Source organism: Juglans microcarpa x Juglans regia, chromosome 2S, assembly GCF_004785595.1.
Source record: "Juglans microcarpa x Juglans regia isolate MS1-56 chromosome 2S, Jm3101_v1.0, whole genome shotgun sequence".
NCBI classification, from domain to species: domain Eukaryota; kingdom Viridiplantae; phylum Streptophyta; class Magnoliopsida; order Fagales; family Juglandaceae; genus Juglans; species Juglans microcarpa x Juglans regia.
In genome coordinates, this window is record NC_054597.1 from 3,797,450 (window position 1) to 3,899,545 (window position 102,096).

The 102,096-nt window shown below is 34.3% G+C and overlaps 10 protein-coding genes, 2 long non-coding RNA genes and 1 pseudogene across 18 annotated transcripts in view; 6 read left to right on the forward strand and 7 right to left on the reverse strand.

Annotated features, from left to right (window-relative positions):
• Window positions 1-5,535: 5,535 nt before the first annotated feature.
• On the reverse strand, window positions 5,536-7,793 carry LOC121252275 (transcription factor MYB20). The gene is made up of 3 exons (XM_041151840.1): window positions 7,569-7,793; window positions 6,870-6,999; window positions 5,536-6,241 (listed from the first exon to the last, which is right to left on the reverse strand). The coding sequence occupies exons 1-3, from the start codon at window positions 7,699-7,701 to the stop codon at window positions 5,593-5,595; spliced, it is 912 nt and encodes a 303-aa protein (XP_041007774.1). The 5' UTR covers window positions 7,702-7,793; the 3' UTR covers window positions 5,536-5,592.
• Window positions 7,794-15,050: 7,257 nt separating this feature from the next.
• LOC121252325 (ADP-ribosylation factor-like protein 8c) lies at window positions 15,051-21,655 on the forward strand. Of its 4 annotated transcripts, none has more exons than XM_041151927.1 (6): window positions 15,051-15,301; window positions 19,445-19,526; window positions 19,606-19,638; window positions 19,729-19,850; window positions 20,877-21,038; window positions 21,140-21,655. In XM_041151927.1, the coding sequence occupies exons 1-6, from the start codon at window positions 15,264-15,266 to the stop codon at window positions 21,255-21,257; spliced, it is 555 nt and encodes a 184-aa protein (XP_041007861.1). In that variant the 5' UTR covers window positions 15,051-15,263; the 3' UTR covers window positions 21,258-21,655. The 4 variants fall into 4 exon arrangements, with proteins under 4 accessions (XP_041007861.1, XP_041007862.1, XP_041007863.1 ...); XM_041151928.1 differs by lacking the exon at window positions 15,051-15,301 and adding an exon at window positions 15,338-15,555; XM_041151929.1 differs by lacking the exon at window positions 15,051-15,301 and adding an exon at window positions 15,623-15,646.
• Window positions 21,656-22,284: 629 nt separating this feature from the next.
• Window positions 22,285-23,465, reverse strand: LOC121252344 (15.7 kDa heat shock protein, peroxisomal-like). The gene is made up of 2 exons (XM_041151954.1): window positions 23,068-23,465; window positions 22,285-22,776 (listed from the first exon to the last, which is right to left on the reverse strand). The coding sequence occupies exons 1-2, from the start codon at window positions 23,204-23,206 to the stop codon at window positions 22,490-22,492; spliced, it is 426 nt and encodes a 141-aa protein (XP_041007888.1). The 5' UTR covers window positions 23,207-23,465; the 3' UTR covers window positions 22,285-22,489.
• A 3,313-nt stretch (window positions 23,466-26,778) lies between these two features.
• Window positions 26,779-29,505, reverse strand: LOC121252329 (nudix hydrolase 18, mitochondrial-like). Its single transcript, XM_041151936.1, has 5 exons — window positions 29,182-29,505; window positions 28,006-28,117; window positions 27,789-27,872; window positions 27,333-27,461; window positions 26,779-27,207 (listed from the first exon to the last, which is right to left on the reverse strand). Exons 1-5 carry the CDS (start codon window positions 29,277-29,279, stop codon window positions 27,076-27,078), a joined length of 555 nt encoding a protein of 184 aa, XP_041007870.1. The 5' UTR covers window positions 29,280-29,505; the 3' UTR covers window positions 26,779-27,075.
• Window positions 29,506-46,039: 16,534 nt separating this feature from the next.
• LOC121252258 (glutamine synthetase cytosolic isozyme 1) lies at window positions 46,040-50,268 on the forward strand. The gene is made up of 12 exons (XM_041151816.1): window positions 46,040-46,262; window positions 47,528-47,567; window positions 47,662-47,765; window positions 47,870-47,918; window positions 48,038-48,144; window positions 48,237-48,324; window positions 48,521-48,649; window positions 48,739-48,813; window positions 48,911-48,964; window positions 49,097-49,134; window positions 49,254-49,413; window positions 49,840-50,268. Exons 1-12 carry the CDS (start codon window positions 46,189-46,191, stop codon window positions 49,990-49,992), a joined length of 1,071 nt encoding a protein of 356 aa, XP_041007750.1. The 5' UTR covers window positions 46,040-46,188; the 3' UTR covers window positions 49,993-50,268.
• Window positions 49,835-51,243, reverse strand: LOC121252362. Its single transcript, XR_005938203.1, has 2 exons — window positions 51,123-51,243; window positions 49,835-50,689 (listed from the first exon to the last, which is right to left on the reverse strand). It is a non-coding gene; the product is annotated as an uncharacterized LOC121252362 (long non-coding RNA).
• On the forward strand, window positions 51,125-52,120 carry LOC121252366. Its single transcript, XR_005938207.1, has 2 exons — window positions 51,125-51,261; window positions 51,996-52,120. It is a non-coding gene; the product is annotated as an uncharacterized LOC121252366 (long non-coding RNA).
• Window positions 52,121-53,874: 1,754 nt separating this feature from the next.
• Window positions 53,875-56,642, forward strand: LOC121252352 (annotated as a pseudogene).
• A 382-nt stretch (window positions 56,643-57,024) lies between these two features.
• On the reverse strand, window positions 57,025-58,401 carry LOC121252282 (probable methyltransferase At1g29790). Its single transcript, XM_041151851.1, has one exon. The coding sequence runs from the start codon at window positions 58,158-58,160 to the stop codon at window positions 57,324-57,326; it is 837 nt and encodes a 278-aa protein (XP_041007785.1). The 5' UTR covers window positions 58,161-58,401; the 3' UTR covers window positions 57,025-57,323.
• Window positions 58,402-61,319: 2,918 nt separating this feature from the next.
• On the reverse strand, window positions 61,320-62,973 carry LOC121252231 (U-box domain-containing protein 21-like). The gene has a single exon (XM_041151769.1). The coding sequence runs from the start codon at window positions 62,843-62,845 to the stop codon at window positions 61,511-61,513; it is 1,335 nt and encodes a 444-aa protein (XP_041007703.1). The 5' UTR covers window positions 62,846-62,973; the 3' UTR covers window positions 61,320-61,510.
• Window positions 62,974-71,664: 8,691 nt separating this feature from the next.
• Window positions 71,665-75,332, forward strand: LOC121252293 (zinc finger protein 4-like). Its single transcript, XM_041151879.1, has 2 exons — window positions 71,665-71,984; window positions 74,239-75,332. Exon 2 carries the CDS (start codon window positions 74,333-74,335, stop codon window positions 75,101-75,103), a length of 771 nt encoding a protein of 256 aa, XP_041007813.1. The 5' UTR covers window positions 71,665-71,984; window positions 74,239-74,332; the 3' UTR covers window positions 75,104-75,332.
• A 17,383-nt stretch (window positions 75,333-92,715) lies between these two features.
• Window positions 92,716-99,935, forward strand: LOC121252230 (transcription repressor KAN1-like). Of its 4 annotated transcripts, none has more exons than XM_041151765.1 (6): window positions 92,716-94,343; window positions 94,485-94,567; window positions 95,085-95,130; window positions 95,450-95,612; window positions 98,487-98,586; window positions 99,162-99,935. In XM_041151765.1, the coding sequence occupies exons 1-6, from the start codon at window positions 93,491-93,493 to the stop codon at window positions 99,258-99,260; spliced, it is 1,344 nt and encodes a 447-aa protein (XP_041007699.1). In that variant the 5' UTR covers window positions 92,716-93,490; the 3' UTR covers window positions 99,261-99,935. The 4 variants fall into 4 exon arrangements, with proteins under 4 accessions (XP_041007699.1, XP_041007700.1, XP_041007701.1 ...); XM_041151766.1 differs by having other exon boundaries at window positions 98,490-98,586; XM_041151767.1 differs by having other exon boundaries at window positions 92,718-94,343; window positions 94,491-94,567.
• A 1,114-nt stretch (window positions 99,936-101,049) lies between these two features.
• LOC121252309 overlaps window positions 101,050-102,096 on the reverse strand; it is a 3,506-nt gene continuing 2,459 nt past the window's right edge. The window contains exons 2-3 of the mRNA XM_041151906.1: window positions 102,071-102,096; window positions 101,050-101,502 (exon numbers count right to left, since the gene is read on the reverse strand). The exon at window positions 102,071-102,096 is cut by the window's right edge and continues 212 nt beyond it. Of these exons, the coding sequence (XP_041007840.1) occupies window positions 101,348-101,502; window positions 102,071-102,096 (181 nt within the window). The 3' untranslated portion in view covers window positions 101,050-101,347. The remainder of the gene's footprint in view (window positions 101,503-102,070) is intronic.

Consider the following 102,096-nt stretch of genomic DNA (forward strand, 5'->3'; position numbering starts at 1 on the left):
TTTTACGGAGTCAAGATTGACGTACAGTATTAATTATTATTATCAAGTCAGCATGTAGTTTATGTTTTTTTTATCTGCATGCACGGTGTTTCTTGATTGCTTAATTAGGTCGTTAACCAAGATTTTATCTCAGTGTGAACTGTCATTGCCTAATTAATTTTTAGTATTAATTTTAGTTATCAGCATTAATGGCTTCTAGCTAATGGCTCTCCGGTTAAACGGGCATATATCTCACTCGACTGATCTTGTCATGAATTTAGTATGTTGGTTGGTCAAACCAACACATGAGCATTAACATTGAATTCATCAAATTTAATTTTAAAATTTGATAAAAAGTACATATTTTTCTTAAATCTAAAACCTTCTATCCATAACTCTACATTAGATTAGTCATTGGATTCATCAAAATAATAATATAATATTATTATTTTTGTATATTTTATAATTACACTAACCATATGTACATTAATAATTTATTGTGATACTTATATTATTTTTTTTCAATTAATTTTTCATCAGTTTGTTTCCAACCGTAATGTAGTCAACCATAGTGTAGCCAAAAAAATACAAGGGCTCATGAACTTAATCCCCTTGCATTTCAATATAAAAAGTAAAACTAGCTTTTATGATTCATGTCAAATTCAAAATAATTACGCAATTAAAATGATATCATGATCCAACTTTGACCCAACCTAACTGAGATCCTTGCTACCAATTGCAACTGAAAGCTCCAAAAGGAGAGTTGGGCTAAGCCATTAAAATGTCAAATATTTAATCAAATATTTAAAATGTCAAAGTGATCTAAACATCCATATGAGGTACAATACATAGAAAATGTCAAATATTTAACCATTAAAATGTCAGTCAAATATGAACAGTAAATTCATAAGAGTTATATCTCACATTAATTAAAAGTCATCATTATGGTTAAGAATTTATACTTAAAACGTATAGATCTAAATGGTCCTACTAATATCAATTATACACTGATATAACAAGAATGTACCTAAAAGATATGAAATCATAATAGCATATTGTAGAAACATGCCATAATCATAAACAAGCAAGTACTTAAGGAGGAGAGAAGAAAATAAAGAAATGGCGCAAAGAAAACTAGTAGAATCACTTTAAGCCTATCAAAACTACAAAGGATATACATTTTTTTTTTTTTTTATAAGTTAGGCATACATTAGATCCATATAAGACATGCGACAGGCACATTCAATCCATTACATCTTTGGCTCAATTACACAGATAAAACATTGATCGATGAGATACAAATTGAAAAACAAAGATCATTGAAGTGCAAATGGAAAAGTTGGAATAAATTGATATTAATTGTAATATCCACAGTGAGGTAAAATAACAGTTGATGATGCTGTAAAACATTCCAATCATCACCTATAACTTATCTTGATGGCTCTCAAGATACGTGGCTGAGTCATTTACAAGCCTGTCTTCATCTTGAAAGGTATGCAAGTGATAAGAAATTCAATGAGAAAGGTCTAGAGCAAGGCAGTGTCGACAGTTTGCCATGGTGAGTTTCATGTTTCTGAATTAACAGCTTGGAAGCCATGCCTTCAACCCAGAAATTCTCATTATTTGAAATCATAACTCTCATCTCAATCAACAGTAGATTAATGCATGTTCAATTCTACCAAAATGGGCCTAAAAACTAAAAAAATTATACTCTACACACGCATAGATGAAATATCTGAATTAGACCAAGATGGAGTATATGCAAAAATCGAAGATGCTACAAGTCCTGTCTCTGAAATTTGTAATAAGAAAATTATGGAATACGTGAGCATAAAAAAATGAAAAAGCTAGAATCAAAAACCCAATTCGAAGTTTAAAAAAATAGCAAATACTGCTCAAAGATCAGCGTAGAAACCTTGTAATTCATAATAAAAAGAAATGGAATTACGGGCAAAAAGGGAGACAACATTTGGAAGAAGTGATTTTGTAATAAAATAATCTGATAGACTGTAAACAGTTAGTTTTTAAATATAAAAATAAAAGTAAAGTTTTTGTAACTCAAAATTTGAATTTTTATCTTTACCGAATCCAATACCTACGTTTTAAATATCAGATTCATCAAATTTTAGAGAATCATTCGTTTTAGCGAGTCTGCTGCCCGTGCTCTGACGCCATATCAAAATTCAATATTTTTTTCAAATCTCATTGAATTTTTCAGTCAACATTATTTTAACGAAGCCACGCATTGTACGACCTTAAACTACAAGCTAGGGTACTTCAGTTTGACTTGGTGTACTGAGGAAGTTGCTTTGTATTTTCCGATCCGGTTCCAATTAACATGAAAGTCGGCCCTTGAAATTCATGTATTTATCTTTTCGAAGCATGAAATTAGAGTACTACGTACGTATTAGGTCGGTTGGCGAATCATCAATTGTAACTTTGAAACTTTCACGGAAACATGATGAGTTGAGCTTCGTATAATTATAATTAATATTCTTCCAAAAAATAATAATATTGATGGATGATCTCGAGTTGTACTGGACATGATCTTCGTGCGTGCATGGACCGGAAACAGGTATAATTTATTAATTACAGCTTCCCAGGGTTATAAATATAAGATCAAATTTCAGCATTGACTATATAATATACACACACAAATTAATACACTGATCGAATATATCTTAATTTGAGTATACTCAAATACATATTTTTTTTAGCGATTTAATTATATATAATAATGAACGTACAACTTCTCATGTTTTTTGGAATTTATACTTAATTTCGAGATTCAGGAAAATTGCATGCATGCGCGCTAGCTAATTGGCTACTTGCATTCATGATCTCATCACGTCTTTATAAATTAATTATGACTATATATCCCAACGAAATAATTCAAACTAGATCATGAATTGAATGGTTCGTACATAGAAAATTCAATCAAGATCAGTAGCCGCCAAATGATATATAGGCTAATTCCAAGAAGGTGGACCAGTAATTTAGTTCCTAATTAATTTGTATATATATGTGCGAGAACAACCCATTAAGCTCAAATCACCGAATTACAAGCACATTCATCATATATGTATAAACAGGGACGGAATTAGAATTTGGTGCGTGAGAGGGTGATTAGCAAAGTGTGTCGTATGTAGGATTGAACGGTAACCAACATTTAAGGTAGCAAAGTGTGTCGCCAACATTTAACATTATAAATCATATAAGGTAGTTATCTAGTGACAACTAAATTATTCAAGTTGTCAATCTGAACCTCTCACTTGAGTTCTATCGGATTTAAGTGAACGATAAAAATTAAGATAGAAATAACTATGTGATTCTTGTTAAAACAAACGATAAAAATTAAGTAAACAAATGATAAAAACTAACTATGTGGTTTTATCTCTGTCTTCACTCCTAATTGTTAATTTGATGGTAGTACATATGTACTTACTAACAAAACTAATAGAAATGAATAAATTAACTAGTGGAAGACTTGAAAATAAAAATGTAAATGAATAGGAAAATTGAGGTTGTAGATTTACCAAATAGCTTATAAAAAGAGACCAAGATATTTTCTTGCCTCTTATGAGATGTGAAAAAAATGAGAATGTGAGATTTTATTAATTACAAAAAATAGGTGTGAGTATGAAAAATTGTTGAAAAACTAAAAGAAACCTAGACAACTAAGTACTGCATAAGATTTTTGAAAATGTTTTAGAGGGATAAATTATCTTTATATCAGGACATCTTTAAAAAGCCATATACTAAAACAAGTTATTAAAATTTTTTGGGGGCTATTAATATCAATGTAGGTCCGCCCTGGCCTGTATATAAATACACACACATGCATACACACGTGTGCGTGCGTGCGTGCGTATTTGCTTGGTATATATATAGCAAGCTAGCTTAATGTGTGAACCCTGAATGCCAAGCTTGTTTAACAAGAATCCGAACCAATTTGTCTATATCATTATCACCTAATTAAAAAATAATAATGAATAAAAAAAGTATCTTGATCAAGTTATTGACAAAAAAACTTGATTAATTCAGCTTGCATGCAGCATTAATATTTAAACTCTCAAATCTTGGTCTAAAAATATAGATTATTGATAAGATAGATTATATATGTGACTGCTAGCTAGCTAGCTAGATTATATATATATATATATATATATATATATATAACATGTGAAGTACTTAATTTTATGTTCAAACATGCAGCATTCGTATATATAAGCTACAAGTTACCTGAATTCACAATAAATAAATAAATAAATAAATAAAAGAAGCTACAAGTTACGACCTATTTATAAGTTGAAAGAGTCGCAATTCAAGAAAAGCGGCAAAAGATTAAATAAACATATCTTTGTGTATTTTATTTGAAGATTACAGTGTGTACACAAAAAGTCATCACCGAAAACATGAATAAACAAACTGATCAGTAGTACTCTCACTGTAACGTCTTGAGGGAGTCACATTTAGCCTATATTTCAAAACGACTATTTAATAATATATAAAAATTAAAATCACATTAAAATAATTATAAATTAAAAGTAAATTTCTCATTTCCAAACATACAATGTGTATGAAATCTTGTACACCACTTATTTTTATTACTACTAGTTATAATTATTATAAGAAAAATAAGTATTTGTGATGGATTATTTACGATAAAATAGATTTATTTTGATAAGAAATAATTATTTTTATTAAAAATAACTGATTAAAAATAAATAATTTTTTTTTTTTTTTTATAGAGAATGAAATATCGCATTCACTCTCGCAAATTTCTATGAAGAACTTGAGAATTTTTTATGCACATGTACGCACCTAGCTAGCTAGCCAGCAATATTGGACGTGGGAAAAATGGAATGCTAGACAATGATTTTGGAAATTTGCTAACTAGAATTATATGTTTTGGTATACGTATTGCAAAAATAATAATAATAATAATAATAATAATAATAAAAGAAAAAAAAAAAGATGTCAACCATAAATAATGTTTCGACTTTTCCTAAAAATAAGTCTTTGGACTGTAGATCGTTCATCTCACAAAATATACAAGAGATCGAAATGCTTGCTAGCTAGCTTCATCCAAAAAAACTATTTATTGACTTTATTGTCAGTCATGACCTTTAGGTGTAATTAATGCATGGCAATTACATTCAACTCGTGAGGGTTGTCTGGGGATATAAATTTTTATATCCCAATTAACCCGGTTTATTAAGAAGAATAATTCTAGAAAATAAGAAAAAAAAAAAATCCAACTGATCACGTCAATTTAATTTCTTGATCCCAGACTGGGTCTGGCAAATTATCTGTGGGCGAGAATATTGAACTTTACGTAAATATTGTTTGGATAGACGTCGAAACACATGCATCGGAATCAAAGGGAAATTAGAGCAAATTTTAAACAATGGCCTGGAATTGGCAAATTAATAGTTTTAACTTGTCATGACTACTATTCGACCCAAAGGAAAATAAATGTTTATTTTACGTAATTCCCTTCGAAATTATGAAAGTAATTAAATTGCTAATTCAGAGGTGGGGTTTACCCGGATCTTGATATATATATAATTCATTGCTAATAATCAAGTTACAAATAAAGCGCACAATAGGCTATATGTATGCCCAAGATTCTTCATCCAAAACCATTATCGGGCAGTAAAGAGAAGGATCAACAATCTGCTTTTTGTCACCATTATCAGTAATCAACAAATCCCAACGACTGAGGTCATAATCCCACAATCCCATGCTGTTGCTAATCATGTAGTCACAAGGCCACTCAAAATCCGGGAACTGCAAGTCTTGCAAGAAGTTGGAGGAATTTGAAGTAGAAGAAGAGGATGATGAGGAGGAAGAACTTGATGAAGAATCTGCACATGGGACTAGTATCTCATGGGGTTCCATTAATGGAACTTCATCAGTGCAGAAGCTATTATTCATGAGCTCCATTGGGTCACATGTGCTTGTCATGCTTTTGCCGCTTTCCTCCCTGGCTTCAGTAATGGAGGATGACTCCAATGATGTCTCGGGTTCCTTGTTTTGATCAAAGTCAGGTGTAGTATCACTATCAGATAGAGAAGTAATTTGTTTCTGTTTTTGCTCTTGTTCTTGCCGGGGTTGATCATTTGCTGTACTAGAGATTGGTCTGTGGGTGATTGGATCAATACCCATCTTTTTTAGTTTTTTCTTGATGTGGGTGTTCCAGTGATTCTTGATCTCATTATCAGTTCTTCCAGGGAGATGAGAAGCAATCTTAGACCATCTGCAAAATGTGAAAGATTCTTAAACTTCATTATGACAGTAACTACTAAAAAACTGATGTCTTTAGGAATTACTCAAAAGGAGGACCGACATTATGTATGGGCCATGGCCACTAGAAAGGTGCATGTAAGATGACAAGATTGCCCCTTCGTTTATCTATTTACTACTAATAGCTAGTCAAATCAATATACTTCATTGAATACTTGGGAAAAAACAAAAAAAAAATCAATTACTTACATTTAGAAACAAAGAAAGTTAAATCATATATGTGGGACTCGGTCTGAAAAACCCTTCTCAAGTCTTCTCCCCGAGGCATCATGCAACGGGATTTGGTCTTCCATTATTGATAAATAAAAAAATACCATTAACATTTGATAGGTACAAAAATTAATAGAGGTTGCACAAATTTAACTCTCTCACTCCCACAAGATAGTGATTGAAAGCCATTATAAACTTTAGTGTTTCTTTCAAGCTAGCATTTGCAGAGATGAAGCAATTATTAATGCAGAAGGCTACTTCACAAGTTAAGCACTAAAAACAACTTGACTTCAGAAGAATCCATGAGCCAAGACACAGGAAATGAAGAAGAGGTGGTTTTGGAGCTACTGGAAAAGGATTAAAGAACGAACCTGTTGCCAAGTTGAGCATGGAGCTCAATGACCATTTGCTCTTCATATTCCGATAAAAGACCTCTCTTCAAATCTGGCCTAAGATAGTTTGTCCATCTCAGTCTGCAACTTTTGCCACACCTTAACAATCCTGCAGTCAGACCCACCATAATCATAATCAATAAAGTGAATTTTTTCTGTATTCTTTTCTGCATTCAAATGTTTACTTATGAAAAATCAGAAACATTTTGTAGTCGGCTTTTCTGGTCCATTCCTCTCTAAGTTGTAAAGACAACCCACAACAGAACATAGAGAGCAAAACAAACTTAAAACCAGCTTGCTTTCCTTACATTCTGTAGGAAAAGACACCATCAGAAAGTGCGGAAAAACATTTGAACATGAAGTTTAGAATGATCAATAACTAAAAAGAAAGGAATGAAAAATAAATTCAAATTCATCAAAGCGTGTTTTCCTTTCATTTCTGTAAGGCAAAATCAGAGTCCATTTTTAAGATGATGAGCATCCTCACACATGACACATATATTGATCAGAAAGACACAAGACTAAAATCTTCAAAGCCTTTAAAATTCGCAAAACGAGAGGAGACGACCACCCTTCCCTCCAAATTCAAAATAAAACACCAATAGTAAAAATTCTGCTAAAGATCTCTGTTCCTCTCTGTATGAAAACGTAGATTAGGTAAGGCAAATGGAGGGAGACCTGCAAGCTTAGGAACAGCTCTCCAACAACATTGGCCATTGGTGAGAATAAAGTTAATAAGCTTCTTGTCCTCCTCAGCTGTCCAAGGACCCTTCTTTAACCCAATTTTGTCACAGCACGGTTGCCTCCCCATCCTCAACCAACCAAACTTCAGAAACCCACAAATCCAGATATACTTTTTCTCTAAGATAGGCTGAGATCAGAGAGAGAGAGAGAGAGAGAGAGGGAGGGAGGGAAAGAATAAGGAGACGGAGTTAAAAGAAATACAGATAACAGGGGGTAGTGTATTGCACATCTACCTACATATATATATATATATAGGAAGCACCTCCATGGACTTGGCCACAGTTTTATTATAATTATTATTAATTTGTTATCGGTATCAGTAAATGTAATATCTATCTAATGTTTTAGTACTACTCTTCTCCGACTGTGTCCACGTGTTGAGGAGGGACGCAACGCGTGCCACACGTGCGACGTCTTCATCTGAAAGCGCCACCTCATCCACCCACCTTTGCTTGAGTTTGAAGCCTGAGATAATCCCATCTTCTCAGGTCACATACAGCAGCTAGCTAACTAGCTAGGGGAAACTACGAGTAAAACCACATCAAAAAGACTACGAACAAAGTAATGTCTTTTTTTTTTTTTTTGGCCGAATAACAAAAAGTATGTTTCAGTCTATATCATGTATTCGGAATACTTTAAGAAAGGAGAAAAATGGTTGACAGGTCATACTAATTGCAACTTAAATTTGATGAATACACTTCAAGAATACCCTAATACTTCAAGATTACAGTTGTCTTGTTCTTCATTATCATGTATGTATGTATGAATGTATGTATCCATTACAATTAATGGAAAATTAACAAAGAAAAGCAAGCAATTACAACTGATCTGGCCTTGATCAATTGTTTTGCTGCTACAGATAGATATACACGAGATAAGAAAAGGGAAAAACGCGGTGAAATTGTAATCAAGTTTGGGGGATTAATATTCAAACGTAGTAATGGATGGAATAAACAAAGGTCAGTCAACAATATTATTGTAGTACTGCAACATATGATCCCGCTGGACATCATGATAATGAAGAACAAGAAAACTGTAATCTTCCAATTCAATATCCAAATCGATGCTTTTGATTTGCTAGCACTCAATCTATGGGAACATCCATCTTATGACATACCAAAAAAAAACAGGGGGTACCTGTAAAAGCATCAATAGACGACGTCTGTGCTTGTTATTTTAGTATTTTACGCCTAATGACTGTCCGGCACTCTTTATTTCCAAGCAAGATTGTCCAGTTTTTACTCCTCTTTGCGTTTAAACGAAAACATACATACTTTCTTACCTTCTCATGAAGGAAGAAGGGGGAGAAAAGTATAATATTTTTTTCCAGGGTGGCAATTTTTCTACAGCAGACTATTGTTGTTGAGATTAGTAGAAATGCAGTCTTACAGATGTAATATCATTCTGTTGTTTCTTCTCGATAACTCATAAGAAGATCAGCTTACGGCATCATTAATAAAAAGCGTAATAAATATATGGTATGATTTCCAAGTTGTATTAAATGGTTTGGTTTCTACGTGAAAAGTCAAGTGGACGTGGAAGAACTGGGACTGCATAATCCTCCAGCATTAATGGGTACCATTTCGTCTGCAGGATTATTCTTAGTTTGTCCAGAACATCGCGATCATCACTTTTTTTCCAGCATTATTTAGAACTAGATTGCTAATTTCAAATCACTGATCTTAGACAAAACGAACTACAAAATGAGTCATAAAAATGTAAACAAGAAAAGCTACTTAATTCTAGTAATGAGTCATCATGAACATGGCAAAGCTCGATCGACATGCTTGTTCAAGTTCACCAAGATTATTGATCATGAACTTAAAAGGCTAGCTAGCTCATGTAATGAGTTGACTTGACTAGTTTGTAGCCTTAGATCTTCTCGAAGATGCATATATACATATATAACCCATATATGAATAGTATTTAATTTAAACAAATAATCTCTGGCATTAATATATCTAATTTCTAAACATCCATATATAGAATTCTAACGTACGTAACCTTTGTAATGGCTGAAGCTTCGAGACAATTACTGAAAGTCAGCTTTACAAAAATGTCATACAAAAACAAACAAAGCAGCCAAAAGAATTGTGATCATCTCGTCTTTAAGAATTTGGGGTTTGAGATAGAAACTCGATTCAGCCTTAAATCGAGGCGGCTTGACCGGATAAGGTTTGATCCTCTTATAAACTATTAAAAAAATACACTATTCTTGTGTCACCTTTTTTCTTTCCAAATAATCTTACAGACCCTCGATCGGTAATTAATTAGAACTCACGGAAAATGTTTAGGAACAGGTCTAGAGCCAAGGAGTAATTAGTAGAGAACATAAAAAAACAAAATTAGGCAAAGAAGCTTCTTAGTACTTCACATCCGCTTACCCCAAAAAAAAAAAAAAATAATAATAATAATATTATTATTATTATTCATCGCGAAGACATGCAGCTAGCTAGGGCCTAGGATGTAAAAGTGTGGCTCAGATCGACGTGGTTTTTGGTGTCACTGCAACTTGTTGCATGCAACGCGGAGAAAGAACTTTCCCTAGCTAGCTAGCTTTCATTCGAGGCAAAATCAAGATTTGACCACCTTCTATATATATATATGTATGTATATGCATTATCACGGGTCAGAAAGAAGGAAGAAAATAAATAAATAAAACTCAGAGATCGACCATCTATTTTTGAATTTTCTTTGAATTTAATTCATTTCAAAGCTTATAACGCGTAATTAACTGAATATGCATGGTCTTTGGTTTTTGTCAATGAAAAGATCTGTCTTCTTCTTCTGGTTTTTCTTTGAATTTGATTTTCTTTCGACATATATATGTTCAGTACTACTACTACTGGACAAGTACTAACGCGTGTACTCATGATCTATATATATATATATATATATATATATATATATATGCTCCTTATAGTAAACGAAGACCCACCTTGATTCCTGATAATGTTTCCTTTATTTTTGTTTTTTCTTTGAACAACTGCTTTGGAAGAATTTAGTTTTTTTTTTCTGAATTAATTATGCATTTATGAGGTCATTCCAACGTGTGCATGTCGACAGGCGGATTCTGGGTTCTAACTTTCTAGTACTGGTGGATATAGTGGCCTATGATTGAGTTTGGGAAAATTTGATTAGCTCGAAATCAGTGACTTACAATGAGTAAAGAAAGCATATGATTGCTTGGTTTCTAGGTTCAAACATAGGTTGTCTCCAAGGAAATTTAGTGCAAATCCAAATCGCGGGTCGGCCACGTACAATATTCACGGCTGTAAATTTTGCGCAGTTTTAGTGTTGTTTCACACATTAATCCCTGTGAATAAAATAGAAAAAATTTAAAATCTGTATAAAAGATAAAATCAACTTTTTCTTAATAGACCTCATACACAAGATTTCCATGCCTTAAGACTATTATATATAGCATGACTCATATATATATATATATATATATATATATATATATATAGTTTCTCGCAATTTTACCCAATAAGTTTTGGTTGTGAGCATATTATTCATATTCTCTTTCAAAATCAGGGTTGCCTAATTAATTTAGACACTAAAGTTGTACTTGGAATAGTTAGGACGTTCTAGTTCTTTTACAGGACCTTAGTTTTGATATCATTTTCGTTATGAGAAATGATATTTGCAATCCATGCACAAGTGTCGGCAAATTTTTTGAAAAAAATTAATAAATATTCAACTCACATGAAAAAAAAAAAATAATAGATCTCACTATTTTTAAAAACAATTATGCCCTACTTGCACACTCCATGTCGACTATATATAGCATTACTCGTTTGTTATTCCAAATTCTTATTTGTAAGAGGGATTTCCTCTGGAAAAAAATAGAAAGATCAAGATGGGTTTTGCTCTGTTCAAACTTGGCTCATTTAATTTATTGAACCCAAAATATAAATTTATTGTTGAATAATCGTTTATCAGATAGAGATATATAGTAACAAATTAAACGCGTTCTTCTAGAACTATACTCGAGTTACTCGTCAGTTAGTGAACCAACAGGGCTTATTAAAGCCATCTATACTCTGTCCGGTACAGCCTAAACCGAGTGAGCTTCAACACGTTTGACTACTCAATCCTCTTACAATTAATTATATCATTAATTACGTGCAGGAAAGATAATCCTACAAATTGCATGCAAATTCACACGACTTTAGTCTGTGGTTTGAAACCATAATAGAACAGTTGGCTGCGAAATCATTTTGGGAGAAAAATCTTTCATAAAATCAATTAATACAGGTCATGTACGTGTGTGTAATATAGATGGTACATTGCTCTTAATTGTCAACAGTCACAAACTCACATTAATGATTGATAAAAAAAACTTCTTCCCTTTCATGCATGGTTTGATCACCTTTAAGCTTAAAAGGCTTTAATTTCGTTCTTTTCACTTTGAATGATCAGTGTATATGACTTTCATTTTATTATAAATTAACAATATTTATGTCCAATATATGAATCTAGAGCTATCTACATGTTATCAAGTAATCCAATGTTTCATGAAAGAACAAAGCATGTCAAAGTTGATTATCATTTCACCATGGACATGTTGCTAACTATATATTGTAATAAAGGGACACCCATAGTGGGCACTCATTCCCTTTAAGGGACACCCATAGTGGGCACTCATTCCCTTCTGTTGGGATTTATAAAGTGACTTAATAACCACTTCATGAGTCTTGATAATTGGCCCTTAATGGTCAGTCGAGAGTTATACTTAGACGGACTATTTACATAGTCTCTCCTCCCTTTGGATGATGAACTAGTGGCATATATAGAAAATCTCTCTCAAATGGTTTTCTCTAGTCTCTACTTTTAAGTTGTGAAACGTGTGAGTGTTGCTCTGGCTTTCTACCATGTAGCACACTCCACCATCGATGAGGAGGATTTCAGATGAACAACAACAATAACAAAAATCCGTGGAACAACTACACTAGATCCAAAATATTGCAGAAGAGGTAATATCACTTCTGCTGTATATTCTGATATAGTATTTCTAACATATAAAATATATATATTATTAAGCTAGCTAATTACTAGTGTGAAATGTAAGGGCCGCAACTTGGACCCCTCCAACAAGTTATGAAGTGTGTATTAATGCATGCGGTGTGTCACAAAGTCATTAGTCAAATTGGCCATGTTCGAGTGATATTGGTGTCAGTCTTCATCAACCAATAATTATAAAGTTTGAATACTGTACTATGGAATATATAGTTCGACAAATAGCTTATTGTCGATCGATTGATTCCCTTAATTATAGGTTGTAGAGTTACGAAATACATTCTAATATTAAATATATAAATATATATATAAATATATATATATATATATATATGGGGCCACGGGCATATATATTTTATATGAGATTGATCTTCCTCAAAGTTTCGGCTTTTGATCTTTGGATGAGCATTTCTGCAGTACTTGATCTCCTACTAGTTTAACCATTTTTTACGATCCTTGGGTTAACTGCTAATTAAACACAAACATTAATTTCATATATTGTACTTAAGCTGCTCATAAGTATCATGCACAATGCTTGTACGTACGCACAGTTTCAACGGTCTTGATCATCATCATCATGCATGCAAGTCATTCATATTGCGAATGTTTTGTTTTCTTGTTTTTGGAATCTCTTTTATGGAATAATTTCTCGGACAAAGTAATTTGTTTTCATACGGATAAGTCAAGCAAGACAAAAAGTCGGTTTGAACAAAAATTAAAGTAGGGGCGAGCAAGCTAAGAGATGAACTTGTCAGTACTGAAGTTGTGGAGTGTATATATATATATATATATATATATATATATATATATTGTCGTCTCCAATTTGCATCTTACACCCTTCTAGATGTTTTGAAATTTAGCTGCCTACCTGTCATTCTCTTGTGAAATATTGTACAAGAACTGACACTAATTTGCCCTTCAGTTGGCCGGGGTTGCTTTGCATGTCATTTTTCTCGTGTCAAGGTCTTAATTAATTACATGATTCTAAATATTATCGAACTTCGTTTACGTATCATGTGTCCGTTAAGTAGCATTTGTGTCATGTTTCTTGTCATGTGTTAATTAAAGAAGACATGGCAATGGCTTGAATATCCCTGCATCTTTTACTAATCCAAATTGGGGAATTTGACATTTACTAATTGGGATCTTCGACTATGGTTTTTGAGTTCTTGCCTGAGCGGAGAGGTTAGAATTTTATGGGCTTGTTCCTTTTAATGAGAAGTTGATTGGCCCAATCTTTACATAATGTAATATTCTTGGGCCCAAAATGTCCGTTATGATTCAAGGTCCAAATTTAATAGGTGATCGATCAGTGCCCAATCATGTATCATCTCCCACCATAAAGCCCAGGAAGGGGATTGTGTTGGTATCGTCGCCACAAAAATAAATAATAAAAAATAAACAAGATTTATTGGATTCATAATTCACATCAGTCCGGAGGCTTTTTGAATTTGATAATTGAGAAAAAAAAATTATTAGGTACTCTTGATTTGTTTATAATTAACCTACAAGGAGGATTAACAGAAGTTAATAAATTTATTTATTTTATACAAGAAAAGTGACTTTAATTAATACAATAACAAATTATACTTGGGTGTGACACTATTGCTATCGTGCAGGACGGACAAATCCATAGAATGTTTCTTATTATATAATTAAATTAAATTAACTGCTTATATAAATCTATGTCACAGCCTGCCCGATTGCCATCTATTTAGCAAATAATAATGTCATATACAATCTTAAAATGTACAAATTACGTGTATTTTAACAAAAATATTTGTTATTTTTTAACGTTAATTTTAAAAAGTTTTCCCATGAGATATGTGTTGGGCGGGAAAAAAAACTGGTTGGTAAATGTTAAAAAAAAAAAGAAAAAACTATTTACATCAGCCTAATATTGGCAGTAGCCGCAGCATATCTAATGTATTGAGTAAAAAAAAAAAAACTACCATATAAGATAAGCGGAGAAGTACAACTGATATATAGCCGGACTAAAAAAAAAGTGTAACTGAACGGTAAGCATTCTCCAAATTGCAGAGATGTATAGAGCTATAATGCGTTCTATTCAAAAATCCAAAGCAACGTGACTGACTTTAAACGGAAGGAGAGTTTTAAATGCCACTTCAAAATTCAGGGCTTTAAATAGAAGGAACAGCTCAAACGATAAGGAAGAAAGCATTAGCCATAGTTTACCATCTGTATCCTGTAGCCTGTACTGTTTGGCTTTAACGTAGAATATAATAAATAATTTAATTTTTTTAAATTATAAAATAATAATAATATTAAAAAATAATATTTTAATAATATTTATTTTAACTTTTATCTCAATTCATCTAAATCCAATCCAACGTTAAACTTAATATTTTACCCCTCCAACCCCCCACCACTCTTGGATCATTTTGGTGAAAGTAGTCATTATACATATCCCAACAAATTACCTGAAAACCGACAGTATTTTCCTTAAAAGGTGATTCCTTCGTCGGCACAAGAAGCTTCCTTCTTGAGTTCTTTCCCTTCGCTTCTTTCTTTCCTTCCTTCGTTTTCTTGTCCTAGCAAAACCCCGGATTCTACTGCTCCATTGCGCCAAAGCTCAGTTCTTTCAAGATGGGTCTCTGGGATTCCTTTCTCAATTGGCTCCAGAGGTGACCTCTTTGAGCTTTTCTTTTCCTTTTTTTCCTTTCTCTGTGTTCCTTCTTCTTGTTTTGTGCTTTTGATTTGTGGGTTTTGTTTTGATTGTATGCGTTTTTTTTGGAAATTCTGCTCCTGTTCGGTTTGCCGAGAAAATACAGAAAAAATAGTGAAGTTTCGTGACGTTTGTTTGGTGCTTCCTCAGAAAACGTAGAACGCAATATAATAAGTACAAGAGGCTTCTTTAAGTGGATTTGTGCTTCAATTTGTGCGTCTTGGTTATCTCACAGCTCTCTGTTTCCAACTTGGGATTCTGGTTGTAGGAGGAGCATATATGGGGGAAACTCTTAATTCAAATAGTATAATTTCTTGACAACGTGAACCTTGTTCTTTTTTGTTAATCTCTTTCAATGTAGTTTCAGATGTTGTCATAGTTTTATGTTCAAGCTGTATTGGTAATTGATGAAAAATGTTGCCTTCTTCATCTTAGATTTGTTACTTAATCACACCCGTTAATCTGTCTCTTTTAAGTAGCTTTTTAATTAATTGATCGATATATAAAACTACTTAAAATGTGCAGCATCAACTGTGTCGCTGAGGATGACAAATTTAAAACGAAAACTAGCATTGCATTTTGTAATTTGTCACCCTAAACAAGCAACTCGTTACAATAATGGCATAATGGATTATATAGATGCTTGGTTACTTAGAAAGTGTGGGACAAGAGAATATTGTTGTTGACAAGTATTAGTTGGCAACCATTAATCTTTTTTCTATCCCACTCACTTCAGGTAGTTGAATGGCATCGGAAGGTGTAATCAAGCTTACATGGACACCCAAATCCATGTCAATGGTTTTAATTTCTTTTCTTCATCTCCGTTGCTTGCAAAGCAATAAATAATAAAAGCTCAACATTTTTCATTTTTCCCCAATATACTTGGAACCAAAACGAAAGAGTACTTTGAAAATAGCCATTCAGGATGAACTTGTGCTTAATTCAAGCTGAACTTGCCCTTTCTTTGGTTTCCCTGCTTTCATCTTCAAATATTTGAAATCCAGTATGTTTTCATGTCCTACTAGAAATGTATCCTTTATGAACGGCTTTATCAATTTGTGGTATTAATTGATTGTTGAATGTCCCCCATGATCTGTTGTGACTTTGCAGTATAAGATTTTAACCACACAGATTCAATGGGAAAAACACACCACAAATCTTATTGACTTCTGAAACAAATTTATACAAGTGCAGTAGCTTACTTTAGGTAATTACATACAAAAGGAAACTAGAGTTATGCGAGAATAAATGTACAATAAATGAAAAAGATTTACATTGAATTGAAACGGCTATATTGCTATACAGGAGCTTGAAACTGATTCTGCTGACTTTGGTGATTTGATCTTGATTCACTTTTATTGGAGAGATTGTTGCAATCTTCCTTAATACGCCCCCGCAAGATGGGGCTTCCATCGGCAAGGCCAATCTTGGATCGAAGAAGTTCAGTGCGCTGCCTAGACAATGGTTTGGTCAGCAAGTCCGCAAGCTGATCCTGAGTGTGAACATGTTTGACAAGGAGAGTCCTTTTTTGAACCAAGTCACGGACAAAATGGAGGTCTATTTGAATGTGCTTCATGCGAGAATGATTGACTGGATTAAAGCTGAGATGAGTTGCACCAATGTTGTCACATAACAAGGAAGGAGGATCTTTGAGAGGAAAACCGAGTTCATTGAGAAGTCCAAGTAACCACATTGTTTCCGAGGCTGCATTTGCTAAGGATCGGTATTCAGCTTCCGTAGATGATCGTGCAACAGCCCTTTGTTTCTTTGAACTCCAAGAGATAGGATTGGTGCCAAGAAAACTTATGTAAGCTGAAGTAGAAGATCGATCATCGACATTTCCAGCCCAATCGGCATCGGAATATGTGATGAGATTCCAATGTGTGTTCTTTTTGAGTTGAATAACATGGAAGATGGTTTGCTTCAGATATCTAAGTAAACGTTTTGCTGCTGTCCAGTGTGTAATGGTGGGCTTGTGCATAAATTGAGACAACTTATTAACAGCAAAAGATATATCGGGACGAGTAAGTGAAAGGTATTGAAGACTTCCAATAACTCGTCTAAATTCAGTACTATCAAAAGGAGCTGTACCATCAATCAATTTTAAAGAAGTACTTGTAGATAAAGGAGTGGACACATCCTTAGCACCAACCATGTTGGTTTTGGACAGCAAGTCACGTATATACTTATGTTGGGACAAAAACAGACCTGCATGTGTTGGGATAACTTCCACACCCAGAAAATAGTGAAGAGATCCCATATCTTTCAAAGAAAATCTAGCACCAAGCTGGTTAATGATAGATTTCACAAAGCTGGAATCATTGCCTGTAAGAACAAGGTCATCTACATATACCAGAAAATAGCATATAATGGAGCCACTGTGATAAATAAAAAGGGACGAATCAGCCTTGGAGTTATGGAAACCAAGCTGAAGAAGAGCATCCCTGAGAGTAGCATACCAAGCCCGAGGGGCCTGCTTAAGGCCATAAATTGCTTTACGCAATTTGCACACATGATTTGGTTTGGAAGGATCCTTGAACCCTGGAGGTTGACTCATATACACATCTTCAGTAATGTCGCCATGCAAAAATGCATTATTAACATCCATTTGCCTTAAAACCCAGCCCAGCCTTGCATAACAGCAACAGTAAGGACAGATCTAATAGTGGCTGGTTTTACAACGGGACTAAAAGTCTCCGTATAATCAATCCCGGGTCTTTGATTGTACCCTTTTGCAACAAGACGGGCTTTGAAACGATCTATGGAACCATCAACCTTTCGCTTAACCCGAAAGACCCACTTACAGCCCACGGTATTTGATCCAACTGGTGGGGGAACTAAGTCCCAAGTGTCGTGACGCATAAGAGCAGTGAGCTCTTCAGACATGGCAGCACGCCACTGAGGTGTGGATAGAGCTTGGGTCACACACATTGGTTCAAGACACGGGGGAAGGGGGTGTTTGGTTACAACATTTAGTTGTTTGGGTTTGAAGATGTTATTCATAGATCTTGTGGTCATGGAGTGTGTGCGACGTGGAGATGATGGAAGAGGTGCAGCGGATTCGGTGTTGAAAACAGGGGAAGGGGAAGATGTCGTAGGAGCAGATTCACAATGAGAGTCAAGCACGGGTGCAGGTAAAATAGGTGTAGAATCCAAAAAACTTTGAGAATCCATAAATCCATGAGAAGAAGGGATACGGGTATTACCTGGAGGAGATGAGATCGCAGCGGAGACAGGTTCCGAAATCACTGGAGTGGAGGGTGTTAGTTTCTCATTGATTTGTGTAGAAATATTGAGAGCTATGAGGGCATTTTCGGTGGGTGAGATGGGATGATTTTGTGGTGGGTGGGTGGACGTTTGTTCTGAAGAGGAGGCCATTTCAGAGAGAGAAAGGATCTGGTTGCTCGTGAGAGTAGGGCTCTATTGATACCATATAAGATTTTAACCACACAGATTCAATGGGAAAAACACACCACAAATCTTATTGACTTCTGAAACAAATTTATACAAGTGCAGTAGCTTACTTTAGGTAATTACATACAAAAGGAAACTAGAGTTATGCGAGAATAAATGTACAATAAATGAAAAAGATTTACATTGAATTGAAACGGCTATATTGCTATACAGGAGCTTGAAACTGATTCTGCTGACTTTGGTGATTTGATCTTGATTCACTTTTATTGGAGAGATTGTTGCAATCTTCCTTAATATGCAGGATGTCATATATACAGAATTTTGAAACAATTTGTGAAATATGAGAGCATAGATAGTGTTATGTATTTCTTTAGATACAGAAATTTTAAACTGCTATGATCATGGGGATTGGGGACTGACTGTTGAGCTCCTTATTCCTTAATCTGCTCCAGATATTTTTCAATAAAATTGCTGTGCTATATGTAAGTTTTATAAAATAGTATATGTCATTAATATTCTATGATGATTACAAGGAACCCGTCTAGGCTTTACATAGGTTAGAAAGTTTACTCATACTGGAGACACTGTTATATTATTATGTTGTTGCGAATTCAATATTGGTGTCTTTACCATGATTGGATACTGGAAACTAAAGTTGTTTCCTTCTTACTGGCTGTCTGTATATCAGCCTATTCTTTAAACAGGAAATGGAACTTTCCCTCGTTGGCCTTCAGAATGCTGGAAAGACATCTCTTGTTAATGCCATTGCTGTGAGTGAACGCAATCTCTTCTATTCATTCTGGTTGTGAGTGGCTTTCTCTTGACATTTAGTCGTTTTATGTTTTCCAGACAGGGGGATACAGTGAAGACATGATTCCAACTGTGGGTATCTTTTTCCTCGAAAAAATTACCTAAGTCTTTTCTGATACCTGGAATATATCTTACTATGGATTATTAATACTGTAAAACCAGGTTGGGTTCAATATGCGAAAAGTTACGAAGGGAAATGTGACAATCAAGATTTGGGACCTAGGAGGGCAAAGGAGGTTTCGTACAATGTGGGAGCGCTATTGCCGTGGTGTCTCAGCAATTGTGTAATGCCTCTAATCTTTGATCTTCTCCTCCTTGTTATGTAAAAAATCTCTCTATTATTTTTAAATACTCTATACATGCCACTGGGCACGTCATAATCTGTATAAATCGAATTTTTACTCCCTCTAGAGACACACTGAAGCATCTACAGGAAAAATTTGACTCTTTGAGATAAACCTTTGATCATGTGCTACGATAAAAGTCATTTATTAATATCTATTTTCCCTGCTGGCCCATTACAGCTGTGTTTTATTAAGGTTGACGGCAGAAACTATTTTTACTCCTGGTCCATCAGACCTGAGTTAAAATTGAAATTAGGCATCCAAGTTTGCAGTTCTGCAGAAAATCATAGAGTTTATACAGGCATAGAACCGCATCTTGGAACTCAAGAAAATTGATGATTTGCTTGAAAATTGAATTTATCATAAGAAAATAAATAAATCTGCAAAATGAGGTGCCTTTATTTTATGTTCGTCTTCATTGATATATATAATATTTTTACTTATAAAAAAAAAAATGTTTGTCTTCAAGGCGTTTCACTTCCTGATTTCTTTTCCCTTTAGTGCACTTTTTTTTTTCTTTGAGCGCCAGGGTGTGATTGCTATGCATTCATGCGGGTTTTATCGTTTATAAATTGCATGAAATTATGGTATCATATGGCCATTTTCAACAAGACGGCAATATAAGGATTACCAAAATGACTATGCTGTATATTTCCTCTACACCTTTTGCCAAACTCCTCAAAACAAAGGAAACTTGAAAGATCAATTCGATATTTAAGAAGTGGAAGGGGTAGACAAAGCTGGAATCTTAATGATCTATTCCATCCGAGTAGATGCAAGTCATCCATTTTTCCTATTGCAAGTTGTCCATTTCACTAACCATATTAGCACATGATGGATGGTAGTTTCTTTGCTCAGATGGGCGTGAATCGTGATAGCCTCTATATGTTTCATTTAAGTCAATGGCAAAGTTATATTCAATTATATTCACTTCTTTGTTCTTGTTCATGATGGATGCAAAAACAGGTATGTAGTTGATGCTGCTGATAGAGACAGTGTTCCCATATCTCGAAGTGAGCTACATGACCTTTTGATGAAACCATCTTTAAGTGGAATTCCTTTACTTGTGCTTGGCAACAAAATTGACAGGTCAGAAGCACTTTCCAAGCAAGCATTGATGGATCAGCTGTAAGTTCAAAGAACCTTACAAAAAGTGGAATTATATTGCAAACAAATATTTGTTTCCAGTTCTCATTCTCTATATGATTTCTAAATATTTGTGGTTTCAGGGGCCTTGAATCACTTGAAGACAGAGAGGTGTCCTGCTATATGATCTCGTGCAAGGATTCCATAAACATAGATGTTGTCATTGATTGGCTAATCAAGCACTCAAAAACAGCAAAATGATTCATGGGTCTATTTTCTTCGGTGTTTGGATGAAGAATGAGCAAAGCCTGAGAAGCAAATTCGGTGATAAAAATCCTGCCGGGTTGAAGCTTTTCCCCAATTTGGCTTTATTTGTGCCCCCAAATAAGTGCATTGTATAGTACTTTGGCAATTGTAGCCAGTCTTTCATGCTCTGTCACCTTTCCTTATATATTTATACTGTTCCTTTCTAGGTGTTTCTGAATTTTGCGGAGGAGAGGTAGTGCCACTAGCCTGATTAGCTGGTGTTTGGATTGTTTATTTATTGATTGATTGTCCTTCAACAAATACATTACCCCCAGCTACAATTAGCACATTGTCTTCTGATATTCAGCTCGATTATGATGATCGAGATCACTACATGAGGGACACTTTGGTCACTGCATTCAGATGTGATTTCACTACTTTTTCTGCACATGAATTGTTTATTGGCAGATAAGATCATTGATGCTCTTACCTTGGAACTCCATTGGGTATTGAATTGCATTAAAAGCTGGTTTTTATACACAGCCCTTTGAAACGAGTCCATTTTTTTGAAACGAGTCCATTTTTCTTACGGATTGTGTTCTATGTTCTAACCAACGGGGCAATCGTTTTGGACAAAAATAATATTTATTATTAAAAAATTAATTTTTCTTGTAAATTCACTCTTTTTAAAAATGTTATACAAAATTTACGTACTTTATTACTATACATTTCATTTCACTTTTTCATTTTCTTAGATGAATAAATAATATGTAAAAAAAGAAGTTCAGTTCATAAAAATATAAATAATAATAGAGTTATTATTTTACTATTATTTATTCATTATTTTTTTTTTTTGTATTTGATTTTTTTTAATTTTTTATTTTATTTAATAATTAAAAAAGTATGTATTAGTAAAGTTATATATTTTTTTAATTTTTTTTAATGATTAAAAATGTTAAAAAAATACTTAAAAAATGATAAAAAAAAAGACTTGAAACTTGAGTAGTAGATAGATAAATAGGGTTGTACCCTATCACTATCCTAAAAATATAATCGCAATTGATCAGTGATTCAGTGACATCTGATATGATATTACACACAAGATCCCATTATACAGAGAGAGAGCGAGAAAGAGAACGCAAAATTAAGCTCAAAGAGTTCATTTTATTATACACAGGATCTCCTAATACATTATCCACTGTTATTCTCGAACCATCTGGTGGCCATTCTAAGTAGAAGCTTGGAGTTCAGAGCTTGCTAGTGATGTTGATGTTTCTAGCTTTGGATGACTTTGGGGTTGTATCTTTTGGGACAACGATAGTGAGAACACCATTCTCCACCTGACCCTTGATCTGATCCACCTTCACATTTTCCGGCAATTCTATTTCCCGAGAAAATCCCCTTTTCCCTGTGCCTCTCTCAGCCACAAGCCAAACGTCATCTTTTTCATGGGGCTCCCCATTCCCACCCTCTCCTTTGATCTGTAAGATGTTCCCCTCCTCTATCTGTACCTTTATGTCATCTTTGTTGAAACCTATTCACAGAAACTTGCTCCATTGAGAAAACCCACCAAGAACAGACTCCAAAATTCGATCGTAAACTGTGCTAGAATATCCCCAGTTAGCGTAACCCAATACAAAAATTACTAAAATTTGAAAACCCACGAAAAACTCCCCTCCAAAAGAAGAAGAAAAGAAAAGCCAACACGTAAAATTGCTTCGTCTAAACCATACAACGATTCCACTTCGTGACATATGAAGTTAAACACAGCTCAACAAAATTGCTCAATCCCACTTGAGATGAGATAGAGAGAGAGGTGTGGTACCTGGGACATTGATCTTGAGGATATGAGCAGTAGGGGATTCGAGCCAGTCCATAAGGGCCGTCGATCCGGACCATTCCCGGAAGATGGGAGGGCTCCAGAAGAAGCGTCTAAAAGGGTGCCCAAATATACCGTCAGCCATATCGATTATGAAGTAAGCTTGTTCTCCTCTCTTCTCTTCTCTTCTCTTGCTCCTTCGCACTATTTGCCGTTTGGTATCACCTTCTATGAAGTGGGTGATATGGTGGTGTTTTCTTACTAAGGTTCTAGAGTTCTCGGAAAGAAACTAGAAGCTCAGGAAAGAACGTATAGATAAACAAATAAACAAACGTGACAAAACAGAGAGAGATCGGAGAGAACCCAGAAGGTTCTGTGGGGCTTATCCTGAATCCATGATTTCTCTTTCGTTTTGCTTTTGGCCAAGGTTAATCTATTTTGACGATTTTTTATTTTTTATTTTTTGACAATTGGACTTGCGTATATTTATAAAATAAAAAAAAGATATTTATAATCGTAAATTATCAAATCATAATATAATATTCACAAACAAACTTGATCAATCCAATCCTAGAATCGAGGTCACAAAAGAAGTATCTAAAGTAACTAATTAACATGCCACACAATTTATCTAACTTCTTGCAATCCATACAGTTTACATTAACACAAATTATTAAGAGTAATGCTTCTATGTCACTAATTTATAATATTTATTTTGTCATTTGATGTGGTGTGGTATTATGTGGTTTATTAAAAATTAAAAAAATATATATTTAAAATAAAATGATGTTCAAAAACATAAAAAGATGAAGATTAAAAATTTCGATTTTCTCTATTTTTTATGTTTTTATTTTTTAATTTTTTAATAAATTACGTGATACTGCATATCAAAAAAATAAAAATAAAAATTATATAAATTAGTAGGCATGATCATTTCTAATTATCAACCCCGTAATTAACTGTCCTCAATAATCTATGGATAAACAAGAGAACCGCTATAGATTATTTGAGGTGCCAATGAGTTGGCAAGTAGTAAGTACTATTCATGCGAGGGTACTTGTGAATCGAGTAAAACCCCACGTGATTTTAGCATTAGTGGATAATCAATGGTGCTAGGCTAAATAAGGTGAGATAAATGGATAGGGTTGGAACGAGGCTTTCCTCTTTATAATCGGACCAAGCTTTTCGGCTCTATTAAGCTCCAGCCTCCATTGTAGGCAATTAGGTCTGTGCTCGGGCAACCCATTTTAAATGGATTTAGATTCTGAAATTCTCTCATATCCCAACTTCATTTGAAATGAAACAATAATACATGAGAAATGTTACGAACTTACTATGCTGCCTCACTTATACCGCCCATTTTGATTTTGTTCTATTATGTGACACTATTACTTGGTGCAACGTGACTTATTAAAAAATAAGAAAATATATTCGAAAGAGAAATTCTATTTGTAATTCTGAGTGAGGAATTGAGTTTGCAGTTCTATTGATGAATTAAAATAAAAAGGAAAAAAATCATTTTAAAAAAGATATTTGTAATTTTAAAATTTTTTTAAACATAACTGTATGGACTTGTATGAGCAGTTTTCATTTGGGAATTGTATGTAGACTAACTCTGAAAGAGTAATTCTACATACAATCATGAAGTGCGTAAACGACGCGTAATCACTTTGAAAAAGAATGAGGTCTACCATTAAAAATTAATTTTTTTATGTAGGTTTCATGTTTTATTCATTTTTTTTAAAGTAATTATATGACGGTTGCATAATTCACAGTTGTAAATATATTTTCTCTAATTGAAAAGATACAGTAACCTTACCCATAATAGATTAACCCTTACCCAAAAGCTACCAAACGTAAGATGTTACATAGGGCTGTACCATTTGAATTAAATTGCTTGTCGTACATGTTAGAAAGAGTTATGGTGTTTCAATTAAAATTGTGAATGGAATTTCAAGGACGACCTCCGTTTAATGAGGCAAGTAAAAGTACTATCAGCCGAATCCAGAAAGAACTCGGGCACGCATGCTCTCGTCTCAACAACTCGGCCATCTTTGTGGAATTCAAGCTCGAAGGAGAGAGAAAGGTACGGTTGGTGAAAACAACTGTTGTCTTTTCTTCTTCTTTTTTCCCCTTTCTTGTTTTATGAATAGGGCAACACAATTGGGGATGAATCACGATCCTCCCCTCTAAAACAATCTCATCCCCAACTATGTTGAGAGGGAATTGAATGATGAAATCTCTACCTCAAGAAACTTCATCAATTAGGCAAATTAGATACCCTACTTCATAAATTAGAGCATGTATAAGATATCAAAATCATATCAGCACGTTGTAGAATTTACGTTCATTGGATGGGAGATATGTAATACCAACAATACATATGTTTCAATTATCAACTAACTCCTAGGAATTGGTTGAAGCGATAAGGGTCTTGGTGAGGACATGCACTCACAAATATAAGATTTAAGAGAAATATTTTAGCTACAAAATTTTCTTACAAAAATAAAATCACAAACTGATATGGTTTGATGTGACACATTAGATTGTAAAACTACTTTTATTGTAAAGTAGATCTAAAGTCTTATATAAAATCATATTAGTCTGTAAGCTTACTTTTGTATGATCTTTTTGTGGCTGAAATACTTTTCAAATAATAAATCCTTAGATACAAATAATTTTTAGAGACCATATCCGATCAAAGAAAAATTGATAATTTACCTAATTCATGCAACATGGACGCATTCCACAAGCCGTCATGTGATTATTTATCAAAACAATTGGTTAACTATGGTAATCCAATGCTTCTTTCAAGACAGATCTCTCTTTTAATTATCAATAACCAACGTGAAGGCCAATTGGGATGCAATTGTAAATATTAAGGAAAGAAATGCAAGTATTGGAATTGGAATTATGATAAGAAATGCAGATAGTGATATTTTGGCTTCTCTATGTGAAATTGTCAATTATAGTTCGAAGCCAGCAGTTGCAGAAGCTATTGCATTGAGTTGGGAATGACACAAGTGTGTCCAGAGGGAGATGCCCAGGTTATTATCAAAGCTGTCACGAGTAAGGAAGAGATATGCATTGAATATAGTGTGTTGATAGAAGATGCTAGGAGGATGCTGCTTGATAGGGAACAATGGAGGGTGAACTTGTCGATAGAGAGGCAAATTCAGTGGCTCACACACTCGCAAAGTTAGCTTTAACCATGAGGGATATAGATTGAGGAATGTCCTAACCAAGTTCTCTAATAATACTTTGCATAATACCATTGATTTGGCAGACATTATTGGAGGTTATAATTTAATATTTAAATTTCAAACTTCTGATCACGTGGATTGTTAACTTGACCGTCATTAATTATAATGTATTTTTTAAGGATTGTTAGTACGAGGATTGCTGACGTTGGCTGGATCCTAATCTCTCTCTCTCTCTCTCTCTCTCTCTCTCTCTTTTATATAAAAATATAAAATGCTTGTCTTTCCAAACACCAATTTGTCCCTTGTGCAGATTGCAGATTGCCAAGCCGGCGAGGATGGAAAAAAGCTAAAATACAATGGAATCTTTCAGCTAGCGCTCCAATCCCCTTCCTGTTGCATAAATTATTTAACAAGTTTCCTATTGCTAAAGTCTTCGGGGCAGGCGATCATATAGCATTTTAAAATGTATATACAGATGCGTATCAAATTACAAGGAAGCTTTAAGGTCGATGAATTCTGAAACAAAACATTTTTATATAATTAGAAACCATGTCTGAAATTCTAAAGAACATGTTTCTAATCCTCATCTAATGTCGGACTGTTTCCTATGATTTCTGGATCATAGAATTCCAACAAACCAAAACAACAAGAACCAGAATGCCAACTTCTATTATCACTTTTCCAAAGTGTCGTCGATCTTTCTTGTCTGTTTGTATCCAACTTTTCCTCGGTTCACCTCATCTGGTCTTAAAACAGCATTGCAGTGTGCGCTGCAATAATTCCCTACTTACAAGTCAGATATGCCCTCCTCCTAGCTTACCGAACACGGTCCTACTTGTTCCACATCAACATGTTGTTGAGTCGTCAGCCGATTTACAAGTTTATCTAGAGCTTCCTTCATCCACAAATATTGACAAACTTCTCTTGCTTCTTGCACATTCATCTATACCAGATAACAAACATATATACCATATAAACATCAGCAATTGTTTAAAAGTCAGTTTTAATGATGCAATGTTTCGGCAAAGTAATCTCATTCGAGAGTACTATTTGAATTTTGTGCCATACCCATTTTCTTTGACGCACGTCCTTCTCTGGCCAGAAATCTAACTGCTCTTCCACAAGCAATGGGAACATGTATCCTTCATAATAAGTATCATGGGTTTTGCTCTTGAAATTCCACTTACCCAATTCACGCTGCAAGGAGACCTTTTATTTGTCAAAAACATTATAGATTCAAATGCTCACAATGCAAAAACAATCACGCATCACTTCTAATGTTCATCATACAAGCAAATTTGTCAGAAATTTTCACTCTCCTCCACATTGCTAAGCTGCCTAATACCCAAGAGGACCATTTCCCTTCATTTCTTGGATATGTTTTCTTTCATGTTATTTAGATAAAAAAGTTCTTCAAAATTGTCTGGGGCATGAAGTGAAACGATCATATGCTAATGCTAATGTTAATGTTCAGTTGAACCAAAAGCTTTCTGCCGGAATTGGAACTACAAGAGGAGCACTGACCTGAATAACGCCTCGTACCCCTGCTTCCTCTAGTGTCTCTCGTAAAGCCGCCTCCTTTATGGATTCATCTTTTTCCCAACCTCCCTGGTAATTACATACAGGAATCGTGTTAAAATATCTGAAACAACATGTTATTAAAATTTAATTGATATAAACACAAATCAGAAATTATATTGAATAATTTGTTCAATCAAAGACGAGACAATAATCCAGGTACCTTTGGAAACAACATCCCTTTGCCTTTCTGTGAACTGATGACAAGAACTTCTAATTCTCCTGCTTCTACCAAGGAAGTCTGCTTTGCAATCTTGTATCTGTAAGGTATACATCTGCAAAATAGAATACATAAGAGTATGGTACATTAATTTCAGTTACTAAAACCATAAATTAGTTGAATCGACAAACTGGATTGACCATATGATCCTTTTTTAACATTCCACTTGCTCAGAAAGATGTTGATATTATGTTGTTATATTTTTCCATTTAACATAAATACTTAGCAAAAAAACTGCAATTTTTAACTGAAAAACAGTGACTAATATTTTAAAGAATTCTAGATAAGGTTATAGAACATAAATCTGAAGGATTTTAACAGAAAACCACAAGCCAAGAGACATAAATGTCGGCTCGTGGCCTCTTGACAAGAAACGAAGGGAAACAAAGAAAGAAAAACTTTGTTAAGTAACCGTGAATCCGTGATTGATTTACATCAAGTGCTCTACTTATATACAAGATGAAAAAGAGCACATGTCAAAATACAAAAGACAATCCAACAATTAACAGTTGGAAAACTAACTAACTAACTAACTAACAAGCTAATGAGAACTAATAAAAATAAACGTGAAAAATGTGAGGAACACACAAATCTCTAATACCAACAAGAAGTAGCTACCATCCATCACGGCCCAGTTAAGTTTCTATCCGTGTTTGTTTGACCATTTTAACTACTTAAAAATGTCAAATTTTGCAAGTGGGAGGGAAATATGGATATATTGAGTGGATCTTTATGATTTCCATGTAAAATTTCCGAAATGCTATAAACCCCACTGCCTATATTTCTAACTTTAGGTCTTAAAATTGAGTCAAGACAAAAAGAAAGAAATGGCTCTAGCTGCTCTACATTATGTTTTACACGCCGCTCAGAGAATAACACCGAATTTGTCGTTCGTGTGAAATTTGGAATCCGTATATTTGGTTGCAATTTGAGAGCGTAGTCCTTGCAATCAACGCCGATTAACTCTAATCATTTCAATTTCAGGTATATATTAAACTTACAGGGAATTGACCCATTAACACAATTTAATAGAAGAACACATTACAATTCACACAGCTTCCATTTCATAATGAAGCAGAGTAATGTGAGTGAGTGAGTGAGTAAGAGAGAGAGACGAACCCCACAACTTGGCGACGACCTTTGCTGTACCGTTGCAAATGCCTTCCGGTGCGAGAAACCAAAGCAACCATGTTTTCTTGAGACACCAAGGTCACCATATTATTATGCCTCTCTTTTTGCGTATATCGATTGTTGAAAACAAAAGGCAAGCTTAAAACAAAGAAAACAGAGAAATCCTAGCTGCAGAGTAACAAAGCCAAAGCCCTCTTAAAAAGAAGAAGGAAGAAGAGGACGGGATTGCTCCTTTAGCTCGCTGGCTATAATGATCACAAGATAGACTGGTGTTGATCCTACGGTTTCGTTTCTGCTACTAGTGGATATGATGAGAGAAAAGGTACAGCTGAACTACCCCTTTTATTACAATAATGGTGAGAAGTTGTGCGAGAGACGTCCACGTGGGACCAGCTTCAGGGATATGCCGCTTGCACGTACCCAAGCCCACGTGTTGCTGACTAGTCTCGTAACTTTTTTACGTGGTTGTCAACATCGAACGGCGTGGATTTGTATGTATGAGGCTAGGAAAAAAAAGAAATTCCTAAATAAAATAATAAATAAATAGTAACTCATTTCTATTTCTTGGGATATGGTACTTGAGATATGATTCGTTCTACTGAAGTCACACGAAAATATGGGCGCAAGTTGAAATATGCACGTCTTTGAGCTCGAGCTGATCCTCCAGTAGATGCTTGGTTTCGACATTTATTTCCTCTGTAAAAACTATGTGCTGATCAGTTTTAAGTAAAATTAAAAGTTTCAGATAAAAGTTAGGCCTATTGGACGGATCATATCTCCTTTTTAATTTGTCACAAGATACGTATTGTTAATGCTTAAATTTACATAACAGGCCAGAATAGAGGAAATAGGAGATAATGCGAGGAGAGAGACACGTACGTACACATCCTGAACTACTTATTCCTAATTTCTTCTCCACGAGATTTGAGAGCAGTTAAAAAATAATAAATAAATAATCTGAAAAATGTTCCTATAATCGGTTGTCATGAAGAGAGACTTATTTGTATACACAAAATCTCCTAAAATCGTGATAATTTTAATAATATTATTTGCTCATGGTCATCGTTTACCAAATTAAAGTTGTTGAGTATGCATATGCATGGCATCTGAAAACAGATCTCATGGGAATAAAATACCTACATGATCAGTTCTTAGACGTTGGAATCTTTTATAGGTACTTTGTTGCTATCGTGAGTGGCACTCATTGAGTGCTGATTTTTGTAGGACTAGTGATGGACTGACACATACTTATAATTTTATGCATAATATTATACATATTGAATGACAATCTCATTTTAATCATATTTATTTGTTTAATTTAATTTTCAAACTTTGATTTTTAAAATTCTCACCACCTCCAAGAGTTGACACCTGATCAACACTAATGGTTATTGAGTTATGTAAGTAAAATTATAAGTATAAATGGTGTTAACATCGTGTTTCGTATGCCTTTAAGTTAGGTTCCAACAACTCAGGTATTCAGAACTTGGGCCCGCAAAAATAAAGAAGAGAACTGGAAGAGGGCGACCTTGGATCCGGAGAATCTTCGATGTCAAAATCAGTAAATTCTCGTAGAAGTTTATAAATAAGTGAGAGAGTCTAGAGATCAGAGAGTCTTTCTTGTACCTGTAACTTGCTATTTATATCATGAGTTTGGGGAACAGATCGTGTCTACCTCTATGGAGTTAGTGTTATTCATATTGTTCATTTTGTCAGAATCATTTAATGCTGCATGGCTCTGTGACGACATCAATAATGTAGCGTGTAATTCGGGTAGTGGTGCCATTAATGCAGCGTGATTCCCCGATTTGCCTCACCTCGCTGGAGTCCTTGGTGGTCTGTTGATGCATCTTCTGTCAAAGGATCGAGGGCCCCTTGTGCTTTCCGTCCATTACATGGACAATCACTCAAGAGCTGAACACTATTCGAGGGGTCTCCAAGTCGTCGAGTCTCATCCCTTACAACACATTCCTTCATGCAAGTAGTGTCCAGAGGAGCCTACCCATGGGCCGAGTCGAGGATTCTACCTGTTCTGAGCTGGGCTTTCGGTTCTTGTCCCCTTAGTTGCATTTCTCAAACCCGTTGAGACAAGGGGGTAAAATCCCCTTACATATAGCATTTTCTTTTTTGAAATTATAGAGAATTTATTTATTTTTTATTTCATCAAGCAATATTTAATTAAAATCAAGTAAATTTGGAGAAATGAACGTATATGTTAATGAAAAAAATTAATCCTGGACATTTAAAATTAATAAGTTATTTTTATGAATGTAAATATTGAAAAATATATTTTATTTATGAAATAAAAAGTTAAAAACAAGAGTAAAAAAAAGTTAAAAACAAGAGTCAAATACATTCAAGATCATCTCTAAAATTTAGTTAAAAGTACATATTTTTCATAAATTCAAAATCATTCAAGTCATAATCTCACATTGGATTAATCAAAATAATAATATAATATTATTTTTTAATAATAATATTTTTAATTTTTTTCATATTTTATAATTACACTAACGATATGTTAATTAATAATTTAATTTTTATTTAAATTATTGTGAGAAACATGGGTTTGATATTTCGAAATAAATATCACTTTTGAAGATGAAAAGCGTGGAATATGTTATGGAGTTAATTGGATATCATATTTTGAAATAAAATGATGATAAATACATTCTCAAATATGAAAAAAGCTAACTCATATTTGAAGTTTCAACTATTTGACAATTCTAATACAGTTGATTTTATCCATATCCTTTCAAATTTTAAAGATGCTCGGGCTCTAACAGACACTAGCTACAAACTTATGACCCCAAGAATGATCAAATTAAGCATGCAGTAGTCAACTCACGTGTAATCTTCAAAGAAGTACTGAATGATAACGGAGAACAACTCTTTTGTCCTTTGCATCGAAGTTGATACCTCTGCCATGGAAAAGCATCAGACCCTCATGCATCCCGCCCGCCCCTGGAGAAAGAACATCATAAGATCAACGCCTTTTATTTATATTTATTTTGCATAATTTTCAACTCCTGCAGAGTGCAGATGTCAATTACTGTACAGGCCTGCAGGCATCTAATTATCGGTAGAAATATTTTATTTAATAATTAAAACATAAAGCTTATATATCCATCATACGTACATTGGTCTATCGATCGGTTGGATATCGTAGCTTCTAAATACGAATTATTTATAGGATCTCAATTAACGATCAATGTGAATGAAGTACTAGCTAGTTGTGTCTACATCTTTATCTTTCATCAAAATACTTAACATAATTATAATTTAACTGTTAAAACCAACATAAAATAAGTGAAATCAACTTTTAAAAAATGCTTTTAAAATATAAAGGGCTGCAGTACCCCAAATAAATAAGTCTTGTGCAGAATATTTTATAACAAAGTGAGTCTCATTAAAAAAAAATAATTATATATATATATATATATATATATATTTTAAGTGGGGTTCACTTTTGTATAAAGAAACTATGCTGGACTTGTCTGCTTGTACCAATCATTTTTCTATATACATATAATACAAAGTCTTTAATCTAGAAAGTGAGGAAAGTATATATAGAAAAGTGGTATATATGATCATGCATCCATATACATATAATACAAAGTCTTTAATCTAGAAAGTGAGGAAAGTATATATAGAAAAGTGGTATATATGATCATGCATCCAGAAAATTGTGAATTGTTAGCTAATGAGTTACGTCTCATGTTAATTATTATGAATTGATCTATGCAGTGTGCATCATGCTGCAGCTGCATGGCGGCCCCCACCCCTTTCTAGAAATAAATACATTGAGAAATCTGAGAGTGAAACACCTTTTAATTTATTATTTGTAGCAGTAGTAGTAGTACTACTACATGCATATATATTGACCATATATATACATGACTCCCTTTCGAGCGGATCACAGTATCAAACTCACCCTTACATGTTATCATCAAGAATCAAGCATCTTTTCATGTGAATCTCTGCCATAGTAATCGTGCTAACAATTAATTTTATTTAAAAAAAATTGAGATAAATAATGATATTGTAACGTGATATTTATCAGATCACGAAACAGTATACTTCACAATATTTAATTTAAATATTAAACATTTGCATGAGACCCAATTATTAAGATTAATGGATGTTATAATATATTTAAATATTAACGGATCACACTAACAACATTTTTTACACCACCTTTACTACTACTTTACTATCTATCTATTTTTTTTATCCTCTTGCTATTTTAATTTAAATTAAAAATCTCATAATATAACATTCTTGAATAATTTAGAAGAAAATAAATCAAATCAACTAATGTAGTCATGGAATTTAATTAAAAATAAATTCAATTTTATAAAAATTGACCTTCTTTGAGTCATGCAATTGCTCTTTGAGTCAATTTTTATAAAATTGAATTTATATATTTTTAATTAATTTACATTATTACGTTGGTTAATTAAATTTATTGTCTTCTACATTATACAAGAATGTCATATTCTGGAATTTTTAATTTATATTCAAAGAGCACAAGAAAAAAAACAGTTAGATAGTAAAACAATAGTAATGGAGGTGTAAGGGTATCATTACCCTACTACTCCCACAGAAAATTTGATACTGAATGGTCTAAATTATTTTTTCTTTTTTCTTTTCTTTCTTTGGATCAATTTTTAAACTCTTTTAAATATTTTATAAATAAAAAAAATCATTAAAAATATTTTTTTAATCATTATGTAAAAAAAAATTTTAAAAAAAAATCAGTGTACAAATTTTCAGTGGATATATCATTTCTCTTACCCTATTTCACATGGGAATAAGTTAAAGGTAGTGGAACAAATTCCTAGTGACATGTTGCTGCAGGAATCTGGTGTGCTTCATGTATTAGTCATGTACTCAAGTGTTCAGTTTCTAATTAATCAACTTCACACCACCCATGCATTTTTACAAATCCAATGTACATATGGCACCAAGTAGTAAATTAAAATTTACAATACGCCATACGGCACAAAAGACATGCCCTAGCTCTCGAGTAAGATTGCGTTTAGATATTGAACTGAGTTGAGTTGAGTTGAATTGAGATAATAAAATATTATTAGAATATTATTTTTTAATATTATTATTATTTTAGAATTTAAAAAAATTAAATTATTTATTATATTTTATATTAAAATTTAAAAAAAAATTATAATAATAAATTGAAATGAATTGAAAGAAATTTGACATCTAAACCAAGCCTAACTCTTCAGATAATTGGCAAACATGTCGTGATGGGCATGTTATAAATTAAAGAATAAAAAGTTGATGGATGAGACAAAGAAACCGCAATATACAAGTTATAATTATATTTGAAACTGAAAACTATGGAGAGCCGTAAGTGCATCAGTGTAGTAGTAGTGGTGATCCCTGGGAAATTTCCAAACAAGTGTAGGGAAAGTGACATTTCATTAATTGGCGCATGCACTTTCTGATCTTTCACGCAACATCCACTTGATCTTGTACTTTTGTATTTAGCAGGCAAAAATGATTGATTTTGATGACTTTGAAGATTACTGCACTTCTTAATATAAAGTGAACGAGACTATTAGGTAGAAACGATAGGGTGTGTTTGAAGAGTGTGAGAGAATCAAATATTCTTATTATTTTATTATTATTTATTATTTATCTATTATTTATTATTTATTATTATTTAATATTTTATTATTATTTTATTATTATTATTCATAAATATTTTTAATACTTTTTATAAAAATTATTTTTATCTTTCAATTTATTAAATAGGTATCTTATATGTAAATATTAGTACACGATTTAGTATGTAAAGGAAACTCTTTCGGCGGACCAAATTTTGATCTTGTCTTTGCATGCGTGGCATCATCGATCGAGGTCAGGTCCCTTTAATTAGAGACCTAACTAAGAGCTAGCCAGACCTAATTGGTCTCTTTTCTTTCATTTTTTTTTTCTGGGATTTTAATCAAATGGCTTTCGTGCCCACCAATACCATGCATTCACGTGTACGTACGTACACATGGTATTATCCATTGGTTTGAGACTCTTGACGTTTGTCGGCGGAGCATTGTAATTTGTACGTTTTGTGTGCGTGACGTTAATTTTCTAAAAAGTCTAATGAAATCATATTGTGTTTGAACCAGCTCCATTTATTTTTATCCATTTTATTTTGAGAGCCTCTATATTTCGAAATTGTTCCATTAGCTCTTAAGTAGATAATCATCAGCATCAGTACTCGTCAGGGTAGCCTGAGTTTCTTTTATCGGACTAGGCCGGGGCGGATAGCTTGGAAGCTAGCACATGTAGCACAGGGCAGGATGGATGAAATGAGTTCAAGAGTAGTGTTGTTATTCATTTTGGTTATAGACACAAGCATACTGCATATGTATTATATATGTGTGTGCGCGGGAGTGTATGTGGGAGAGCGACGAGTTGTTTTTGTTGCTGACAACAATATCAGAGCGAGCTTGCTGATATTTACTCCGATGTCTATCTGTTAGAATCTGCCAATGCTATAACCTCAGAGTCCGGCCGCTTCAGTTCCTTTCACAAGATCCTTCTCGATCTTCTGAGACAGGCCCAACCACATGAACTAGGAGCCCTCCTAGCTCGTTAACTTTATTGCCTCTTGTTCTGATAATAGAACATGGAGCAAGACAAATATTCTACATATATAGCTAGACCCGAAACCTAAGACCTCTCAGGCGCATGCGACTGTCTTCTTGATATGGAATCTAAGTGTGAATGCCTTAATTTGCACAACAGACGAGAGGGAAGAAATAATCATCTCTGACTTACTATGGTGATTCTGATTCGGTGCTATTCGTGTTTGCCTATAAAAAAAATAATAAATAAGTAAATAAAAATAAATAAATAGAGATATATAAATTTACGTGATTTGACATATCATCTATATTTACGGGTTGTTTAGGAGGTAATATTCACTATAACAGATAATTTTATAATCTCTCGTAATCTCGCATATCTCATATTAGAATGAAAGAATTTAAGATTTTATGAGGTTGAAGATGATACCTCCATTGAGAGAAGACTCTTTTGAGTCATTGTACATATGGAGCTTCTCTGGAGAGCCTGTTAGATTTATGGAAATCTCCTCTTTATATAGAGGTCTATTTCTTTCGAGTGATTGACTTCAACTTACTTTATGAAACTTTTTTCTTTTATAAGTTTGAGAGTTTTTTTTCCTTTTAAGAGTCTGATTATATTTTTTTTTTCTCTTATTAGCCTTATCACTTAGTTTGATTTTTGACTTTATCTCGAAATTAAATTATAGGTTGCTTATTTGATCCCTACACTAAGAATTGCCACCTTAAAAAAAAAAAAAAAATTAGAACCTTTAAGAGTTTATTATTTAAAGGCCTGCGAAAATACAATTCAAAGATTCATTCCAACAGGAATTCATGCCACTTCTCACTAAGGATTAATCAACATCATCTGTGATGCAGATGCCAGCCTTTTTCGTACTGAATTCGAGTAGGGCTTCAAAAGAGACCGAGTAACTACTCATGGGCCAGGCCTTCCCTTCTTTCGGCCTGGGCTCATGAACTTGCATCTTCATCGGTAAAGGATCACTTTTTTGCTTTCATGGCCTTTCCTAGTTGTAGGCCTATGATCCCATCAAATTCAAACATATTAATATGTGCTTAGTTTGCAGTCCTTTTTTTTTTTTTTTTTTTTGGCAGGCATGACGTTTGCCTTGCTAGCTAGTTTCATGCTTGCAAGATACAAATCCTGCAAACCCTAGATTTAGAGCAAATGCACCAGTGTTAGTGTAATCCATATATCTATCTATCTTTATATATATATATATATATATATATATATATATAAATATATATTTTGTAGGTACTAGAGCAAAAATCCTAGATTCTTAAATCTCGACTCAAAAATCAAACTCGTGTGAATATAAATTGCCATTGGGTTGCGCCCAAATTTAAATTAAAAAATAAAGACAAGAATCACATATTTGAAAGTACAAATATGCATGTTGGATGAAATTTCGAGATTAATTTGAGATCATGATGATTTCATAAAAAGTCCGATTGTATATATAATTAGGTCTTCGCATATAATTATATATTCCCATGCATATAGTTCGATGTTTTAGTTTCGACGGTCGACTTTTTATACTACATACACAAGTACATGCATATATACACTTATTTATGCCATTGTATATGCACGGTATATATCACTAGCTAGCTAGCTCCTGCCATGCTTGCAACTGGCTCCGTTTGGCTCCCCAACTCAACTCGGTATAGTTCATTTTTAAACCATCCAAACAACCACTTAAACAGCATCCAGAAAGAACTTGAGTGAATCTACACTGTTTGATGTAACCGTCTTGACCAATGGTGGAAATTCTACAGTGGGCAAATGATGCCTACAAATCGGTGGCTGGGAAAAATAGAAAGTAATGTTTTATTCATTTTGCCCCTCGTTAATTTGACATGGATGGCTACTAGTGCAACTTGAAGAAATTTTTGTGCCATTTGACATCGATAGTATTTTTGATATATCAGATGAATAGTTGAATATAATGATGGCATTAATTTATTTTACAACTTTCTATAAATATATTTCAATTCATCTTAATATCCAAACACACTTAAATTCATTTCAAATGGACCCTATAAAACTCAGTCAACTATTTCAACTCACTACTATTCATAAAAAATTCAACTAAACTCAACTCAGTTCAAGATCCAAACGTAGCCTAAGTTTAGAGGCAGAATTTGGAATTTATCCAAAACTCTACTTGTGACTTGCATGAACGTAATGAAAAGCTGAAGGAACAACTTTTTTTCTTGATAATAGTTGAAAGTTGAATAAAATATTGTTATAATATTATTTTTTAATATTATTATTGTTTTGATATTTGAAAAAATTGAATTGTTTATTATGTTTTGTGTGGAAATTTGAAAAAGTTATAATGATGAGATGAGATAAAATGAAACATTTTTTGTATCCCAACCGAGCCTACAAACCTAAAAGTTATGTGAATAAGAAACACATGTGAAATCACTCTCACTTGTCTTAAAATAGGTTAATTTTAATAATTTGTGTTATATTCTTAACAATCTCCATGAGTCAAACTCCTGTCAAATAATACGTCAGTCTCATACGTAAAATATTTAATTAACTTTTATCACCTGACACAAAGCGCTGAGAGCGTGAGTACTAGGCAATATTTTAGAGTCATTCTACAGCCACCGAAGAAATGTCCCGAATAGTGCATTTCATTTTTTTTATTTTTCTTTTTTTTTTCATGTATTTTTTTCATTATCATAAATATTTAAAAAAAAATATAAAAATTTACAATATCATGAAAAAATACTTTCTTAATCATTAAATAAAAAAAAAATTCGGGAACACACTTTCGGTGGGTTTAACATTTCTGTTTTTTTTTTTTAAATTATTTTTTTAAACAGTTTCATTCAAAGATTGATTTGCTTCAAATGGAAAGTGCTTTTTGGGGGGCAAAAACATTGGTTTCGGACGTCGTGGATACGTACTCGGGAACTTTTTCGGTAGAATATGTTTGAACTGCTTGTAACTAGCCGCCCAATCAACCATCTTTGAAATTATCATCCAGCTGCTACCGTCGTAGATTGCAGTTATACATCATCATAGATGCACAAAGACAGCCTACTCCGCACCATATGTCATCCAATCGGCCATTAAAGACAACTGGGATAGCAAAAATAAATGAAAATTGGAAAATACTACTATATTGCCTCCTAAGTTATATCACTAATTTTATTTTCACGACGTGGCACACAATGCCTTATTAAAAAAATTTTAAAAATATATATTCAAAATAAAATCTTACTTAAAAATATAAAAATATGAAGAATGTTAAATTCTCTCTACCTTTTTTATATTTATATTTTTTTTAGTAAGCCACATGGTGCTATACCAATTACCAAGAAAACAAAGTAAATGATACAAATTAAAGGCATAATAACATTACTCAAAATAAATAAATAGTTTATCCAAGTGTACCTTTGAATAATGAGCCCGGAAAATGGAGGCTTTAGTTGAGACATCTTAAAGAAATTAAAATGTCATTTACAAACTACTAATTTCAGGTATAAAGATAAAAAAATTTAACATGACATTCCGATGATGCCTAAAAAACAGCTACAAAGAAAATATTGCCACGTAGATTACGAAACTTATCTTGAACCACAAAACATAGGTTGCCGCCCAGACCAACCCTCTTCCAACCCCACCAACACCCTCCTTCGCTTCCAACCCCACGGATTTGCCCAAAGCTAGCTTTCCTCCTTAGCTTTCTAGTGATATGCATGTGATAATTACAATACATGTGAGTTTGTATTGCTGTATTGTAATTATCATTTAACAAAAATCGAAATTCTCGGAAATTTCATTTGCAAAGTGACCATGATTGCTTGTTCTACGCAATCTTTGGCGTTTCTTGTATGATCTCTGGTGATCATTCCAGTGAACTATGGACTGATTTTGGCAGTGTTCAATTTTTCTCATTCTTGATGTTGATGGTGTTTTTGCAAGTTAATGAAAAAGAACGGATGCTTTTATGGTCTTTGGTGTTTGTGATGTTATGCTCTCATGTGATTGCTCCGGTGAGTTCTGTCATGATTGCCATCATTGATAGAAATCATGATCAGAAACATCTCAAGGTAGAAGACAAGCTGCATTTCTAAAATTAAAAAAAAAAAAAAAAGAGTAAATAAAAAACAGAAAAACAAACCATTTTTAGACAGAACTCATTAAAAAACACATTTTGATTTTATGTCTCTCTCTCTCTCATAAAAGATGTCTAGAATCGAATACGGCCTCCCTAATACCAATTATAAAATAAAATAAAACTGCCATCAAGAGCTTAAATATTAAAAAATAATGTTGTATATAATTATGGATTGTGCAAGCGCATCATTCATTTTAAAATATAATAGAGTCTATTATTAAAAAGAAAAATTCTACTTACAACCGGTTAGGACAATCGTGGCATAACCGGGTGAATAAAAAATTTTATTTTTTAGCATCTCTCCTTCTCTCAATTTCGTCTCCCCCTATCAATTTTTTCCTACCTCTTATTCATGTCATTCTCCCTCTCAGATTTCACTCATTCTCCCCTTCTCCCTTTATTGCCATGAAGGGCCTCCTAGACTTGTCGACGGCTAGCGCCATTTCCCTCCTACTTCGATGTCACTCTTCTCTACTCTCCGGTACTAAGAACAAAAATAAAAAAGAGAGTGATCAATGCACGTCAATTGTGACGACTGAGTCTAGAAAGAGACAAAGAAGAAGCTTCAAGAGGAGTGTAGACTGAAGACGAAGGGGATTTACTGGCCCGCTCTCGTTCTTCTCCAAAGTCCTAAGATTTGGGTTCAGAAAGAGTGTGAAGAGATTTACAGGGGAAGTTACAGAGAGAATGCCAGATGTTGGGCGTCGGCGTGAAAGATTGTAAAACCCCTAATGAACTATGTCAGTGTGGAATGAAGTGGAGGGGAAGAAGATTGCAGATGTTCGAATCAATAAAATGAGATTGTGAAATGCTGACGTATCAAACTGAGTCAACCTTGTCTCTGTGTGTATTTAAGTTTTGATCAGCTTTCATTTGAAAGACGAGAATGAGGAGAGAAAAATGGAGGAAAACGATAAAGTGGGACCCAATTTGTCAGCCAGTTACAAAAAAATTGTATATACCGTTTGTACATAGTATTTCTGTATTAAAATTTTGATTTTTTTCATGTGGATTTTATATTTACTCATTTTTTTTAAAAAAATATACAATACTTACACATTCTATAGCTGGAAATATAATTTAACAAATAATTAATTGTTTATAATAAGTAATGTGATCAGCTAATTGACATGGATCTATCTGTATAGAATGTATATATATATATAATATAATATAATATAATATTATTCAAACACATATAAAAGCATATATAGTAATTAACGAAGACCACTCACAATGCAAATAAGATATAATGGTCAATTTATACCTTATCCTTTGAATATAATCACAGCTATCTCATATAATCTTCTTATCATCTTTTTGTAAATCCATTGAAGATAACGTTACAGCTAGCTTTTCCTGTGACCTTTTGTGGTTCTAATTTATCACGAAGAAATAAAAGCAAAAACAATAATAATGTTGCCTGCCTTGGCTAAGAAGCAGAGACAATTACATTTCAAAAACAGCAGAAAATCATAGCCTTATTATTAGATAAATTCTACATAATGCGTGCTTTACACTATATATCTCATTCTAATTAATATGTGATTATCATTATTTTAATATTTAAATATATATGTGTTTAAATAAGATGACAAATCACGTGTTAGTTAGGTGTACTTATGTGGTGTAAGACTTCCTCGTAGAATTTGTGGCCTAGTTTGGATAGAAAGAGCCTCCCATTTCATCATATCTCATCTCAATATTCAAATACCACAAACACAAATATATGTCAATTTCAAATTTTTAATTTTTTTTATCTAATCGTAATATTATCATTATTTTAATATTTAAATATATATGTGTTTAAATAAGATGACAAATCACGTGTTAGTTAGGTGTACTTATGTGGTGTAAGACTTCCTCGTAGAATTTGTGGCCTAGTTTGGATAGAAAGAGCCTCCAATTTCATCATATCTCATCTCAATATTCAAATACCACAAACACAAATATATGTCAATTTCAAATTTTCAATTTTTTTTATCTAATCATTACGATTTTTCTAAATTTTTAAACAAAACACAAAAAACAATTCAAAATTTTCAAATCTCAAAACAAAAATAATATTAAAAATTTATTTTCTAATAATATTTTAACTTTATAATATTTTTATTCAACTTTTTATCTATCTTTTATTAAAATTTAATAAAACATCTTAATTTAAATTATTTTACTATTATTTACAGATCGTCTCATTTCATTTCATCTCATCTCATTATCCAAACGTTTGCTTAATATTATAGTGGGTAACCAAATTTAGCCTGTTAATTACTGTGGCCAGGACATGATATAACTTATGAAATGTGGTTGCTGCTCAATATTATTCTGGAATGATGAAAAAATTAATATCACATGCATGCATCATGCCTGCCTGCCTGCCTACTCCCATAATCCCAAATTTCTCCATCTAGACGGGAACCTTTGACCAAATGCCCAACGCAAATGAAAAGTAAGCTCACCAAATAGACTTTAATTTAATTGGACCAAAATATTTAAGAATTTTTTTGATAGTTTTTGCTAATTTTTAACAACCACTGGTGGTCCGATTTTGGTGACAGTGGAATTAGAATAGATGCGAAGTAGTCATCTCATGTGCCAGCCTCAGCCTTTTTTTGGCCGAAAGGTCAATCCCTATCCCTTTTCAAAGGACAAATGGTATGACATTCTTTGCCAAAGTGTATGGACTTTCATTATTTTTTGGGTCAAGCTGATCTTCTACGATAACATCATGTGGAAAAATGGCATTAAATTAAACAAAAATAGAAGGAAGAAAGATAGATAGAGAAAAGCAAGTTAATGTGAATCCTAGTCAGTTCTTTTTTGTTGTTAGGTAAGTGAAGTGAAATCTTCGTTGGATGCAAATTGTCTCGTAATTTTTTAATACAAAGTATGACAAACTTTTTACTACAATATATTATTATTTTTTATATATCTGAAGTACTTTTGTTGAGTATTAAATAATGCATAATGATTATATAAACCACTTCAATAATTCTAATAGATCTAATGTATTTGTTAAGAAAGCTAGTTTATCTTACAAAAATAAATATCTAATTATTTTTTACTTAAAAAATATATCATAAAAATCCCCATCATAGAAAAGATAAGGAATATGTAAAAATTAGTATTCAAATCAATAATGGAAGACAAGATGATTGCGTATAAGACTGGGTGGATATATATCGTTTTCTCCGTAAATCTATACAAAAAATCTCAACGAGTAGTACTATTATTAGGTCAACATTTTATCACCCCCAGTCCCAGACTCACACGATGAAGCCTTGAGGATTCACTTGGTTTAAATTTATAGATGGATTGAGATGGTTTATAAATGGTAGAATAAAAATTAAATTATTTATTATATTTTATATGTAAATTTAAAAAAGTTGTTTTGAGATTTGAAAAAGTTAAATTATTTATTATATTTTGTATAAGAATTTAAAAAAATTGTAATGATGAGATGAGATGAGTTAAGGTTGGTTTTGAATTCAAACGAAGCTTAGGTTTGGATACTAAGTTGATATGGGATGAGTTGAGATTAAATTTGAAAATAAAATAAAGATTATTAGAACATTATTTTTTAATATTATTATTATTATTTTAGAATTTGAAAATGTTAAATTTTTTGTTGTATTTTATGTAAAAATTTATTAAAATTATAATGATGAGATGAAATAAGTTGAGATTCTCGATCCAAACCGAGCCAAATATTTTATCACCTCAAACAAGACATTTTTGCTTTTTATTTTTTTAATTACTCTAACTAAAAAAAAGCATTCAGGTGAAATAGTCATTTTTTAAAATAAAAAAAAAAAAAGAAAAAAGAAAAGAACCTCCAAAGTCCAAACAGAAATTTGACTATTTTTATTTTTAATTTAAACTCTCTAATTCAAGAAGAGAAAAATCAGGTGAAACCGTTTTGGATTTCCCTCGTCATGATTTTTTTTTTTTTCCTTATCAAGATATAAGAAATTATAGTGATTTTGAAATAAATATCAAAGCTGTTAGTAATTTCGACGAAGAGGTCTAAAATTCTAAGAATCTAGAAGGTCTCGATTCAATTAGAAAGATAAAAGGGCTATTGTATTATTAGTTTGAAAAAATATTTATACCGGATGTGTTAGCTCCCATATAATTGGATCGTTTAATTAAAACAACATAAATAGTTTTGTTTGTTTGTCAAGCATTCATTTTATAAAGAAGATTATTATTATTTTGTTTTTCTTTTCTCAAAAAATGAGTTATAAATAGGCACGTTGAGTTGCGTTTAGATGTTGAAGTGAGTTGAGTTGAGATGATAAAATATTGTTAAAATATTATTTTTTAATAATACTATTATTTTATAATTTGAAAAAATTGAATTGTTTATTATATTTTGTATTAAGATTTGAAAAAATTGTAATGATGAGTTGAAATGAATTATAGTTTCAAACGAAATATATTATGAATGGAACGTATAGAATAATAAAATATATAAATAATAACTTTTGGAGAGCGTATTATTTTTTTATAAAATTAGGAAAACAAAAAAATATTATAAATATTTAAACACCTAACAGATTGGGAATTTCCAAGATGACGGTGGAACCAACGTAATGACTATGGGAACTCAACTTGTGTCGTTTTTCACTTAGTTTTCCACGCCACGGCACACGACAGACACGACACGTTCGGCACAAAAGAGAAGAACAAGGCCATCCTTTACCGACCTACGATCAAGGTCTCCCAACCACTATTTTTCCTTCTAAAAGCAGCTTCTCTCTCTCTCTCTCCCCTTAATTTTTCTTTTTCTTTTCTAATCACGTTCATTAATAATAAAAGTCATAAAACCCATGATCAGATTGCACACATTACCAACTAGACATAGATAAGAAATTACAAAGGTGGATATTTTCTACCATGAGATGAGAGAAGATATGGGAAATTAGGCTACGTTTCAAAGTATTTTTTTTTTTTAATACATTGAGAAAGGGGGTTGAACTCATGATCTCTATTTTGAAAGTTTTATGAGTAAATGTGATGTCAAGCATGGTTGGATTGATATTTTGTTGCCCGCCACTCTTAATATGAATAGGCTTATATGATTTTTCTTAAAAAAATTCTAGACATAAACCTCACATCCTGCACACTCATTTAAAAATATTTTATTTTATTTTTTTACCTACCTAATGAAAATGATTCCATATATATTTGCAAGTAAAATTGGATAAAAAAAATAAAATGACATGTTTTTAAGTGGGTGTGTAGAATGTGAGACTTATGGGTAGCACTGTTCTATTTCTTATTATTGTAAAGATAATATGTCACTTAGCTGGTATAGTTTGCGATTGTACTTTTAAATAATATTAATTAGCAATTAATTCCGGTATAAGCATTTACAATCCTTACTCTTTACTTGTTCATCATTCATTATTAGGTATGAAACTTTATAAATTAAATAAAATATGTAACCCTTCCCTATCCATTTTATTTAGCTTTTTAATTTTTTGGGTAATACTAAAATGCTAATAAATATTACAAGAACAAAAATGGTAAGAGATATATTTACACTCTTTTTATCAAGTATGTTATGGAAGAGAGTAGCACTAAGCTGCAAGTGATCGCTAGTGTAAAATTAGTGTTTTTTTAATCTAAATTTTTTATTCATATTTTTTTTTATCATTTTTAAATATTTTAAAAAAATAAAAAAATATATTAATACATTTAAAATCACTTTCTTAATTATTAAATAAATAAATAAAAAAAAAAACAAGCGGTCACACTGAACATTATAAATGGGGCGGCAGACTAATTTTATCTATGGAAGAGAGGTTGTGGTTGGTAAAAGTAAATTTCTTAAGTTTAAATTTATAAAAAAGGAAAAAGAAAAAAACAGCCGATAAGGTGTAGACGGAAACCACGGAGAAGATTCCATCCACAGAGCAAAGCAACCTTTTTTGAAAATGCTACTGCAAACAAAACCTAAAATAATAATATCACATTGATTGTTAAAAATTAATATTTGAAGTATACCCATAAAATCTGAGTATTTTATTTTTATTTTGATATTCATTTATAAGTATTATTATTTTGTTAAAGCCCGATATTATATACAAACAAAGTTCTGATATTTCCAACACAGACTCGCACTATAAAACTCAACAAACCCTGCTCTGTTCATGACTCCGTATTCATTCCTTCAGTACTGAGATTCATTTTGGAAGTCTCTGCATTTCTCGCTCTTGCGTTTTCTGGATATGTCGCTACTCTCAGATCTCATCAACCTTAACCTCTCAGACACCACTGAGAAGGTGATAGCTGAGTACATATGGTGAGCCCCTCTTTAATTTCTCCTATTCTTCCTCATCTGTTTTCTGGACGTATGTTTACGTGTAAGTATTTGTTTGTTTGTTTTTTTGAGTATGTTTGCTACTGGGCATGCTAATGACAAGGGCTTACTTTGCTTTTGAGTATTCTTCCTTGTGATCGGCCACAGAGGCTGTGAAATCTCTGTTCTGTTGGGTTATATCTTTTATTTTCTTTCTAGTTACCGAGGGGGGATGGCGGAAAATAAATTTAAGAAAAGGAAATATCATATCTGAATACCATGATACCACAAGTTTCTTCGTGGTGTATTAGTATTTTTGGTTTTTGTATCACCCTGTCCCTGTGATACTCTTCTCTTGATCAGTATGTTCTGTTTTGGTATATCCTTTCTCTTTTAACTTTTACTATTGTACGGAGTGGCTCTTCCTTTGTTCTTTAGGCTTAAGTCTCTTTGAAAAAAATTTCATTTTAAGGCTATTTTTTTTACTGTTTAGCCAGTGGTTTGTAAGATTTACTTTTTTGCTGTTTACCCCCTTTGATCTATCACCCTTTTTTTGGTTGTTTGCTGAGAAAATGTTATGTTGGAGTCTTACATGTTATATGTTGTTACGGAGTTGTCAAAATTGGGAAGCTGGCTTTAAATATGCCCTATACTTCCCTTTCTCCAGACCCGAAAAGGAAAAAAGAAAGCATGGCCGGAAAGTTGTATCAGGCCAATTCATGTGGCACTGTTTTGTCATTCTTAGGGGATGTTTTGATTGTGAGTTGAGATGAAAGTTGAATAAAATATTGTTAAAATATTATTTTTTAATATTATTGTTTTGAGGTTTGAAAATGTTGAATTGTTTATTATATTTTGTATGAGAATTTGAAAAAGTTATAATATTAGATGAGATGAGTTGAGAGACTTTTGTATCCAAACCAGGCCTAATATTCTAACATTTCACAATCAAGACGGATAGTTAGTATCATTTTTCCTTTTCTGAAGTCTCACTCTCCATCCCTTCTAGTTTTTGTTATTTGTACGAATCGTGGAGTTTTCTTGAGGATTTCAGAGTTAATGATGGTATCGAGGGATGTGCCTTCTTTTAGTTTTTCTTCTTCGTGTTCAGACGATGTTTGTGTTGTCTTCTATTAAAATTTCATTGTTAATTCGTTGTTCTGCTTGTAATTTGTGTTTTAACTCAAATTTACTTGGACTTTTATTGCTTTGCCCTATTGGTTGGTTTTAGATTAATTTTCTTTGGTTTCCTCTAATTTTTTGAACAGGATTGGTGGATCTGGTATGGACCTCAGAAGCAAAGCTAGGGTAATGTTTCTACTCCTAAAAATAATATCAAACCTTGTTGTTATTCTTCTTTCTTTGTACTAATTTGTTCAAATGTACTTTTGGGTACACAAAGACCCTTCCAGGACCTGTTAGTGATCCTTCAAAGCTTCCCAAGTGGAACTATGATGGTTCCAGTACAGGTCAAGCTCCTGGTGAAGATAGTGAAGTGATCTTATAGTAAGGCTTTTTTTTTTTCTTTCACCATTTGTAGAGCGTACGCTACTTGTGGTCATTCTTATTGTTGGGGCCTTTTTTTCACTTATGTATGTTTATATTTCCAGTCCTCAGGCAGTTTTCAGGGATCCATTCAGGAGAGGCAACAATATTCTAGTGAGTTCTTCTTATGTACTATATACACTGCAAGTGTGCGTGTATCTTCTGGTAACATTTATTGTTACCCTTATTTGCATATCACACTTTATGTATATTTTCTGTGTTGATCGACCTAGGTCATCTGTGATGCTTACACTCCAGCGGGAGAACCAATTCCAACAAACAAGAGACATAATGCTGCTAAGATTTTTAGCCATCCTGATGTTGCTGCTGAAGAAACCTGGTAACTTCCATCTCATCTCATGTTAAAATTGTTTTGAGTACCATGTTTAACATGTCTTTTAACCACGTGACTGTACTTGTAATGAAAATCAGGTATGGTATTGAGCAGGAGTACACGCTGTTGCAGAAAGATGTCAAATGGCCTCTTGGTTGGCCTGTTGGTGGTTATCCTGGCCCTCAGGTAATTGAAATTTTTAATTATACAGCTTTCATCGTTTTTCACCCATGTCTATTTTGTTTCCCTGTGAATTTTAAAATATGATTTTATGACCCTCACTGCAAAAAATTTTGGTCCATTTTCATTATTAAATAATGTTTTCGTGAATTAATCACCTATAGCTGCTGTGTGATAGCAAATTTTTATTGTTGCTCAACAGGGACCATACTACTGTGGTATTGGTGCTGACAAAGCCTGGGGCCGTGATATAGTCGATTCTCATTACAAGGCTTGTCTATATGCAGGCATCAACATCAGTGGCATCAATGGAGAAGTGATGCCAGGCCAGGTAAGATAACAAATTCGATGCTATCTCTTTTTCGTGTTCTATAACTTCGCATCATGTTTCAATCTTTAACTTGTTCATATTTTATATAGTGGGAATTCCAAGTTGGTCCTTCTGTTGGAATCTCTGCTGGCGATGAGTTGTGGGCTGCTCGTTACATTTTGGAGGTAATTTTACATACTCAAATTGAGAAGATAATGTAACCATTGTCTACTGCGAAATACAAGTTGTCTTAATTTTTTCTCGATCCCTTCGTCTGGACAGAGGATTACTGAGATTGCTGGGGTGGTGCTCTCCTTTGATCCCAAGCCAATTCAGGTCCGAATTATTCTTCACCTCATTTTTCTTTTAATTGTGTTCACTGTAACCACCATTACCTTTATTTTTCTGTTTAATCCTCGCATCTATTATAATTATTGATTGACATATTGGATCCCCTGTTCGCATTAGGGTGATTGGAATGGAGCTGGGGCTCATACAAACTACAGGTAATTTAAGTCATCTTGTAACATATGTTATTATACAATATGGGGGACAATTCTCTAGGGTAAGTGAACTTGAAGCTAAGAATCTCTCCTTTCACATAAACGTTTTTGGTATTTTTCAGTACCAAGTCGATGAGAAATGATGGAGGCTTTGAGGTCATAAAGAAAGCAATTGAAAAGCTTGGGCTGAGGCACAAAGAGCACATTGCTGCATACGGGGAAGGCAATGAGCGTCGTCTCACTGGTCGACATGAAACAGCTGACATCAACACTTTCTTATGGGTAAAAAATTACGACTGACCAGGATGGATAGTTACTCATTGCTGCATAAACTTTTCTCATGGCTGCCTAGGTTCTGCGTAGTTACTAAATACTTACTACCTGTTGTTTGGAAATATATAATAGTGATAATTGGTTGTGATTATTGGCTCTGTTCAGTGAACTATTTTAAGTTAAAATGAACATTTAGGCTGAATTAGGAAAATCTAATACCAAAAACTATTCATTCAGTGTATCATCTGATGCAATTTGAGTATTTTTGCTCAAACGAATATCATATCTTGTGAACTTAGGCTTGGTTTCTATGCTGCTCCAACAGTTGCTACAGATTGATATGATTAGAGTAGCATCGTTTGGTTCACAATATTAAACTTGTTCTATTGATACAAAACACGCAATTCCATTTACTTACATTTGATTGGTGTATAGGGCGTTGCCAACCGTGGGGCTTCCATCCGAGTTGGCAGGGACACAGAAAAGGCAGGCAAAGGCTATTTTGAGGACAGGAGGCCTGCGTCTAACATGGATCCATATGTGGTCACTTCGATGATAGCAGAGACCACCCTCCTGTGGAAGCCTTGAGTACCTGGCTACACACGCCATTGCTACCATTGTTGGCATCTTTCCGTGAGATTAGGAATGAAATGCGTTTTGGTATGATTCTTAATATGTACTTTCCATTAGAGTAGTACTGTCCTGTTATTTTCTGCATCATTTGCCCTTGTATACGGGGCTGTAAGGTGAGCTTATTGCTTGCTTCCTTCATGAATCTCCCTCGTGTTAAATAATGGGTTTTGTATCAATAACAAAACGAAAGGGTCAATCTCCATTATTGGAATAGTTATATTGTTATCTTTATTGCCCGAGACGGCCTTTTTCTTGTAATTTTATGAGTGCTTGCATCATGCATGGTCATATGTAATTTATGAGTGTTTGCATTAAGAAGCAATACATGGAAACCATTCCAATCAGGTCTGACAACGTTGGCACGTTTTGCAATGGTGAAATAGCAGAAAAAATGGCATCCATGTCCTTCCTCTCAAAAAGACCTGCACCAACAATGATCACAGGGTTTTGGCATTCACTAGGGCAGAGGAAAACGGGTAGCGGACCCTCAGCGATTTCAACAACTGTTTTGAGGGTCTGTGCCAAGATGCTGGTGATCATGGTTGAAATCAGTTTGGGTCTGTGCAACCCAAGTTAACCCCAACCTTAGCTTGGGTTGCACAGACTGTCTTTCGGATTCTGGCATTTACCATGTGGCAGCTTCCACCCTTGGCTGGCAATATTACTATGAGAAACATTATATAACTAAATCCAGACATACATATAAAAACAAGATTTACTAGCATCAGCAACAAAAACGCACTACTCATCCACTGATTCACAATCTCAATACATAAAAAAATAACAATAAAAATAAAAAGATATAGAGGTCGCAGGTTACCCCACAATCGAAGTAATAGGGAACTAGGGTTCTGTGATGGAGATGCTGAATGATGGAGTAAAGGAGAAAGAGAACAAGAAGGGTGCACATATGTAATTCCCTAACAAAGAACACCTTTGGAACCTCACGTGAATAGCAAACAAATGGACCTTGATACTTTGGACAATGTGATGGATTAATTTAGAAGAAGTTTTAGTTAAGGAAGCATTAGTTAGGATCAATTGGGACTCCCCTACTCGAAGAATTGACTACATCATAAATTTACCTGGGTACCGACCGAGAGGAACACGTCTGCTTTTTCAAGACCAGCAATGCTACTTCTCATCAGATGTCTTGATTGCAGATTAGCATCAGCTGATACTATTCACAACTGGGATCCACTATGAAGAAGTGGATTTGTTTAGGTGGATCCCAGTTGTGCCTTTTTTTTTTCTTTCCCCAAAAAACTGCATTAAACTTGCACACCCCAAGACCATATAAATCATTTTTCATCTATCACATTTCCATAAAGCTCGCTCGTCGTAAGTTTTTCAACATAGCCCATAGGTTCCAATTTCCTCTCCGCTGCCATGAGACAGACATGCCAAGATCCTGGAACCCAGCAATCTCTGTTGGACAAAAATATTGGCTTGCATCAGAAGTTTGTCAAGGCTCACAGAGCTATAAGTAAAAGAAATGCATTCACAATTTAACGTTGTTTTAAAAAACACAACTTGAAAAGATAAGTTCTCAAGGTTATGTTGAATTTGAAATATTTTATATGCTCCAGTACCATATGTCAAAACCCAATCAATATTTCCACCAAAACAGTGATCACGCAGTTGTGGACTCACAAAATTAGAAAGATCAAAATGAAGTTTCTGTCCTGTAATTGATCTGTAATTGGAAGAAGCTCTAAGCACATCCAAAAAAAACTGAATTCCGGAATCACTAATACAAGGCCAAAAATATCAATTTCTTTTAAAAGAATAGGGCATGATGATCTTGAAACAGATAACTAAAAAAGATTGGAGAACTAGCATTGAAATTAACAGAATTTACAACGTAGTAATGTATCATGGGGCAGAATTCTTGGTGGAAATCAAGCTCTAATTGTCAATTGAAAGGGTACCAATTACCTACCCAATCCCAGGGCAAGTTGAACATATCTTACTTTCCCATTCTTCTGGGGATTGGAAGCGCCATATGGCATTCTATGAAGAGAGAAGTTTTTTTCGGGCAGTCAAAATGATCAGCTCTATTATAGTTGAGTTATAAAATATACAAAATTCCTGATTCTGACCTATATACTGGATGCACTGAGTCATCGCAGTCTTCACCAGAGGACCAAGATTCTTATCCACCACCGATCTCTTCATCTCAGAGAACCGACCACGATCAGATCCAAATGCATAGTTGATGATATCCTGGAGATCATCATTATTCACCCTGGTCACAGATCGGACTGGGGTACAAAAACGAAGTAAATCAATCAACAACAAAAAAAGTGATGGTCCAGCTGGATCAAATCCACCGGGTCTTGTTGGATTCCAGCGGCACTAGCCCGTTATCCTTCCACTGCCAGGAGCGGGAGGTAGTCGCTGCTCTGTGAAACCAGCCTCACGCTGTGCCCTCCACCTCTAGGAACCACGTGACCCGAAGGCCTTCGCCCAAGCCACCCGGTTCAACTCTTGGCTTGGAACGGGCAGGCCAATAAGAAGCCACTGGAGCCCGAACCGGTAGAATTTGCCAGCGTCCCATCACTTTCAAGCCCCCACTCGGGTTACAGGCTCGCGTTGCCAAGCCCGGCAATCAACACAGTCTCTGTATGGGTATATAAAGTATAGAAATTTGTTGCTTTTTCATCAATGTGGGATTTTAGTTTTGGACACAAAGGCTCGTTGTGTTGAAACTTGAATGGTCAGCACCAACACCTTACTACAGTAGTACAAAATAGCACCATTAATTATCACATAACTACAACTATCGCAAACCTATTTCACCTTTTAGTAATGATTTCATTCATGCAGAAACCAAGTTTCATGTGCACTCAGATTGTCTTGTGAGAGCTAGGAATGTGAACCCAGCGACCCCTAAATTCCAGAGTTGTTGCCTTTTTCATTCCTCCATCAGCTTCTTCAAAACTTTGAATTTCCGTTCATTGGCTTCAGACTCCAGAATTCCATCTTTTTTTATGATGTAATTGTGTATCGCATGTAGTTGCATTAACAGATATCCATCCTCTTCTTCATCTGGTATAACTTCTTTGGTTGCGTCAATATAACGGGATTTGGGCTCTCTTTTCAATCTTCTTACTCATCATCTTTCATTGCGTCGTATAAATAGACCGATAAAATTGACAGAAATTACCAGAAAATCCAAAATTAGGATATGGTTCAAATTATCTTCTTTACACATTTCAATAAAAAATAATAATAATAAATAAATTGACATAATTAAAGTAATATGTTAAATTATAAAATTATTTTTATTATAACGTAAACATAATATATTATATTATGAAGCCATATTAATATATAAATTTATTTTTATACAATCTTTTGATAAGTATAATACTTGTGTTAATACTGAAAGGTGTGTAATAAACTCATCCATACTATATTAAAATAAATATATAATATTTAAAATTAATTAATTTCAAAATGGGACGGGAGAGAATAGGGAAGCTATCAAGGGACATGGATAAGGAAGTGGCCCAACTGGCGAGGGTGGTGGCTTAGACAAAACTTGATAAGTGTTCATCTACAATTCACGTGAGATACAAACGTCGCAGCTTCAATTTGCCGCTTCTCTTAACTACCTCTTGCTCAACGGGAGACAGCCGTTCGATCCCTTCATGCTTAATAAATCACTAGAGATCGGAAGGAGCGGATTCTCGCCTTGAACTCTCCATTTCGAACTGCACCAGAGATTGTCAAGGAAAGAGAGCCTCCGTAACAAACATGCCAATGCAGCAAGAGCCTAGCCTTCGAACCTCCCAACTGATTTCCCTTCTTTCAAACCAAGCTATGGAAACCATGTCAATTCTCGAGGTCTGTAAGAAGAGGAAGCGAAGGCCAAGCTTTACGACTTTCACACGTTCGGCGACCCTGGTTGCCCCATCCACTCCAAGGGCGCGTTCCGCGACAATATCCGGGTTTTTCTTCAAGAATGCGGACAGCTTCATGACGTCGTTGTCGAAGGCATGCCCGCTTGGTGTACCCTCCTTGTGCACGACACCAGAAAATTCCTTGTCCCCCTCTACACCATTGAAGAGAACGTCATGTTCTCTCCGGAGCCCTACTGCGATCACTGCCGATGCGCAAGTTAGGCTCTCATTTTCTGTACCAATATTGTTCCTTTTTTTTTCCCTTCCTTAAATTGGTTTCGGTATTTTACGTATGGGATTTTGGTCTGCTATTTGGAATTGGGGTTTTCTCACTAGCAGTTCCTTTGCATCTTTCCTGGGGTTTTATTGTATTAATTTCGTTGAAGAAATCCGATTGTGTTACTACCGCATAATTTGGTGTTTTGATTTTGGATATATATAAGAATTTTCGGTTCATGAGTCGTCGTTCTGATTATATGTTCCTTAGTTGGACGAGTCTTTCGGTATTACCTTAAAATATGAATTGGGTTCTTTAGGCTAGAGTGTATGAATTTCTTTCTTGGATATTTTGTTCTTTAGGCTGGAGTGATCATTTTGTATCGAAACGAAAGTATCACTTCATAATTCCGTCGGATGATGAGTGGAATAAGCCTTTGGATGAGGACCTCATTGATCTTCAGACCCATCTGTTGCATGGTCTGATACACTGCAATGGGTTTGGTCATTTGCTCTGCATCAATGGAATTGAAGGGGGTTCTAAGTATCTATGTGGCAGAGAAATCATGGATTTGTGGGACCGGATTTGCACAAATCTTCGAACCCGGTAACCAGAAGCACCAAATTTCTTGGTCTGTTTTAGATTTATAAACATTTAAGATTCTGAATTTGGCGTATTTTTGCACCTTCTCCTGCAGGAAAATCACAGTTGAGGATGTGTCAAAGAAGAGGTTAATGGATCTTAGGTTGCTTTATGGTGTTGCTTACGGAAATTCTTGGTTTGGTAGATGGGGGTACAGATTCTGCAGAGGGAACTTGAGAATGGCAGAGCACAATTACGATAGAGCCATTGAAGTTCTTAGTTCATTGGAACTCGAAAAGATAATCCAAGATCTCAGTAACACGGACAAACACGGAGAAATCAGGAAATTAATTCGTCAATACAGATATTTGAGTGAAACTCAGCTGGCGACAATGAAAGATCTTCTGAGGTTTATGCTTACAGTCAAGTCTCGTGCACCTTTGCATATAAACAAGGCTACTGTCGCTGCAGCATCTTCCACCTCAAAATCTTCAATCAGCGACAAGACTTTGGTGAAGGAAAAATCATTAAAGTATAGAAGGATGCCTCTGCAATTGCCAATATGGATAGCAGATGGCCTGCAAGAGGACTAGAATATGCAGCAGAAGTGATTGTAAAAGCGTTGAAAGAGAAGAAAGCGAGCAAGCTCTGCCATGGTGGGACGACCCGCCAAGCTCTGCGAAATGCAGCTCGGCTTCACATTGGTGACACTGGTCTGCTGGATTATGTGCTAAAATCAATGAACAATGTAATTGTAGGAAGTCACGTTGTGTGCCGAACAGTGAACCCCACGTCTCGAATTTTGGAATACTCAATCAATGAGCTTGGTAATGGGGCCACAGTCTCTAAACCAAGGATAGAAGTACTTCCAAACCCCTTCCAGCATCGCCTCTAGTTCCAGGTGTTGATGTCTACGGTGATTTGGCCGCTGTGTATAAAAATGTACTGTTGGATTATAGAGGATTACATATGGTGGATTTGGCAATTCAGGCAGTTCTGGACAGTAGGCATTTTGTGAAGGAGTGGCCATTTACTGACGAAGCAGATCATTATCTAAGATTTATTTGCCGATTGATACCGAGTTTATGCGATATAGACACTGAATTAAAGAGGGAGTTACCAACTGGAGAAATTGTTGTAGTTCCACTCCATGCAACAGTTGGAAAGTTGAAGCAAGCAGTAGAGAGTGCATTGAGGGACACTTACTGTATCACTGAAGGATTTTTGGTTATAGAGATCGAAGAGCTGAAGGAATTTGGGGGATGAGGAGGTGCTGTTTGGAGCGGTCGAGTCTGGTGTGGAACTATGTGTGTGAGGGAGAGGGATAGATTTGGAGAATCGCTTGAGGTACCAAAGTGGGCTTGACAATTGGATGGTGAGATGCGAATGTGGGGCTCAAGATGATGATGGGGAGAGGATGGTGGAATGCGACATTTGTGAGGTGTGGCAGCACACTCGCTGCTCTGGCATTGAGGAGACTGAAGCTGTTCCACCTCTATTTGTGTGCTCAGGATGCTGCGGCTCACTTGTTCTGTCGTCGAAAAATGAATCTTCCTGTGCATTTGAGTGTTCTGGCACTCTGCTCATGCCTACTACAGAGACTTATGGACTCAAGCTTGGGTATTGAGATTTGTTGTGAAATGAAACGTTCACTGCCTGCTATATCCTTCTTGTCATATGATTGGAGCTAGTAAAAGAGCACAGAGAATTGCCCTTACTCATTGTTTCCCATCTTGAAGGTCCTGAATACCCTTTTTCCCATCTTATTCAGGAAACCTTGCTCTTTTCCTTGCTCATTTAGGTTGAGATAAATGAAATCACTTGACACGAAGTGAGGGAATTGTAAAATTTTGTCTACGTTTCCAACTTACTTAAATGCATGTAATCTTTGAAGAGTCTCGCAAGTTCTTTGTTGCGTGTTCATTTATTTCCTTTTGTTTTGCTTAATTCTACAAAATTAATCTTACAAATTGACATGACTTCATGTGATCCATTAGATTTACTTTACAGTAAATGTAATTTTACAAATTTGATGAATTACATCAAGCCACGACAATTTATAAGATTATTTTTGTGTACACCCTTTGTGGCTAAAGTATTTCTCAATTTATTATGTTTGATTCTGGGTTTATGCGTACTATTCACACCCTAATATTGTTTGAGGCAGGACGAAACTTCCCTTGCAATGATATACCTGTTACTTGTATTAATGTATATATCCTATATTTTTCTGCGTCTATCACTATAAATCCTATATTTTCAAATCGCGAAAATATGAAACCATCGATCTTTGGTTGTTTAATGTTAATTAGAGAATGATATTTTCCTCTTCATCTCAAATAGAGAGTACAGTTTGCTAGAGACGAGAGAACTAGCAAATCTAATGTCAACCCGAATTAAGAGACGACAACAGAAGGGGAACGGGACCGCAGGGGACAGATAAAGAATACTATGCCAGTGAGTTTTTCATCTCTGCTGATGAATTTGCTCCATATGGATTGCAACCATTCGTTGAAAATAAGAAAAGCAGAAATCAAAAAGTCAAATCTCGGTTTGATTGAATCAAGAAAGGAAGATGATCACCAGGATTTGTTCAATGGCTTCTCCAACAAAGCCGAAAGGTACATCTCTCTGCGCTCGGACCGCGATCGAGCTTCTTCCCCACGACCCCACTTCAACTTCTTGTATCCAATGCTCTCTATTAGCGGCTTGTAAAGCTCCTCGAACTGCTCTTCCACACAGAAGAAATGGTTGAGCCAAAACAACCCCCCGGGCCTGAGGATCCTGTAGATATCAAACATCAAGAAGTGCAGCAATGTCGTCAGAATCGAGTTACTCAATACGTGCATGGAATGCACGATGTCCAACGTGTTGTCGAAGAACGGTAGCCTTTGAGAAATGCTAATGTACAGAGGCACAACCCCTCTCGAGGCGATGAAATTATTGAATGGACCATTCAAATTCATGGAGGTTGTAACAATGGTTATGTTCCTTGCCATCATTCTCACAGCAAAAGTAGCCACTCCACCTCCAATGTCGAGCCTGATACGTATCGTGCCGGGATTCTTCATTGCCAATACTTCGTCGATGCTGAAGTCAAGTCCTCGATAATTACCTCCAAATACGGCCCAACGAGTTTTCTCAACTGCTTGCAGATCGAAACAATCTTTACAATTGCTGAATCTCTTTTCCCTATGCTTTGGGTTAACGAGACATTCGAAGTTCTTGCAAGTGTAAGCCGTCCATACAGCGGAGTTGTCGGACGGCGTGGTCCATAAGCTGGTTGGAAGAGGGTATGGTTCGGCATACATAGGAGGGGCGGCAAGGGCGTCGAGGGAGGGCTCACAACCCTTGAGGAGAAGCTTTTGGGCCAGGAGCTTGTCATCGGGGCAGGATCCATTAACTTTGTAAGACATGAAGCGGCTGAGTTATTCAGGAAATAGGTGCATGCTCTGCCAACTGAGGGGTATATGGTGTCGGAATCAAAGTTGGCATTGAATCCAAACGGAAGTGTATGTCCGAACGCAAAGGCAATGAATACAAGTGGGAGGTCCAAAGCAGTATATCCGAGAGAACGGATGCTTTTTTAACTTTAGAAGACTCAATATCCATCGACAAGAGGATGAAAAGGAAGAATAGATTGGTGTTGAGAGACTGTTTATGAGGGGAATCCATGTGATTTTTGTTTCTGTTTGATTAGCAGCTTTGGGTTAGAGTTGAAGATAGAAAGGGAAATTAATCAGTTGGAACTCCAGTAATGGGTATATTATACCTACGTATGCCTTAAAGAAACAATGGCTTTTCTTTCAAACAAACTTATTTTATAAAGAATTTTGAGAAATTAAAGATTTTTGGATAGTAGGTAATGGGAATCATCTTGGAAGTCAACACTGCTCATGAAGCTCAAACAAATCCAACCTGGTCGTGCAAACACAAAAAAGTGAGCAAAGAGCACTAGCATATATATGACATATTTGACTTGTGCAATTTGCATGCCTAGATCGATAGATCCGCATAAGCTGGTAAAAATCTGAACCAAGACACGTGTATGTCAGTATGTGGATAAAAAATGTCAAACCCTAGGAGAGAAAAATGTTTGACTCCTAATCATCTGTTTTATTGAGGATGGGTTAATTATTAAATGCACACACAATTGAGTAAGTTGGAAAGCACAAAGTGAAAAGAACAAAGGAGATGCTGGTTTATAGGTACTTCACGTTCTTACCCCCATTTGGTATCTTACTCAATTGTGATAAGCACAAAGTCCATTACCCCCATTTGGTATCTTGAGGATTTTTGAGAAGAGCTTCAGACCTGCCTGGAGGCATGTTTTATAGAGTGAGTCATGTGTTTCGTGAAGGAAATATTGCGACTGATTTCTTAGCGAGGGTGTTAGCATGGATTGGATTGAAGACAAAGATTCGTTGTCCAGTAAGTTGAGGGGTCTTCTTCGCATGGACATAATAGGTATTCCTTATTTGCGAATTTCGTAATGAGGTTTTTGTTTATATTGCACCTGTTTTCCTCTTTCTTTTTATTCTTATCAATGCTAGCTGACCTTTATCTGCAAGTTTGTATTTTCCTTTTAATTTTCTGAGGTGTGCTTTGCTATTGATTGACCTGTAACCTTTAGATAGTTGCCTGTTGTTGCTTTATTTTAGGTCTTTTGGATGCCTAGGTTTTGGTCCTTTATGATTATCTGTAACTCTCAGGTGTTTACTTATAACCATAGTTTTCCTTCGCCACAAGTGAGGGTTATCAATAAACTTAAGATACCGTTCTCTTCATAAAAAGAAAAAGAAAAAAAAAAAAAAAACATATCGGTCATTTTTGCTCCCAAAAGAAATAGAGAGAAAAAAAAAATGAAGTCCCAATTTAGATAGATAGAGCCTTCCATCTCATCTTATTCTATTATATCTCATCTCAATATCCAAACATTACAAATAGAAATATTTTAAAATTTTCATCTAATCATTATAATTTTCTTAAACTTTCAAACAAAATACAAAAAATAATTCAAATTTTTTCAACTTTATAATATTTCGATTCAATTTTTTTTTCTCTCATTTCTAAAATCCTATAAAACATCTCAACACAAATTATTTTACTACCATTAAAGATCCTCTCATTTTATTTCACCATTCAAATTAGGCCGAAGTATTTTGAAGTATTTACAAGAAAGAGAGACAGATTTCGTCAACCATATCATTTGTAGCCGACTGATATCAATCTCTGGTACTTGCGTACGTGTTACAGTAAATTATAATAAATCAGCAATTCTATTTCTATTTATAAGTTGGCACGCATAATATATCATGATTATATGATATAATTTAATTTATAATATTTAAATTTATAATTTTTTTTACAAACTAAATCTTGCTACATCAGTAGTATTGAACGTATCTTCCGTATCGACTTATGAATAGAACTTTTCTTAGAAGTTTCTTAAAATTTTTCTAATTAATATTTTCTCAACATTATGAGTTTGTCCTCTCAAACTTGTCACTAGTACAAACTGTACATTTATTATTATTATTATTATTATTATCATTATTTTCTTTCAAACATTTATTAAACATTTTTAAAAAAATTAAAAAAAATGCACCACTTCATTGATAGTCACTTACTTAACAATTAAAAAATAAAATATCCAAGCAGTAATTTTAATTGAGGGGACAAACTAATGTGGCAAAGTATAATTTTTCTAATTTATCATGTCATACATCGTGTTATTTTTATACTGTTACACTAATGGTTAAGGCATCTTGATCATAGACTAATTTTGAATCTCAAAGTTGCTACTTCTCTGAATTAAATTAAATTTTCTAACAACACAACAACGCTTTTGGAGGCTTGCGTTCGGCGTCTTTTTCGTTTTTTAAAAATTCCAAAGGCTGTCAATAATATTAATTTCCAAAATCAATGTTCCTTTCTTTTTTTTTTTTTTTGAACGTATGGTTGTCTAAGGAATCTTGTCAACTATATTAAGCAATTAGGAAGCAACTGCCAATTATATTTCCATTAATATATTTATGTGGCAAGCAAATGGTTTTGTAGCCAGGAAGATTGTATGTGGTCCTGCTGGTATCCAGCAAGCCACACCGCGCGCGGGATGTTTTGACTCTGATGATGGTCCATGATTGCTTTGTCTTTATTTCCTTTACTTTTTATTGTTTTGAAGTTCTCTACTTATTATTGTAAAATATAATTGATCAAAAAAAAAAAAAATTTTTTGAACACGAGTAATTTTTTTATATTAGCTTATGCATTTAGTGTGACAATAAACATATTTACAAATATAATCTTCTTGTATTAATTGCATGTATATATATATATATATATCAAATAGATAAGTGATGTATAAACTCTTCACTTTAATTTTTTAATATTTATATATAGATGTTGATGATCTCTACTTAAGAAATTTAGTGGGCGTCGATATTTACATGGTGTCGACATTTGAATTAAAGTAGGGCAAGCTATTTTGGTCCCCTTCTAATTAAATCAAAGTGTCCTGCTCCAAGAATTGCTTCCATGGAAGAAGCGTCACAAGCCGCGTAGAAATACAAACATTGAGTTCAAAAACTGTACTTTAATGGACGTAAATTCACCACAATGAATGATATTGACAAAATTTTCCTATTTCTTTATACATTTTCTTCTTAAAATTGAATCCTGTAATTCTATGTAGATTTGTATGCAATTTTCTTCTCTGATGAGCTGAACATGAAGTAAAAAGAGAAGTGCTAGCTCATGTAATGACTCAAAATGGTCTCTTGAGGTACTTGAAATCCATGGATGAATCAACACAGTCCAACCCAATCCTGCGAATATTCAGCAATTTCAACAATTCGGTCGCCTTATCCTTTAAGCTCTCACCACAACCAACCTGCAAGAGAACCAAGAACTTCTGAAAAGCACCCGCTTGAAGTGCCTCAAGTAAAACACCATTCTCGTCCTTCTTATCATTCCTGCAGAGCTTCCAAAGAATGCAGACTGCAAACTCAGTCACCAACTCCGATACCCGTAACATCTTCTTGACCAGAATAGGCACGGTTAGAGCATTCTTGTAAGCCTCTTCTCTTCCTTCTTTGGAGTCGCAAATGCCAGTCAAAACACCCAAAGCTCTCTCGCATATTCCTTTTTCCGCATCAACAAGGATTTCTAGTAGTAGGGGGACAAGACCCAGTTCCACAAATCTTGATGTGGATCTCACACTGGTTGCAGATGGAGAAATCATGAAGAAAATAGCTGTTAAAGAAGCCTTAGTAGCCTTAGGACAAATAGGCTCCCTTATCATTTTAACCAAAGCTTCAGCAACTCCTTCGATCTCTGCCAAGGAATCAGCATGTCTTTGATTCACAGATAGAAGCTCTTTGAGTACTACAACCACGTTTTGCCTCGCGGAAAGATTCCCACTCTTCAAAAGCCATACCATGCCACCTAAAGATGTCGCCGACCCTAGTTTCAATCGGCCTTCCTCGCCCAGGGGGAACATCCATGTCAATACTGATAATATCTCCTTCAAGAGGTCGGCATGTTTCTCGATCGAGATATTACTACTCGTGAAAGAATAGAATGCATCCGACAACACACAGCCAGTGCCGTTGTTCACAATGCACCGCTTGTTACGGTCGCTCTCCTTTCCCCATGCCTTGATCTTCCCCACCAATTCCCGGCAACTCTTGTGATCCCCACGTTTAGTTGAGACCGCAATTCTTGAACAAATCTGGGAAACCTCGTACTGGGTCACGGGAATTCGAGGCGTCGGGATCCTTTCGATCCCATTAGAACGATTCTGGACACACCAATCTTGAATCATCTTGCGTATCGCATGATTTGGGATCTGGTCAAAGCTCATCAACACCTGGTTACTGACCGGACAGGTTTGGTTGCCGGCTTCGATCCACTTCTCGATGTTCTCTCGATCATACGTGATACCCGTAGACAACGTGACGGGATCTTTCATCAAATCAAGAGAGATCGGACAGCGAAAGTAGGTCGGAATCGTGATCTCCGTTTGTAAATTGCCATCCAAAAGCTCGCTGCTCTTGTTGCCACCACGGCTGGCTCTCAGTCTTCTCCAAGATAAAATCATAGTGCTAATTAACAGTTTTGAATTCGCCTTCTCCAACAAATGATATTATGTCTTTTGCTTATGCTGAGTGCCAGAGAATCTCGAGACTATTTATATCTAAGATATGCGTGTATGAAGCTAGATAGGATCCTTATATCTCATATATAAATATATATATATATATATATATATATATATATATTCTTCCTACGCGGGTCAAAGCTAGGTAAGGTAAGGTAGAAAAAAAAGAGAGAAGTAGAAAGACACGTTCAAAATGAAAGAAATTAAGGAGATAGGAACGTTGTTGTAGTATTTGAATGTTGACCGTTGAACGAATGTTCAAGGCTGTCCTTGGTTGCGCACAGCACATAGAGTTACTGGCAATATAGAATGAAGTCGGCTGAGGTTTGACCCGGCGAGTAATGATACACTTATTTATTTTCACATAATTTTATTATAACGTCCTTCATTTAAAATATAATTATAAAAAATATCAGGTGTAAATCATTTTTCTTGACCAGCTGTCTTGGTCTCGGTGGACTGACCCGGTTCGTTGTCCTTCAAGTCTCCGTTCATTTATTTTTAGGGTCTTTAAACGAGTGCAGTTATTATGATCAAACGTGCACGGCGAAGTCTACTGAGGAGTAATTGCTAGGGGCTCTCACTCTCAGAGTATATATATGTATTTTTATTTATTATGTGATGATATATCAATTAAAAAATTAGTGTTTATATAAATAATTTTAATTATATATAATTATATAGCAATTTTTTTCTACTTATAAGTACGAAGAATAAAATTTATATACTCGATATTGTAAAATTTAATTTCAAAAGAAAATTCCAAAATAAATTCTCTTATCAACCAAACAAATGTTATTAAGTTCTGTTTACGTTAACGTGTACATACCAATTTCGAATATTATTTTTTAAATAATTATCTACCGTTTTCTCAATGACTATCTGCACCGGCCAAGATAAGGACTTCCACGTGCAGTCATAGTTTTAGGCCCGTTTGGATTATAATATGATCTCATCTCATTCAATAATATCTTATTTTATTTCTTTTCATTTCAACATACAAGCAACACCATAAATACAAGCAAAAAAAAAAAAAAAAAAACAACACCATAAATATACTTTTCAATTTTAAATTTTTAATTATTTTATATACTCATTATAATTTTTTCAAATATTCAAACAAAATATAAAAAATAACTCAATTTTTTCAAATCTTAAAATAAAAATAATATAAAAAATTATATTATAACAATATTTTAATTTTATAATATTTTTATTCAATTTTTTCTCTACCCTTTTCCATAACCCATAAAATATTTTAATTCAAATTATTTTATTATTATTCATAAATTATTTCATTACTATAATTAATAGCATACCATTAGAGACTACAAAAGAAAAAAAAGGTTGCAATTAAAACCTATTTAAGTTATAACCAATGTAATGTAAAATTCACAAATTTTCCTTCGGTGTCACCGAAGTAGATGAACACGCTTCCAACAACACACCATAAATAATTTTTTTTTTTTTTTTAAAAAAAAAAAAGTATTTTCTAGAAGGCTACCAGCCTGCAACCGCACCTTTTTCCATCCCTTCCGCCCGCTTTCTTTCTCTCTCACTTTGAAGGAGTTTTCTCAACCATATGTATTAATAGACGTGTAATTTGAAGGTTATGGGCTGTACTGCATTACGAAGTTGTACGCGTCGTGTGTGTACGCAATAAAAATATCTTTACAAATCAATGTTAAGAGCACTAGTTCCGCATCGATAATGGATAGTCCCAGACCAACGAGAATTTGATAAAAAACTTGGGTCAAGGTCCTTCAAGTGAGAGAAGTAAAGTTATTTTAGCTACAAAAGAAATAGATCATTTGACGTGGCTTTTTGTAATACGTTAAATTATAAAATTAATATATTATATAAAGTAGATATAATACATCACGTGAAAATATATCAATTTGAAAATTTATTTTTATGTAATTTTTTTATATCTATAAGAGCTCTTTTCTCATTTTAAAAAAAGTAAAGTTTACACTTATAAAATTACCTTTTCACGTGGGTTTCATTTAAAAAAAAAAAAATGTAAGATTGGTATATTTTAAGACTATAAATATAAATTTAAAAAAAAAATTGTCGGGTGTGTGTTAGCAGGACCCAAGAGGTTTGGGTCCAACGGCCAGGGTTTGAGTTGAATCACAAGTGGCTAGCTGTTACCTGCTTGGAGAAAAAGGGAGGCCCAACATCGAGAAAGTTTGTGTATTAGCAACGGGCATGTTCAAGGTATCATATGAAAGATTATTATGGGTGGTTTTGGGCCCTCTTTGGACCCAAAACATCTAAATTCTTCTAACGACTTTTTCTACATATTTCAAAGTATTGTAAATAGAATTAATTCTTGTCATGCTACCACAAACTGAATTACTCCGCATGCAGATTAACTTAACTTCATTAAGCCTAAGGCACAGCAGACACCCTTGACCCTTTTCTTTCTGAGTAATGTTACATATAGTTCTCAAATGGAGACTGCATTACAAGTCTAGTTAATTTTATCTTTAAATTTTTTCAAAATTACAGTAAAAATTATTATTATTGCAATCCCCGAACGGGGACTGCGTTACAAGCTTAATGAAACGTAATGAAACACTGCGTTATATTACAGGAAACAAATCAGGTCCTGTAATGAACCTGATGAAATCGAAAGAATGAGGACGTCGCCCAGTGAAGTCGATACTAGTCCCCCCTTGCGCTAAGATGAAATCATCCCCCATACCCAGATGAAATCGGCGTCGCCCAACGAAGTCGAAAATAGTGAAGTCAAAATTACCCCCCCTTGCGCCAACTGTTTGACTACAAATACCACCATCACCACAATCAGCAGTTCAGATATTTCACAAAATAGTGATGGCCTAAATAGGAGACTATAATTTTTTATGTATCTTCAAATCTTAAAACAATACCCTCGAGGCTAGTTGGGATGATAGGTTTGTGTTAATTACTGCTTGTATTAGTCATGTTCAAGAGAGTCAATTATTTGAGATTATCCTCTTGCCGTTATGCACTCTACTTATTTGTAAAAATTTGTGAATAGGTTCCACTTGTTTGTATCTTGAAGAATAGTTTTCATCCCAACTTAGCTTTATTCAAACAAAAATCCGCTGGGCAACAACTTCGCATGTGTTCAATACTGGTTGCCCGAGCCCTTCGCAGACAAAGTCTAGGAATATATGTCTTTCATTTTCTCTATGAGTTCACAGACAATGAACTCAATGTCTTATCGTTTGTAGTAGTATTGGGAATTGTTGCAAGCAATTCACGGTGAAGAATTGGCAAGCTAAAATCAATCTTAATGGCTTGAATAAAGCAACTAGTTTGGGAAAAGATAAAATCTTGATATTTAGAAATTACTGTCAATAATTTTTTGTACTGGTGTAGTAAGGAGGAGGGAAATATCAAATAGAAGTATGTCTCTTCCCCAGCAAATTAACCTAAATTGACTCTGGTGGAGGTGGTTGTTCCGTCGATGGTGGAGGAGATTGGGTTGTGGAGGTGGACGATGAAACAAAAATCTGGGGCGTGCGGCATATAACACAAATCTGGAACTTAAAATGAAAACACTTTAGGTTGTAGAAGAAATGGGTAATGTTGTCAATTCAAGCTTAAAAATGGGGATAATTTGGTCATTTCTTACACTGGGTCTGCAATACAGTCCTCTGTACATAGCACGACTCTTACAATAATATTTTTATTAAAATAATATTTTTTTTCTATTTAATGAAGAGCTTGCACATATAATCTCCAAATAAAGATTGCAAATAAAATTTCTCTTTCCTTATGTAATATGGTTTTATTCTGAGGCAGCGATATTGATTCATCATAAATTAATAAAAAAAAATTGCAATCATATTAAGGTTTTATTACAACAAGTGTAATTAATTGTATAGGGATTAGGATGCTATAGGCAATAATTATTAATGAACAGTACTGTAAAGCATGGATATGCTAATGAAGTTGTGCATATACGACTCCTTAGTGGGCCTTACCGTTACGTACTAATCTGCGCACTTATGCCCAATAACGTTTATAGTTAAACATAATAAAGCAATTAAGCCTGAGAATTGAATAAATAAAAGAGCCAACATTATAGTGGAACATCAATGCGCACAATATATTAAATATTTAACATTTAGATACTCTAATTTATTAATCATTCCAGCGTTATTAAACCAATTAAATTTATGTAATGTAAAAAGATAAATAATATTTGTAATATAGAGTAGGTAAGTGTTGTATACTTTTTTAAAAAATAAATAAATATAAAATTTACTTAAGAAATTTATTTTTTTAATAATAAATCTCTTTTTTTTTTTTTAAATGAATACACAACAATTATAATCTATAAGTGACAAGTGCATCTAATATTCCTCTTTGAAGTAACGTACCGAGAGAGAGACCTCCAGCTTAAAATATGGAAGAGGCCAAGCGTCAAGCGTGTGGTGCGGGACCACGTTAAAGTCGGTCATGGAGGAAGTTGGGATTACGGCCCACCGGCGCCTGGGGGAACACACCGAGCGGCGCAAACGTACGTGGCACTGTCGGCCTCTGCACAGACTGGAACAAAGTGTGTCACTGCATGCCTCACCTGAAACTTTTTTTTTTTTTTTTTGTCAGCTGGTGATCAGAACGTAGGAATTGGGTCAGTTTTGCATCGAAAACGCGAGATGCCAAAGTCATAAAGTTATTTTTGATTGAAAGTAGATCTATCCCACGTCCGTCAGGCCACTTTCAATTTTATAAAATTTGTGTATATTTAATATGAAAAATAGAACCTATAAAAGTGACGGCAAAAGTAACGATTGATTTTTTAATTTTTAGTTTTTTTATTTAATGATTAAGAAAATAAGTATTAATAAATTGGTATTTTTTTATTTTTTAAAAATATATAAAAAATTATTAAAGAAAAAAATAAAAAAATACATATGTACGGTTGAAATCTTCAGCACTACCCATTTAATATTTCTTTTAATAGATAATATAGTGTAAAAAGACGTGATCAGAGGATAATTCATATTCATTTATATTTATATTTCGTTTATAATCTATGTGAATATTTTGAATAATTTTAAATATTCAATAATTATTATAAAACTCGCTTAAAATACAAGTACTGTTTCTACTTAGATTTTTAAGTATATATTTATCTAAATTATGAGAGTACAAGAGAGATGCAGACCTCACCTTTTATAATTCACATTCTTTAATTGCAAAACTTGATCCGACAAAGAGACCAAAGCTCCAGTGAATTTTATGATAAGTCGAGTTTAGATTGGTCGGATATTGCACGTCCCAAAAAGAGGACAAGCTAGGTAGCTAGCTACTTCTGATATGACTATAGGCTAGGTAGGTAGCTCTTTTATGTGCAAAATCAAACTGGGATTACATCGTTTGATACGCTTAATTCACTTTTTATTCATTCCCAATACTTTTCTTTTCTTTATTCTAAGTTTAAAAGAAAAACTATTTACTCTTTAAGCATGTGCATGAGTACTAGGCTTCTACTAATTAACCTAGTCCGTCCGTAGCTACTAGGTATGTTTTTTTTTTTTTTGAAAAATAATTCCTTTGTATTCCGTCCTTAATTCACGTATTACAACTTTTGTCACTAACCAAACAACTTAAAAAGAAGTCCGGAACATCTTCTATCCATACTATTTTTTTGCTTAAAGCTTTCCTAATTGAAGTATGTGTCACTGTATTTTTTTCTCTCTGTAAGCAAATTGCAGTTTCCAATTGATTTGTTTTTAAAGAAAAATCTAACGTCTTCTAGTAAAGAACCAAAAAAAGACAGCTCCTCTTCATCACTTTGAATTGCCGCTATAACAGCTCTTGCATCACCTTCGAAAATGGCCTTTTAAATGTTGAGTTCACTACAGAGCTCCAAAGCCATCCTCAAAGCATAACACTCTGCCACTATTAGACTATCCACATTAGCCTTTTGATCACATACAACAACCAAAGCCTCACCTTCCTCATCTTTAATCATGATACCAATCCTCATTCTTGTCCCCTCCATGTCTAAAGCAACATCCAAGTTCACATTCACTAATCCACATCCTGGTTTTTCCCACCCCACGCCTCCAAGGGGCGGGGTGTGGGTTGGTGCCCCCGCCCTGCACCATGTGGGTAGCACCCCTACTTGTACCTGTATTTCCTGTTTTTGATTTGTCTGAGAAACCTGGTAGTCTAGAAGAGCTTCTCTTGTTGTTTCCAGTAGAACTTTAGGACAAATTAACCTCTTCTAAAAAACATACTCATTTCTTCGCAACCACACTCTTCTAAACAACATTGCCATCTCTTCCAGCTTGCTCTTACTCAACCTTCCCATCAACTTCTCCCATAACAACAGAAATTCATCTTTTGTCCTACCCCATTTCTAAACACAACTTCCATCTTCTGCCCATATATCATTTATTGTTGGGTATTCCCACAATACATGAATAAGTGTTTCTACCTCTGCTTTGCAAATTAGGCAACTTTTATCCTCCACAATCTTTCTTTTAAACAAATTCATTTTTGTAGGCAACAAATAATTCCTAGCTTTCCAAAGGAACAATTTTGTCACATTTGGCACTTCAAGGTCCCAAATATTTCTCCACCTATCATCCATCTTAACCCCCATTCAACAATCTCCTCTGCTACTCCTTATTCTTTCCATTTGCAAGAAATAGGCACTGCTAACAGAAAATACTCTCTTCTTTGATGGACTCAATATCAATTTGTCTTGAGCATTGCCTCTGCTTAGGGGAATGCTTAGTATCTACTCAGCCTCCTCCTTTGAAAAAATTGTTCAAATCCTTTCGTCATCCCACTCCCCCTTATGCAATTGACAATTAACTCTTTAACCTTAGCATCTTCTTTCAAAACAAAAACTGGTGATTGTATGGAAAATGATGAAGGAGTTGGTAGCCTTTTTGATCTCCAAATTTTTATCTTACTGCCATCTCCCACTCTCCATCTTATACTTTCTTTTAATAAGTCTCTAGCTGACTACATACTTCTCCAAACTAAAAAGGGGTGTGAACTCAACTTAGCTTCCATAAAATTAGATTGCCTAAAGTACTTCTCTTTGAAAACCACAGCTGCCAAAATACCAAGACTCTTAAGCAATCTCCACCCTTACTTTGCTAGGAGAGCAATATTGAAATTCTACAAGTCCCTAAAGCCCAAGCCGCCCTTCCCTTTCTGCATTCTCATTTTCTCCCATTTTCTCTAATGAATACTCTTGCCTTCCTGCTTTTAGGTATGTTTAATTTCTCTATCCTACTGCTACTACTACATGCATGGACATTTTTTTTTCTTTAAGATCAATGACTAAATATGAGATATAAATGAAAAATTAATTATTTAATAATAAATTTTATTTTTTTAAGAAATACGTGGAGTTTAACTGAATTAGTTGGACAAAACAACAAAAATTGGAGCATATGATATTGTTGGTAGGCGGCAGAGAAGTCGTATTTTAATCCCTTTAATTTTGTTTTTCTTAATTTCTCTCTCCCCCTTATATAGTTTGTGATACCCTATATGATATGGATAAGGGTGTGTGGTGTATGAGATCTCACATTACTTGAAAAAGAGAAATTATTGTTTTTTATAAGGTTTCAATGAGGCTCCAATTGTATCATTGACTAGTCCTTTTGGAGTATAGGCCCCAATGGAAGGCCCAAACCGCATGATCTATACTCCAAAATGACTAGTTAATAATACAATTGGAACTCCATTAGAACCTTATAAAGAGTAAGAACTTCTCATTCTCAAGCAATGTGGGATCCCATACACTACCCTTATCCATATCATATGAGGTATCACATAGCTTATTAATTCAATCATATATTGTCAATTGCACGACTAATATTGTTGCAAGATGGTCATGTATCCGATCGAGTTGATCATGTATATGGTCATGGGTCCAAACATGTTATAGGCGGGTTAAAAAAATGGTGCACAACCGAGCGGCGAAGAATTCTTCTCTGAAGTGATCGGGAGGAACCTGTTTGGATTGAGAGATAAGATAAGATGAGTTGATATAATTTGTGAATAGTAATAAAATTTATGAGTTGAAATATGTGAATAACTTCCAAACCGGACTTGGAGAATAACTTCCAAATTATCATGTGCTGCAGAATTGTTTCCTTAAAATAAAAGAATATTACAGTACTTTTGAACTGTAAGACTGGATTAATAAAGCTAGAGTAGTCTTGTTAGCTTCTTTTAGAAACACGTTGTAGGATTTACATTAGGCTTTGGTGGGTGGCGGGTGCGTACGTAGTTCGAAATATAAGGATTAAGAAATTATTAGAATATGGGGAGTGGGGTTATATATGCATACTGCATGCCTCGTATTCCATGGAAGAGGGTGAAACGATTAGTTACGCTGCAAGGATGGGTACAGGAAAGGTGATGGTGAATCTGAAGCCGACCCTATGCGCTGTGGAGTTATCTAAAGCACTTTAAAGGGGAGAGAGAGAGAGAGAGAATCTTTGGTGGGACGGATATATAACCAATGCTGTTGGATTGTTGTTGCTTGTGTTTCCATCGCTTTCAATGAACAATGTAGATTGTAGTAGTGTGAGCAAGCAGTTGTTTTTGTGTTTAGGGAAAGAGCCCAAAAAAAAAAAGGAATCAAGAAGGCAGTCGTAGGTACTATTACTACTGGCTCAGACTGGAGAGTGGAGAGAAGTATTATTATGTCAGATATATATATATATATGTATGTATATATCCTGCTGCTGCCTTTTTTCTTAGTTAAATTTTATCCAACACCCAACACCACCTTTCCTTCTGACTTCCCTGACGTCCCACCACTGTCCCCCCCACCACTCTCCTTGCTCCTTTGCTTTCCCATAATTAAACATCAGTACCCACCATCTCTCTCTCTCTCTCTCTCTCTGTGGCTTTTTCCATTTCCTTATTCTTTTTTTTTTCTTTAGCTGTGTCCTCTCATTCAACCTCCATTAATTGTGTAATGGTCATGGGATATAATCAGCCATACAGAAAGCACAACTGAACCAGATGTCTAAACTTTCAAAACAGTACAATAAATCCATGAACTTTGCAATTCCGCTTCTTGATCTCCATGACGGTACGGTGCTTATGTCCTTTTTATAAGTTCCTCTTGTTTATCTTGTGAAAAATACAACTAGCACTAGCAGTAAGTGGATTGGTTTTCTGGCTTTTGGTTTTCTCTGGTATTGGTGTTCTAGTGAGAGCGTAGGCTTCTGCAAAGGACAACTACTGTAATCTGTGCTTACCCATATATATACATATGTGGGTGTGTACATATGTATATTTGTCTAAACCTGTAATCTGTGCTCTCTCTTTCTGTGTCACTGCGAGCTTTCGACAAGCGTTTGTAATTTTATATATGAGCTAATTAGCTTAAATGTTTACCATTCATTAAGTTGGATATGTTCATATACTGTGGAAAAGTGAGATCCATTTCCAGAAAATTTGCAGGATGAAGATGAAATAAGACGTTACTGCATGCAGTTCGCTAAGTTCAGGTCTAGGAGTTTTGTATTTTCAACGAGTGTTTTCTTTGTGTCTCAGGCCTTTCCTTGTGCCTTTTTGTCCTCTGTTTCTTTGCTTAGATAAAAAAAGAAAAAAAATACTGTTTAGGCTGGCTTGTAAAATCTTGCCGCCGTCCATGAATTGAATTCTGAGTCTCCTTTATTCTATTAGATCTTCCATACCGGTTGATCTTTTAACTCAAAGAAGACCCAAATATGTAAACTTAGGTTAATTTGAGATTGGTTAGGCAGAACATCGAATTTCACGTGGCTCTTGTGATTTTGATGTGCCTCTTTGTTTCTTGTCCTTCTCGTTCTTCCCGATACCTTGTACCAACTCCTTTTGGGAATCATAATTTTACACGATTGATCTATGAGATATGCTTTGTGATAATTTCCTCCCTCAACTTGGATTAGGATATACCTGAACTGGTTTGTATATAGTCTCTACTTATGCTCTTGGAATCAATTTTGAATCTAAATTGCCCATATCCCTTCTTCTCTTATCATAGGGTGCATTTCATTTCTGGCTTAGTTTCCAGTGATATCTCTCGTTCAGTAGTTATGTAACTACGATCACCATCTTAGTCATAGAGGTTAATTCACTTGGTTGTCATACCATATTCCTGTGAGAAAGTGTTTGTTGACATTGTTGTTTTGGGACAACAATGTTCTCTGTATCTGCTGCACACACTTGCTGAGACACCCATTCATATTCTTGAAAGGATGTTTATGCAAGTTGTCCATTGCTAACGCAATTTCCTAGTAACTAACATATTTTTTGTTTTATCGGTCATATGATAGTTATGCTGACTAAAAATGTACACTTCAATCTTTTCTTAAATCTAAGGCCTTATCATATCAATACGTATATTTTGTCCATCGATAATTTTGTGGATACATTGATCTCGTTGAATATACTTAAAGGACTATATATGTTATGGGACAGAAAAAATAAAATAACATATAAGATTCCTTCAAACTTGAGGGCACAACCACAACTCTTGGAGATGATAAACCACGGGAACAAAATCCTGTTGGTTTACATAATGTGTGATGTCATATATAAATCAAATCAGATGGAAAATTCAAACAATGGCACATAAACAATCAAAGATGTTCTTGCTTATCTATGGTTTACATAACGTGAACATGTCCTACTTTATCCATTCTTGGTATCCTGGGAGATATAGAGTTAGTTTCAACTTTTATGCCCAATCTCCAACAAAATGTGATGGAATACTTTGTTTGAGCTTTCATTTTTTTTATTATCATTCCTGGTCTTTCAGATTTTAAGAAGGGCAAGGTTGCTTCCTTTAAGAGGCCTTTAATTGAGATTGAAGATCTCCTTGAAGTAAAATGTTAAGTCTGTCTTTTGAAGCTTAACATGAAAGGCTTGCAAAACACAGGTTGCATGCCTTGAGGCCTCTTCTTAGGTTTCAGACAAAAGCACTGTTTGGTTTTTATCTCACAGGCTGCCCTAGACAGCATTGGAGAAGAGGAAGATCCAATAGCATTGATGCATCCTTTTCCTCCTTTTCTTCTTGGTGGAAATTGTAACTAAATGTTTGATACTTCTGCAAATGCTTTTTGAGATATTGTAGGGCCAAACGGTTTGACAGAGTTGAAATTTCCTTCAAAGCATACAATAGAAAATAGAAAACAGTGTGCAGAGAAGACGAGTTCAATTCTAAACAATGCTGCTTCTAATATAAATATATAATTTTGAAGATTCCCATTGCATAAATGTTGGACTGTACTTGTCACTAGACTTTGATTGTACCTTTTTTGCATTAAGGGATTCTGTTCTCTCTCTCTATCTCTCAGGTCCTTTAGATATCTTGAAATGCAGAGTGGCTCAACCTGGTTGTTGTAAATTCAGAATGTAAAATAGCTTCTCAGCCTACCACGCAGCTCAACAATGAAACCTGCTTTTGACCTTGAAGTAATGGCCTCTTCGGAAAATGATTCTGAAGTTAGTAGCCAAGTAGCTTCCAACAAATCCATCTCCTCTGCTGATCTCTGCAGAAACAGCCTCGTTAACTCTTCCCAACTCACAAATATTCTGGTGACTCAATCAGAGTTAGAGCCAGTCACACTTGACTTAACTCTCAGCTTATACACTGATGATTTAGTGGGAAGGGATTCCACAGGACTCTCACTGTCAAGCACAAGCGAGAGCAGCAACGAGCCGGCATCCCATACAACAACTGCAGCTATCCCTCGAGTCTTTTCTTGCAATTACTGTCAACGCAAGTTCTTCAGCTCGCAGGCTCTTGGCGGCCACCAGAATGCACACAAGAGGGAAAGAACACTGGCAAAGCGGGCTATGAGAATGGGCGTTTTCTCTGAGAGATATGCCAGCCTAGCATCTCTGCCTCTGCATGGATCTCCATTCAGGTCACTAGGAATCAAGGCACACGGTTCTGCACATTATGGGTTTGTGCCATCAGTGAGGTCCCCCGAGATCAGAAACACCGCAAAGTTTCAACATGGCTATTTGGGCATGCCCATTTTCTTGGAGGATGATGAAGCAGAGCTGTTGTGGCCTGGAAGTTTCCATCAGGCCGCTGAGGCAGGTAACCCACATCAGAGTTTTGTACTGACTGAAAGCTCAGACACAAATTTCGTAGAGGTGACTCCACAAGTGAACATAGATAACTCCATACCCGATCTCACATTGAAACTTTGAGAGGTGGTTTGGTTGCTTTCAAATCTTGCTTTAGTATCTCCACTTGTGTTATCGTTCTGTACAGTGAGGTGTGCCTGGCCAAATGACCGCCAAGCTTTTTTTGTGATAGATATTTTCTTTCTCCTTTGGTTACCCAAGTCTTCGCTTTGATATTCTACTTGGAATGTTTGTCATTGTATAAGAGCTTCTCATGGATAATTTGTTGCTCCTATATATGCTTGTTATGACACGTATCATCTTTTGTACTCTCATTCTATCATAACATTCCACATCATTAAAAACTCGTGTTTACGTGTACAATTTAATAGTAATGACATCTTATGATAGGTTAATGGTATCACTTCATCTATAATTCGAGACTATCTAATAATTAGCAATAGCTATTATGTAACCTTGGTGCTCGATTTTCTAGTCGGTTCTTACTAGTTTTAGCTAAAATAAGACTATAATTCTATGAATGAGGTGTGAATGGGAAAAACCCATCAAGAATCTCATGCTAGCGATGACATGGCTGGGACACCTCCCCAAAGAATGACTAACTACATATGGCATGAGAACATAGCATGATATATATGGATGCAAAAGAGTAATGCAACATACAGTCGCAGAGAGCGTAAGTGCGGTGCAGTCGCTTTGAAAAATAGTAGTGTCCATTATTAAAAATTTAATTTCTTTTCATATGGATCCTGTATTTATTTATTTTTTTCAAAATGATTGTACGACGCTTGCGTACTCACGACTGGAACTTGTAAATGAATTTGTTTTTCTAGCCAAACCAGTTGTTTGCACTCACTTTAGATCATGGGCAGAGAAATTCAACTGTCATCTCCCATGCATGCCATATCATGGGAGTACTTTGGAGAAGTGTATTGAGGACAAATATCTTATACAGCTCATTATATTTGTACGTCTCTAATACAAGTTAACTCACTCTTCATGTATTATTCAGCTTAGTACTACAAAATACACAAGCCTTTTAATACAGATCCTGATCTTCAATTGTTTTATCCAAGTGGATGGTCAGATTCTAAAGAGATAAATACATCATGTACGTTCGTTTAATATTATTTATATAGAGTTTTTAGACCCCACACATTTTAATATTGTATCTATATCTCTCGAACTCATTTCAATTTGCAAACTCCTCTCCCTGAAGAACCTTTTTGCGTTTAAAAATCTGCCCTGTTCTGTGTTTTGGACTCTGGACAACGTCAAATTAGAAAGTTTATTGACTGCATGGGCTGTGCTTGGGGAAGTCTCATATTCTTATTCTGACTTCTACAAGTGGCCCACGAATAAATGTAATTACATACGACCTAAACGGGCTCAAAGCCCAGATATTTTGAAGTCGCATATACGTTGGACATTTAAACATAATCAATGAGCAAAAATCTCCCATAAACATGATTGGTGTTAGATTCATGAGTTGTGCAATCTATGTACATTTAAAAAAAAAAAATAGAATCTATCATTTGAAAATTAATTTTTTTATATGAATTTTATATTTAATCATTTTTTTCAAAATAATAGGTGACACTTGCACACTCTACTACAAATATCATTTAATTCGCGCATTTGAAAACCGCCAAACCGGACCTCTTCTTCGTAAACGAAGAGAAGACTCTTTCTCCACACTATCATGAAAAAGATTGGTCATGTTGGCTGGTCAAAAGCCCCCATGTAATGCTCTTTGATGTCGTCCTCGACCTAGCAACGTACATGATCATGAAGACCATTACCGGTGGCGACTTTTGAACTAGAGTGGTACCATCAAATATTGCACATAGATCATAGCTAGAACTCTCCAATTAACGTCCCAGGAAGAAAAGAAATTGAAATACACTTAGCCTATCTATCTAGTCAGGATTTCGTAGGGGGTAGCAGCTAGATCTCTCTCTCTCTCTCTCTCTCTCTCTCTATATATATATATATATATATATCTGATCAGTATAGACCCTTCTTATATATGTGTTTTTGGCCCACTTATTACTGGGTCTGGCTCTGCGGCCTGTTGTTTCAATGGACTATCCCTATCTGTTCTCTGGATTGGTCCCCAATATTATCTTTAATGAAAGGTCATCACGTAGAAATATCTTCTACAAAAGTCTAGGAGTACTATTTTATTCCTTTCCTTTCTTTCGTTTGGATCTTTTTCAATCAATGATCCATTAGTTGTAGTAGGCAATAACAATGAGAGATATATCTGATCCATGCATTAACCAGAATTTCAGTTGAAGGGTCGACGCATGCCTGTACGAAATAAAAAGACATGATTAACCTGATTGTTACATGATGTTTACTAGTCATGATGTTGTGTAATCTAGAAGTTCAATTTTATATACATTCAAAGGACACCGCGTACGAGTATTCAGTACTTCCTTGTAATTAGGCCTTATATTAATGTTATTTGACAAATAGAAAAGCCAGTACTGCATGCTAGCTTGACTATAATTTCCTTCTTCATCAGATGTTACTGTTTTCCCGTCTGAAGAATATACTAAAACGATTGCAACTGAAAGATTAATTTGACAGGAAAATGTTTAATTTGTCATCTTGTATATTACTCTAATTATCCAACTCATTTGGAGGAACATTAAGGATTGTGATCATACCTCGTATTGAGTAGGATCACATTATTTGAGAATGAGAATTTCTTGTTTCTTATAATAATGATTCTAGCGATACTCCAATTATACCATTGATTAACTATTTTGGACTATAAGCTAGCACATATGTGATTAGGTTTAGGTCTAGGTGTAGCTTGGACCTTCTCCATTGGGAGATTGCAAAAATGGACCCCCTTCATATGATCCTCACAAAAAAAAAAAAAAAAAAAAAAAAAAAGGTCATCTAGCCCCTACCCTACCCATACATGTAATCCTTAAACTAAATCTAAAAAATATGATTGCCTTTGGCCTATGTTATAAATGATAGACATAAGTTTGACACTAAAAGCCATCAAGACATGATGATCAGCAACACAAACATAATTAATTGGTTAGAACCCTAGTTTTTAGCAAGGTTTTTATTAAGTTACTTTCATCTAATCAAGGGCATGTTTGAGTAATAAGATGAGATGATAATTCTGTGAATAGTAATGAAATGGTTTGAGTAAAGATTTTTTTTTTTTTTTTGGGTTTTAGGATATGAGAGGGAAAATTTTGAATACAATTATTATAAAGTTAAATTTTTGTTTGAATATTATTTTTTTTAATTTGAAAAAATTGTATTATTTTTTTTTGTTTTGTTTGACTGTTTAGAAAAGTTGTAATGATTAGATAATGATTAAATGAATATTTTGAAAATTTGAAATTGAAAAGTGTTTTATGTTTAAATAATATTTGGTAATGAAATTATGAAAAAATTTAATATGAGAAATAATTCTCTCATCTCATCTTACTTACCAAAAAATCCTTGAGGCCCCGTTTGGATGTTAAGATGATCTCAACTCATCTCAACATCTATATACCACTCAATGATACACTTTTCAATTTCAAATTTTCAATTTTCTAAACTTTTCATTTAATTATTACCTAATTTTACAACTTTTTTCACAGTCAAACGAAATGAAAAATAATACAATTTTTTTAAATTTCAAAATAAAAATTATATTAAAAAATTACATTCAGAAGAAATTTTAACTTTATAATTTTTTATTCAAACTGCCTTTTTCTCATTTCTTAAAATTTTATAAAGAGAAATGATTTGTACAAGTCTCAAATAAACAAATTTCATATAAGTCCTTGTAAAAAAGTGAACCCCACTTTAAGAAGAGAAATTCAATTTGCAATCTCCACTTGGAGACCGCATGTGCAAGACTTTCATTAAATGGAAAAAAAGTACCATTTTGATAAGAATATTATTGTAATTTTGAAAAAAAAAATAATTAAATCATTTAAGCTTGCAATGCAATCCCTATTTAAAAATTGTATGTAGTATTGCTCCTTTAAGAAAGTGTAAAAGAAATTATTCTTTATTATTGAGACTCATTTTTTTACAAAATATTTATTTATTTAAAACTTATAACTAATATTACTATTTTATAAAACGTATTAATTTAAACCGTTTTACCGGTATTCATATATTATATGATTATTATTTATAAATTTTTTTTAACTCGTTTTATAAGAGTAAAAGAATACAGTTCATTGAGTTGCCCAAATCCTCCCTGCCAAAAATAACCCTAGAAAATGTGGGCGATGCGAGGACAGAAATAGAAGTAGAACAAATTAATATTATTATTATTATTATTATTAGCACAGGCATCCCAAATTGAATATGAAATGAGGGGGCCCACACAAAATAAAAAAGAATTTTACAAGACAGTATTAATATTTTAAAAATTATTATTTTATTGAAAGGTTGTAGAAAAATGGTAAAGAAGTTGCTGTTTTATCATTTCTCTTATAAAGGGGCACACAGCGCGCTTTAAATGCGGGGCAGACAATATGGTCAGCGACTTTCGTGAAGGACAATGTCAGCCTCACTCTTCAGGCCCCTTAACAAGGCAGGATGTGAAAGCTCAGTCTCACATCCGCACAACCTCCCACACAAAAATTAACCCCACTGTTCTCGCTACCCCGCAAACCTAGCTAACAGCAACCCAACTAGGCAGTAGAAACAAATAAAGATTAAAAAAAACCCTAAACAAAGAAAAGAAACCCGCCTCTCTCTTCCAGCCTCCTGCAATAAGTGCATGCATGCATTATATATCATATGCTCATCATAGCTCCATATCTTGTCACTTTTTTGTGTCGCGAAAATCAATCAAAGGAAAAAGTAGGAAGCTTTTGGGAAATTTGCCTTTTTCTTCCACCTTCGCCCTCATTCACATATCTATTTGATATATACACACACAGTCGCTCTTTCTGCTCTGCAACTTTTCTTTTACTTTTTTTCTTTCTTTTTCAACCCCATTAATCATAAAGCAATCGATTACAAAATCATTTCTTCACCTCTCACGTCATACTTCTTTCATATTCTGCCTAAGAAGTCCTGTATCCTTCCCATTTATTGCTCTCTTTTCGAGGAATGGGCCATCTAGGATTACCACACCCATCAACGGCCCACCCTTCTCTCTCTCTCTCTCTCTCTCTCATATTCATATGTCAATTTCAAAGCGTACGACTTTGTTCCATGTGTCAATGAAGGTTTAACATTGTGGAGATTGTAATATGTACCATATCGGGCAGTTGAAGTCATAATGAGTTGCTAGTTGCATAATATTATTCTGATTAAATCTTATAGTGTATATATATATATATATGAAAAATCTAGTAAAGTTGTGCAATGAGTGTATATATATATGTTGGTGGTTACAAGTCTTATGGTTCATAATTAGCCACAAAAATAAGTGAATGAATGGAACATTATTCAACTCAAAACACATATAGCTCAACCGTATAATCAATAGCTAGCTCTTACTCCTATATATAATTGCCATATTTCCAATAAGTGAACTAGGTTTTAGAGAGAAAAACCATTATGTTTCATCTGGAAATTGTCCTTGGAACAGAGGAAAAAACATCACTCAAATTTTTGAGAATTGAGCATTCATGTCAAGACACACTACTAAGAAAAAGACAAAAGTACTTTTCTAGACTAGGAAGGAGCTGGGGTCGAATATGGCCATTGAGTAGACTAGCTAGGTCGGGAAGAAGGACCGTACCGGATTGTAATAGCTACTAGCTAGGGTAATTAATTAAGTTTGAGAGGGAGGTCGATCGGTTAATTGTATTAGGGCTGGACCTGGTACTACTACTACTACTGCACCAACATTAAACATTCAAAACCTAAAATTACCCCAACATATATATATACATTAATGTACTTGGGCTTACTGAAGAAGTAGGTTTGTCATTGCCCAAACCATCTATCGTCGCTAATTTCTTTCGCGGCTCCGTGTATACGTATAAATAAACCATGAAATACGGTAGTAAGTGGGTGAGATGTTTTTATTTGGATGGTGGTAAATCTTGGGAGTACTATAGCATCGATCAGTACTTTCTGTATGTTTTCAAGTACATTCATGGTGTATTGCTAGCTAGCTCTCTCAACAGATAATTTATTCGCTCGATCGCCAGAGGGAATGAATTAATTATGGAAACCTGTTTTTCCCTTCCATTAATCCACATTATATATTAACATGATCCCAACAAAAAAAGATTATGATTTCTTATAATTTTTTGACCCCAACATTTTATACGTACATTTCGGTACATATAATATAAAAACTATGTAGATCATTTTACTGTGTTTATTGTTGGAGTCCACATGCATGCAGTATTAGTACTACTACTGCTTAATTACGTACATATATTATTTAATATTTTGAGATTACATTATTTAATATTACGCGCTAGCTGTGAGCATCATGCAAATTGCAATATTTAAGGAGTACAATATTCGATCGATCGATCGAATTAGTACCATTTTCTTAATTTTCCAAAACAAAATTGAAGTGTATAAATATTTTGACTAGTAATTAAATGGAAAAAACAAATCATGAGTGGATCATTAGTCTCACTAAATAATACCCATTTCACTTTAAAATTAAGATCAGCACGTACAAGAGAATTAATCGGGCCAATTTGTTGTAAAAGTCTCGTTAACTTCGTTTAAATCATTACCCCTATTATTGCTGAGAAAACGCCAAATAATTAATGATCAGTACTCCTAAAAAGGATATATATTGACAGTACTGTATTATATATATTTAAAGCTAGCTATATTAATGCTAGCAGCATTAATATAGGCCGCTCCTTAGTGCGACGCATTTTTTTTTTTTTTTAGGAAGGAAAATCCCTTTTTAAACGCATTAGCTAGGGTAATCTTGATCAAGCATTCACTTACAAAAAGTTCAAGTTGTAACCGGCTCTGATCAGTACGGCATGATACACATGAGATACCGTTTTAATTAAGAGCTTTGCTACGTACTCGACATTTTTACATACCAGACACACTATACTTATTTTCGTTTTTCTAATTTTCTTTTGTTTTATTCTTCCTAATTTATTGATCATTTTTTCTACTTATCATCCATACACTATATATTTAGTAAAAGAAAAAAAAATTAAGTAAGGTCATGTATGGTATGAGGATGATAAGTAGAATTCTTCTTCGAGTAAACATCGGCACTATTTATATGCAGTTGTGCGCAAATATTATATATATATATATATATATATATATATTAATTTTCATAATTGTTAAGAATATAATTAATACAAATAATTAAATCTGCATATTTCCATCAATTTAAATTTTTCGGACAAATGATAGTTTTACACGATATCAGAGCAAAAATCATGAGTTCGAATCGTAACTCTACACTCTATCATATTTAATTAAATATTTCATATGTTGGGCTTAATCATTGAACGGGAGTCTGACCCACACATGAAGGACAGTGTTAAGAATATAATCAAAATAATTAAATATACTTATTCCCATAATTCTAAACTTTTGGGATAAGTAGTGATTTCATATGAGTAACTCATATATATATATATATATAGGCCTAAACCTATTGAGCTTTGCTATTCATAAGTCTCACACATCACACGTCATAATTTCTATTAGTTTTTTTTTCTTAAGTTTTTTTTTTTTAATTTTATTCTTCTTAAAATAATTTTATTTTTCTACTCATCATCCATATACCACACATTTGATAAGAGAAAAAAATTAAAAAAAATAATAAAAATGGTGTGGATTCTTCAAGCCATTGAAAATATCCCACGAATTCGTTAATGACAGAAGAAGATTATATTACGAACTCTAATGCTTATATGCTGATATATCCTATCTAATTTTTTTGCAGATTCCCACGGGCTTAATTTAGTACTCTTGATTGTTCCTTCCTTTTTCTCCACAGATTTAGCATACAAATTAATACACAAGTACTACACCTACAAGGCCTCGATCGATCGGATTGCAGATCCGAATCATGAATGAAGGTCATATAATTTATAACCAGATCAATCTCTCAGGAAATTAAATTTCCAACTACCAAGAACGATGCAAATCACATTTTGCGTGACAGTGATAATTATCTCTGTAAATTTGTCTCCCTTGCAGGACTGTGTACTACGGCCATGGCATGTACAATTAATGACGACAACATAAATGTTAATATAACGTTAATATGTTCTTGATTCTTGCAATCGCTCGGGCGTCGACAATCGTGTAGCTACCTTGGTCGGGTCGATTTAATATTAAGGATGTGTAAGAAATATTACGTACTGGCTATTTATAATTACCGTACGAAAAAATGCCACGTGAAAACAATCGCTTTTGTGTATATATATACACACACACATGTCACGGATTTCAGAGACGTCATCCGGCCTGTCGCTATTAACTTGATTTAATTTCTGATGCGCATACTTCCATTTTTGAACAAATTATTCCTCCATAGGCCAATGGAAAATGCTTGCAAGACAATCAACTACGTACATATACGCCAACTAATAAGATCTTATAGCCCCCATCGAAAGAATATTTAAATACTTGAGCAAAAATACTATTATATTATTAATTATCTCCCTATATATATAAGAGCTAGGTCAAGCCACACAGGAAAATATAGTACAAACTACATCGATCACATATATAATATACAAATTACTACAAATTATATATATGTAAATTGTAGTACTTTACCGAACCACCTCGTCCTTATTCCTTAAATACAAAATTAAAAGAGGTACTATATATGTAAGATCCATGCATGTGATCGATCGAATTTATTATTACATGAATTTCTAATTTGTTTCGATCACAAATTATTAGCTTAATTTTTACGCAGAAGTATCGCCATCATGTCGTCGTCCATTTGTCACATCTATATATATATATATATATATATATATATATATATATATGCTTGTGTGAGTTTTCTTTATTTGCAAACTACAGTAAGTGAAGGTACTGCAGAGACGACGTTGGGCGCAATATTAGCTTCGGCGTGTATAAATTATGTAGGTCAGACTTGTACGTAACAACCCTAGCTCTCTCGTATGATATACGTATTACATAGCCACAATTCTAAGAAAATCCTTCCAAGCTGCATGTGTGAAAGATAACCTAATTCTATATATCCTTGAAGCAGTTTAGCAGATTTTGTCACGTTACTGCAGCTAATTGAAGTGGGCCAAAGGGTACCCAAAATACAAATATTAGGTTGAGTTTTACGCATCTCAGATCGATAGACATACTTTACCACACGAGAAAAGACAGATTGAAAATATATATACCTCTAGCTAGCTCCATCCAATTAGACAGGGAGAAAAATAAAAAAGGACAGAGAGATAGATGTGAATGGCTTTTTGGAAAGGAGCTAGCTTTGCTTTTTCATGCACTCGGGTGACCTTTGATGAAAATGAAAGCATTTTACATGTCACCAAACCAGGCAGAACCAGAACAAGGACCTTCCCATAATGCGCTCTTTTGTTTTGGGAATCACGAAAGCTGATTTGCTCGGTTCCTCTCTTCCTCTAGGAGGGAGAGAGAGAGAGAGAGAGAGAGAGAGAGAGAGGCTGATCTCTGCTCTACATTTTCCGTAGTTGTTAACTGTGAGCAGCATGCAAGTGGGGCCAAAGCCAAAAGCTAATATATTCACGTCGAGATAGAGCTGAACAGCTGTTAATGGAGACCGAAATTGCTGGTTTAGACCCACGAGAGTGTTGAACCGAGGGAGAGAAGAGTCAAAAGGGTGGGGCATCCAGAATCGTCGGAGACTTTCGATCGTTGTCCAAAAAATTCTTTGAGAACTACACACTCTAGAATAATTATATATTATATATATATATATATATCAATTTTCCCCGTGCAATTTTTTTAGAGAATTATGTTGTTAATCCTTGTTGAGATACTTGATAAGGATATGAGAATAACATTTCATGTGATAATTAAAATATTTCTCACATGATCTCCGGGAATCTAGCCTCTCAATCTTTCCATCAAGTTCTTCCTTAATTCCAATATTAGAAGGAAAAATGTATTCTTTTCAGCGATTTTCATCTCTCATTCCTTTATTCCATTTCATCTCTCTCTCTCTCTCTCTCTCTCTCTCTCTCTGGATAGTGGATACAAATGTACACTAGAAGACTTCTCGTCCTTCTCTTGACTCTCACGACCATCATCGCTTCAATAATTGTTTCCAATTTCAAATACCCACAATGGGGGACCGGCCTGCAGGTAGCTCATGCACATTGGACTCTCTTTACAAACTCACCTTTTTATCAAATAGACGTACACAGCTTGCAATCTTTAGCATCTTCTTTGTAATACTTCGTTGTAAAAGAATGTTCTTTCGCTAGTGTCTTAACGTTTCTAACGTTTTGATCTACCTATATACAATTATACATTGACTTTCTCATTCTAGCATTTTACTAAAGACAAAAATAAAATAAAATAAAATCTTGTATGATGGGAAGTTTTGGTTTCCTGTATTATCTTCCAATATTGTTATTATTTAAATTATTTTCCTGTGGCTTTATTGTTATTAAAATTGGAATACGTGTAGGGGGGGAGATCAGAGAGAGAGAGAGAGAGATATCTCAGAGAGCAAGATTAATTTCGTTCATCAAGATGTATTAATTTTTTGAAACACGAATCATTGGTTAATTATCTTATCATCAATCGCTCTCCCGGATCCATCCATCAGCCCATAAAAAGTCTTCCCCTTGGGAATCCTTTTAATTAATTCCATCTAATTAAAATCTTTTATACCGCGTCAGAAGAACAATTAATTCGTTTGACCGTGCGACAATCGGAAAAGGATATTCACATGATTACGGAAGATGAGTTCTAGAGCCTGATAAACACAATGTGATATCATCCACTACATGAGAGTTTACCTTTCGTCTAAGGCACGTACGTACGCAATATCCATGTGTTCGCAGTGGGAAATGAGTTGTGGACGTTTTGTAAACTTGATGGGGATAGCTTTTCTACCACTAGGGGTGAGCTCTGACCTCGATGGAGTCAGATTCATCAATTCCAAGGTCCGACTCCAATAAGAGTCGAAGCCAAAAAAAATTTCTACCTCTGACTTTGAGAGGGAGCTAACTCCGATCTAGCTTCACTCTGCTTAATTGGTATCGGAGCAGAGTCGAAGTTCTCATTCAGAGTAAGGTTTTTTTTCTCATTTTCTTACCCACATGCACTTTTCCAGCATCCAAACAAAGATTAAGAAACTTCTTACTTAATACAACCAATTGAACCTGAAGGAGAAATATTTAGAAGTGCTAGCCAGCCCCTGATCGAACCTCCTTCACCCTCTAGTGCCATTTAGTGTGATATCTCATATGATATGGATAAGAGTAGGTGGTGTATGGGATCCCACATTGTTTGGAAAGGAGAAATTCTTATACTTTATAAGATTCTAATGGGGCTCTAATTGTATCATTGACTAGTCCTTTTGGAGTATAGGCCATATGATTTGGGCCTTTCATTGGGGCGTTATAAACAGTATCAAAGTCTATTCCAACTAGAAATGTGAGACTTGAGCCGTGTCACCTACAAGGGACAGGCCAAAGGACGTCGTGAATTTAAGGAGAGTAGATTGTGATACCCTATATGATATGGATAAGTATAGATGGTGTATGAGATTCCACATTGCTTGGGAATGAGAAGTTCTTGTACTTTATAAAGTTTCGATTGGGCTCCAATTGTATCATTAACTAGTCATTTTAAAGTATACATCATGTGGTTTGGGCCTTTCATTGGAGCATTACATTTAGCACGTCCAAGACATGAATAATAAACAGGTCAACCCGCTTAACTGAAAATCAACTTATTTTGACCCGTTTAGATTTTATTTCAAAATTATAATTTTATTATTGTTGAGTTGTAAATGGCTATTTCTCAGTATGTTTATGTTTTTATTGTTAGGATTGTAATTATGGAACTATGCTCATATTTGTTATTGTATGTTTGTAATATTTATTTTATTATATGTTAAAATTTGAGAAATATTGAAATATGTATGTAGTCTTTTTTTTAAAAAAAAATATTGTGGTTACTAATAAATATAGATTTAAAATTTTATAATGATAATCAAGTCAAATAGATTATGCATATTAACTCAACCTATTTATATAAAATAAATTTAAATGAGTAGTGTTGTGTTAATTTATTTCTAATTAATTATTAAAATCATTCAAATAGGCGACACGACACTCCCTATAATTTAAATGGATTGGATTAAGATTTAAGTTTAACATATTTAATTTAATAGATTGGATTATAATTAATTCATATAATTAATGTTCATTGCTCGACATGAGACAAGCACTTCACACCTTAAACACCCCCCCCCCCCCCCCCCCCCCCCCCCCCCCCCCCCCCCCCCCCCCCCCCCCCCCCCCCTTATTTTTCCACCATTGTTCCCCGATTCATTGCATAATTTGCAGGTCAAGTTAGATATACCGGTAAAGATTATCCAATTTATAATTCTCATGGAGAAATTAATTGGTATATATGCATATATTTGTCACCAACCGTCAAATCAGTGGACCCCAGTAAATTAATTACAAATGGAAATGGAAAATCTAGCCCCATTTGGAAGCTTAACCATTCTTTTATCTATATATATATATATAAAATGCTGCTAGTACTGTTCTTTTGGAAGTTGGAATTAAAAAAACAAAATAAATTATTGGTAGATGGAATTAAAAAAACAAAATAAACTATGTGATTAGCTAAGACATGCAAACTGAGTAAGGTGCGGTTTGGAATATTTGGATAGTTAGATAAGATTAGGGCCGTTTGGATATAAAAATGTTTCGTCCTATCTCATTCTATTTTATCATTATAATTTTTTTTAAATTTTTATATAAAATATAATAAATAATTTTAATTTTTTTAAATTTTAAAATAATAATAATATTAAAAAAATATTTTAATAATATTTTATTTAACTTTTAACTTTCATTTCATCTCAACTCACTACCCAAACGGCACCTTAGATAGTTTTAGATGAAAGTTGAAAGTTGAATAAAATATTGATAGAATATTATTTTTTAATATTATTATTATTTTGAGATTTAAAAAAGTTAAATTATTCATTATATATTATGTGGAAATTTAAAAAAATTATAATAATGATATGAGATGAGATGAAACAAACAGGGCCATAGGCATTTAAATTTTCCAAATTTTGTTCATTTATTTATATGAAAATAAGGAATGTGGGGCCAGGCCATCAAAAAATGGTTCTGACTTATGGGAATGAGCATCCACCGTATGGTATAGATCTACCGAATAATTTAGAATATCTTTGGACAATGAGTTGAGATGAATTAAGATGAAAGTTAAAAGTTGAATAAAATTTTGTTATAATATTATAATTTTTTTATGATTTAAAAAAATTATTTGTTTATTGTATTTTGTGTGATGATTTTTATATCTAATTCTAGCCTAAGTATTTTTCTTTTTTTTTTTTCTTTTTTTTTTTTATTTTTGAGTCGAGGAAGGGGGTCAAGCCCAAGGCCTCCATTTTAGAAGTTTGAGTTCTATGCCATCAGACTATATATTTTTGGCATCTAGCCTAAGTTTTAATAAGGTTAAATATAATCATAAAATATGTAAGTGTCGCGTATTTTATTAAAAAATAAAAATATTTACTATTAAAAAATAACTTTTTTATATAAATCTCGTATTAATACACTTCTCTTAAAAAAAATGCAAAAAGCTTAAACTCTGCAATTGAATTTAAAATTTTTTAATAAAATATAATATTAGGTACAGGTATTCCATATTCTCTGCCATACATTCTTGTCAAACTCAGAACCAATAAATGAGAAACACATGGGATATCTATTTTCTGCGTGGGTAATTATAACCATATGATGAATCCGAATTTCTTTTTCAACGTTGTCAACTTCCAGTCATCCACCTCAGGTTTTGTGGCCCAACTCCGATCGTGTTTTGCCCTAAATTCCACATGCTCGGAGTAAAAAATTAAATTGGTCCATATTGGCCCAAATTCTGACAACTCTATATAAATATTTGTATGCATATATATATATATATATATAAAGTAATTTAAGCAATTGCACCAAAGAATAATATTAAATATAGTTATATTTTTTTAAAAAAAAAAAGTAAAGTCCACTATTAAAAGAATAATTTTTTTATATAAATCTTATATTTATTTATTTATTTCAAAATAAGTGCGCGTCCCTTACGTATTTTATAACTGTAAATATCATTTCTCTTTCAACGAAATGTATAGTTTTTGTAGCCAAGTTCTATTTTTGGATAATAAGATTAGAGAAATGTTATAACTATAAAATGATTTTATAAAAATAAATTTACAAACTGACGTAACTCTATTCATGTGATCTATTATATCTAGTTTACAATAAAAAATAACTATACATGTAACATACCATATCAAACCACATCAATTTATGAGTTTATTTTCGTTAAATTATTTTGTAGTTAAATTATTTTTCAATAAGATAGTATATTCCTCAAAGAAACTATACAATAAATAGGATAAAATCCATACAAATTAATAACCAAGCAATATCCCACACAACATATATAGTATGTAGCATCTACTTATATATACCATATTGGGCAGCTTAGGATTACACCCTAACAGTTACCCACAAATACTTTCTAACCACAGACCACACACCAAAGACGACAGCACAATGCAGCATCAATAACACATTCCAAACGTCGCAGGAGCGATCTACTGAATACAAACAGCACACATATGGCAGAGCAGAGCACGAGTCAAGACAGCACACACAGCAAATCATAAAACTACACTTTGCCAAGTAAACATGTCCATCCAGAAATTAAAGATAACATGTGTGCAGAAGCATTAAGAAGCTAGCTAGCTCAGGTAAACCCAGAACACTTAGCCCTAGCTTCCATCTCTGATCTTTGTTACTGTATTGTTCTGGTCTTGCGTTGCTGGAAATCTCTAAAGCAGAGTAGTTTTCTGATTTGACATTTTGGAGAAAATCGATAAGAACCAAAACTTAGGAAGCTGGATAATTCGAACAGCCATCATGCATTCGTGGTATACTACACTAATCACAAACAAAGTAGCTGATTCGCTGCTCATAGGCGGCATGATAAGAATGAACGATTCACATGATCCTTGGCTTTCGATCGCCTGACAAAAGATGCATTGAACATGCTGAATAATTCTCATCATTCTTAATTAGCCGATCCTACGTGGAAAATTATCCTCGTAGAGAAATCCATAAAATAAAGGTATATCACGATCTCATACTGTTAAATCATGTGAAATACCACTTATCCTAAAACATATATTAAGTGCACACTTGATGAAGAATTTTCTATTGGCCACCGAGAGCCACTTCACGCTATCTCTTCTACATGAATGGTGTTAGGCTTGAAATCACTTGCCACGCGCGGGCTACATTTCAGAATTTTTAGGTCGCCGGCCACTTCTACTCAAACCCCTCCAATCCTTGAATCTCATTGCTTTGATCAAGTCGTGGGTCTTTTAATTACACTTCCATGAACAGAGTACTATATATTCCTATTTCTGGAGCCTAGAGAGTATCAGAGGCATGCCAAGGCCGTGCCTCATTACGAGTTTACCCTTTCTGTAATATCTTAATTAATAATGTGTTAAGAGCAGCCTTTTGATTGGCTTGGCAACTCCACACACAAAAGCTATGACTTTTTCTAGGACATTTGGAAACATTAAAGCTACATAGCTGAGAATTTATCAAGGCAATCTTTAACAAGGTACACGTATCATCTCCTCTACAAAAGGAAAAAAGAGAAGAGAAAATAGATAATCTGCAAAGCAAATGTGCAACATTTCCTCTTTACTACCACATCTAGTGCTACTAATAATTAATTAAACAGCTTGTCAAAAGTAATACCTTTCATCGTTCCCAAAAAGGCTTCGATCACCAAGATGAAAATTAGGTGATCAGCTAGGTAACATAGGATCACCTAGTCTCAATCTCCTCCGGTCCCTCCACAAAGCTCAACACTCAAATTAACAGATGATCAGCACGGCTTGGTGGTGGATATGCATTGTTTCTGATCAAATCAGGAAACTCTATAAGTTTAACACAGCACCAAGAACTCCTATTTAATGGTGTCCTGGGACTTCTGAATGCACCTCACCTCAGTCTGATGATAATTAAGTGAGATATATATATATATATATATATATAAGAAAATGATACTTGGCCCCCATGATTTTGCCCCCTTAAAATTACTGCTCGGGTATTTTAATTTTTTTCTTTAATTGATAATTAGGAAGTGATCGCTATTAGTGAAGTAGTGTATTTTTTTTAAATGTTTAAAAATGTTTGAAGGAAAAAGAAAAAAAAAAGTGCAATTGCACTAGTGATAACTTTGACGAGATAAACTCATGGAACTGAGTAGCAATACCTATATATATATATATATATATATATATATATATAGATGATACTACAACAAGAAATTTGGAGGGCATCGAATTAACTACTGATCAAGCACCAACTACGTACTTCCCTTTTTTTCCCCTTCAATAATCATGCGCCAAAACCAGAGCTTTGTTCTCCTTCATATAGAAGATTGAGATTTAGCTAAGGGGAATATTGGGAGGAGAGAGGAAGGTGAGAGGTAGCAGAAAGATTTCAATGCATGTGTCACATATACATAGATATAAAGAAATGTCTAAATTACGTATGATGAAAGCAGATTGTTTCTCAAAACAAAAACAAAAATTAATTAATGTATACTATATATATAGTGATGTATATATATAGCGGATGATGTAATTAATTAATATGGGCATATCAGCTTGATTATGAACTACGATTCTGTAGATTGGACAAATACCATTTTCTTACAATGTCGCGCGCGTCGAAAAGAAAAACGTGTGCAACGCATGATGTACATGACTTCAGATGTTCTCTTAACTTTGTTTTGAATTTTCCACTGCTTCTCTAATATAGGTACAGAACCCATCCTAGAAAGTAACCAAACAGCATTTACTTTACCCAATACATGCATTTAATGCACCATCTAAAGTCCAAACAACCACCTTTGAATTACTCTCTCCTTGGCAAAATTGGACAGGGTAGCATATATAGTAGATAAAGTCTCCATTAATTAAGAACAAAAAGGTTGCATTGGGTGACCCAGAGGTGGTTTGTTATCTCTGGGAACAGCGTTTAAAGAAAGGGGTTAATATTACAACTTACTAAAGACCGTATAACTTCTATTTAACCTAGGGTTTTGAAAAGCCTGACACACACAGATCAGAGGGTGATGTCAACGAGAAGATGTTGGACGTTCATGCAGCATGTGGAGGAGGACATAATAAAACCCAAGGATGCCAAACAAAGTCGTTGCATACTGAAAGATTAATTGGTAAGCAAGTATTTTGGGAGGATGAAAGGGGTATTATAATTTGGAAGCTAATAACTAATGAAGAATTAGGGTTCAGGACGCGTACACAAGAAAGCAAACAAAAGCACCTTTATGGCCTCGTCGATCGGTCTCTTACTTTCACTAAGGTCAATGGCCGGGTCTTTCTATCTTTCTATCTATCTATATTATATTATATTATATATATATATATATGGAACATTATTCAATATCTTCTCCAAGATTTTGTGAACAAAAGAAAAAGAAAAGACGTTATTTGCGTTTACAGCTGATCTCTTGGCTTGCCTACCGGCCAGCTTTTATGTAAGGAAATGAGAACCCATTAAAATATTTTGAGAAAAAGTAATGTTAACGAGAGAGATCAGAGAGAGCGAGGAGGGTGGGGGAAAAGGAATCACACATGAGGGTGTCTTTCTCTGTCTAGCTCTCTTTCTTTTTCTTTTTTATCCCGTCGTCTCCGGGGAAGGGAAATCCAAAGTGATTATATTTTTTGGTGCATCTCTTGTGGGTTTTGACCACAGAGAGGGAGATAAAGAGAGAGAAGAAAGAGCCTGCGCTCTTCTTCTTCAAGTGTCATTTTCCTAAATATACTCTCGAGGACACACCGGACCTAAATCCCCCACTCCTCCTTTTCCTTTCCTTGCCTTTCTGGGTTAATTTCTTTATTTTATATCTTCCTTCTTTTGCTTAACAACAGTCTCTCTCTCTCTCTCTCTCTCTCTCTCTCTCTCATGTCTATTTGTTTTAGAAGATAGCGGATATTTTTTTCTTTGGTTCAACTCACTTCATATTTTCCCTCTTTTGTCTTAAAAAGCATACCAAACTGTTCTTTAATAGCTTGTGTTTCTGGAAGGGAGAAAATATATATCGTTCATATATCTTCAAGAAGATCGAAAGATTAAAGACCCACTTGTCAATAGCTTCACTTTCTTTTGTTTCTTTATGGTATAAAGTTGAATTGTGCTAAGACAAGCTTCTATTTGGTAAAAACGGTTCATGAAAATGCCCTTGGAAGGGATTTTCATTGAACCCTCTTCAACCCCTCTCCCCGATCTCTCCCTGCACATTAGTCCTCCCAACAGTTCGTCTTCTTCCATTTGCACTATTAGCAATGAACTAGACACCAGGTTCGATCTTTTGAGCCAACGAGAAGCCCACAATTCCAACAGCAATATCTCTGAGAGGACTGAATCCCAAGCTCATACCGAACTCTCTCTTGGGAGGAATTCCAGATGTGGAGCTGAAGCACCACATAAGCCTTATCAACAACAAAGGCATCTTCTTTACCAGTCTAACAATGATCACTTAAATCACATAAATCATGGGGTTTCACTGCTCGATGTCTCCTCTGACGGTTTGACGCCGATCAAAGGGATTCCGATCTATCATAGCCGTTCATTTCCCTTCTTGCCCAGGAACCCTACGAGAGATAAGGATCCTAAGATGTGCTTCTACCAAAATCCTTCTTATCCCTCTTTGTCTTCCTCTTGCTCATCTTTGTGCATACCATCTGTATCTCATTCACCTTCGTCTTACCATGGAGGGGGCTTGGATCCCATGTCAATCTTAAACTCGGTTCCCAATGCCTCTTCGGCGGCTTTTAGATTGGGGGCTACAACAAGGTTTAATGGGTTCTCGGCAGATGCTTTCAAATCCCAGCAATTGCACCATCATCATCACCACAATCAGTATGGGATAGGACCTTCGGAGGCGTCTCATGGGACGATGAGATCAAGGTTTTTGCCTAAGCTCCCAACAAAACGGAGTATGAGAGCACCAAGGATGCGCTGGACGAGCACACTCCATGCCCGATTCGTCCATGCTGTCGAGCTTCTTGGTGGCCATGAAAGTAAAGAGCACTTCTTTTGCTAGCTAGTCTGATCTTGCCCTTTTCTTTTCCTTTTCCATTTTTGTGATTTCCATTGAGTTTTAGATTTTGTGCATGAATTTTCTTTAGACTTTTTAGTCTAATCTTTTTGGGGATGATGAGTTTCAGGAGCTACACCGAAATCAGTTCTTGAGCTCATGGATGTCAAGGATCTCACATTAGCTCATGTCAAGAGCCATTTACAGGTAAATATCACATAATAAGACTCTCTCTCTCTCTCTCTCTGTCTCTCTCTCTCTGTGGCTGGTTCATCTGCGGCGGTGTTGATCTGTCTCGCCGGCGCAGTAGCCGATGAACGCTGCGAATGACTGAATGAATGAGACAATGAGTGAATTAAAGAGGAGTGAGCTATGCACGAGTATATAGCTTCTGCGACAGGACAGACAGCTTCTGCTTTCACAAATAGAGAGAGAACAAAGTAGAATGATGACAGACAAAAGTGGTCATCATTTCTCAATAACAACCATCTTTACAAACTAATTAACAAACATCAACTTCCCGATTAACGATGAAACGAAGAAGCCCAATGGCCACAGACACAAGAAAGAGAGAGATAAAGAGATCTCTGTTTTTTCTTTTTTTTTTTCTTTTTTTTTTATATCGTATTATTCTTTTTTTGGGCTGTATATATACTTAATTCAATTAAATATATAAGTGTTCAAATGTCTAATTTCTAAATGCGAATTCCCAATGGCTTTGCAGATGTATCGGACTGTAAAGACCACTGACAAGCCTGCAGCTTCCTCAGGTAATTCGTATTGCTTAGCTTCAACTTTTTCTTTATTTTCTGCAGCCTTTTCTTTTAACTTACCCCCTGCGTTATGTTCTTTTCCCATAATATTTTACTGCACCGACTTCCAATATTTGGTTAATTCTCCCTTTGACATTTCTGTTCCTTTCTACTATTAATCCTACTCATGTCGCGAATGACATATGCATATACATAATATTGATGCATGCATGCATCCATACATGCACATAATCTATAATATACTTGCACACATTTTCTATATGCATGCATGACCTAATTAAACATTCACATGAAAGTATTGGTTCTCAATTTGAAGGTCAATCAGATGGATCTGGGGAAGACGAATTAATCTCCCCTATGGGAAGTGCTTGTGATCGTGGCCTACGTCCGTTCACCGATCAAAGAGGACAGGCTGATCAACGGTCCATACAACAAGATGTGGACTATCCTTCTTCCAGTCTGTGGAGTAACTCTTCGAGGTAGCTAGCTTCACCAATCTCTTTCTGATCTCTCTAATTCACGCAAATATATAATATTGCAACATAGAATTTTTTTGTTTTTCAAAGAAGGAAGTTTTCTAGAAGTATATTATGGTCATATGTTACGCCAAAAGCATAAACACTATAAAAAAATTGTTTATTTGTAGTGAGTTGTTTCTTATAAAAATAATTATTTCTTACTAAAATGAGCCTCTTTCGTTATAAATAGTTATTTTCGTTGTAAATAATCCAACACAAATATTGCTATTTTTGACGCTTCAAGAAGCTTAGGTGGGGATGGACTGACGCGAACTGCGTTCCTTATACTTTTGCATGGTATCTTAGCTTAGAAACGCAAGCCCACGTCCACCATTTTTGAAGAATAAAAGGGTTCTTGTGGCAGCTTTTGCTTTATTTCTGTCTGGTTTTTGCTCTCTATATGTTTCTCTCTCTCTCTCTCTCTCTCTCTCTCTCTCTCTCTCTCTCTCTCTCTCTCTCTCTCTCTCTCTCTCATATTGATCTTATCTCTTAAGTTTTATATTTTTTCTAAAATGATATTTGTAGCTTTGATCGATGGATATCGGAAACAAAAGACAGACATATATAATCAAACGATATTGAGGACAGCGCCTACGCTTTTGCTTTTTCTTTAGAACTGCGCATCTTGATATATTATATATATATATATATATATATATATATTTATATACACTCTTATATATTCTAATTGTTGTTATTGTTTAATAATGATGACTGTTCTTTATTAAAATCAATCTGGTTCTTATTCTGATCTCCACAAGGAGACTGCATGATATATGTGACGGCCAAAAAGACCATTCACATCATGACTCCCAAGTGCTCCCCTCTTTTCAAATTAAGAGATTATATGATCATGATCATGGTCGAGGTAACAGCTTCCATTTTGTTTGATATTACAATCTAAAAGTAGCTAGCACAAGTAGTACTAGGTAGTTAGAGTGGAACCTGTCGGCTAGCTGGAAATAGAATGGCCGTCAGAAGGGTGATTAGATCAAGTACTGTAGCTTGGTCTTTAGAAGATCAGTCTGTATAAGTTTATTTTTTTCATGCATGATATATATATTCTATAACAGCTATACTAATTAAGTAATTAATTACTTCAAAATTGGATGATAGAGCTGGATGCTTATTCGCTGCATTTCATTTTGTCAATGATTCCCAATGCAAAGGCCGGGACAGGAAATGCTATATATATATATATGGTAGAGATTCGTATGTACGGCCTAATGACGACGTTGGATTCCCGTGTTATTTATATGCACATTAATTAGTACTTATTTAAGCCCTTTGGAAAGAACATCTTATTAATTGCTAATTACCAGCATCATGCTCTTGAGCTATTATATCCACCGTCATTTAATTACCTGTGATAAAAATAAAAATGAAATGAAATAAATTAAGAGAAAAAGAGTTGGGGATCAAGGCGATCAAGAGAGAAGCTGGCGGAGATAGAGACTTTGATGGCTATATCTTTACTATTCTTGAGTACTATATAAATACAAAGCATAGATATCTATTTATAGAGGTCTGAAAAATAATATATTTAAGGAATGGGGATCAATCAACTTTTTTCTATATTGAAACTCTTTTAATGCTGAGGCGCTCATGCATTTTGCATTACTTGTTTAGGTTTTTTACCAAGTAAATTACCTACCTAGCTTATGATCAATCATAATTTTCAACACTAAATTAATATTTTTTTTTTTTTTTGTTACATGAAACTTGATGAGATAAAAGATTTTTTACAGTTTAATTTATAATAATACCTCCAAATGTGGCAAGGGAAATAAGTTGAATATAGTACTGCACCAGATTGTTAACTAGCTAGTAATTTAGTACTTAATTAAGTATGCATGCATGTTGAGCTTCAGTCAAACCGGCCCAACGCAGCATTGATATATATATCCCACATATCTATACATATATATATATATATATATATATATATATTATAGATACTAGCCGGTGTAGTACCATTGGTGGAAATTAAGAGATCGATCGAGAACAACATAAACATCTCATAGTACTTAGTTGTACCAGGTGATCATGATCAGTTAGGGTTTTGTAAAAAAGAAATGGTTAATGTACATTCTTTAAAACAAAATCATAAGGAGCTTATATACATACATACATACATATATATATATATACAGCCAAACTCGATCAGATGAGATTTTGCTTTGTAGAAAGTAATACCATTAGTTAATTATATGAACGTACAGATATATATATATATATATGTCACTTGTGAGAATGACCATATATAGTACCGCGTAGATATATAGTATAGTTCAAATACTTCAAAACATTTTTCTTAATTATATTTTTATTAAGCAGTGCCTGGAAATTTGATTTGTGATAAATGGATCGATGAACCGATGGTCTCTCTCTCTCTCTCTCTACCAGCTTGGATTTTCATTAGGTGATCTCATTCTGGATTATTGAATATATATTGTGAGTGTCAAACATGGGTTTTAAGTCTTACATTAAAGGGGGGATTATTATACCCTAGAATATAATGACGTTCCAATGGCTGCAGCTAATTAACTAGCTATCTTATAAGTTTACAATATTAGTTGTATGTTAGAGAAACTTATAAATTTTACAAGTGAATGAATTAGTGATGCCAACAAGTTTAATTTATTTGTATTGATTAATTCTTTTTTGTTCATGAGGATCGAATTATATTTGGGAATAATTGCTAGCTCATGATCTGATCATGATCTTTAGATCTTCCCATGCAATATATATACACCATATGTGTATGATAAAATAATATACTACCAAAATAGTATAAATTCTGGCTGAGTACTCGAAGTTTCAAAATTTTGCTAGTAGGGAGGAATGGTCACAAGCTAACAGCAATGACATCGAGCGGCTCAAAGCTGCATCCTTCGAGTCACAACAAATTAGACCAAGATCACACCATTTGCAGGTACGTATGGATTATTTAAGCATGGAATCCTATCATAAAAGAGAAATGTTTTAATCACAATGAAATCCCACAAAAGTAAACATACATACCGACGTAACTTGATATATATCGTACGTTAGATTGTGACAATTTGCTACTGATACACAAGATCATTCTGATCCCACTTTGAGATTGCTAGGTCAAGCACACGACATGCATGGTCTTAAGTTCAAGAGCGGGTTGTCTCATTGTTAATATTTCTAAAATTATTTTTATTGTAAAGTAGATCTAACGTATTATATAAAGTCATATCAGTTTGCAGGTTTACTTTTGTGGGATCTCTTTGTGGCTGTAGCACTTCTCATCATAAAATATGACTCAATTTAACTTGCTTCTCAAAATTATTCATAAATTAAGCACCATATATATATATATATATATATATATATATATATATATCCTATGGTGACATATTTGTGTTATAACGTCTAGATCATGTACGGTTCTAGCAAAATCCTGATCAGCATATTCCATTGCATACATTCATTTGCGAATACTTTCTTGTAACCAAATTTCAATTTACAAAAACATTACAGGAATGTGCAGGTTCAACTCAAACGAAGAGCTACTTAGGGAACCCAAGCTTGGAGTTCACATTAGGCAGACCCGATTGGCACGGCAAACCGCACGACTGATATTTCCCCTTCTCCGGCCTATATATTTGCCTTTGTTTTGATTTGCAGTCCTAATCTTCTTGATTGAAAATTTATATTTATATATATATATAGATCAAGGGTGTTTGTGAGGAAGAGGAAATTGCAGCTCGAGTTGATTATGCAAGTTGAATCTTTTGATTGAACGTGCAACATTTTTGGGGCTTGTTTGTTATGTGTGGCTAAAGTTCCAGGTGATTGCAAAAAAAAAAAAAAAAGGATGGAGAAGTGATGAGGAAAAGAGAATATGGCATGAGAATAGGTTTGATTCTTACAACTTTTAAAGACTATATATTCCTGTCAAGCTGGATTTATATACAAGGAAGAAAAAAACCAGCTAGTGTATGACATACAGCAATATCATTCTAAGCATGACCTGGTCCTTTATGCTAAACATCAATTCATGACATGTTTGAGTACTGCAAGTCACTGCAAGCGGGTCACCTTCCTATATCGCTCTTAAAGTACTTGGCTGAGCATTCCGGCCCTTCAATATCTACTGGACAAATTAAGCTGCATTGGTCTACTGCTTGTAATGCTGATTTCTGTGTACTGTCAACTTACTTGTTATTATCACTTGTAAATAGTGAAACTGGACTTTGGATCTTTTTCTTTTTTCTTTTTTCTTTTACCAGTGATCAAAGGTGCATTAATATATATAGCCAACTGGTAAGCAGGGTATTTTTTTTGTTGCTATTAATTCCTTAGGCAATCGGATGATCAGTATATACATTTATTCTTTGGATTTGCATTAATTAATATGAGAGATCTACAGCCATGGACAAAGATCGGGGCAGGGGAATTACCAAGGGCAGCTTAATACTCATTGAGGCCTAAGGCGAAATTTAAATGAGTCATTCATAATTATAATATAATAAAATTTAAATTATTATATAGAATATTTTCAAAATTTTCAATCAAATAAGATTTTATTTAAAATATATAAATAATTTTTTAAAATTTATAATTTAATACAACAACTTAAAATGAGGCATCATGCAAATTTTATGCCTCAATTTAGCAAGATCTAGAAAAGTTATTTAAAAATATAAATAATTCATTTTATTAAATATTAAATTTAGTATCATGGGGCCTTGCACATATTGAAAAATATAAAAAATATTTAAAATTTTATTTAATGAAATGCTTTTTATTTTATTTTTTGGGAGTGTGTTTAATTTGAACGAGTTAGAGAAAACTAATCTAGGTCAACCGACAGCCCACTTCACTTCTATTTGTGACCCGTTAGTCTATACTTGCAGGGAGTTGGGTCGCTGAGTGAAATGTCCTTTTTTACACATGATATATGCATTCCAAACTGATGAGGAGCCCTAATAACTTTCATTTTTCATTTCTGTTTCATCCTATTGCTTTGAGATGAGCATAATGTACAGGCCAAGTTGTATGCATATCTCTCATTTGAAAAAAAAAAAAATGTATACATTCAGCACAGAGATGTCTTCCGGCTGCACGATCATCCAAATTGCAGTATTTGTTACAAAATCAGCAACCAAAACAGAGAAATTCATTGATTCTTGAACCCAACTTGGACTAGACCCGATCCTCCATCATAAAACGAATAATCCTAACAAAAAACTATCATTTTCTGGCGGATAACACATTAGCCTTTTTGTGGTATCTGACTGGACTAGACAAACAGCCTAACAGATTTGTGAGTTACAACACATTCAAATCCTAATGAGTGAGCAGGGCAGTCCTCGATCCTTAGGGACAAAATGAGAGCAAAAAAGTTCACACAGACACACACAGATTAAATACAAGAAACCACTTTTTGTCTTCATATGGATAGGAATGCTGCAAACTCCAAAGAATAATACAGTACAAATGGAAGTAAATGTGAAGTGTTCCATTTTCACTAGCGGTATTGACTAGTAATTATTTTATTCACATTCCAAATTATTCACATTCCAAACAGGAGAGATCACAAGCAACGATATTTAGCAACTACATTATCGCAGTAGCCATGTCTCAAGAAGATGGTGCAAGTACAGTGATGGACGAGACGTGCAAGATCATATATATAAATGGACTTCTATTTGCGGTAACTTTCAATCTGATATCTTGTGTGGTTCTTGACGCCGGTGAGCATGCCTAGCATAAGAGTAAGCGGAGAGTGTGGAACCAGTCATGGTCAGTGAGTGCTTAGCAAGGTTCACGCTTTTCTTTGTTGCTAACCACAAAGTCCAGAAGAATCCAATCCAACCTGATTTATATAAAAGTTTTGGATTCCAGAGGGGTTAACAGAAATGGAGCAGCATCAGAAGCAAATCCAGCTTGAAATATTAATCACAAGCCTCAAATAACAATGAAAATTAGTACAAAAACCATGTTCGGATAGGAAAAGGCAGCACATTCCACGTGTGTAGGGCATGGGCTTCGCTAGAAGGTCCAGGCAATGGAACATTTGCAGGTTTCTTGCTTGCACATTTGCACTCAGAAACAACAAAAAAATTATAGTTTCATTTTTATTCTCATAATATACGCCAATATGAACTAGTGCAATATCAGTTTATTGGTGAGGTCCACCCACTTTTTCTTATTTCAATCATCTTTGTAAACTTAAATTTTCCATTTACAGATATGGCATGCGAAGTTCAAGAGTCAATATTTGTCTAAGAAAGTAAAACCACAATTAAACTCTAAAGAGCAAAAAAGAGAAACGTGAGGTTTGTAGAACTGATAAACCATTAACCAAGTAGCACTTGATAATAAGAAAATAAAAACAAGGATATTTTGGGCAAAAATAAAAACAAAAGAAAGGTCATCTGTACCTGTAACTATGAGAGCAGCTATGATT

Bases quoted from the DNA above. Each gene is read 5' to 3' on its own strand.
- LOC121252275 (XM_041151840.1), bottom strand. From the start codon at position 7,701: ATGGGGAGGCAACCGTGCTGTGACAAAATTGGGTTAAAGAAGGGTCCT. The intron at 7,000-7,568 runs GTCTCCCTCCAT...GTCTGACTGCAG, and splicing joins AGCTGTTCCTAAGCTTGCAG to GATTGTTAAGGTGTGGCAAA. The intron at 6,242-6,869 runs GTTCGTTCTTTA...CACATTTTGCAG, and splicing joins CATGCTCAACTTGGCAACAG to ATGGTCTAAGATTGCTTCTC.
- LOC121252325 (XM_041151927.1), top strand. From the start codon at position 15,264: ATGGGTCTCTGGGATTCCTTTCTCAATTGGCTCCAGAG. The intron at 19,527-19,605 runs GTGAGTGAACGC...TATGTTTTCCAG, and splicing joins CTCTTGTTAATGCCATTGCT to ACAGGGGGATACAGTGAAGA. The intron at 19,639-19,728 runs GTGGGTATCTTT...CTGTAAAACCAG, and splicing joins GTGAAGACATGATTCCAACT to GTTGGGTTCAATATGCGAAA.
- LOC121252344 (XM_041151954.1), bottom strand. From the start codon at position 23,206: ATGGCTGACGGTATATTTGGGCACCCTTTTAGACGCTTCTTCTGGAGC. The intron at 22,777-23,067 runs GTACCACACCTC...TTCTGTGAATAG, and splicing joins CCTCAAGATCAATGTCCCAG to GTTTCAACAAAGATGACATA.
- LOC121252329 (XM_041151936.1), bottom strand. From the start codon at position 29,279: ATGGTGACCTTGGTGTCTCAAGAAAACATGGTTGCTTTGGTTTCTCGC. The intron at 28,118-29,181 runs GTTCGTCTCTCT...TCTATTTTGCAG, and splicing joins GGTCGTCGCCAAGTTGTGGG to ATGTATACCTTACAGATACA. The intron at 27,462-27,788 runs GTCAGTGCTCCT...GTCTCCTTGCAG, and splicing joins GGGTACGAGGCGTTATTCAG to CGTGAATTGGGTAAGTGGAA.
- LOC121252258 (XM_041151816.1), top strand. From the start codon at position 46,189: ATGTCGCTACTCTCAGATCTCATCAACCTTAACCTCTCAGACACCACT. The intron at 47,919-48,037 runs GTGAGTTCTTCT...TGATCGACCTAG, and splicing joins GGAGAGGCAACAATATTCTA to GTCATCTGTGATGCTTACAC. The intron at 48,145-48,236 runs GTAACTTCCATC...AATGAAAATCAG, and splicing joins GTTGCTGCTGAAGAAACCTG to GTATGGTATTGAGCAGGAGT.
- LOC121252282 (XM_041151851.1), bottom strand. From the start codon at position 58,160: ATGTCTTACAAAGTTAATGGATCCTGCCCCGATGACAAGCTCCTGGCC.
- LOC121252231 (XM_041151769.1), bottom strand. From the start codon at position 62,845: ATGATTTTATCTTGGAGAAGACTGAGAGCCAGCCGTGGTGGCAACAAG.
- LOC121252293 (XM_041151879.1), top strand. From the start codon at position 74,333: ATGAAACCTGCTTTTGACCTTGAAGTAATGGCCTCTTCGGAAAATGAT.
- LOC121252230 (XM_041151765.1), top strand. From the start codon at position 93,491: ATGAAAATGCCCTTGGAAGGGATTTTCATTGAACCCTCTTCAACCCCT. The intron at 94,344-94,484 runs GTAAAGAGCACT...GGGGATGATGAG, and splicing joins GCTTCTTGGTGGCCATGAAA to TTTCAGGAGCTACACCGAAA. The intron at 98,587-99,161 runs GTACGTATGGAT...AAAACATTACAG, and splicing joins CAAGATCACACCATTTGCAG to GAATGTGCAGGTTCAACTCA.